The sequence below is a fragment of the Culex quinquefasciatus genome, chromosome 2 (genome assembly GCF_015732765.1).
Source record: "Culex quinquefasciatus strain JHB chromosome 2, VPISU_Cqui_1.0_pri_paternal, whole genome shotgun sequence".
Lineage (NCBI taxonomy): Eukaryota > Metazoa > Arthropoda > Insecta > Diptera > Culicidae > Culex > Culex quinquefasciatus.
In genome coordinates, this window is record NC_051862.1 from 115,423,489 (window position 1) to 115,566,523 (window position 143,035).

A 143,035-nucleotide genomic window follows, 5' to 3' on the forward strand; every position below is an offset into this window, starting at 1 on the left:
CTTAAATTCTTAAATTATTAAATTCTTAAATTCTTAAATTCTTAAATTCTTAAATTCTTAAATTCTTAAATTCTTAAATTCTTAAATTCCTAAATTCTTAAATTCTTAAATTCTTAAATTCTTAAATTCTTAAATTCTTAAATTCTTAAATTCTTAAATTCTTAAATTCTTAAATTCTTAAATTCTAAAATTCTAAAATTCTAAAATTCTAAAATTCTAAAATTCTAAAATTCTAAAATTCTAAAATTCTAAAATTCTAAAATTCTAAAATTCTAAAATTCTTAAATTCTTAAATTCTTAAATTCTTAAATCCTTAAATTCTTAAATTCTTAAATTCTTAAATTCTTAAATTCTTAAATTCTTAAATTCTTAAATTCTTAAATTCTTAAATTCTTAAATTCTTAAATTCTTAAATTCTTAAATTCTTAAATTCTTAAATTCTTAAATTCTTAAATTCTTAAATTCTTAAATTCTTAAATTCTTAAATTCTTAAATTCTTAAATTCCTAAATTCTTCAATTCTTAAATTCTTAAATTCTTAAATTCTTAAATTCTTAAATTCTTAAATTCTTAAATTCTTAAATTCTTAAATTCTTAAATTCTTAAATTCTTAAATTCTTAAATTCTTAAATTCTTAAATTCTTAAATTCTTGAATTCTTAAATTCTTAAATTCTTAAATTCTTAAATTCTTAAATTCTTAAATTCTTAAATTCTTAAATTCTTAAATTCTTAAATTCTTAAATTCTTAAATTCTTAAATTCTTAAATTCTTAAATTCTTAAATTCTTAAATTCTTGAATTCTTAAATTCTTGAATTCTTGAATTCTTAAATTCTTAAATTCTTAAATTCTTAAATTCTTAAATTCTTAAATTCTTAAATTCTTAAATTCTTAAATTCTTAAATTCTTAAATTCTTAAATTCTTAAATTCTTAAATTCTTAAATTCTTAAATTCTTAAATTCTTAAATTCTTAAATTCTTAAATTCTTAAATTCTTAAATTCTTAAATTCTTAAATTCTTAAATTCTTAAATTCTTAAATTCTTAAATTCTTAAATTCTTAAATTCTTAAATTCTTAAATTCTTAAATTCTTAAATTCTTAAATTCTTAAATTCTTAAATTCTTAAATTCTTAAATTCTTAAATTCTTAAATTCTTAAAGTCTTAAATTCTTGAGTTCTTGAATTCTTAAATTTTAAATTCTTAAATTCTCTTAAATTCTTAAATTCTTAAATTCATAAATGCTTTAATTCTTGAATTCTTAAATTCTTTGATATTTTTAAATTTTAAATCTGGGTATGATTTGAAATTCTAGATTTTAATTTAGAATTGTAAATTTTTGGATTATAATTTGGAATTTGAAGGATTTTGAATATATTAATTTTTGAATTATATTATTTTAATTTTATTAATTTTTAATTATTAGAATTTTAAAGCTTTGAATTTGTTATTTTTAAATTTTGTTTTGTTTATATATTTCTTTTTATTTTTTTAATCTTAGATTTTTTTTGTTTTAATATTTGTATTTTTGAATCTGTGTGTTTATGGATTTTCTCTTTGGTTTACTTCTTTTCAAGCAAATACAAAATCCTTCCTTTTAATTTCAAGATTCTGCTTTGTGAGATTCGGCATCAAAAGGCAATTCGGAATTTTCATATTATAATATCGATTACAAAATTATTGATACATTTATGACTTTCAGTTGCAATAAAATATACAAATTCTGAATATTTAAGTTTTTTCACTAGAACTTTTGCAAACAAACATCGCGCGAAGTAACGTCACGCGAAGAAACGTCTTTCCTTGGCCGTTTCTTGGGTGTTTTTTATATGGAGTTTTGCGTTCCTTCCGAGCTGCATATCAGCGTTTAGTGTTGTCATAAAATTGTTCAAAATGCATGTTAAAAAAAAAGTTTTTTACAAAAAATATACCGTACAGATAATGGTACAGATATTCGCCATGCTTGGTGCAGATAAGACAGATTTTTGGACCCTCTGATACAGACGAGCATGTGGTAACACTGAGTGGAGTAAAATCGTTTAACCTAGTAGACTGTGTGAAAATTGTTGTAGCCCTGTTGTATGGGTTACACTCAAAATAATCTACACGTTGATGCTACCTGAAAAATCACGTAACCCCGATTTTCCCCTCGCTAGGCTCGTTTTACGTGACACACGTAAAAATAATGTGAAAGTGTACTGGCAAAAAAATGTTTTCACGTTGATGTTACGTGAAAAGCCTTATGGTATTTTTCCACTAGGGTTTTCCTTGTAATTTGTATGTGTTTTGAAATGTAACTTCAACGGAACTCGAATGCACCATTCGTCGAAATTTCTACGTGATTATTTTAGTATGAAAATTGATGGCGTCCGGCGAAGACTGGCTGCCGAACTTGTTCTCGCAAAATTTTATCAAACATAGAATAGAAAGTAAGTTAAATTAAGTTTGAATGATTTTATTTATAAATAATTATTTATTTATTTTTTGCAGCGGCCGAACTCTGGAAGCAGCACACTTTTACCGGTGGCCACTTGGATTCTGGCCAGTTCTAATATAAGCGGTTGGTCGTGGTGATCGACGCAACCGAACATGTCACGGACATTGCGGACACTTGCCGGGGTGCTCCGGAAGAGTGTGATGTTCATTTGCGGCCATCTTATCGTCGACCTTGGCCAGTGTGGTACCCTCGCCAAAGTTGTTCGAAGCAACAAGCTGTATCCGGCAAGATCAACGAACCCGTGCAAGGAATTTGAGAGCTGAACGTGGTCGCCCCAATCATCTTTAACATCTTTCTGGCCACGCCATACTGGCCAACCATCCGAGAACCCAACTTGATCGGAAACTTTGCCTAGTTGCTCACAAAGAACCCCCCCTGGTGATGTGCAGCCACCTTAACGTGGCACGGACAGAAGTACCGCAACTAACGACAACGACTTTGAAACGGGTTCCCGTGCGGCCACAAAGTGCAGCGGAAACAGAAAGCTACGTCTTCCTGCTCGGTTTCATGAGAGACTGGGCCTTTTTTTACCATGTTAGCAAAGGAAAATTGAATAAAACTATGTTTTAAATTTGAATTAGATCTGCATTGCTTGTTTTTTTCTTTTGATAAAAAAATATCTGAAATTAGACCATATTAGTACAAGAAGGTTCCTTTAATGTTTACTACAACAAACATGTAGAAATCATCAATTGATTCATTTAGCTTTTACGTGTGAAGCACGTAGAAACGACGTGAAATGATCTGGCCAAGCAAATTCCGTTTCTACTAGGGCCGCCTCGTAGAAGTTACGTGAAAACTTTAGTGGAAAAATACCACATAGCTTTTCACGTAGCTTCAACGTGAATATTTTTTTGAGTGTAGTACAACGAATCTACTACGAGCTCGTGTAATTAGTCACGGCCCCGGGATGCACAGCGGGGTCAGCCAGGAAGCTTCCCCCAATTCGATCAAAGATTTTGTTTCCGCCAGTGGTGGCCAAAACCTGGAGTGGCCGGTGCCCTCAAAGAAGGTTCCCCCGGGGCCTGGGGGGACATTTGCAGAACCATATGAGTTGTGGCAATATGGGTATCAAAATTCATGGTTTTTGATACTGAACATAAAAATGGCCATTTCGGCAGTGGTGGCTAAAACCTGGAGTGGCCGGTGCCCTCAAAGAAGGTTCCCCCGGGGCCCGGAGGGCCTTTTACAGAACCATATGAGTTTTGGCAATATGGGTATCAAAATTCATGGTTTTTGATACTGAACATAATAATGGCCATTTCGGCAGTGGTGGCTAAAACCTGGAGTGGCCGGTGCCCTCAAAGAAGGTTCCCCCGGGGCCCGGAGGGCCTTTTACAGAACCATACGAGTTTTGGCAATATGGGTATCAAAATTCATGGTTTTTGATACTGAACATGAAAATGGCATTTCGGCAGTAGTGGCCACAACCTGTACTGGCTGGTGCCCTCGAAGCAGGTTCTCCCGGGGCCCGGGGGACATTTACAGAACCATACGAGTTGTGGCAATATGGGTATCAAAATTCATGGTTTTGATACTGAACTAAAATTGACATTTCGACAGTAGTGGCCACAACCTGGAGTGGCCGGTGCCCTCAAAGCAGGTTCCTCTTGGGCCCAGGGTAACATTAACCGAAACATACGGGTTGTTGCAATATGGGTATCAAAATTCATTGTTTTGATATTGAACCTGCAAATGGCCATTTCGACAGTAGTGGCCACAACCTGGAGTTGCCGGTGCCCTCATGGAAAGTTCACCTTGGGGGAACATTTAGGACAATTTTGCCGACAAATCTATGAAACAAAATACAATAATCTTATCCCAGATTTCACTAGCAATCCAAAAACTCATTCATTTCTTTCGGTTATGTCTCTGACATACCATCTTAAACTTTTTGGCAATATGAGTAATAAATCGCTGGGGGTAATAAATCGATAATTGCGAAATTATTGAAATTGAGAATAACTCTTTCGTAATCAATTTGAGCCCTAAAAAGGCTTGCTGTTGAAATTTACTTGGCTGTCGCCGATGGCTGGCCTGGCCTTGCCAAAACATTTCCCCTTCCAGGTTCGGCCGCGATGCTTCTCCGCCTTCAGCTATCTTTGTTGCCGCTGTGTCGTCCCTTCCTCGTAGACTGTCGAGAGTGATTTGAGTACGCAAATGAAATAGATTTTCGTTTTGGGATTTCGTGGAACGAAGAAATCTAGGTGGCGAATGCCGTAGGAAGGCAGAGAGAACGCCGTAGAAACGTCAAAACGAGAAAAAAGTCTTGTAATGTGTGGGAATAAATCGTTTAATGTGATTCAAATTTGTTGTGACGCAAAGAAAATCTTTAACACATGGTTCAGACTGGCTCTCTGTAATGAATTGGAGTCCTGATAATGGCTTTTTATTATTTCAAAATATTTCTAAAAAATTGTTCGATGCCAAAAGTTTAATTGATGAAATGATTTCAAATCAACTGGCACGAAAATCTTGACATTACGATTAGCTGTGAAGCGTTTCAAAACTTTAGACGTTATCCAACGTCAAAATACCATAAGATCTTAGACCAGAAATACCATAAGATCTTAGAGCAGAAATAAATAGATCTTAAGAAATAACCGTTTCGTGATTGATTTTGTGGCCAAGAAACGCAAATAATAAAACTATAAAAAAAATCATTAACTTTTGTGTCCGAAGTTCTTCGTCATGATGGTTATGCCTGTAGCATTACCACTGCACCTTTTTTTGCTTTAAAATAATGAACATCAACTTTTGAGCGCGCAAAAATTTGTGACCTTTTTCTTCAAAAAACATGTTTTGGAACACGAAAAAATGACTTTCCCTGTATATATCAAGGAAATAACCAGTTATATAATTGATAACAGATGTGGTAACGTATATTCAACAATTTTTATTGATTTTTGACAGACTTTCTTGCCAAATAGTCCAAATTACTATCTTTTTCTAAATTTACAGTTTTTTCATACAAAAATCAAACAAATATTGGAAAGTTATACACCAAATTGTTGGAAATAATTTTACTCATCTGAATCCGGCATAAGTTTTATAAAAATGTTGATAAGGAAGGAAAAAACATTTTTTTTCTAAAAATCATAGGTTTACGCTATTTGTTCATAGGTGGCGACACGTGCTGCAATTTCTCTATTGCCGTTTAAGAGCCAAACGACATGCGACACCTAGCGTTGAGTAGCAGAACAGAGCGAAGAATGTCGATTGAAATTTCCGCCCTTCGAGGTTATGTATGCGAATTCTGATTTGTTAAATTCCAGCGTTCAAAACAACTTTTGAACAAAAATTTGAGCTGATACTTTGTTAACTTTTGATGCTCTATCATTTTAAACAATTTTTTTTTCAAAATTATTTTTTTTCAAATTATTTTTTATTGCGTTAATTTATAGAGGGCAAAGAGTTAACAATGATGCTTTGCGCCATCTGTCGGAATTTTTGAGCTTTTGATCGCGAATCGAACAGCGAAAATTTAAATCGTCATTCTTCGATGCTTTGCGCCATCTGTCGGAATTTTTGAGCTTTTAATCGCGAATACCCAAAAACTCATTTTACAGAGCCATCTAGTGACAAAAACATTGAACAGAGCCATCTAGTGGCGAAAAGCGGTACTGCCAAGCAGCTGCAATGTACGGTGGCGCCGCCAGCAAAAAGTTGCACGGGTCGACAGAGAATTTGCAGCAAAGCTCATATCGCACCCTATGAACAAATAGCGTAAACCTATGATTTTTCGAAAAAATGTGTTTTTACCTTCAAAATCAACATTTTTATTGAACTTATGCCGGATTCGGACGAGAAAAATTATTTCCAACAATTTGGTGTATAACTTTCCAAAATTTGTTTGATTTTTCTATGAGAAAATTGTAAATTTAGTAAAAGATAGTAATTTGAACTATTTGGCAAGAAAGTCTGTCAAAAATCAATAAGAATTGTTAAATATACGTTAACACATCTGTTATCAACTATATTACTGTTAATTTCATTGATATATAAGAGGAAACTATTTTTTTTCGTTTTCCGAAACATGTTTTTAAAGAAAAAGTTCACAAATTTTTGCGCGCCCAAAAATTGATGTTCATTATTTTAAAGCAAAAAATTTTTCTCGTCTTTTGCAACCAGTTTCATTAAGATTGATGCAGGGAATCATGAGAAATAAGCGATTTGGTTCTTCAATGCAGCAGAAAGGAATACAATTTTTGGCAAGTAACCTCATTTTGGCGCCACCTACATTTGAAACACAGGCGCGCTGCAAAACCTCAATCAAATGAACTATCAAATCCCATTCAAAGCAAGATGAACTTACTAGTAGTATTTCTACTTGCGTACTTGCGTGGAATTTCCCGAGGATTCCGAATATGTAAAAATTGAGCCCAAAAAGTGCCGTCTTCTTGGCCAAAAGTTAACGCTGTAAAAAAGTAATTTGCAAAAGCTATGAGAAAAAGTACATCCAAAAGTTTCATCCAAATCGGAGCACCTCGACACGACCTCTATAACAAACCGAGCAAAATCTACTGCTTCTTAATTCCATGTTTTCACACGCAATACATGCGCACGTAAATAGCGGGATTGCCACAAAAGGCGATAACTCAATAGGCGAGATCTCGAAAGGCGAAAATTCAAAAGGCGAGAAAGTAGACCCACCACGCTAGGCGAAATAACACAAAAGGCGAAATGGCTCAAATGGCGAAAAAGTATTATTTGATTAGGATTTTTCCTTTCTCTCAGACAAAGAAGTACGAAGTGTGAACAAACAATTCATCCTGCTCGTTCGTGGATGGATTGTTAGTTTACACATCTACACTGAAATAAAAAAAAGTACCAAATTCCTAAATTCTAGGAATTTTGCCTACTTTTCTTAATAAGGCAAAAAGAAAAAAAAAAAAAAAGCTATTGTCTTTCATAGGTTTATTATGTTTATAATCGGATTGATAATTGGATGTAGACATTTAAAAAAGCTCGCTTTTACGTGGTTTGGTTGATCAGTAGTTTTATTGTGTAATGTTTATGCATTTTAAATTCTGAATCTTTATCATTCGGGTATGGGCAACGAACACACGACCTCTGGAAATCCAGTACACTGCTACTTGAAACCCCTATGGGCCTACGGTCAGGATTTCGAGTGAGCACTTTGCTCTTTGAAGGGAATCTGACTTTGGCGTGCCAAATAGTAATCTAGAGGCTTTGTTTTGGTCTCAAAATTGTTGACAAATCTGTAATAACTGATTTGAAAAAAGAACGGGAATATTTGAGGAAATGCTTTATAAAAGTACGGTATTTTTTCGCCTTATGTGGTTTTCGCCTTTTGAAACATTTCGCCTAATGAATTTTCGCCTTTTGTGATTTCGCCTTTCGAGTCTTCGCCAAACGTAGGAGACTCTAAATAGCTATATGGCTGGAAACCAAATGGGCTTTCTGTACACAACAAATGAAATATTTAGTTTTTTTACAGTGGTTTTATTGAAATGAAATATTAAAATTTCATATCACACGCTTATTCGTTAAATCGTCTATATCAGTAAATTAAATTACATTTGTCTTCAATGCATACTCCACTATAAAACAATGAAATAAGGTATTAAAACGAGAAAAAAGGAAACAATTTACAAGCACTGAACGAACTCTACACGAACGATAATGAATAAACTAAACGGTAGCAGGTAAAGGTAAAACATAATTTATACTCTCTCTCAGTACTGTTTTTGAAAACGAATCGTTCATCGCGCGCGCAGCTCATTGACTCACGCCGGCCAACTTACTGTAACTGCAAGTCTTTAACTCATAAGAATGATTGATTGAGAACAGAAAGTGTGAACGTGTATGTATGAAGTGAGTGAATTAATTATTATGCCGCCTCTCTCTCTCTTTCTCTCAAGACGCTTACAAATGCTCAAAACGTTGTAGAATTTTAAAATGGAATTTACATAATTTTTAAACTCGCATGAATCAAACTTCTTCTAATGTATCTCCGTGATGCAGAGTGTCAAGTTAATAAGATGAGGGTCAAACTGATTGTGATTTGAATGAAACACTAGAGTGTGTGTGTGCAACGAGCAAGAAACGCGAGAGCAATCTTTTGTTTAAAAATAACTTATTTGCTAGTTGTGTTGGTTTGTTGTTTTTGTTGTTGTTAAGTAGCCTAATTACTTATTTCTTGGACGATCCCGAACCATGAGACTTTGATTGCTGATAGTTTCCATAGTTGTGTTGATTTGCATACTGCGACCAGTACTGCTGCATGTTGGACTGCGAATGTGCGTCCGATCCGTTGCCACCCTGCTGCTGCAATAAGTTTTTGACATTTGACTACAAACACACAAAGACACATTCCAAATTATAGAAATAAGAAGCCAGATTTTTTTCGTAGGAAAACCCGTAGAATTTGGCAACACTGCGCGCGATGAGCAATTTGCGAAATTCTTCCGGTGCAAGGAGGGAAGAATTGCGGTTTCAAATTACCTGCCACCACGAGTACCACTGCTGGGTGTCGTCGTTTTGTGAGCCGTAGCCGTAGTTTGAGTTTTGCTGATTCCAGCCACTGTTGTATCCTGCAGAAATAAAGACAAGAATGATTTGCTTGATTTTTTTTAAATGATTCACAAATTTACCTCGATTTCTGTCGTATCCGCGGGCTCGGCTGTTTTGATATCCTCTGTTGTTGAAGCGATTATCGTACCTGTTGGATGAACAGCACAAAGAAAAATATTGTAATTGAATCGTCATTCTTAGACAACGAATGCAGAATTATTAATGTTCTGATTCAAATAAATACAGTTTGCAATGAGAATGGTTTGATTTTTTTATATTATCCTAATTTACAACATTCGGTTTCGTTTCATGTCAGGGTTCCCAGTTTGCCGCAAAATAATTTATTTGAAATACCTTCAATATACAGTTCAGGTGCAGACTCAATTACCCGAAGAATCGATTATCCGATGGTTTGTATAGAGACTTTTGATAATCTAATAATTAAAAAAACTTATTTCAATTATTGAAGTGTAATTTTATCGACCTTAAACTTTAAAGCATTTTTGTAGTAGGTTTGGATCAGAGACCGAAGTTAGGACGTTGCAAATACCAACATAAACATTGAAAATATTTGATAAACGATAAAAAAATCGTGATGCGGTTTTCCGAAGCAAAGTTTCAGGTTTGTCAACTTTTTTACCATCATCAGGGCTGGAATTTAGTTTGAGGTGAGATTGGAGGGCTTTTGTTAATTTGATTTGGTTAACCGCGGTGGATTTTCTTGAAATAATTCGAACTGTCAAAAATCCACCATAGCATCTACCACATTGATCGCACAAAAATCTGTGGTAGAAAAGTATCCACCGGTAGATGCTTTGGTGGATTTTTGACAGTTCGAATTATTTCAAGAAAATCCACCGCGGTTAACCAAATCAAATTAACAAAAGCCCTTGGGTCTTACAAATTTCTGCATTTTTGTATGACTCAATCTGACCCCAGATAAGAGAGGGATTGGGAGCCGACCACGTCCCGTTAAACTGCCCTTCGCAAATTTGGTTGTGTGACGGCTTCTGTGGCTACGCTCTGTTGAGGGGGAATGATTGTAAATGCGGGAATGAGAAAGAAATAGTTGAAGTAGTTATGTCACAGACATAACCGGAATGGCGTGGACTACGTAAAGTTTTGATATGTGCAAATCGAAGTGTTTGGTAGCAGGATGAGGGGGAGGGAGAGGGGTTGGGGCGAGAGCAGCCTCAGAAAGCTGAGCAATTCGTTACCCCCGAAGACCAACATTTGTTCCTGTAAGGCATTTCACCGACTCATCTCGGGTAGAACGAGACGGGGAGTGAGGGCAACTCCGAAAAATTTGGAGTCCTCACGCCCTTCCTCTTATTTGACAACCACGGCTTGACCTACGAGAGGCAACTGTTCAGCGAGAAGGCAGTAGGCGACGCTGTGTCGTTGCAGACTCGTCCCGGGTGGGACGAGGGACGGGGAGTGTGGCAACTCCAAAGAGTTGGGAAGTCCTCACCCCCTACCACGAAAGATCCAAACGGTCCGGCCATCGAGAGGCAACTGGCTGACGGTGACGACGAGAAGGCGATGCGCGCTTCTTTTGCAGTTCTGGTCCCTCTCTATCCTGCTGCTGCTGCTGCTCTGGGCTGAGCTTTCCTGCTGCTGCTGCCGGCCCGACGTCTGAGACGTGAATGATAGAACGGGCTCTGGCGCGCGTTCTTATATATGGTGTTGGGTCTCTACTTCCCCTCCTTTTTCGCGGTGCTTGGGTGATTTTCCCCTCAAAATAGGTACTTGACATTCCCGTCCGTGAGTGGGAAGCGCTCATTTTGCTTGCAAAATCTCTGCATTTTGAATTTTTTTAAAAACATTGAGGTGTTTCAATAGTTAAACTATTTTTCCTACATTGAAAATTTAATAGCAAATTGCTGAATAATTTTCGAATCGAATGCAGCAGAAATCGTGCCGATTCGATTTGAGGAGAAGAAGTTATAAGCGTTTGACGGATGACGCAGTAATCCAGGGCCTCCGGCCCGGGTTTTTTGGAATGGCACCCTAGTACCTTCGAGTAAGACGTAGTCTACGTCAAAAGAGAATTTCACGATTATAGCTAGAGCAACATTTGAAAAGGGCGTATAAGCATTTTTACAGCCAGAACTATTATGCAAATTTTGAGCCAACTGGATTGAAACTCGTCTGAAAAACCTGTATCATTTTTTCCTTCAAAACGGTGGCGCCGCGCTTATTTCTCACGATTCTCTGCATCAATCCTAATGAAACTAGTTGCAAAAGACGAGAAAATTTTTTTGCTTCAAAATAATGTACATAAATTTTTGGGCGCGCAAAAAATTGTGAGCTTTTTCTTTATAAAAACATGTTTTGGAACACGAAAATATAAGTTTCCCCGTATATATCAATGAAATAAACAGTTATATAGTTGATAACAGATGTGTTAACGTATATTTAACATTTTTTTTATTGATTTTTGACAGACTTTCTTGCCAAATAGTCCAAATTACCATCTATTTCTAAATTTATAGTTTTCTGATAGAAAAATCAAACAAATATTGGAAAGTTGTACACCAAATTATTGGAAATAATTTTTCTCATCCGAATCCGGCAAAAGTTTTATAAAAATGTTGATTATGAAGGAAAAAACACATTTTTTTTTTTTCAAAAAATCATAGGTTATGAGCGTACTATTTGCTCATATAGGTGGCGACATGTGTCTTTTAGCTTTGCTGCAAATCCTCGACTACACTTAAAAGTTGGGTTTGTTATTTATTTTAGCAAAACTGCATATTTTTAACGAAAGTGCCAACAATATTCGTAATTACCTTTTCCTCTTGGTGGCGCTTTGTGTTAGTTTGTGTGTGGTCGAAGTTTGCGGACCTTTTTTTCAGCAATTTTTTGGAATTATTTGTATTTGTTTTGGTTGTTTTTGTCTTCAAAAATGGCACAGTTGCAAAAAGCGCATTTGAACAAGAAAATCCGAAAGAAATAAAATTTAAGTTTAAGTAAATAAATGAAGATGCATTTAATTTCAATATCAAATTAGGTAAATATTAAAGAAACCAGGGAGTTTTGTCCAAAACGACTTATATTTACATTATTTTTTTTGATAAAAGCTATTAAACTACCTACATTTGTTTCAAAATTCAAAAAAATACCAAGCGAAACAATGTTATTGGGCCAATGTAAAATTGTAAACCAAGAGAAAACTAGTATCTTGCTAAGGGACCATCCATAAACCACGTGGACACTTTTTTGAGATTTCGAACCCCCCCCCCCCCCCTTCGTGGACAATTGTCCATACAAAAAAAAATCTCCCCCCCCCCAATAGTGTCCACGTGGTTTATGGATGGTCCCTAATGTCAGTGGAGGAGTAAGGAAAAATGTCGAATGCCTACGTTTTTCTTATTTTATATTTATTATTTTCATTTCATTTAAAAATATTTTGAATAGTTGTACATTAGGATGCAACAAAAATGACTTTTTGGCGGGCATTCAGTGGTTTGTTCCGGTGGGCATACTGAGCCCAAATCCCAAATATGAGCTTGATTGGACGTAACAGGAGCTGGCGCTCCGCTCATCAATTTTAAATGGGATTTAACCCGTAAAAATATTTTTTTTTTCAAAAATGCCTATTTTTGAGGCACTTTGGCCACCAATGCGTTTACCAAAAAGTTCTTGCGCATCTTTCGGTATATATAACATTTAAGTTTGGAGTTTAAGTAAAATTCACTTCGACCAGTCTCCCAATCAAGGATCTCTAATGAAACCATGTTGACCTTGGTTAATAAGTGTTCAAAGTACCTTATGAAGCAGCTTTTGACAAATTTTGAAAAGTTTTAAAAGTTAGTGAATTATAATTGGATAAATAGCATTATTTTATTACTTTGAAAATGTAATGTTTTTCACATTATCAGATTTTTTTAAACAATTTTACTCTTATTTAAAATAGTTCAAATTTATAGTAAATTTGCATTTTCTTCATACCAATTTTTTTAAACTTGTTCAGGAAGAACGCTCCACTCGTGAACATTTTTTTTTTTTTAATTGTGTGATTATTAGCCGGGACTGTGGTGTAGGGGTAAGCGTGGTTGCCTCTCACCCAGTCGGCCTGGGTTTGATCCCAGAAGGTCCCGGTGGCAAATTTTGAGACGAGATTTGTCTGACCACGCCTTCCGTCGGACGGGAAGTAAATGTTGGCCCCGGACTAACCTAAAAAGGTTAGGTCGTTAGCTCAGTCCAGGTGTAGGAGTCGTCTCCCTGGGTCTTGTCTCGGTGGAGTCGCTGGTGGGCAGTTTGACTAACAATCCAGAGGTCGTCAGTTTGAATTCCGGGGTGGATGGAAGCTAAGGTGTAAAAAGAGGTTTGCAATTGCCTCAACAATCAAGCCTTCGGACACCTAGTTTCGAGTAGGAATCTCGTAATCGAGAACGCCAAGGCAATGCTGTAGAGAGAATAATTTGATTTGATTTTTTTGTGATTATTAAATGACTGGTGAATGTGTTTAATACAATCCAACATTTTTGGATGAACTGCAAGTAATTTCAAGTTTGTTTTTTTCACTATTGTTTTTGTTTTTGCAGTAATAAGTAAAAATAATTTTAATAATTCATGAAAACATCAAACCTTATCTTTATTATTTTTAGTCCTTTCTGATTTACTATTCAGTATCTTCCTTTGAAATTTGAGTGACTGTTTGACTGTAAAAATATCAACATTTTATAAATAGTGTTTGTATAATTTTATATTTGAAGCCGACCAATATTCTTATGCAACAGTTTGAATTTTGGGAAAATGCTATTTATTTTACTTTGACTTTGACAGTTGGAACTGTTTTGCTAATTCAGAGACAACAGGTAACCTCCCAAAAAAAACTCAAACGATAAAACAATAGATGGTCGCAAAGGAAGATAAACATTGTTGTTGGTTTAGTTGACCCAAACGCACTTAACTGAAGAATGTGGTTTGGTTTTGGTTTTGGCAATAGTTTATCAAAATTCCGTTTTGTCAGAAAAAAATGCAACGTTTTGAACTCTGTGTGCTGTATTAAATCCCATTTTTAATTATAATTTAAGCAAAACAATGTCATTGGGTAAATTTGGACTTGCAAACACACAGTCGATCCTGCTCACGTCAGTGAAGGTTTACATTTAGAATGAGTGGGATAGCTTGCTTGTTTTCAAATCCACATTCGTTCATTCAAAATTTTTTGCTTGAATTTTGCTTTTTACGCAATACTAAAGACCTTTTCAAATGTCCGGAAGAAGATCGACAATGCGACAAATTCTCGCTTACTATTTCAAAAGGTCCTATGTACATAGGAAACACATGGGGCATTGGTTGTTTTGAAAAAGTTATCTAGAATTAATCAAACGCTGCCCCAACGCGACATAAACAAACTAACTAACACCCCAGATTGCCAAAAGTCATTATTCATGCGTTAACTTGCAGCACAGGAGGGAAAATATCTCCAAACTCGAGGAATTGAAATCGAAAAATCAGGCATCACACATTGACCCATTGATTTGCTTGAAAAAACCATCCGTCAAATGATTTGCTCCCGTTAGATCCCGTGGCAAACCTGAGTTTTGTTTAGATTCGGATGAACTCGGATGAACTCGAAGCTAAATTAGCTCTCACATAATTACCGCGGTGGGCTTGACGCGGGTGCCACATTAGCTTTGCAACGCAATTAGGTCCCTGCGGTGGAGATGCCCTAACAAAGGGCACTCGAAAAATGAACTTCTTAATTCGACCTCGTAGACCCACCTTCACGTATACCTATCGACTCAGAATCATGTTCTGAGCAAATGTCTGTGTGGATGTGTGTAGGTAGGTGGACAAAAAAATTGTCACTCGATTATCTCCGGACTGGATGAACGGATTTTGACCGTATTAGTCTCATTCGATCCGTCTTGGGGTCCCATAGGTCTCTAATTAAAATCAGCAAATTTAGTTAAGTACTTCAAAAGCTATGCTAAAAAAACAATTTTGGCGTATGTCCGGAAGATTGTAAAAAGGGTGGTTTTTGCAAGAAACCCTATCATGTTATACATTTTCAGAAAGGTATTAAAAAGACCTTTCTAATGAGGCGGGACATCGTTCTGATGAATCCACGCGTCAAGTCTATTCCCTTGAACCAGGCTTTTCTTTGCACCTTAGGTCGTATGGAATACATCCAACGTCCCTTGGTGTCGCCGTCCCATTGTGTTTGCCAATCCAGAAGCGCACGCTGCCTCGGAAAACCGTAGCATTCTAGTAGGCTAATTCGCCTTTCAAAAATGTCTCCACTCTCAGCACCCTTTTTGGCGAGCAAGTCCGCTTTCTCGTTACCCGGAATCGAGCAATGAGCGCGGACCCACACCACCGTGATGCTGAAGGACTGAGCCGCCAGGTTGTTTTAAGACTCCCTGGGATATAGACGTTGGTGATTTTAAAAGAAGTTATGTTTGTTTTTCTTAAATATAATGAAGAACATAATGTTTTATTGAATATGGATGATCACGTATCAATAAAACCAACGTTTTTCATCGTTTGTTATGAACAACTGCTTTTGCTTTTATATAAAATTGGGAATTGAAAAATTATGCTAAACTTTTGAATGCATTTTTCTCAAAACGCATGGTTTGCACATGATGCTTGTTGGCGTCGAAATACCCAGTAATAAAGCAGAAAACTCACCCAGCATTGTTCCGCGTCCAGTCGTTGTTTCCGTAGCGAGCTCCGCCACCGTAGCCGCTGCCTCCACCGCCTCCACCTTGCCGACCGTACCCATTGCCAGGCCGATAGTTTCGGTTCTGGGAATACTGCTGTGCATTATTGTTGTATCGTTGCGCGTTATAACCACCGCCTCCTCCCTGTTGATACTGCTGTCCGCCGTAGCGATTGTTACCGCCGTAGCCCTGGTTCCATCGCTGCTGCTGCTGATGGTTGCCACCTCCGCGTCCGCGATTCTGATACTGATTCTGGTTACGGTTGTATCCACCACGTGGCACCAGTTTGCGGCCTGCTTCGTTCATCTTTTGCACCATCTCGCGGGCCTTTTCCTCCTCCAGCTCGACGTACGTGATCTCGGTGAACCAACCCAGCTCCAGGGTGGGGAGGTAACAGTGGGCTGCAAAAAAAAAAAAAAAAACAACAACAACAACGCTATGAGAATGGCGCACTGTTGGACGTTTCCCGAGAATTGCCTACCCTTCATCACGTTCACCTGCCCTTCCGGCACTTCAACTCCGTACGTGTCCTGCTTCTGCTTCAGACGCCGGTTGTACTCTTCTTCGTCGGGAATCACCACGATCGCTCGCCGAGCAGCAAACCCGCCAAATACTCGCAACCTGCGCTTTTGTTCCGACGCAAACGTGTTGGTCTGTGTGGACGGGGGGAGGAAACGAATCGTTACTCTAACGTCGTTGAGTTATTAAAAAAAAAAAAATACCTGATCGAGTATGAAATTCCTTCGCCGCTTGGCGGCTGCTTCGTTTAGCTTGTTTAGGTTCTTGGCCAGCGTGTCGACCAGCTTGGGCCACTTGCCCGTGTTGGAGGGCAGTCGCGGCTTTCCCGACACCTGCGGAGAGCGTACGAAACGCGAGATTAGCTATGGCGTTAGCACTTGAAGTTACCCACCCGACTTACCTTCATTTGGCTGAGCAGTGAGTCAACGCTCAGCACCGTGTACCGTTTGTCTGGATTTTCGGCCAAGTAGTTCTTGACCCAGTGTGTCTTGCCACTGCTGGGCATGCCAATCATGAAGATGACCTGAGGTTAGCAGATGTGGTGGTTACGAAAGCGACTTTCAAGAAAAATCAATAAGTGGCAACATACCTCGCACTCGCCTCGACTCTCCGGTCGGGCAATGCCTTCGACGAGATTTTCTTTATCGATCGCTGCAATGTAGATGTAGTCCGGGTCGATCGCCTTCGGCTCTTCCTCCTTGGGTTGTTCGGCTTGTGGTTCCGTTTCAGACTTTGACTCCGTCTCCGGTTCTTTGTTTTCTTCCTGTGGCTAAGGCGATGTATTGTTAATTTGAGTTTGACAAAAATAATCGAAGCTTTGAAACTTACCTTGGCTTCTTTCGGAGCTGGTTCAGTAGCAGCATCCTCGGTCGAACCCTCACTTTTCTTCTCTTCCTCAACGGGTACATCTGTAGCATCTTGCTTATCACCGGCATCGTCCTCGGTTTCCTGCTTTTCCGGTTTCGGTTGCTCCTTTGCCTTTTCCGGTTTGCGATCGTTAAGCAGACTTCGCTCCAGCTGCCCAAAGTTGACTTTGAACGCGATATTCTTGCTGTACACGTGGGGAAACATCGCTTGTCCGTTCAAGTCATCGAGTTCGAACTCGAACGCAACTCCCTGGCTGGCACCGTTCAGCGTGTATTCAATCTTGCACGGAGTGGATTCAAGATCCAGGTAGACACCCAAGACGTCGTTGACCTTGTACTGTGCACCGTAGTCGGTGAATGTGCAATCGGTTGCTTTCTGGCCGTCGCTGCCATAGGCGAAGGAATGTTTCGACTCTCCAAGCAGTAGATCCGCCTCCGTGGTGGACCATCCGGCTCGGAATTCCGCAGTGACCAACTCTTCCGTCACCTTGTGCATGGCGTTGGTATGCGTAAGCAACACTTCGTAAGCTACCTTGCCCTTGCGAACGCCCAAATTGGCACGTGCACCGGCCCATGCCATCGCTAATGCCCCATCCGAAAGCGGCTTTGCAGTGTCGAAAGAGTTCGAATTGATTTCCAAATTCAAGTGAGAATCAATCCAACTCAGTCCGAACTTGCCACCGTCAATCTCCGGTTCCATTTCTTCCGAGCTGAACTCAATCGGGGTTGGAGCCTTCTTTGGCTTGTTGTTCGAGTCCTTGTTCTCCGCATCGGATTTGCCCTTCTCCACACTCGTGTCCGCCGACTGATCCTCGGTGGCGTTTGTCTCTTCCTCTTCTTCGTTGCCACCATTGGTATCTTCGCCCTCCCCTTCCACAATCGAATCCGTAGCGGAAGCATTTGCAACGTCAGCCTTCACCTCTTCCGGCTTGGCGTCCGATTCCGATTCCTCCATCTTCTCTGGCTCTAATTCTGCAGTCGGTTTCTCCGGTGTGGCCTTGGGTGTACTCTGCTGCTGCTGCTGCTTGGTTGCAGAAGTAGGGGTTGTAGCAGCCTTGGGCGCTGCTGGACTTGCCGTCGCGGACTTTGTCGGCGTTGCCGGGGCGGCTTTGGTTGGAGATTCAGGTTTGGAGGAGACTGATTTCGGCGGTGAACTTGCCGCTGGAGCTGCAGCAGGGGAAGCGGTGGTAGTGACAGGGGCAGAGGCATTTTCCGTTTCCTTAACTTCTTCCAGCACGTCGAGCCGCTTTTCGGCGTTGGGTTGCTTTACCGGCGAAGGAGATTTCGTTATCGATCGGGTTCGGCGCTTCTTGCGGACGCTCGAAGAATCCGCCGCTGAATCTGCAGCCTCTTCCGATGGTTCGGCTTGCTCTGGTTCCTCGCTGACGCTGTCCAAGGGCGTTACTTCGGTTTTAACCGGCGAGGGCGACCGCGTCATCGACCGACGTCGACTCCGGCGTACGGGTGTTGAGAGGTTCGGTGTACCGACGTCCAACTTTTTGGAGGCTAAAAGTAAAAAAAGGGGGGGGGGACAGTTGAGTTCCTATCATGAAACACAAGTTCAATTTTGTTTTTTTTTTATGTGTCTTCCTCACACACATTAATTTTTTTTCTTGTCTAAAATAACAATGTTCTCTAAATGAAATTCAAATGCTTGATAAAGTTGATAAAATTTTTACATCTTCAACTTTTTGGACTCCATGTGGAAAGATTTTTCAATAGGGTCCTGAAGCCCTAAGTAAATTTTAATGTAAAACGGTTTAAAACACGATTAAACGCCATTTCTGATTCTGAGTGAAATTTGTTTGATTAACATTCCACTTGGGATTAGAACGTATCGGTTGCTGTTCTACGAGCGAATATGTAGAAAAGGCTGCGATACTACTTCACAAAGCTGAAGTCGCCGCTATGAGTTTCTGATCGGACGAACAAATTTTCTTATTTACTGCGACCTCCAAGACTCAGGTGAGTTCTGTGGCGGGTGTTTCGTGGGTTTTGGTTCGAAGTTGAATATTTTGTTTTGGTATTCTAGGTAACATCAATGGCTGTTGATTCCACCGGCGGCCCTCCTTAGCATCCTCCAGAAGGATCCGGAGAATAGCATCGGTGAGGACAGTTCCGAGCAGCGGTCGAAGGGGTTTAAGTTTGATTGACGCGGTCATGCCGAAGGTTGGCCATCCGGCAGAGTATGCCGAATCACCGGCAAAAGACGATTAAACCGGAGGCAGCGGAAACCAACGGGACGACGAGCAGCGGAGGAACAGTGGGGCGACCACGAATAAAAACGAAAAATGAAATGAAGTTTTGGTTATATTACGATAATTCAAAAATATACACGTTTAAAATTTAAATAAACTTTTGTTTTCATTTAAGAAAAATGGGTATAAAAAATAATGTATTTTAATATGATCTCCATGAGCATTGCCATATATTCTGTACACAATTTCATCTATGAATGTCATAAGATAATTCAATGGAAATCTTAATAGAGATCTCCACGGTTTCTCTCACGCACACCATGATTCTGTGTTAGTATTTGTATTTGAAGTATTGTTTTGGTTTTGAACGATTGTGATTTGCTGAATTCCAAGCAGCTGATTTTGTTTACACTTTTCTAACGCAGACAAAGGCAAATCGAGTAGATCAATCGTCTGTAAAAACCAGCTGTTTACCACGTGCTCGTGGTATAACAAAGAGCACAGCTGATTTTGACAGACGAATCATTCTACTCGATTTGCCTAAGTCTGCGTGTAAATTTTGTACAAACTTACACACTCTCGCGCGTGGATATCTCTATTGACGGCTTTGTCAAATTTTCCCTCACAGCCATAAGAAAATCTTATGACATCCGAATAAAATCCTGATGTCGAAAGGTCAGGATTTTGCCAGTACTTTTTTCTGAGTGTATGAAACTCAATAGCTTATGGGACATTTAAAAAAAAAACTCTAGAACTAGACTTTTTTTTAATGTTTTTGCCTTCCTCACCTTTATGAAGAAATTCGCAATTCACTCGCAATCACTCGAAAATTATGTAAGAAACCTCGTCATGTTGTATGTTTTTAGAAAGGTATTCAAAAGAGCTTTCCAACGAGTTCAAAAGATTGAAGATCTGACAACCCTATCAAAAGTTATAATCACTTAAGAGGCAGTATTTGTAAATATTGCTCGGTTTGTTCTAGAGGTCGTATCGAGGTGCTCCGATTTGGATGAAACTTTCCGCGTTTGTTTGTTTATACATGAGATGAACTCATGCCAAATATGAGCCCTCTACGACAAAGGGAAGTGGGGTAAAACGGGCTTTGAAGTTTGAGGTCCAAAAAACCTAAAAAATCTTAAAATTGCTCGCATTTCCGTAAAACTTTATCAATTCCAAATCTCTTTGATGCATTCGAAAGGTCTTTTGAAGCACTTCAAAATGTGCCATAGACATCCAGGATTGGTTCGACTTTTTCTCTTAGCTTTTGCAAATTACTGTCAAAAATGGATTTTTTTAAAACACTAATATCTTTTTGCAACAGCCTCCAACACCCATACTCCCATAGGTCAAAAGATAGGTAATAACATGGACTATAAGCCTACGGTGTTAACTTTTTGGCCAATCGCAGTTTTTCTCATAGTTTTTCGATTTTTCTGGAACAAACATTTTACAACGTTAGTTTTTTCCCTGTAGGCCGCCATAGCGGCACTTTTTGGTCTCGATTTTGTCATATTCGGAATCCTCGGACAATTTCACGTAAGTTAGTAGTATTGGAGTTGTAAATTTGATTTAAAAAATAATTAAATAAAACATTTTTGAAAAAAGAAATAGATCTTATTTACCCTGTGATCAATACGTCAAATGCTGTATCAAGTAGGCGAAAACCTGTTTTACCCCTAATCCCACAAATTGTTAAAAAATATTTTAATTCATTCTAAATGGCAATTTTTCCAATCAAATTTACAACTCCAATACTTCTAACTTACGTGAAATTGTCCGAGGATTCCGAATATGACAAAATTGAGACAAAAAGTGCCGCTATGGCGGCCTACAGGGCAAAAACTAACGTTGTAAAATGTTTGTTCTAGAAAAATCGAAAAACTATGAGAAAAACTGCGATTGGCCAAAAAGTTAACACCGTAGGCTTATAGTCCATGTTATTACCTATCTTTTGACCTATGGGAGTATGGGTGTTGGAGGCTGTTGCAAAAAGATATTAAAGTTTTAAAAAAATCCATTTTGACAGTAATTTGCAAAAGCTAAGAGAAAAAGTCGAACCAATCCTGGATGTCTATGGCACATTTTGAAGTGCTTCAAAAGATCTTTCGAATGCATCAAAGAGAATTGGAATTGATGAAGTTTTACGGAAATGCGAGCAATTTTAAGATTTTTTAGGTTTTTTGGACCTCAAACTTCAATGCCCGTTTTACCCCACTTCCCTTTGTCGTAGAGGGCTCATATTTGGCATGAGTTCATCTCATGTATAAACAAACAAACGCTGAAAGTTTCATCCAAATCGGAGCACCTCGATACGACCTGTTACACATTGGTGAAAAACTCGCTCTTAAGCACGGGTATGAATCTTCAAGCAATTTCAATATGGCGACTTGTATCAGAAGAAAGTGAGGCATTTTCGCTGGGCTCACTGTTCTGTGTTCTGCGTGCTCGTCCGCAAACATCGACCACACTCATACTAATACAAAGCGCCACCAAGAGGCAAAAGGTAATTACGAATATTTTTGGAACTTTCGTTAAAAAACATGCGGTTTTGCAAAAACAAATAACAAAACTAACTTTTAAATGTAGTTTGACTATCATACTTGTAATTTGATGCTAATTTATACGAAATTTGTTTAAAATAATAAGTTTTTTGAAGCACCCTTTTTGGACGGAGATTTCTGTTGTCACCTTTTGGTTCCATGGATTAGCCATAGAGTTATCTACGTGCGCATGTATTGCGTGTATGTACACGAAAAAAGTGAGGTTAAATTTTGTACCGGCCAGCAAAACAAATGGTGTGCTAGTGTGTGTGAGATCGGGCTTAGATAGCTCTATGGATAATTTCACAGTCTGATAAACAGGGCAGCTACCACCACGCAGCGCCACCGTTTTGAAGGAGAAAATGATACAGGTTTTTCAGACGAGATTCAATCTTCTCACTCAAGTGTTATTTATGAACTTCTTAGAGGCCGGATCTCAGATATTTTGACAAAAACGTTGTCCGGATCTATCATGCAACCTGTCCTTGGATAGGTAATCAAAAGACCTTTCCAACAAGTTCAGTAGATTGCAGATCTAACAACCCTATCAAAAGTTATAAGCACTTAAGTGCTATTTAAGAACTTTTTGGAGGCCGGATCTCAGATATTTTGATAAAAACGTTGTCCGGATCTATCATGCGACCTGTCGTTGGATTAAAAGACCTTTTCAACGAGCTCAAAAAAGTGAAGATCTGACAACCCTATCAAAAGTTATAAGCACATAAGTGCCCAGAGTTATGAAGATCTGACTACTCAATCTGATGGTATGAATAATGAATCAAGTTGATAGACCACTGAAAGGTCCGCCATTTTGTATCTATTTTGGATAGCATTACCCTCTAAATGTGAGTAAGGCACCAACCACCTAACGGTGGATTAAGTAACGTTTTTAACGTAAAATTGGCTGCTGAATCGAATGCCATAACAGGATCTTGTAAAAAAATGTTGAGCAATTTTTTTTGGCGCCGCTGTACATTTTGTGACGTTACAGCAAGGATGTTGTGTTTTGCATTCGACGAGGAATTCATCCTATTTTCAGGATAAGATAAGCTTTGGAAAAATGGTTACTGACCACCAGAGATATTTCGGGTTTCCAAAGGTGGTTTTGATGTGTTTTTTGTTGATTGAAGTGCCTGAAAACACGATATTTCGGTTTATTGCAGTTTATACAGTACTTGTTCGGTAACTGGACTGAACGAAAAATAATACCTATACATAATATTTCCTCATGAAATATAAAAAAAGTTAATCAAATTTATTTACAATGCTTACGTTTCATATTTCATTAATTGTGACTTGATATAAAAAAACGTTACTTGATCCACCTATAGGTGGTTGGTGCCTTCCTCACATGTATGGTTTATAATAGGGTCATAGCACACCATTTTTTTCATGTGCATGTACGCAATATATGCGCAACTAGATAACTTTATTGGAAAGGGAAAAGGATGTCATTTTTTCACATTGGACATCCCTTCTCCCTCACCACAATTATTCATGTAACATAACATAGGATCTAATTTGAATCCTAAAATTGTACTAAAATTAGTGATATTCTTGTTTACAACGAGAATCGTTTTTTATCAGCACAATGGCACTTTTTATGACCACAATAGGTTTAAATTAGCTTTTTAAATCAATTTTGAAAAATTGATTCCACGGTCGATCTTGACATAAAGTATTTTTCTTGAAACCTCGTTCCAAGGGAACCAGAGTTGATCTATCGTTTTCTTTTATTTTTTGCAATACAATCACCCTTGACAAGAATTACGGTTCACTGAATTCGTTATACCACTTTTATATACGAATTTTTCAGTTAAACCATATATATCTTTTTTGGTTTAGTACTTCAACATCGAGCATCGAAATCGAACATCGAATTGTCCACGAGGGAGGGGGTTGAGATTTCCAAAAAGTGTCCACGTGGTTTGTGGATGGTCGCTACAGTTACTTGATTAATTTCTAACCAGTTTCTTTGTAGTGTCTTTGGTCGGCAGCGTCATCGTCGGTCTGGTCCGTTCCTGATCGACTAGCCAATACGACCGACGGAACAACTTCCTATCCCGGGACGATCCGTTGCAGATCGGCAGGCGAAGATCCTGCCGCGGTAGATACAATAGACTTGAGGCAGCAGGAGGAAGTTTCATGTGACCATGAGTGGAAAAGTCATATATATAAAAAAATAATAATTAAATGAAAATAAATGAGCAAATATGAATCTACTTTGTTTTTGTTCATTTGCAAAGAGGTCTTTCGATTTCTCATCCAACGATGGGTCGCATTGTGCATCCGAAAATTATTTTCATCAACATATCTGAGATTTGGCTTCCAAAAAACGTAGACATAACACTTAAGTGCTCATAACTTTTGATAGGGTTATCAGATTAAGGCTCATTTGAAATTCCTTCACGCAGAAAAATAAGGCATTTTTGAATCAACAAAACATTTGTTGTTTTGAAAATCAAGATTTTTATTGAATCAACGCTAAACGTCAAAGCAACATTTTCCAAACAACAAAAGATTTTTGTGGAATTGAGAAAATCAAGGTTTAATTCAACGCAAAATTGGCGTTGATTATATTCAACAAAATTTTTGTTGCAACAAACCTCGTACAGGCTGATTCTACAAAACATTTTTCTGTGTGTTTCAGTTATATAACTAATGATATATAACTAATGATGGAACACATGATAGACCCGGACACTATTTTCATCGTAATATCTGAAATCCGGCATCCAAAAAGTGTATAAATAACACTTAAGTGCTTATAATTTTTGAACTGGTCATCAGATCTTTGAGGTTTTTGGCTCATTTGGAAGGCTTTTCAATTTTCTAACTAATAATGGGTCACATGCTAGGCCCGGACACCGTTATCATCGAAATATCTGGGATCGGGCTTCCGAAAAGTGCATAAATAACACTTAAGTGCTAATAACTTTTGATAGGGTTTTCAGATCTTTGATGTTTTAGGCTCATTTTAAAGGTCTTTCAAATACCTTTCTAAAAATATACCGCAATACATTTGTACCAGTTTTCTTACAAAAACCGCCCTTTTTACAATCTTCTGAACTTTAACTAAAATCGTTTTTTGAGCAAAACTTGTGAAGTACTTGATGATATTCAAAAAAGACTCAGGCGACCTGAAGACGGATTTAACGACACAGATCCGGACAAAATCGGTTAAGCCAGTTTCGAGAAAAAAAATTCTACGTCCATCCACACCTGGGTGCTGAATAGTGGTTCGCAAAACGGCCTCAATTTTGAACTGTCAAAGTGGAACCAATTTACTGTTCGCCAAAAGTAGTGAGTATTGCTATCGATCATTAAAAATTGTTGTTTTTTTTTTTGCAATAATGAAAAATTTGTAGCTTTTGAGGACCTTAAGTTTAAATTAAGAAATCTTAGGAAAGTTGAAGGCGGAATCGTATTTTTTTATATATTATTAATGGAAGTTGCTTATGGAATCGATGCGGTTGTATTCATCCAGAAGCTGTCTTAATTGTTTGATTCAGTTTGAAAACCTACTGGTTTAGTATGCTGGATCAGCTTCCCTACAATTAACGTTGTTTTTTTCGTTGGACCAGGAAGAGCTGCAAGATTCCAAAATCTGCCAGGGAATTTATCAAAAAGTATACAAAATAAAACACATACCACTGATTATGAAATAGCTCATTTACCAGTAAGAAAAAAGTCATGCTTGTGCTTGAACAGCCTCCTACTTTGTAGATGTAAACAAAGTGGGATCATTCAAAAATCACGTTACGCATTCTCTATTTTCATCACCCAGGTTAAGAGGTTAAGATGATCGGTACCACACACCTACAACAATGTCACAGTTTGATTTTGCGCTGCACTCTATCCTATGAATTCTTCGCAATTCGCAATTTTCAGTGTAAGAACGCGCATTGACCGATCTTATGCACTAGGTTCCCGACGAACACGCACTGCCCTTACACCTATATCTCACCCTTGCTCTGAGTCAGTACGAGCAGCACGCTAGAACACGCTTTGAGTGTTCGTGCCAGGCATGCACACCTTCTTTTCCGGTTACGCATTTGAACTCGGCCGGGGGTGGTACATTACGTAGGGTTTGATGTAAGTATAAGCGCCTAACCATTTGTAGTGTGCCTATCAATTTTCATTAAAGAAAAAACTGTTTTATTTTTAGTTTGAATTCAAAAACTAATTTTTATTTACTGTGTGTTGTTTTCTCCTGAAATCTTCTTTATTGTTGAGTCTGTTTATCTGTTGCTATTTCTTTTGTCGCGGTGTTTTGTTACAATTTTTGGTCCTAAGCATGTTATAAAAGTTAACCAAAAATACAATAATAATATATAAGGGACGCTCCTTCCAGAATGTTCCTTACGTGGACGTCAACCGAAGAGCACGCAACAAGGTCAGTGCCATTGCATGCTCTTAGGTATCAATCCTTGGCCTGCTATTTTTCTGTTTTTCATATAAAAAATCAACAGTTTTTAATTTTTGTATTTTTTTGAAAACCTAAATTTCGAAATCGGGCTTCGTTATGCACACGGGATATGTCTTGAGAGTCCTCACTCCACATTTCAGCCGATTTGGTCCATCCCATTTCGAGCTATCGTGGCACCCACAAATCAACTCGGTGTTTTGAGAAAAACGCTCACATAGTTTGACGGTTCGCTTTGCGCATGGCACCACTTTAAACTTAAATCGTCTTCGACTCACTTAAATCTTGAAATATCTTTATGATATTTTCAGGAGTGATTGGAAATCATCTTTTGAAAGGATTTAATAAATAATAGGAAATAAGATTTTTTGAGATTTTTCCATGTATGTAACCCCTTAATGTGTTTCACTGATTCATTTTAGCGCGACTTTTATCGAAGTAGCACGAGTAGCACAAAAAACTCTCCCATTTTCAACTGGCCGGCCGGCGCAGTGGTAGCGTGCACGACTAGCAAGCGAGAACTTGTATATCGCTTGAACGTTTTATTTTTCAACACCATTCAAGTGTTTGGCTATTGAAATTATTTCATGGTCAATCACCGAAATTTCAAGTGTTTTGCGATTGATATTTGAGTGCTCTGTACAGCAGGGCCAGATCATGTGCGAAACACTTCGATGCGCCGGATGCGCCTTGGGAGTTTTGCTCAGTGTAGTTTATTTTAGTTTGAGATCTACATTGATTATTATGTAAAATTGTCCGGGACATTCAAGGGTTAACATTTTATTTTTATCGAATTCCTTAGACAATTTTCTATAAAATGCAACCTGTAGAAAGTCTTTTGCTCAAATAGCTGCAAATTTATGATTAAAAGAAAAAAATGTTTTTTTAGAAATTAGTCAAAAAAGAGGGCGGTGCCAAAAATAGAGGGATAGTCCAATCGGCACCAAACTTGGGATTTCTGTTTGGTCCAAATCGGTGAAGGTCGAGTCCAAAAGTGTACTCAGTTAACCTGGAATGACCCATAAACGACTTCTAGCCAAAATGTATCATTTCAAAAAATACGTTTACAAAAAAAAACATACATAATCTTTTACTGACGAACCAAAGGTTATAAAACTAGTTCTTTTTTTAAATAAATATAAATCAAATAATAATTTGATGGCGCCAAATGTAAATTGTGATCGCTCGAGGTTAAACTCTTTCAGTTGTCAAACTCGCCGCTTAAAAAGACTATGCTGGCATAGACCCTTTGGAAACAACACTGCGAAAGTTTACACAAGCTAGAGGGGGAGCCGATGTAAAGCTCAAAATGGCGCGTCATTTTCCGATATGACGAAACTTGATTCCGGATTTTCGGCGTCAACTACCGGCCCTCAACCGGGATCTTGGTAAGGAAAAGGACACGCTGCCTACCTGCCGTAACCGTTGGGGTCGACACTTCCGCCGCGCCGCCAGCATTCTCTTTTTCCATCGCTTCCTTCAGCCGCTCGACGAGAACCACTTTCACGCCCTTTGTATCGAGTCCGCGGGCCTGCAGTTCCGCCTTCAGATCGTTCACCTTCATCTTGTTTAGATCCATCTTGGCTTGGCTTGTTTTCAGTGGCACTAAATGTCTGCTAGATATTCACCGCAATTATTTTCACGAAAAAAAACACACCGCCGCGCTTCACAACCACACTCGACAGACACGCGTCCGCACTTTTTTTACGACTACCGCTGGATCGAAGTAGGCTAACCAGGCACTCAAAAAGCTTTAAACTTTCTGATAGGTACGCGCGCAATGTTGCCAGCAAGCGTTGCCGACAGTGACATTTTTTAAGTGACTATAAACTCTGTAAAACAAGCTTACGCAGACTATTGGTATGTTCGTTTCAGGGCTAGTTCCACACCAGGGGGATGCTGACGGGATCTGATGACTATGATCCACGAAAAAAATCCATTGGAAAAATGTATTCTTACATAACCTAACGACCTATTTAATAAATTGTAGGATTGTTTGGGGAATGGAATATTTATGATTTCACCCTATTTGGTATATCGAGTAATTAAAAAGAGAGATGTGAGCCGGTACCCAGTCACGACGTTCTAGCAAGATTCTAGCAGAATTCTTAGAGAGCTGGATATTCTTAGAGCATTCTAGCAGAAATGTTCCACCGTTCTAGCAGGATTCTGACAGAACCAGCTCTGCTAGAATATTTCGTGACTGGGTAATATGGAGTTAAACTTTCGCAACTGTCATGGTAAAATTCACAGCAGCTTGACAGAAAGTTTAACTCCATGTTGCACTTTTCATTTCTCGATAATCAAGAACGTTTAGTAAAAATTATTCGACAAATGGTGACGGTATGATTATTGACTATGCGGGTATGTACACTACAGATTGTTAAACGAACACTAAATTCAAGCAAATTCAACGAAACCAAGCTTAATCTAATTAAATTTATCCAATAAAAAAAATAACTGAAATTTAAATAAACCTTAATAATTTTTACTTATTTTAACTGAATTTAACTAAATATAACTGAATTTAACTAATTATAACCTAATATAACTAAATTAAGCCAAATTTTGCTAAATTGAAATTAATTAATTAAAATTTTACTAACGTTAATTAAATTTTATTTAATATAAATAAATTTTATTATTTAAACTAAGTTTAAATAAAAATTACTAAATTTAAATAAATTTGACGAAATTTAAATAAATCTAACAAAATTTAAATAAATTTAACGAAATTTAAATAAATTTAACGAAATTTAAATAAATTTAACTAAAATAAAATAAATTTAACTAAATTTAAGCAAATTCAGCTAAATTTAAATAAATTTAACCAGATTTAAATTAGTTTACATGAATTTAACAAAATTCAATAGAATTTAAATTAATTTTATAAATATCAACTGTATATGACTAAATGTTACAAAATTCAAATAAATTTCACCAAATGTTAATAATTCAATTAAATTTAACGCAATTTTACTAAGTTTAACTAGATATAACTAAATTTAACTAAGTTTTACTGAATGTGTTTGAATATAACTCAATTGAACTAAAAATAACTTAATATAAATAAATTTAACTAAATTTTACTGAATGTGTTTGAATATAACACAATTGAACTAAAAATAACTTAACATAAATAAATTTAACTTAATTTAACTAAATTTAACCAAATTTAAATACATTTATCTAAATTTATGTAAATTATACTTAATTTAACTAAATTTAACTTAATTTAACTAAATTTAACTCAATTAAACTAAATTTAACTCAATTTAACTAAATTTAAACAAATTAAATAAAATTTAACTAAATTTTACAAAATTTAACTAAATTTGACAAAAATTAACTAAATTTAAATAAATTTAGCTAGATTTAAATTAATTTACATTAATTTTACCAAATTTAAATAAATTTAAATTAATTTAATTAATTTCAACTGAATACAACTAAATGTTACCAAACTTCAACTAAATTTCACTAAATGTTACTAAATTCAACTAAATTTAACTTAATTTAACTAAGTTTAACTAAAAATAACTAAATTTTACTGAATGTATCTGAATATAACTCAATTTAACTAAATTTAACTTGATTTAACTTAATTTAACTAAATTTAACTTAACTTGACAAAATTAAACTATATTAAACTTAATTCAACTAAATATAACTAAATTTAACTTAATTAAACTAAATTCAACTAAATTAAACAAAATTTAACTAAATTAAACCAAATTTTACTAAATTTTATCAAATTCAACTAAATTTAACTACATTTAACAAACTTTTACTAAATTTAACAAAATTTTAAATTTAAATAAATTGGACTTAATTTAACTAAATTTTACTTAACGTAATTAAATCAAACAAAATAAAACTATTTAACTTGGTTAAATTTAGTAAAATTTGTTAAATTTTTAACAAAACTTAACCAAATTTTACTAAATTTAACCAAGTTTTACTAAATTTAATTAAATTTTACTAAATTTAACTAAATCTAACTAAAATCAACTAAATTTTAACAAATTTAACTAAATTTACCAAAATTGTAATAAATTTAACTAAATTTAGCTAAATTTTACTAAAAATAACACAATTTCAGTCAATTTATCTTAGTTTAACTAACTTATCGAAATATAACTTAATTAAGCCAAAGTTAACTAAATTGAAAGCGAAATGTAACTAAATTCAACTAAATTTAATTAAATCTTACTAAACTTAACTTAATTTGACTAATTTTAAATAAAATTTACTGAATCGAACTAAAATAAACTAAGATTAACTAAATTTAACTATATATAACCCAATTTAAGTCAATTTAACTTAATGAAACTAATTTTAACTTGATTTTATTCAATTTAGCCAAAGTTAACTAAATTTAAATAAATGAAGCGAAATTTTACGAAAATTAATTAAATTTTATTTAATTTAACTAAATTATACTTATTTTAACTAAATATAACTAGATTCAACTAAATTTAATGAAATTTTAATAAATTTTACTAAATTTTACATCATTTAACTATTTTTAACTAAATTTAATTAAAGATTTCTGATTTTTACGGAATTTATCTGATTTTGACTTAATTTATCTTAACTTAACTAAATCTAACTAAATTTGACCAAATTACCAATAAAATCAATTTAAAGTCCTGTTAACATACTAACCCAACATATAATTTTTGTGCTAGTTAGGTTAAGTTAGTTTAAGTTTTGCTGTTAATTCAATATTTTTTTGAATAAAAAAATCTGTTGTTTTTATTTGTCACCCTAATTTAATTAAACACCCTAACTTGAAATCCGAAGTAAACAGGAAGGAGAAACCCCCCGGTTTCCGGCACGTCGGTACCCCGTTTCTAGGCCCGTTATCGTCGTCAAAACGGGCCCAAAAGCGTGCCACAGACGGGCGTAACACAGCGGCCAAAATGCATAACGCCCGCCTAAATGTTGCATTCTGGCACGCAATGGGCCACAACGAGGGGAAAAAGCGTGCTGATAATCGGGCCCGCTTTCAGGCAAAACGTCCCCGCTTTTTGAACGTTTTCCGCCCATTTTTCTATGTGGGCGTACGCCGATGCTAAATAAATCGGCACTGGCAACGTGTGTTTTGCGCTTGCAGCCCTGCCAGTTTTGCTGGGCGTAACGTGTACAGACTGTCCAGGGGAATTGTAACGTGTACAGACTGTCCAGGCACTGAAAGAAAGGCACACAGCAATATCACATGTTTCACACGTGAATCTGCCCCATACGACTTGGCATGTGAATATCATGTGCAAATCACTTTGAAAGTTCTCATCGCGCGACGCGGTAATTTGAATTCAAAAACTAATTGTTATTTACTGTTTTATTTGGTAGTCAATTAAAACAAGTTTGATTAACTTAACAAACTATCGTTTATTGACACGACTGTACTGCTCGGCACTCGGATACAGAATGAATGAAAAGTGAGAAAGAAAGAGAAAGCGCGCGTGAATGAATGACGTTTGTAGGGAGTGTCCATAAACTACGAAACTATGGCATGGTGATAAATAACGTAATACAACATCTTCCCTGTTTTATCAAAAAGAAATCTAAAAAGAACTGTGCTTGAGAATGAGGTTAATGTGTAACTAAAAATAAAGAACTAAAACTAAACCACAAAATGCTGGATGTTTCTGAAGACCACTGGAGCTTGTTCGGATGATGTGTGACTGCTAGAGGCAAAAAGCTTGATGACTGGTATCGAGATTTGGTGGGTTACCTTGGGCGTGTTGGGTTCATTACGTGGATCCGGACTCACCAAGTCTCGAAAACTTCGTGTAGCGGCCAAGACCACAGCTAGCACCATTCGTGGTTCGCCGTGCGCGGACTGGATCATCCGTCTGCGGCTGCCGCGGGACGCCTGTCGTACGATCACAGCGCGTTCTTGTTGGTTGACGATCTTGCCCGGCAACGCTACCTACACACTGAGCTTCAATGCGGCAGATGCTGCGCTTGGTAGAAACCGGCATGTTGACGCGAGTCATTTTGCCGAACTCCAAGAAGCCCAAAGTGCGACACACGTGCGCAGATAGCAACGGACCTTGCTCAACATCGACCACTTGTAGGACCAGGTTGTACTTACGGCCGTATTGCCGACAACGGATAGTCGTCTGACCGATCACAGGAATCTCGCCGCCACCAAAGCCATGAAGGCGGTACTTCGACGGTTGAAGATCACTGTGGGCTCTTCCGGTCATCCGCTGTAACCAACTGTGTCCCACGAGGCTGGCGTTTGCCCCTGTATCCAATTCGCACTGAACTGACTGCCACTTTCCAGCGATGCACATGTCCAGATTAGCTTCAACATGCCTACCACTTCCATCGGAAACTTTTCCGATTGTTGCACTTTCGCTGCTCGTCGACTCCGTCTCCGTCAAGTCACCGTCGGTACTGCTATCCACAAGCACTTTCTGCACACGAGACTTCCGCTTTAGCTTCTTCCGACGCTCTGCCTTGCACACTGCTTCGAAATGGTTCTTTCCGCCACAACGATAGCACCGCTTGCCGAACGCTGGACAACTGCCTTTCGTGAAGTCATGCATTTCGCCACAAAACTTGCAGTTTTTTGCATGCTTCTTCACTTTGTTCACGCTTGCACTTCGTTGCTCGGAAATCGGGTGCTGTTCGGCAATTTCCTCCGCGCGGCAAAAATCAACTGCTTGTGCCTCCGTCAGATTCTGCATCGTCAACAGCTTCGTGCGCAGCTTCAACCATTTGATCGACGTGACGAGCTTGTACTTCAGCAAATCTTCTTCCAGGACTCCAAACTTACACATCTTCGCTTGCGACTTCAATCGACACAAGTAGTCATCGATTCTTTCCTCCGTCCCCTGAGACAGCGAGAAGAAATCAAACCAATCGATGAACTTGTTCCGCTCACGTACAACCTTCCGCTTGATCGCCGCCAATGCCAGCTTCGGGTCCTTCTTCTCCACGGCGGTCAGTTCGAAGTTGAAATACTTTTTTAAAGCCTCCGTTCCAACCACCGACAGCAGGATGCTGGTTTTCTGCTCGTTTTGAGCCTCTGACCACTTGTCCATCCCAACCGCACTGGCGTAATACTTCCAACTTTCTTCGAAAAAATCGAAGTTTCTCTCCATGTCTCCGTCCAGTTCCAGCGGGGGTGGAAGAGGAACCGATGCCACTGCCGCCGGTCTTTCCACAGGCGCAGCCGGCGCCTTCTTCAACGATCCAATCATCTCCTGGAACTTTCCCATAAACTCGGCAAACTGCTTCGAATCCATTTTGTGGGAAAACACTTCACCTCGACACGACGTTAAAGAAAAATATGGCGCTGGACAGGATCAAACAAGTTCGCTCTTCACTGCGCAACTGCTTCGCGATCACTTCCGCTGATGATTTTCTTCGTCGCTCGATCGAACTTTTCCTCGCCGAACACTTTCCGCGATTTCAAATGACGCCGGAAATCACCTTTAGTCCACGAGTGCTTCTGACACCATGTTTTATTTGGTAGTCAATTAAAACAAGTTTGATTAACTTAACAAACTAACGTTTATTGACACGACTGTACTGCTCGGCACTCGGATACAGAATGAATGAAAAGTGAGAAAGAAAGAGAAAGCGCGCGTGAATGAATGACGTTTGTAGGGAGTGTCCATAAACTACGAAACTATGGCATGGTGATAAATAACGTAATACAACATTTACTGTGTATTGTTTTCTCCTGAAATCTTCCCTATTGATGAGTCTATTTATCTGTTGCTATTTCTGTTGTCGCGGTGTTTTGTTACAATTGTTGGTTAGCGAACGACTGGACATGGCGTACCATAGGTACTTCGAGTACCGCAGGAATAAAATAGACCCACCAAGCGGTCCTTTAGCCTCTTGTCCAGTAACTCCGATACCCTGGCCTCCCCACGGCGCTAGCCGGGATACTAGTAACCAGATCGGGTAACCAACCCCGGTGGGAACTATGGTAGTATGCTGACAGGGAAGGGGGGCTCCATCCTCTTCCTATGCCGTTAGGCCTCGTGAGAAAGGCCCCCGTTACGGTGTCGAGAGAAAACCGGAGCTGGGTCTCGGTAGCTTCAAGGTGGCAGCCCCACCCCGAGACTAGGTATCGCAGCCCCAATCCAGCTGCATACCGAAATCAAAACCATTACGAACAATCAAGAAGGAATAAGGATCCGGAACAAACGGCATAGACCTAGGCTCGAAAAGGACACCGATTGGAAACTCGGAACATGGAACTGCAGATCGCTACGTTTCGATGGGTATGAGTACGCTCTGTTGAACGAGCTCAAACCCCGCAACTTCGATGTTGTAGCACTGCAGGAGTATGCTGGAAGGGAGCGAAGATGTGGGAGGATGATGCTTTGGAGCTCACCATGTACCAGAGCGGCGGAACCAAAAACAAGCTGGGAACCGGCTTCATAGTGTTGGGCAAGATGCGGAGTCGTGTGATAGATTGGGAGCCGATCGACGACCGGATGTGTAGGTTGAGGATTAAAGGCCGTTTCTTCAACTATCACATCTTCAACGTACATTGCCCACACGAGGAATCATCCGATGCCGAGAAGGAAGCGTTCTACGCGAAGCTGGAACAGAAGTTCGACAGCTGCCCGCAGAGGGACGTCAAGATCGTCATCGGAGATATGAACGCCCGCATAGGAAGGGAGGAGATGTACAAGCCGGTGATCGGGCTGAACAGCCTGCACACCGTCACCAACGACAACGGCCAGCGGTGCATCAACTTCGCAGCCTCCCGCGGTATGGTGGTACGGAGCACATTCTTCCCCCGGAAAGACATCCACAAAATCACCTGGACATCGCCTAACCAACGAACAAAAACACAAATCGACCACGTCCTCATCGACGCGAGACGCGAAAGTTCTACGAGAAGGTTAACCGGTCCCGCAAAGGCTATGCGCCACAAGCCAACACTTGTCGGGACGCCGAGGGAAACCTTCTTATGGACAAAGGCGAGGTGTTGAACAGGTGGCAGCAGTTCTTCAACGAGCACCTCAACGGCGATGTAGCGCATGGAGACGGCTTTGAAGCCCAACTTGGACCGCCCGCTGCTGACCAACAGTTCCCGGCACCTGATCTGGAGACGGTGAAGAAGGAGATCAGGCAGCTGAAGAACAACAGGGCCGCCGGTAAAGATCGGTTACCCGGTGAGCTCTTCAAATATGGAGGAGAGCAGTTGGCGAGGGCGATCCAATTGGTGATTTCTAAGATCTGGAGGGAGGAGAAACTACCAGAAGAATGGATGGATGGTGTCGTGTGACCCATCTACAAAAAGGGCGATAAGCTGGACTGCGGCAACTACCGCGGCATCACGCTTATCAACGCGGCCTATAAAATCCTCTCCCAGATCCTCTGCCGTCTGCTGACACCGTACGCACGGAGGTTCGTGGGCCCCTATCAAGCGGGGTTTACTGGCGCTCGGGCCACCACGGACCAAATTTTCTCGCTCCGGCAGATCCTCGAGAAATGCCGTGAGTACAACGTGCCCACACATCACATCTTCATCGATTTCAAGGCAGCGTACGATACAGTCGATGGCGAACAGCTATGGCAGATCATGCACGAGAACGGATTTCCGGACAAACTAATTCGGCTGATCAAGGCTACCTTGGATCGTGTGATGTGTCACGTGCGAGTGGCAGGGGAGCTAGCGGACCCCTTCCAATCGCACCAAGGGTTACGACAAGGTGACGGCTTATCCAATGCGCTGTTTAACATCGGACTTGAGGGAGTTGTGCGAAGAGCGGGTATAGACACGAGAGGCACGATTTGCAACAGGACAGTCCAACTTCTTGCTTATGCGGACGACATTGACATCATAGCAAGAGACCTAGAGACGGTGAAAAGGGTTTACACCGCCTTAAAGACGCAAGCAAGACGAATTGGATTGGCCATGAATACGACGAAAACAAAGTACATGAAAGGGAGGGGCTCAAAGGACGTTGACCCCCCAAGACTCACCCCCTTAGCGTGGATGGCGATGTGCTGGAGGAGGTGAGCGAATTCGTGTACTTGGGATCGCTGGTAACGGCCGACAACGACACCAGCTTAGAGATCCGGACTCGTATCCACTCCGCGAATCGCGCCTACTTTGGATTACGGAAAACCTTAACATCTGATCGAGTGCAACGCGCCACGAAGCCGACCCTGATTAGACCGGTTGCCCTCTATGGCCATGAGACCTGGACGCTGCGGCAAGAGGACGAACGAGCCCTTGGAGTTTTCGAACGGAAGGTGCTGCGAACGATCTACGGTGGAGTACGTACAGCTCAGAACGAGTGGCGAAGGTGCATGAACCACGAACTGCACGCGCTGCTGGGAGAACCAAACGTCACCCTGGCGAGAATCGGGAGGCTCAGATGGGCCGGCCATGTCGCGAGGATGGACGAAGACCACCCTGTCAGGATGCTCTTTGACCGCGCGTGACCGGATGGTGGCACAGGCCGAAGAGCAGGAGCGCAGCGTGCACGGTGGGGTAATCAGATCGAGGCGGACCTAAGAAAGATCTGCAACCTAGGAGACTGGCGAGCTGCAGCCCAGAACCGAGCAACATGGAAAAACCTTCTTGATACAGCACGGGCACCGCGTATGGTGTTCTAAGCTGATTGGTATGGTATGTTGGTCCTAAGCATGTTATAAAAGTTTACCAAAAATACAATAGTAATATTTGAGTTAATCCTTTGACCATTCCATAAATTTAGTAAGGGCTCAAACCTCACTTGTTTGAAAAAAGGGTGAAGATTGAAAACAATAGACACCCACATAGAAAAATGGGCGGAAAACGTCCAAAAAGCGGGGACGTTTTGCCTGAAAGCGGGCCCGATTTTCAGCACGCTTTTTCCCCTTGTTGTGGCCCATTGCGTGCCAGAATGCAACATTTAGGCGGGCGTTACGCATTTTGGTCGCTGTGTTACGCCCGTCTGTGGCACGCTTTTGGGCCCGTTTTGACCACGATAACGGGCCTATAAACGGGGGACAGACGTGCTGGAAGCCGGGCGGTTTTCTTCTTCCTGTTTATTCTGGATTTCAGGTTGGTCGATTAAACAAAAATAAGGGAACAAATAAACACAACATATTATTTTTTTATTCAAAATAATCTTACTGTAACAACACAACTTAACCTAATGTTAACTAACTCAAATGAATATAAGTTGGGTAAGTATGTTTACATAACTTTATATAAGTCTTATCGGTTAACTAAAATTTACTAAATTTAGTTAAATTTAGTAAAGTAAAGTAAAATTAGCCTAAATTTAGTCAAATAAAGGAAAGTTAAGTTGAATTAAGTTAAATTACGTTAAATTAACTCAATATTAGTTGAATTTGATTAAATTGGCGTAATTAAGTTATATCGTGTTAAATTAAGTAATACTTAGAAAAATTACGTTAAATTGATTTAAATTTAGTTAAATTGAGTAAAACTTGATTAAAATTAGTTAAATTTAGTAGAATTCAATAAAATTAAGTTTAATTAAGTTAAAATAAGGTAATTTAAGTTACATAAAGTTAAAATTTGAGATTATTATAGCTAAATTTAATAAAATTTTGTTAAATTTGGTTAAAATATTCTAAATAAAGTAATATGTTGTAAATTAAGTAAAATTTATTAAAGTTTAAATAAATTAAGTTTGATTTACCTAAATTTATCTGTAAACTGTTAAATTAAGTTAAAATAACTTAAATTCAGTTAAATTAAGTTTAACTAAAGTAGATTATGTAAAAATTAGTTAGCTTTAGTTAAAACAAGTTTGATTGGGTTAAATTAAGTTGAATTCAGTTGAATTAAGTTAAATTAGGTTAAATTAAGTTAAATTGAGTTACACTAAATAAAATTTAGTAAAATATGGCTAAATTATGTTGGCTGAAGATTAGTTGAAATAAATAAAATTTAGCTAAATTATGTGTAATTTAGTTAAATTATCTAAAATTGAGTGAAATTATCTAAAATCATATGACATTGAGTAAAATTAAGTAAAATTATCTAAAATCGAGTACAATTAGGTTTGAATTAATTAAGATAAATAAAGTTAAACTTATTTAAATTGAGTAAAATTAACATGATTTCTTAATGTAAATTTAGTTGAAATAAGATTGATCAAATTTAATTGAATTAACTTAAATTAAGCTGAATTTTGAAAAAATATGTAATTTGGATAAATTTACTTAAATTTTGACAAATTTGGTTTATTTTAGTTAAATTTAGTTAAGGTTACATTAAATTAATTCAAGTAGAATAAAGTTAAATTAAGATAAGTTGAATAAGGCTACATCAAATTAAATTGAGTTTAATTAGATTAAACGATGTTAAATTAAGTTTAACAACGTTTAATTAAGTTAAATTAAGTTGAAAAAAGTTTAATTAAATTAAGTAAAATTTATTTAAATTAAGCTGAATTTTGTTATATTTTGTAAAATTTATTCAAATTTAGAAAAAATAAGTTTGATTGACTTAAAATTATTAGAAAATTTTTTAAATTAAGTAAAATTAAGATAAATACATTAGAATTAAGTAAAATTTTGTGAAATTAAGAAAATTTAAGTGAAATTAAATTTCATTCAGTATAATTTAGTTAACTTTTGTTTATTTTACCTACCTCTTGTTAATTTAAATTACCTTTTGTTAATTTTAGTTAAATTTGGTTAAATTCAGTTAAATTCAGTCTAAGATAGATAAATTTAAACTAAGTTTAATTAAGTTAAATGAAGTTGAACTAAGTTGAAGTAAGTGAAATGAAGTTAAATATATTAAATAGTTGTAAATATTGTTTTAAGTTGGTAATTTTTTGTTTAATTTTATTTAATGTTCAATTAAGAATTAAGTTAAATTCAGCTAAATTTAAATAAGTTAAAATAATTTTGGGTTAATTTCACATTGTTTTTTTTTAGTTAAATGTAGTCAAATATAGTGAATTATAGCATAATTTTTTTTTCAAATATTTATCAATTTCATGAACATTTGTAAAATTTTGTTTATTTTAGTTGAATTTAGTTAAATTTGGTTGAATTTAGTTAAATTTGGTTAAATTTAGTTAAATTTGGTTGAATTTAGTAAAATTATCTTTTATTAAGTTAAACTTAGTTAGATTTTATAAAATGCAGTAAAATTTAGTTGAATTTGTTAAAACTTAGTTAAATTGAGTTGAACTAAGTTTAATTGAGTTTAATAATGTAATTTTAGTTAATCTAAGTTTAATCAAGTTTAATTAAGTTGTCTTAAGTTTAAATTACTCAAAATTTTTATTTTTTTTTAATAATGTTTTTTTCCAACTTTTGTTATATTTTGTTTACTTTCGTCAAATTTTGATAATTTTGGTTAAATAAAAGTAAATTTATTTCAATTTAATCAAAAATATTTAAATATTATTATTATAATTATTATAGTTTATTATTGACACTTAACCATAATTTGGCATTCGTGTCATTATTTAAATATGTTTGAATTTAGTAACATTTAATTTAATTGAATTCAGTTAAATTTAGTTCAATTTAGTGAATTTTAGCTAATTTTTTTTTTAAATTTGGTTTAATTTAATTTAGTTAAATTAAGTTAAACCAACTTCAATTTTGTTCAATTTAATAAACTTTAGTGAAATTTTGATAATTAATAAAATTGGTGGAATTTAGGTAATGTTAGTTAAATTTGGTTGAATTTAGTAACATTAACTTTTGTTAAGTTAAACTTAGTTAGATTTTGAAAAATGTGGTAATATCTAGTTTAATTTGGTTAAACTTAATTAAATTTGGTCAAATTTAGTTAAATTAAGTTAAACTTAGTTTAATTGAGTTGAATAAAGAAGTTTAAGTTAAACTTAGTTGAATTAAGTTAAATTAAGTCAAATTAAGCTTAACTATGTGAGTTTAGAAAAATTATAGTTTAAAAAATAATTAATTTAAATTTGGTTAATTTGAGATACATAAAGTTTCATTAAGCTAAATTATGTTGAAATAAGTAAAATTAAGCTAAATAAAGTAAAATTAAGAAAAATAAAGTAAAATTAAGTTTAATTAAATTCAATTATGTTAAATGAAGTAAAATTAAGTAAAATTAAGTAAAATTAGTGAAATTAAGTAAAATTAAGTTCAATTAAGTGGAGTTATGTAAAATTAAATAAAATTAAGTTAAATTTATTTGAAGAAATTCAAATTTTGATTTATATATTAAAATTTAGTTGAAATTGGCTAAATTTGGTAAATTTTAGTTGAGTTTCATTAAATTTTGTTAAAATATGTGTAATCAAATAAAATAAAGTGAAACTATCTAAAATTTAGTCTAATGAAGTAAAATAAATTAGATTTAAGTAAAATTTTGTGAAATTAAGAAAATTTAAGTGAAATTTAATTTGATTCAGTATAATTTAGTTAACTTTTGTTAAATTTTGAAGTTAAATTTATGTAAATGTTGTTAATTTTGTTTTCATTTGGTTATTTTTTGTTTAATGTTATTTAATTATATTTAATGTTAAATTAAGAATTAAGTAAAATTAAGCTAAATAAGGTAATATTAAGTTAGATTTAGTAAATTGAAAATAAATTTAGTTTATTTTGCTTTGTTTTTTTTTTCAGTTAAATGTAGTTAAATTAAGTGAATTATAGCTAAATTTATGTAAATTTGGTTTAATTTAATTTATTTAGTGAAATCAGGTTAAACCAACTTTGATATTGTGAAATTTCATGAACTTTCGTAAAATTTTGTTTATTTTAGTTGAATTTGGTTGAATTTAGTTAAATTTGGTAAAACTTAGTTAAATTAAGTTGAACTAAGATTAATTGAGTTTAATAATGTAATTTAAGTTTATCTAAGTTTAATCAAGTTCAATTAAGTTGACTTTAGTTAACATTATTCAAAATTGGTAATTTTTTTAAATAATGTTTTTTTTTCAACTTTTGTTATATTTTGTTTAATTTCGTCAAATTTTGATTTAGTTTTAAATTTTAGATTAATTACAATCAATTGAAACCAATTTAACTAAATGTAACTTACATTTAGTTAAATTGATTTAAATTTTAAATTTTAGATAAATTGAAATCAATTAAAATCAATTTAGCTAAATGTGACTTAATTTAAGTTAATTTCACTTAATATTTAATAAATTAAACTAAATTTATCTAAATTTAACTTAGTTCAATTTAAATTTACTAAATTTAACTTAAATTAACTTAGTTAAGCGCAGTTTAACTTAATTCAACTTGAACTTCAACTTAATTTAACTAAATGAAACTTAATTTATCATAATTTAACCAAATAAAACTTGATCCAACTTTATTTAACTTTAATTCAAATTAATTTATCTAAATATTTTATTCAATTTAACTTTATTTTATTTAATTTTATCTAATTTAACATTATTGAACTTATTTTCACTTAATTTTATTAAGTCAAATGTAGGTTAATTAGGTATTTCTATTTTAAATTTTGTTACATTTAGTTGAATTTAGTTGATTTTAGTTGAATGCGGCTAAATTTAGTCAAATTAAGTGGGTCTCGTGGCGCAGGGGTAGCGGCTTCGGCTGCCGATCCCGATGATGCTATGAGACGCGGGTTCGATTCCCGCCTTATCCACTGAGCTTCTATCGGATGGTGAAGTAAAACGTCGGTCCCGGTTTCTCCTGTCTCGTCAGAGGCGCTGGAGCAGAAATCCCACGTTAGAGGAAGGCCATGCCCCGTGGGGCGTAGTGCCAATAGTTTCGTTTTCGTAAGTTAGATTCAGTTAAAATAAGTTTAATTTGGTAAATTTCAGTAAAATTTAGTAAACATTATTTAACTAATTTTATTAACTTTTTAATTTACCTTTTTTGATTTGGTTAAATTTTATTAAATTTAGTTTTTTTAACTTTGTAAAGTGTAATACAGTATTTTCAAGTTATTTGAAGTTTTATAAGAATTTTAAAGTATTTCAAAAAATCAATGAATTGTTCAGTCTTTTAAGTTTTTTTTTAAATTCAAAGTATTTTCAAGTACTAACATGTATTTTTAAGAATTTAAAGATATTTGAAATTGTTTTAAAATATATCGATGATTTAAATAAGTATTTTGAAGCATTTTAGAGTATATTCAAGTATTTGGAACACTTTTAACGTATTTTAAAATATGTGAAAGTTTGAAAGTTTATTATGGTTTTTGCTTATTTTTGAAAAAACAAATTCAAGGTTTTTTAAAAAAAATTGTTGTGTTTGTTGTTGTGGTACTTCTGAGTATTATGAGAATTTAAATTTTTGCCAAGTTTGTTTGAAATTTGAAAATTTTGTGTTATTGACTAGTGGAGTGTAGTTGCACGGGACTTGTTTTTGTTCTGAGATTTGACCACTATATGACATATATTAAGCTGAGTCAGCTGCATGAGTGAGGCCATCTTCCAGTACTTTTCGGAGCCGCTTCAGTCGTTCAGAAAGCAACGTCAGTAATCGATCCGCGCCACGATTGAGACGCTCGTTCAATCGAGCAGCCCTGCACTTCAGAAGATCACTGATTCCAGCCACCCTTAGTGTTCATCCAAGTTCCCTGCTTCGACGCGAACCGGGCACTTCCATGCCTTGGCACGGCCATGGTGGTCGTTTGGCCGCTTCGATGAGGCGGCTGCAAAGTTGGTTGGTTGGGCAATCATCTAAACCTTGTAAAGGGAGAATAGAAGTTATGTAACGTTTTCGGTAAAAAGTAAAAATAATCATGAATAACTACCTTTAATTTACGCACCACAGCGGAAACATTCACCGGCATTCTGTCAACTTCCGGTAGAGCGCAGATTCGGATCGATCCGCGCCGCAATGTTGCTCGTTCCTACCATCTGCTACGGCTGACGGACAAGATATACAGCACCGAAAACGTTGTGGTCGCCGGAGAAGCAAGTTGCTCGGAACGGGTGAGGAGCGGGAATGGAAGGAAACGGCCCGTTGGATCAAGTACGAGGAAGGTGCCGACCGGTGGGGTCATCCCCAAGTGCCCTCGCTGTCGTTCCACTCGCCTGCGCCGATGCCTCGAAACGCTCGTTGAAATGATTGACCTGGACGAGTAGGATCTGCTGTCGGTCGCATACCGAAATATGGAACAGATTGTCACCGTCGTGCTAATCCACACAGACGACAAGCCGGTCATCATGAGGGCGCTGCTGCTGAGGCATCGTCACGTCAACGGGAACTCCCACGGTGGGTTCCCCTTTGGACCAAACCAGAAGTACAGCAGCTGCAGCAGCATATAGAGCGTCGACGACGGCCATGGCGAGACCAAGATCGACGGTGCAAGGCGAGCAGTGGGCAATTCGTAGGACTGCAAATCGAAGATCGCCGCCTCCGCATCGAGCAAATTCGCCTCCACCGTCCGTGGCATCCGACAAACCTCATGCTGGAAAAAAACTTAATTAGAGCGGGTTCGTCTTTAAAAATGAAAAAGATCTTTAGAACTTACCTACTTTGATTAATCCAATAAATGAAAAAAAAAAACTTTGCGGAAGCCCCAAACCACATTTTTTCAAGTTTGACTGAAAACTGTAAACAAAAATGTTTGACAGCTTACCGTTATGAAAACTGAGGTAGTGTGCGTGCTGGAGAGCGCGTATGATGTTGGTGTGAGTGTGCAACACAAAAATCAAAAATTTTAAGGTGTGTGTCTTGGCTTAAGAATCTTAACTAGGCCTGGCAACCCACAATAATCGCCCGCTCCCCCCCCAAAAGTTAAAGTGGGCAGTAGGTCTATTCCCGTACCTGCAGAATTGCAGAATTTCTGCAGCTTCTGCAGAATTCTGCAGCCAGCATAAGTCACTTTTTTGCAGCACGTTCCCGTACTTTTCAGCTCGCTCTCTTCATCTCTCTCTTTTGCAGAAGTTCTGCAAGGAGAGAAGCCGCAAAACTTTTGCCTGGGTAGCGCGTTCCAGTACTTTTCTGCAATATTGTACACAGTTGAGTGGATTTACTCAAATTGGGTATTAAAGTTTTTTTTTTATTGTTAAAAAAAGGGTTTGACAAAAATTGAATTGAAGGAAGTTTACCTTTACTTATTGTTTTATGCAACTCAACATTTTATTTAAAAGATGCTTATGCGACGACTTATGCTTAGGTAGAAATTATACATTGGAAACAATTCAAAACTTTTACATTAGGTAAAAAAATAGAAATGAGAGTTGCAGGTAAGTTCAACAAATATAATTAAAAAAAATGACGAACAAAGGTTTAATATAGAAGGAATCATAAATACATGTTTTGATCTGGGTGCTGAAAAGTGGTTCGCAAAACGGCCTCAATTTTGAACTGTCAAAGTGGAACCAATTTACTGTTCGCCAAAAGTAGAGAGTATTGTAATCGATCATTAAAAAATGTTTTTATTTTTGCAATAATGAAAAATGTTTGGCTTTTGAGGACCTAGAGTTAAAGTCAATAAAACTTAAGAAAGTTGAAGGCGAGATCGTCATTCTGTTATGATTATAAATGGAAGTTGTTTATTGAGTTTGATTCCGTTTGAAAACCTACTGGTTTAGTGAAAATCTTCGCTGCTTGTTGGATCAGCTTCGCTAGAACTTTGCGATTTTTTTGCTGGACAGAAAGAGCTGCAGGATTCCAGAATCAGCCAGGGAATTTATCTGCGACATCGCAGAATGACACTCTCGCCGCAGTTCTTCGTCACCCGTAAAAAAACCTCATATAACCGATCGAAACATGAAAACACACACAATTTTCCATCAAAAAATGTCAAAAACTAGATAAAATAAAACACACACTACTGATTATAAAACAGCTCATTTAAATACCAATAAGAAGAAGTCATGCTTGTGCTTGAACAGTCTGCTACTTTGTAGATATAAACAATGTGGGATCATTCGGAGTAGTGCGGTGCCTGTGTGGACGCTCAGTCCTGTTTTTTCGTGTTATTTTCCGTCTCTTTTATGTCGCTGTTCGAGTGCATGGGGTGATTGGTCATTATAAATAAATAATGGCATCAGTAGTGCGGTGCCTGTGTGGACGCGCAGTCCTGTTTTTTCGTGTTATTTTCCGTCTCTTTTATGTCGCTGTTCGAGTGCATGGGGTGATTGGTCATTATAATTAAATAATGGCATCAGTAGTGCGGTGCCTGTGTGGACGCTCAGTCCTGTTTTTTCGTGTTATTTTCCGTCTCTTTTATGTCGCTGTTCGAGTGCATGGGGTGATTGGTCATTATAAATAAATAATGGCATCAGTAGTGCGGTGCCTGTGTGGACGCTCAGTCCTGTTTTTCGTGTTATTTTCCGTCTCTTTTATGTCGCTGTTCGAGTGCATGGGGTGATTGGTCATTATAATTAAATAATGGCATCAGTAGTGCGGTGCCTGTGTGGACGCTCAGTCCTGTTTTTTCGTGTTATTTTCCGTCTCTTTTATGTCGCTGTTCGAGTGCATGGGGTGATTGGTCATTATAAATAAATAATGGCATCAGTAGTGCGGTGCCTGTGTGGACGCGCAGTCCTGTTTTTCGTGCTATTTTCCGTCTCTTTTATGTCGCTGTTCGAGTGCATGGGGTGATTGGTCATTATAATTAAATAATGGCATCAGTAGTGCGGTGCCTGTGTGGACGCTCAGTCCTGTTTTTTCGTGTTATTTTCCGTCTCTTTTATGTCGCTGTTCGAGTGCATGGGGTGATTGGTCATTATAATTAAATAATGGCATCAGTAGTGCGGTGCCTGTGTGGACGCTCAGTCCTGTTTTTTCGTGTTATTTTCCGTCTCTTTTGTGTCGCTGTTTGAGTGCATGGGGTGATTGGTCATTATAATTAAATAATGGCATCAGTAGTGCGGTGCCTGTGTGGACGCGCAGTCCTGTTTTTTCGTGTTATTTTCCATCTCTTTTGTGTCGCTATTTGTGTACATGGGGTGATTGGATTTCTTCTGATTCGTGTTGTTTTCATCTCTTTTGTGTCGTTGTTTGTGTGCATGGGGTGATTGGTCTTCTTCTTCTTCTTTTTCTTTATTTTTTGTTCGCGCGTTCGTTGGCCAATGAGTTTATTTTTGTTCTCTTTACATAGTTTTCGATAGAAACGATCCGAATTCTTTTTTTCGAGACAAGCAAGTCGTATTGCTGGATTAAGTCCTTTCTATATCATCGATGATCGGAAGGCACGCCGACGAATATGTTTTAAGGCTTATGATATAAAATCATTTTAATGAATAAAGCCCTTCTTACATCACCGTTGATCGGAAGGCACGCCGACGAAGAATTTCTGGAGGATCGCGGTCGAATTAATACTATATTTAAAATTCTAGATAGCTATCTTTCGGATTCGATTGTGAGTAGCGGGACTTCGCGGTTACTATGCAACGTATTTTTGGAGTCTTTTTATATTTTAAATTTATAAGTCCTTCTTTATCATCGTTGATAGGAAGGCACGCCGCCGGTTAAGTTCGTTTAAGTTATTGTTTTAACTTCATTACAATCGGTTACGTGGTGTCCTGTTTTCTTTTCGTTTATATTCGTTGATCGCAATAATTTATTCCAACTGGCAGCTTTAGTATTAACTCATCTACTATTTTTGACATTTGCTCGCGTTATCTTAATTGTACCAACAGTAAAAATATACTGATAAGTCCAGCCCATAGCACTACCGCTCGGTTGGCACGCGTTCGATTAAAACAAACTTTTAAACAATCAATTATTTATCTTTCCGCAGCCGGCTGCCTAAGATTTAAAATTTCAACCGATAAACAAAATGCTCATGGTCACATCACTGCCACTCGTGAATCCTGACCTCATACCCATCTACTAACCCCTCAAAACTCATGTGATACTTTGTCGGAGAAGCAGTCGATTGGGCGGTCTCTATCACTCAAGTATCGGACTAACATTCCCATCCACTTCCCCGTGACCCTACCACTGGTCGTGGCCGGCGCCGGTATTGATCAGCATGATAGGGGCCTTTGAGAAGTTGCGAAGCGAGGAAAGATAGCACCCACTTATCTTCCACGGCTCGTGGATGTAACTTCTGGAGGTCCTGGTCAATAACGGAGTAGCAACTGCGGGTGGGCACCTATGCTTATGCTTATGCTTATGCTTATAAACAATGTGGGATCATTCGAAAATCACGTTACGCATTCTCTCTATTCATCACCCAGGTTTTGATAACAGACCATTTGAAGGATTTTTTATTCAGGATAACATAAATAAATTATGGATGTCACATGGAAGAACAACGGTGCCGCAGCAAAATTGAAAAATATTAGAAAGTATATGAATCACAAACTCAAAAATATGGAAACACATAAATTTAGAAACTCAGAAATTAAGAAATTCATAAATAAAAATATTTAAAAACTAAGATTTTTTTATTTAGAAACTAAAAAAAAATAATCAGGTATTTAAGAAATTTGAAATGCAAATTTTTATATCAGAAAAAAAATCACAGATTCAAAGCTTAAAAAATTCAAATAATTAAAAATTAAGTAATTCAAAATGTTTAAAATTGAAAAAAAAACTTAGTTAAAAAAAAACAAAATATAAAAAAAAGGTTGAAAAATATAAAAGTTCAGACCCTAGTTAAGATCTCATAAATTCAAATATTTTTAATTCGAAATAAAAAAATCAAAAGTTTGAATATTTAAGAGTTTAGAACATCAAAATTCAAAATCTACAGTTAAAAAATTCAAAGAAATAATAATTTGAAAAATAGTAAAATTTGAAAATTTTGTATATGAAAAAAATTAAAAACTCAATTATAAAAAAAGATACAGTTTGTACTCTGTTATCCGAAGACCTCTTCAAAATTTCTAATCTCTAAATCCTCTAAATATGCGTTTCTAACCTAGAATATGACTCCAAAATATGTGTATTTTTTATGATTCAAGATTGCGGCAATTTAAGAATTTAAGAATTTAAGAATTTAAGAATTTAAGAATTTAAGAATTTAAGAATTTAAGAATTTAAGAATTTAAGAATTTAAGAATTTAAGAAGAATTGTGGTGCAGAGTATACCGTATATTTTTTAATAAAATGTATATCAATTTTAATAATATAAAATATGATGTGTAAACAACGTAACATATGTTTCAGCAAAAATTGTATGGTCATCAATTGTATAATCAATTATATTTATTATTTATTTGGTATAGTCTAATACCTTTTTATGATTCCTTCATTGAAAGTTCAACAAAATACATTGAACATTTTGGTTCATATAAGAATACCAATTGGTAGCACCATCACAGGTACAATTTATTATTTGCCAATTAAATATACCTAGTATTTTAACACATATATTTAGTCTGTTCAAAAACAATTTAAGATCAGAAATCAATCTTTAAACAATAAAACCAGACATTAAAAAATACCCCAACATCCATCAATTCCAAATATACAAATGTCCCTTCAAAAAGACTACTTTAATTTAGTAATAATAAAACATAAAATTTATTACAACTACATAATAATAAAATGCTTGATTTAACCCAACTTGCAAATTTTATGTAAGCGTGCACTCACACCAACTTGCAGTTACTTTTCAACACGAAAGAGAAGAGAGAGCTTGCAGAAAAGTACGGGAACGGTTTTGCTGCAACTTCAGCCTCTCTCATTGCAGAAGTTCTGCCTCCCACTCTAACTTTTGGGGGGGGAGCGGGCGATTATCGGGCATCGCCAGTGCCAGTTAAGATTCTTCAGCCAAGACACACATCCTAAAAATTTCGATTTTTGTGTTGCGCACTCACACCAATATCATGCGCGCTCGCCAGCACACACACTACCCTATTTTTCATAACGCGCAAGCTGTCAAACTTTTGTGTTTGCTTTTTTTTTTCAAACGTGATAAAGCAGTTTGTTAGTTGGTGCGTTTTTTTTTTGTTTTGGCGGAATTGAAGGTAATTAGTTATATTAATTAATCATTCAAGCTTTTACTACATTTCCCGACAACAGGTTTTGAATGATTTCTCCAGACTGTGGAAAAACCACCGGGGACAACTTTGCAGCTTCCTCCTCCGCCACCTCTCCAAGTGGCGCACCGCAAGCATCCCGGAGACTAAAACGGCCGCTATGGCCCTGGCCAAACCAAGGAGGAACCTCGTTCAGGGTGCTGCACATCAGCTTCGGAACAAAATCAAGGACGACATCGCAGCTGCGGAAGTTTAGCAGCCGTCTTCACGACGGGCAGGCGCACCTCCGGCGAGCAAAACGGCCAAACACCACGTGGTTCTAGAGAACAACCGCGGCTACGGCGACGATCACCGCCACCACCACCACAACTGCCTCCAGGACACGGTCATCGAGGAGGATATGGCCGCCGGAGGAATGAGAAGCAGAGGTTAGGCCAGCGGGACAACGTGAGGAGTTTACGGACCGATGGCGGCACTTGCAACAGTGGCGCCCAATCCGGATCGCGTTTCAGCCGTGGTGTAGAGCGAGGTCTTGCGCCGCATGCTCATAAAGAACGCCGCGAACAACGTCGTGGCCGACACAAACCAACAGCAACGGCAGCCGACAAGTCAACAGCGTCGCATTCCGACCCAGCAAGAGCTACAGCTTCCACACCTAGAGACAAGATGTTCGAGCCGTCGAATCGTTCGTAGCCAACCCGGACATTCTGCAGTTTGTCCAGTACGTCTGCCCCAACATCCAGCGCAGTCTGCCGCCGGAGCGAACCAATTATCCGCGCCGTCACCAATGGCAACTCAATGTTCCTCGGCGGATCAACCGTGGCCGTGCTGTCCAACTCGCTGCAGCAGATGCTGCATCTCCACAGGGGGCGTCATGACGTCGGTACCGGCTGAGGTCACTTCGGCAAAGCTTCCATGAGCATTTTTTTTTTTCTTATGTTTGCTAATTTGGCTGGTTTTACTTTATACAACTAAATATGCCTTAATTTAACTAAATTTACATAAATTATATTAAAGTTAACTTAGGTTAACTAAACATTACTTAGAGTAACAATATTTAACAAATTTTATCTAAATTTTAGTTAATTTTACTGTATTTACCTAAATTTTACAAAATCGAACTGAGATTTACTCAATTAAGAATAATTTATCTTAATAAAACTCAATTGAACTTACATATTTATTTTAAATAATATTCAACTTAATATACGTAAATTTAACTAAAATTTCCTAAACATAATTTAATTAAGGTCATTTGCCTTATTTTAAAAATAATGTATATTTTTTATAATTTTTGCACGCATAAAAAAGCCAAATCAACCTAAATTTAACTTAATATATTTAAATTTAACGTAAATTAACCAATTTGCACTAAGTGTAACTGAATTTTACCACGTTTAAATAAATTTAACTGAATATGATTAAATTTAATTCTTTTTTTTAGCTAAAATTATTTAATTCAACTGAATTTAGCCAAATTTAATCAAATTTGACTAATTTTATCCAAATTTAGCCAAATTTATTGAAATTTAAGTTGTTTTCAATTCATTTAAAACTTCAATTTAATTTAAATACATTTTGCTAAAATAAATTAAATTTAGCTAAATAGAACTAAATTCAACTAACTTAAACTATATTTAACATAATTTAAATAAATTTAACAAAATTCATAAAAATGTAAATAAAGCTAAATAAATTCAATTGAATTTCACTTAATGATATTTAATTTATTTGCATTGAACTTAATTTAACTTAATTTAGCCACTCTTCAATTCATTTAACTCAATTTACCATAATCTAACCAAATTTAACTAATGTTTACTACATTTAACTAAATTTAACTGAATTGAACAAAATTACACTAAATTAACTAAATTTATTTAAGTTGGTTTGAATTAAGTTGAATTGATTCAAATTTAGTTGAATTAACTTAATTACGTTAACTAACTAAATTCATATCAACTTAACTAAATTCAAACTTAATTTTACTTATATCACTAAATTACGTTAAGTTAACTCAACTTAGCTAAATTTAACTGAATTTAACTAATTTTTACTACATTCAACTAAATTCAACTGAATTGAACAAAATTACACTAAATTTACTTAAATTGAACTAAATTTTGCTAATTGTTAATGAATTTAACTAGATTTTAATTATTTTACTAAATTAAAATCAATTCAATTAAATTTGAATCAATTCAACTTAATGCAAACCAACTTATGTAAATTTAGTTAATTTTAGTTCAATTCAGTTAAATTTAGTTAAATGTAGTAAAATTTAGTTAAATTGAGTTGAATTTTGCTAAATTGAGTTAACTTAACGTAATTAGTGATATCAGTAAAATTTAGTTTAAATTTAGCTAAATTTAGTTAATTTTAGGTAAATTTATTTATATGAAGATAAATTTAGTTAAGTTGATTTTAATTATGTTAAATTGGTTCAAATTTAGTTGAATTGATTTAATTTAGTAAAATAATTCAAAATTTAGTTAAATTCATTAAAAATTAGTAAAATTTAGTTAATATTAAGTAAATTAAGTAAATTTTGTTAATATTAGTTCAATTCAGTTCAATGTTGTCATATTTAGTTAAATTTAAGTCAATTTAGTATAACTTTGTTCAATTCAGTTAAATTTAGTTGAATGTGATAAAAATTAATTAAATTAAGTTAAATTGAGTTAACTTAGCGTAATTTAGTGATATGAATAAATTTAGTTGATTGCAGTAAAAATTTGTAAATTTAAGTTTAATTTAGTTAAATTTAGCTAAATTGAATCAATTTAACTAAATTCAAATCAACTTAACTAAATTTATCTTCATTTCAATAAATTTATCAAAAATTAATTATATTTAGCTGAATTTAAACTAAATTTTACTGATATCACTAAATTACTTAAAGTTAACTCAATTTAGATAAATTTAACTAAATTTATACTAATTTTTACTACATTTAACTAAATTTAACTGAATTGAACAAGATTACTCTAAATTTACTTTAATTTAACTAAATATAACTACATTTAACAGAATTAAATTGAATTAAACAAAAATCAAATGAATTTACTTAAAATTAAGTAACATGACTTAAATTGAACAAAATTTTACTTACTGTTTATTAATTTCACTAAATTTCAATTCTTTTACTAAATTAAAATCAATTCAACTAAATTTTAATCAATTTAGCTAAATTCAAATCAACTTGAATAAATTTATCTTCATTTAAATAAATTTGTCAAAGATTATTAAAAATATTAATATTAACTGAATTCAATGAAATTAAACATAGATTTACTAAACTTCACTAAATTTAGGTTTCCAAATTTACCAAATGTAACGTAATTTAACAAAATTTAGCCAAATTTTAGTAATATCAATAAATTCAGTCATATTTAACTTAATAATATTCATTTTAACAAAATCGAAATAAATTCAACAAATTTTACAAAAAATTAACTTAATTTAGATTGTTTTTACTAAATTCAGCCAAACTTAACTAAACTTAGTTAAATTTAGCTAAATTAACCACATTTATGCAAATTAAACTTATGTTTGCTTAATTTAGCTTAATTTAACTAAATACAGTAAAATTTTACTTAATTTTACTAAATTTAACCTAGTTTTACTAAATTAAATTTAATTCGACTTAATTTAAATTAATTCAACTTTTTTAAACTGATTTTATTCAAATTTAGCCACATTAAAGAGAATAAGACTAAATTTGAGTACATTCAAAGAAATCAAGCTTAATCGAACTAAATTTATCCAATTTAAAGTAAATTAACCGCAATTGTAATGAACTTAAAAAAAATATAACTTTATTAAGCCAAATTTAGCTAAATTTAAATAAATTAAACGAAATTTTACTAAATTTAGTTAAATTTTAACTAAATCTAACTAAATTTTATTATTTTAACTTAATTCAATTAAATTTTACTAAATTTAAATCAATTTAACTAAATTCAACTAAACGTTACTAAATTTAACTAAGTTTGACTAAATGTATCTAAATGTAATTTAAATTAACTAAATTGAACTCAATTTCACTAATTTAAACCTAATATAACTTAATTTAGCCAAAGTTAACTAAATTGAAATAAATTATGCTAAGTTTTACGAAACTTAATTGAATTTTACTTAATCTAACTAAATTTTACTTATTTTAACTAAATGTAACTAAATTCAACTAAATTTATTTAAATCTTACTAAATTCAACTGTATTTAACTAAATTGAACTAAGTTTAACTAAATTTAACTAAATTCAACTTAATTTTACTAAATTTTACTAAGTTTAACTAAATTGAAATAAATTAAGCAAAAATTTACGAAACTTAATTGAATTTTAATGTAGCTAAATTCCCCTAATTAAATTAAATCTAATTAAATTTAACTAAATTTTACTAAATTTCGTTCAACTAAATATAACTCAATTTAAGTCAAATTAAATTAATTCAACTAATTTTAACTTGATATAACTTAATTTAGCCGAAGTTAACTCACTTATTTTGCCTAAATGTTATTAAATTCGACTAACTTTAATTAAACCTAACTAAATTGAACTAAATTCGACTTAATTTGACCTAATCGAACTAAGTTTAACTAAATTTAAATAGATTGAACTAAATCTAACTAAATTCAACTAAATATTACTAAATTTAACAAAGTTTAACTGAATTTAACTAAATTGAAATAAATTAGGTGAAATTTCACGAAACTTTATTAAATTTTACTTAATCTTATTCTTATCTAAATTTGACTTATTGTGACTAAATGTAACTAAATTCAACTAAGTTTAATTAAATATAACTAAATTCAACTAAATTTAACTTAATTTATCTAAATTTAAGTAAATTTTACTAAATTTAACTAAGTTTTATTAAATATAACTAAATTTTACTAAATGTATCTAAATATAACTCAATTTAACTAAATTTAAATTATTTTCACTAATTTTAACTTAATATAACTTAATTTAGCCAAAATTAACTAAATTGAACAAAATTAAGCGAAATTTTACACACTTATTTTGCCTAAATGTTACTAAATTCAACTAACTTTAATTAAATCTAACGAAATTTAACTTAATTTGACTAAATCTAACTAAATTGACCTAAATTTAACTAAATCTAACTGAATTTAACTGAATTTAACTAAACACAACTAAATTTTACTTAATTTAACAAAGTTTAACTAAATTTTACTCAATTGAAATAAATTACGTGAAATTTAATGAAACTTAATTAAATTTTACTTTATCTAATTCTTATCTAATTTGACTTATTTTGACTAAATGTAACTAAATTCAACTAAATTTAATTAGGTCTAACATAATTCAACTAAATTTAACTTAATTTAACTGAATTTAACTAAACAAAACTAAATTTAACTAATTTGAACTAAATTTAACTAAATATAACTAAATTTAACTTAAATTCAATTGAATTTGACAAAATTTAACTAAGTTTTATCAAGTATAACTAAATTTAACTGAATGTAACTAAATTTTACTAAATTGAAATAAATTAAGCGTTATTTTACGAAACTTAATTAACTTTTACTTAATGTAACAAAATTTGACTTATTTTGACTAAATGTAACTAAATTTAATCAAATGTTACTAAATTTAAATAAATTTTACTAAATCTAACTAAAATTAAATATATTTAATTAAATTTTACTGCATTTAATTTAGTTTAACTAAATATAACTAACATTAACTATATATAACTCAATTTAAGTCAATTAAACTTATTTTAACTAATTTTCACTTGATTTAACTTAATTTAGCCAAAGTTTACTAATTTGAAATAAATGAAGCGAAATTATACGAAACCTTGTCAAATTTGATTTAATCTAACTATTTTTACAAATTTTAACTAAATATAACTAAATTCAACTAAACTTAATTAAATCTTAATAAATTTAACTAAATTTTTCTATATTTAACTTTATTCAACTAAATTTAACTAAAGTTTACTGATTTTAACTGAATTTAACTAATTTTAACTAAGTTTAGCTAAATTTAACGAAATCTAACTAAAATAAACTAAAATTTGTCCAAATTACCAATAAAATCAATTTAAAGTCCTGTTAACATACTAACCCAACTTATATTTTGTTTAGCTAGTTAGGTAATTAGTTTAGGTTTTGTTGTTAATTAAATATTTTTTTAAATAAAAAAATAATCTGTCGTGTTTATTTGTCACCCTATTTTATTTAATCGCCCTAACTTGAAATCCGAAGTAAACAGGAAGGAGAAATCCCCCGGTTTCCGGCACGTCGGTCCCCCATTTATAGGCCCGTTATCGTGGTCAAAACGGGCCCAAAAGCGTGCCACAGACGGGCGTAACACAGCAACCAAAATGCGTAACGCCCGCCTAAATGTTGCATTCTGGCACGCAATGGGCCACAACGAGGGGAAAAAGCGTGCTGAAAATCGGGCCCGCTTTCAGGCAAAACGTCCCCGCTTTTTGGCCGTTTTCCGCCCATTTTTCTATGTGGGGCTGGGATAAAAGTTACTTTTGTTGCAGAAAAGTACGGGAACGCTCTGCTGCCGTTTTTGTGCAGAATTGCAGAATTCTGCAGTACGGGAATAGACCTAGTAAAAGAGAATTTACACTGAAAAAAACCAACATAGCAAGTTCACATGCTTTTTCACGTGAGCTAATCCAAAAACTAACACAATGAATTAACATGCTTTTCCTTTGACTTAGACATGACTTTCATTACAAATGCACGTGAAAACCGCGTCAGCTACACCCATCTTGATACATTCTTTTTTCATGGGATTTTCATCCCAGATTCACGTGAATTGCACTTCGATTCATCCCAATTGACTTTTCCTTTAGGTTTCAAGTGAATTTCACGTTACTATCGAATGTTTTGATATTGAAGTTCGAAAAGAAAAAAATTGTCTAAGTCAAGATGGCCACTCACATTAAATCTGAGTCAGAGCTCTCGCGTTTAAATTGGACTATTCGACAGAAAAGAGGGTTTTATTTTCGCGAAATTGTGGCAGGATTATCTCTAAAACTATGGTATGTATTTTCTAAATATTTCTTTGGACAAAAATTTATGCCTAACCATTTTTTTAATCATATTTTCAGGGAATTATCATCTGCTTCTCGCCGCCGCTGCCTCAAATTTTTTTAAGTATCTGCATAACATTTTTTTTGATGATGACTGACCCCCATCGAGGCATGTTTATGATTGTCAACGAGGATCCGGAAATGTCCAAGGAGACCCGCGAGAGTCCCGGTGTGTGGCGCAGGAGCACGGCTTGCTGCTTATACGGAGAGCATTTTTTGTGTGAAGTGTGAATGAAAAAGTGATGTGTATGTGTATTCTCGTAGAAGGCTTAAAGTGTAATATATTTTTAAAAATAAATGGAAAACTAATGAATGCACGAAACGCATTTTTATTTCAAAACATGAATATAAAAAAGAAAAAGAAAAGGAGACCAAAAATCTTCACTTGAAAAGCAATTGAAAAACATTTGATTTTAAAGTGAAATCCATTTAATTTTCATAAGCATTTCTTATGAAAGTCACATGAAACGACACATGAAGCTAACGTGATTTTCACTTGGTTTGCACATGCAGCGCGATGAAAATTTTCTATGTGATTTACACATGACTTTCACATGCAAAGTGGTATGGGGCAGATTCATGTGTAAAACATGTAATATTACTATGGGCCTTTCTTTCAGTGTATTTTATAAAAATCAAGTATCAATAGCTGGGTGCAGAATAGTTGTCCGCAAAGCGGCCTCAATTTAGAACTGTCAAAGTGGAACCAATTTACTGTTTGAAAAATGATGCCAAGAAGTGGCAAGTATGTAATCGATCTATAGTTTATTTTGTCAGGAATAAAAAAGTCGAGGGCGTCGAGCTTTTGAGTCAGTCTTAAGAAAAGAGATGAAATCGAGATAATTCGTCGCTAACATTTCCATTAGACCTATGTCTCACTCAAAACCTATGTTTACGAATTGTTTACGACGAATTATCAGTAACTGTGCATGGCACCTGCCAAATAACATTGAATAATCTTACTCCTTTACTATCACTGTGCTTCAAAGATACATAATCTCGTAATTTCCATCCGGTTGCTCTTCTGATTCACAAAATTCCCCCACTTCTGAAGCAATATTTCATCACGTTGAAAACAAAGAAGGACTCTATGGCCACCCATTGTTTAGTTTACGTACAAAAAAAGCACGAAGAACTTAATTTTTCTGCGTAAACTTTAATATTATCAGATCCATGCAAAATGTTTCAAAACGAGTCATTTCAGCAGCAAAAAATATGTCACGCTTGATCTTGAACAAAGCCTTCTACTTTGTTTATGTTTACAGCTCTAGTGCAGTTGTATCAGTGAGGAGCAGTGAGGATCATTCGGAAATCACGTTACGCATTCTGTCTTTTCAGCACCCAGGATAAGAGAATCAAAAGTTAGTAAAATTAAAATCAAATGTTGGATATTAAATAGAAGAATCAGTGAAGAGTTGAGAATCAGCAGAGCAAAATAAAAATAGGAGTTAGGTGGTAGCTGAGAATGAAGAGAAGAGAAACCCCGTTGTGCGATGTTTCAGGTACATCCACAGCAGTTGACTCAACATACTGCGAATCAAAACAATACCGTCTACAATCACAAATTACTTCCCTTTCCCACATTGTCGCCCCTTTCTTTTAGCCGTATCGACTCTGACCCGCGTTGTTCAAAGGTTTACGATCCGTTTCCACAGGCCACCAACTAGGTCATCATGAAAACCAAGCCAACGTGGAGGTAAGAAAATAGGACACTCGCAAGGAACCAGAGCTATACTGTTCTGATCAAGATAATTCGGATGATCTAACAGAACTACGGATGTAGTTAGTTACGCTCTTTCCAGGATGTTCCTTACGTGGACGTCAACCGAAGAGCACGCAACAAGGTCAGTGCCATTGCATGCTCTTAGGTATCAATCCTTGGCCTGCAAAAGAAATTTCAGATGAAATTATACAAATTTATAAAAGAATATTCTTTTTATTGTACTGGTAAGTAGTTAATATTGAAAACAATATAATCACTTTACAGCTATTTTTTAAAATTAGAAATTTTCTAGATCTGAATGCTTTTTTAAATTTTGTTTTGTTGAAATTAAATAGCAAAAACAAAATTTTCTTTATTTTTTCAGGCAAGGAAATCAATGAAGGGTTTTTAGCTCTAAATGCTCTCTATGGAAATTTGCCATTTATTACCTGAATTCTACAATATTTTTTTTTAATTTTTCAGGCAAACGAAATCAGTAAAGAGTTTTTAGCTCTAAATGCTCTTATGGAAATTTGTCATTTATTTTCTGTTTTCTAAATAGTTTTTTTTTATTTTTCAAGCAAACGAAATCAGTGAAGAGTTTTTAGTTCTAAATGCTCTCTATGAAATTTTGCCATTTAATTACCTTTTTTTTAAAAAAAAAAAAAGATAAAACAATCGAGATTAAATAAAAACCACATTTCTTTTAAATTATTTGCGAGCAAGGAAATCAGAAAAGAGCAGTAACATGGCAAAATTCCATTGAGATCATTTAGAACTTATACAATTCACCGATATCTTTGCTTGAAAAATAAAAAATAGAATACAGGTAATAAAATGTCCAATTTCCATAAAGCGCATTTAGAGCTAAAAACCCTTCAGTGATTTCCTTTGCTTGAAAAATAAAAAAAAAATATTTAGAATTCAAATAATGAATGACAAATTTCCATATAGCGCATTTAGAGCTAAAAAATCTTCACTGATTTCGTTTGCTTGAAAAAATAAAAAAAATATTTAGAATACAGGTAATAAATGGCAAATTTCCATAGAGAGCATTTAGAGCTTAAACTCTTCACTGATTCCCATTGCTTGGAATCAGTGAAGAGTTCACTGATTCCCATTGCTTGAAGGCAGCGAATGACAAACATGTTAAAGCTGCCTGAAATAAATCAACTACCACCACCACCCATTGCTTGAAAAATAAAAAAATAATATTTAGAATACAGGTAATAAGTAGCAAATTTCCATAGAGTGCATTTAGAGCTAAAAACGTTACTTAATCCACCAGAAGATGGTTGCTGCCTTCCTCCTAAAAGCCTTGCAACCTTCGTGCACTGAGCGGAAAGTTCGGACAGCTATCCGCCGGAGCTTTCAAATTATGTAAATAATGACCCTTTTTTGTATCAACCAAAACAGTTTTTCGAACATAACTTTTAAAGTACTGCACCAAACCGGATGAAATCAAAAAAAGACTTAAAGAACCTGAAAAGGAATCCAAAAACATAGATCCGGACAAAATTGGCCGAGCCAGTTCCGAGAAAAGTGAGTAAGAAAAAAATCTACGTCCATCCACACGCACAGACATTTGCTCAGAATTCGATTCTGAGCCGATATGTATACGTAATGGTATATCTTGGAGGCTTCTTTAAAAAGTTCAATTTTTGAGTGATTTTATAGCCTTGCCTCAGTCAGGTGGGGAAGGCAAAACTCTTCCTTTGCTTGAAAAAAAAAAAAATATTTAGAATACAGGTAATAAATAGTCAGGGTTACGAATGAGCGCTCATGGAAAGCGTGCTCGCTCCAGCTGGAGCGTGAGTTTTTATCAGGTAGCTCGTGCTCGCTCACGCTCACCGGAGCGTTTTGCGCTCACGTGAGCTGGTTTGCCAAAGTAGGTAGTTGCTTTTCCTTGTTGAAGCATCTGCCTGTTTTAAACGAAGTTACTAGAACTATCTCAGCACAGGCAGCAAAAACAAACAAGAAAGTGGTCAACAAACAAAAGTAAGCAATAAAATGAATTTAGTCGGCGAACCGAAATGTACGTTCTATTTAAATTCAAAATTAGCCAAGGGGCAGAATGATTCACTCTTGAGTGTGCTAACAAAGAGCTAACTCATTCTAAATGTAAAAAAATCATTGACGTGAAGAGATGCACTGATATGTACAAAAAATTGATTTAATTGACAAATGTTTATTTTAAGTTTTTAGAATCCGGAGTTTTGACTCAAGGCGGTTTTAAAAACAGATAAAAAAATGTTTTATTGGACCTTTAAAAAACAGCAGTGAGCTTTATAAAAGTTATAATCATCCCTCATATTCTGAACATTTTAGAGAATGTCCATATTCAAAAAAAACATTTATTGAATCTGTAATTTAATATTTTCAGAGGCTTGGTAGCGGAAGTGTTAGATATAATTTACTTGACGGAAGAGGGGCCACCCTTTATGGGCTAAAACATAACAATGCAATTTTTTATTATTTCATTCAAATGGGTTATTTCAAACACTAGCAATTTGGAGGCTTTTTGTAAAAAGAGAACTGTTTCAACAATTTTACCCAGTTTTATATTTTAATCAACCAAGCATATAACATTGAATCGAACCTACCCCAACATAAATCTTCTTGAATTGTGTCATTGTTTTGTAAGTTTTTCTAAGGATTACAGTCCTTTTTGTTCACGCGCTCATACCCTTCCCTTGTTTCCACTGACATGCTGCGCCTTAAGTACAAAATCAAACTAGGATTGAAAAACAAAAAACTGTCTCAAAAAGTAAAACGATTCGCGATACTTCCAAAGTGAGTGCTCCGTGAGCGAAAAATGAGCGTGAGCGCGAGCGTGGGGCAAGCGCGAGCTGAAAAAATTGGAGCAAACGTGAGCGCGGGCAAACGTGAGCTAGCTCGCGCAACGCTCCTCCTCACGAATGAGCGAATAGTGAGCGCTCACGAGCGCGTGAGGAACGCAACACTGTAAATAGCAAAGTTCCATAGAGAGCACACCCAAAATTCAGAGTCGAGATAATCGTTCTCTCAAAATTTATTGAGGGCTCAGTGCTAAAATCGATAGAATAATGGTACCAACTCACACCATCATAACAAATGAGTTCATTCGTTAGTTGAATCAATAAATCTCCAACAAGTGTCATACATCGACTTCTGACTTCTTCTTGGTCACCAAGCTGTGGTGGCCGAGGCAGCTAAGTCATTGGATTGGTTTGTCAAAGGTCTCTGGTTCGATTCCCGTTGTCGACACTTTTGGTTTTTTGTTTGACGGATGAACTATTTTTGCAAATGAACCTCGAGAGAATAGTTCTATCGCCCATCTCGAGCTGTGTTCTCTGCGTCCGTGAATGGTACCACTATTCTCTCGACTCGAGACCATCATTCTCTCGGACTAGCGCTGCCAGTTTTGGGTGCATTTAGAGCTGCCAGTTTTGGGTGCATTTAAGAGCTAATAACTCTTCACAGATTTCCTTTGCTTGAAAAAAAATAATATTTAGAATACAGGTAATAAATGGCAAATTTCCATAGAGAGCATTTAGAACTAAAAACGTGGTTATACGGCTGCAAAGCCAAAGCGTCGCGCCGGTGAAATCCACCCTTTCAGTCCTGAAATACAAAAACCAATCTTCAGACGAGTATTTTAGTGAGTCGTGAGATGAGAATTGATTCTCAACATAGTTCTCAATTAGATTTAAATGTCCCTTGGTTCCAGGGATGCCAGATACACAGATTTGTCTGTGTTTCACAGACTTTTGAGCTTTAACTCTTCACTGATTTCCTTTGCTTGAAAAAAAATAATATTTAGAATACAGGTAATAAATGGCAAATTTCCATAGAGAGCATTTAGAACTAAAAACGTGGTTATACGGCTGCAAAGCCAAAGCGTCGCGCCGGTGAAATCCACCCTTTCAGTCCTGAAATACAAAAACCAATCTTCAGACGAGTATTTTAGTGAGTCGTGAGATGAGAATTGATTCTCAACATAGTTCTCAATTAGATTTAAATGTCCCTTGGTTGCTTGGTTCTATTGTTTTGGGCTTTACTTTGGGGTGCTTTTGGGAGTGTAGAGTTGACCTGTTCGACGATTGGAGGAAAATGGAGTGCAATTCAACGACTCGCCCTGAGCGAGCTTGCCGGGACCGTAATCGATCGTGCCGCTTTGCAGGCCAATCCAGTACGGGTTGGCCTGGCGCTTAAGCAAAGCGTGTTCGAAAGCTTATTCCCCTCACTCTGAGAATGACGATTGTTACAATATGTATTGGTTTAAAAATATTTTATACCGAACAAAGATGTACCGAATCACCTATGACTCGCCATTTCGGGTCTCACCAAACAACAAATTTAATTTAGGCCGATTTTAATGTGACATACTTAATGGATGCAGGTATTTGACACGCATGCAGTTTCCTGAAGTCCCCACCAGAGGCGCTGTCAATATTGTTTACGTATGGTTTTTGAAAAGGTCGTATGAAACAAATACAATTTTTTTTCTCAAATTATGTTTTTTGTTAGTTTCTACATCGGTTTTAACTTTTTTTTGCATATATATGCGAGATAGTTACAAGTATTACGTTATTTTTTTACATTTAACATTTATTAGTTCAATAAAACAAAGTTCTACTTGGCCTTGCAAGAAAAACTACACAACACACTGAACTGAACTAAAAACTGAATAGCTTCAGTTTCCTTGAAACAAAATAAAATTTGTTTGATATTTCCGTTGTGTTAAAATCCTGTCCGTTGTCTTAAAATGAATTACGCTTTCAGAATACTACCTAAATTTCTGTCGAAAATGCTTTAAACTAGTTGTAACTGAACACCAAAGTGCTGATAAGCCAACATTAGGTTCTCGATGGAATTATATGCTATTCCCCTAGTTCAAATTTGAGAAAAAACATAAATCTTTCTAAAGACAAAAAACCGGAAAAAAGTTTTTATTTATGTAATTTATGTCTGATGCGCATACGACCTTTTCAAATACCACGCGCTAAAAACTTGGTTCGATCTTGGTTCGATTTTGACTTCACTCGCTTTGTATGTGGATGACAGTCGTGTCGTAACCGTGAATGGATGACGCCTAAAAATTGTGTTCATGATATATTTGAGCCTGGGAACCATCCATAAACCACGTGGACACTTTTTTGTATAAAGCGTGGCAGTCGCCAAGTTTCCAAGAATTTTCTTGTTTTATTTATTCGCTACATCTGAACTTAAGACCTTATTTTTTATCAATAGTAAACTTGGAAATGCCTTCCAGCAAACCAATGTACGAAGAATGTTCGTAACAGGTACTGAAATCTGACAGCTTTTGTACAAATTCGTTGCTGATGCCTTTTTCTTCCAGCAAGTTCATCAGCAAATCGTAGAGGTACTGAAATACATAAATAAAATCAATATAACAATAGTTAAGCTTAATTTCTATTCAAATTCATTTACCCCATCCAAAACATCGCCTGCAACTGCATAAACTTTGTCGTTCCATTCACCCTCGAAGATCGTTATTTCGTCAATCCCGAAAACGTCATCTAAAAAATTTAATTATTTTTAAACATGTAGAAAATACCACAGTCAAAAGTACATACTGTATTCGCCCTCCTGTGCTTCGCCCTGCAAGAATGAGCACGTGAAGCTTAGCGTTTGGGAGCCCTTCACGATGTCCACCTCGAATTGCGGCTTGCTTCTCATTTCGGCGAACTCTGGCTTGTCCGCCGTGGATTCCGCCTCAGCCTCATCGTCCGCGTCGACGGTGTGGTTTACGTTGAACGAGATCACAATTCTGTGTTGTTGAAACAAATACAAATAAAAAAAAAAAATCTTTTGATTGAAAAATCCCCACTATGGAATCTGAATGGGCTTACCGTTCCTTTTCATTTTTCTTCTCCAACTCAACGTCGGCCCTGTTAAGCTTAACTTTGAACCCATCAATTTCCGCTGGAAGCACGTTTTTCTTTTGTGCTTTCTTTTCGGCGATAATTTCCTCGGCCAAAAACTCAACCAGTTCTCTTTCGCCTGAAAATAATAACCATGTTTTTATCAAGCTGCAATAATGAAAGGTGGCTAATTCTAACACGTAGCCTTATGAACGGGACAAGTTTGCCGCGTTTTTATCGGCTTGCTGTTAGTGTGAATATTTTGTATTTTTGTTACATATTTTAAACAGTATTTGATAACCGGCTCCGTGGCTTAATGGTTACGGCTTCTGCAACCCTCTGGCACCACTGTGAATTGATCCGTAGTGTTATCTTCTCATATTAAATAAGCGCTGATCCCTGATATCCCTGACGGAATTGGAAGTCTAAATATAGATCGAGTTTTCTTCAGATGCTTGCTTCGATGTTAAGGCGGGGCCGAACAATGCCCAGCGACCTCGGAATTGGCCTGCAAGGTGCTCTGTTATTCTGAAACGGGTCGTTGGAAGCAGCGCGAGGGCTATCACCACCTAATAGAGTTATCAAAGCCCACTCTCACGCACACTAGCACGCCATTTGTTTTGCTGGACGGTACAAAATTTAACCTCAATCTTTTTCCTGTACGTACACGCAATACATGCGCACGTAGATAACTCTATACCCTGGACTGAGTTAAGTTGTATCAGCATTCGGCATATACAAAGCCTGATACAAACTATATTCTCCCATAATATCGCTACCGGTTAGCGGGTATTGGATTGGACCACACCACCACCACATATTTTTAACAGTATTTAAAGTTTTGAAGATTTAAATAATGACTTGGAGATATAATGAAGAATAGTAAAATATTTGTACAGTCCAGACTCGATTCATCCAAAGTGATATTTGTGTAAAGTGAAAAGAATCAAGGGAAAAATATTTTTTTCATTGTCTTATTTTTGCCTTTCGAGCTTAATTTTGACCCCTAAACTACCGTTCTACGCATAAATGTCCCATGTTCAAACAAATGAAACTGAGAAAAACGGAATTGATTTTTTTCGATCGATTTCTGTGTTTCTACGCATAATTGTCCCGTGGGTTCTTATTCGTCCTATGTGTCCCCGATCGCCCCAGTAAGTAGTTTATCACTCTTATTTATGATTCTATTGCTATACATTATGTAAAAAGACTCGTATCCAGGTTTTTAAGCGAAGATGGCGTTCGAATGTTGAACGTCCGAAATGTCAAAATCGCGCAAGGGCACCAACACTAGAAAAAAAAATGCGGATGTCATGCCATGGCACACTTTTTTCGTAATGTTGGTACCACTCCGTGATTTTGACATTTCGGGCGTTCACCATTCGAACGCCATGTTCGCTTAAAAAGCTGGATAACTAATGATTCCGTGAAATAAAATACTTTGTGGGACAATTATGCGTAGAAGTACAACGATGGGACAAACAGACTTTGTTGAAAAGGATTTGTTGCCGCCAATTAAGCAGAATCGCCACAGTTTTGTGGTTTTCAGCTAAAAGCTGAATCATTTATTAGCACGTATTTTAAGAATAAATGACTAATCTTACAATCAGTTGTCCTGGTCCAACAATATCCCACCAAAATCGTCAAATTGTAAAATTGTATCCTTATCAACGGTACGCGCGCAGTTTACGTCTGACAGCCGGAGACAGCGGTTGTTTTTTCTGCTGTTTTCGTGGCGCGGCACAGTGCTTACGGATGGAGGTGGAAGAATCCTCCGACGAGTTTCGTTCCGTAACTGGAACGGGGAAGCGGAGGAAGACCAGTAACGGAGCCATTGTCGACCCAGAGGAGAGTCTTCTCAACAACAACAAGTTCAGCCCGCTGGCGGCGAACAACAACAATACGTCTCACCGGTTCCAGTGGTTCCAGTGGCCAAGAAACCACCACCTCTGGTGGCAAAGAATACGAGCTACGCCAAGCTGAGGACTGTAATATCGCCGTGCACAACCAAGCCAAGATACAAGCTAACTCCGTTTGGGATCAAATTGCTGTGTTCCTCCGAGGAGCGTTTTGAGACCGCGCGGGCCCACTTGATTGCAAACAAAGTGGAGTTCTACAGAGGAAACCCCGTACATTGTTACGTTCCCCAAGGGGTACACCAGCCTCAAGCAGCTGAGTGAAATCAAGCGCTTGAGAAGATTTCACATCCGGTGATAGGCCTACCGGAACAAGCGACCGAACGTGACCCAGTGCAGGAACTGCTTGCAGCTGGGTCATGGAACCAGGAACTGTCACCTCAAGGGGAGGTGCAACAACTGTGGGGGTCCCCACAAGACGGACGAGTGCGAAGTCCAGGAAGCCCAGCCAAAGCGGTGTGCCAACTGCTCTGGTGCTCACGAAGCTACGGACCGCAGCTGCCCCAAGCGTGCGGATTTCATCCAGCGGCGACAGCAGGCGTCGAAACCAAAATCGCCGGCAAGGAAGGCGGAGAAGCAGAGTCCAGCAGTTCCGGCGTTCACGCCGGCGGAGTTCCCTCCGCTGCCGGGCGCAGTTCCGGATGAAAAATTGAAAAATCGCCCTCGACCTGCAGAAAGCAGCCAAAGTAACCCCCGAGACGGTGGAGCCACGAAGAAGGAAGCCGGGGAGGTACTCTACAGTTCGGCTGAGCTGTGGGGGATTTTCTCAGAGTACATCGGCAGGTTCAAGACCTGCAAGACCCGCTTGGACCAAATAACCCTCGTCAGTTACATGATCTCCAAGTATGGAATTTAAGGAGTTTTTTTGTTATTATATATAGTTTTACTGATCCTCGGTCCCAACCTGGTCACAGCACTTAAAAGGACCTAATAAAAATAAGTTAAGAAAAAAACGGTACGCGCGAAAATAGTAAGCAAAATGGACAAATTAAAGTAGCTGTCACACAGTAAACAACACACTTATTGTGTAAATCACGGACAGTAAACGCACCCATACGAGAGGTGTTCTCACGCATCTTCACAGAAGGGAAACGGCGCTTCTCGTCGCAACATTCCCCCTTCCGTACAACTGGTTAGGCAAGTCTGGTACAGTTTTACCCAAACTCGTCCTGTGAGAGAAAGCTGCCGATGTCTTCCTCGATTACTATGCGATTCAGACGTTCATCAACTTGATCCTGGAACATGCTTGGATCCTTGCATGCTGCATCTGCGCGGGAAGCTTTGACACATCGGTGCACTGCATACCACGCCTCTCGTCCCGGGTCGAGCCTCGGCTACGCCAGGTTGTCTTGGTTGACGTTCTCACTTCCCGAAAGTAGACGATCGATGTGCGCTGATGTTTTGTGCCACCTTCACTTTCAGGAAACAGTTTATTGAAGACAAAGCACAGAAACCTGCCAACCCTGGCTCCCCGACGGGGAATTGAACCCCGGTCTCCCGCGTGACAGGCGGGGATACTGACCACTATACTATCGAGGAGCTGCCCGTGTTCACGGGAAATCCGGAGGACTGGCCGCTGTTCTTAAGCGCATATGTCAATGTTGTTTTTGATGAGTTTCCGAACAAAGTACTAGATTTTATGGGTTTTCCGAAAAGTATACGACAAACTAAACTTAAAAATGTCAAAATCGTAAAACAATTATGCTAAGAACGGCAGTAAACTACTCTAAAGTTATTCAGATGTTTGAAATCCAAGATGGCGATGTTGTATCGCGGTGTTTTGTTACAATATTTGGTCTAAAGCATTTTATAATAGTTTTTCAAAAGTACAATATTTGTGTTAATCCTTCAATAATTCCATAAATTGAGTAAGGGCTCGAATCTCACATACTTGCAGAAAAGGTTGAAGATTCAAAACAATGGACAGTGAAGCAAATATACTATGTGACAAATCAATAGTAAAAGAAAGATAGTAATTTATGTAGCAGATGTAGAAATAAACAGTAGTTAATACAAAACAAGCTTAGATTGTATTAAGGACAACTTATAGCAGGTGTGCCCAACCTTTTGGCCTTGCGGGCCAGATCTAATTTTTCTGATGGAGTGGCGGGCCGGAACTAATGTTTGACAAAATTTGAAAAAGAAGACAATATTTTTTTCATAATATAATTTTGAAAAGGTTCTTTTAAAGTAAACAAAACAATAAACTAGTATTGCAAATAAGATTCTTGGTTTTAGGAAAAAAATATCTGTAAAAAATGTGTATTATCATCACTGATTATAAAAAAAATCAAAAATTCATTGGTCATTGCAAATTTTTCAAAAGCTTAATTTCTCCAACACAGCAATATATTTCAAAAATCAATGAGGCATGATAAAATTTATTAAAACTAAATTTGAATTAAAATCTCCTTACCGAAAAAAACACTTTTTTCGTTGTTTATTTCAAAATGGGTTTCAAAATGTTGAAAAATGTATATTGAATAGTTTAAATTTCGTTACTTTTCAAATTTCAGTAACTATTGAAATTTATGAAAAAAATAAAGTTTTGTTCCCTGATTTCTTGACTCATTTTGATATGTTTTTGTTCATAAATGAAACAAATATTTGAAGTGATCTTTCTTTTCAGTATGAATTATTTGCTTTTTAACAGTTGTTCTCAAAAATTCCAATATTTTTTGCTTACTCATTTATTAAAAAATAAATTTGGATCATGTTCTTCAAAACAGAAAAGCATCAATTTGTAGTAAAGAGAGTAAAAACTGAAAGAAGTTTAAATTTAGTGTCTTTTTATACATTTTTTGACAAAAAAATCTATATTTCAACGAATTGGATAATTTAGTATCCTGGCCCTTTTTCAGTTTAATGTTTAATATAAAAATGATAAGAATTAATTTCAATTATAAAGAATGTTAAATTTTGAAAAACAAAAGACAAAATTCAAATAAATGTTGGAACAGCAACATTTTATTACAAAAGCAAAAAAAAAAAAGCAAACAGAATGTTTCTTATTTAAGTTTAGTTAAAACAGTTTTTTTTTTAAATTTATACACTCATTTTATTAGCTGAATATTTCATGAACAGCCTTGAGTTGAGGGCCGGTCATAGAACTATTTTGAAAAGCCGTCGCGGGCCGGATGAAATGGCTTTACGGGCCGGACGTTGGGCAGGCCTGACTTATAGAGCAGATAAAAAATTATTCAAAAAGTTAAATAAAGTAAAGGCAAATGATAAACTGAATTGACATTGTTACCAAATTAAGGGAAAACTTGCAGTTTGTTACAACAGTATTAGTTGGTATAATACAGTGGAAAAACGTTGAGAGTTAAGAGAACCAGGAATTAATAAAATCAACATCAAATTGTAGATAATAAACAGAAGAATCAGTGAATAAGTGAGTTTAGCAAAATAAAAAAAGAAGATAGATGGTAGCTGAAATTGGAAAGAGGAGAATCCTCGTTGTGCGATGTTTCTGGTAAATCCACAGCAGTTGACTCAATATACTGCGAATCAAAACAATACCATCTATAATCACAAATTAGTTCCCTTACCCACATTGTCGTGCCCCTTTCTTCTAGCCGTCTCGACTCATACCCTCGTTAGTCAACGAGCCGTTTCTACTGACCAGCTAGGTTACACCTCATCATGATGACTAAACCAAGCCAACGTGAAGGTACCTCTCTGGCTTGCTTGCGCTGCTGCCCATTTGATTTTTTTCTTGACCGGGTATCCTTCCGAAGTGCATACCTTACATTAGGGTCTCTACTCCTTCCGGGATGTTCCTCGCCAGCGCGTCAACCGACGAGTATCATCAGTATCATCCACCATTGACCCGCAAACTCGAATTAGATGTTAAAAGCGAGAAAATAAAATAAAACGAAAAAAATGTTCAGGATTCGTTTATCCGAAGTCCCGCACAAACCTTCGTATGGTCGAGTCTGGACTGTAGATATCAACAAGGGAAGATTCAAAAAATTGCATAATAACATTAGTAGATTTGAAGATATCATTGAAGAACGGATTTTTTTTATAATAAGTTTTGAAATGCGTGCCCTTTTTTTAACATCTAAATGCCAAAAAAGAAAAGAAAATCTTAATTATATTACATACTCTCGTTTTGTAAAATCAGCCTGTACGAGGTTTGTTTCAACAACAAATTTGTTGAATAATATCAACGCCGATTTTGCTTTGAAACAAACCTTGATTTTCTCAATTGAATTCCACAAAAATCTTTTGTTTTGAAAAAGTTGCTTTGACGTTTAGCTTTGATTTTACAAAAATCTTGATTTTTAAATCAACAATTTTTTTATTCCTTATTTTTCTGCTCGTTGGACTCGAGAAATAAATCGACGCCAATATTTCAAAAAGCATCATGTACAAATCGTGCATTTTAAGAAAAACGTATTTGAATGTTGTGCATCATTTTTCAATTCCCATTTTAATATTTATAAAAGCAAAAGAAGATGTTCTAATGATAACAAACGATATTCAATAAAACATTATTCCCTTCATTATATTAAAGAAAAACAAACATAACTTCTTTTGACATCACAAACGTCTATATCACCCTGCTGTCATTGGAGAGGAAGCTGTGTTATGATTCGTTTTTCTTCGCCAATTGTACATGGCGCTTTTTGCAAGTGGAGAGGAAGTTTTGTTATGATTCGTTTTTGGTCGGCATATGTACATGGCGTCTTTTTCATGATGTTTTTTTTTTCGTCGCAAGATTCATGTATCGAGAAATTAAAAGTGAGTGTGTGCGTGCAACATGGAGTTAAACTTTTCAAAGTGCCGTGGTAATCTTCACAGCAACTTCTCAGAAAGTAGCTTATTAGGAGTTCTTTCAGAATATGCAATAAACCAGAAAGTGTCAAAATGAAAATGATGCGTTTTGAAATGTTGCCGTCGAAACAACTAGTGTTTGATAAGCTTCCTCAGCAAATAAAAAAGGGTTTTTTAGCAATTAACGGATTAATTAATCATTTGCAATCAAAGCTTGTTTTTTGTTCAATCATTATTCCCAAATTAACATTATTTTATTTATTATTTATAGTTATAGAGGTACCTATGACAATTATAAGAACAAGTTTCGTTAAAAACGGCTTGTGAAATACACAGTTCACTTTTGGTTTTGATGGTTCCTCCATGCGCGTGTATTGGAAGGTTATGTAAGACAACACACCTCCCGGACCCGAAGCACATGGCGTTGCCGGTTTTATCAGAACCCCCTTTCCCGGATGAGCTCAACTTACCCTTGGTGTGAATGTGCAGGGTTCCGGAACATCCGCAAGCGCAGTTAATGCTCGGTTTCAGCAACTTTTTACTTTGGAACGTGCTGGAATGGTTGTCCGACGAGAATCGGCTCATGTTCCACAATGTTCGGGTAAATGCACGCCCTCCGGCGGGCTTCAGCGGAACCGCGGCCGCAGACAGCTGCGTAAAGTGTCGCAGACCGAACGCCTTTCTTACAACATTCATCATTTTGAGGGTTTTTTGTTATGCTTTTTGCAAAAATTTAAAAAAAAAAATGTTGAGGTTCAGGTTCAGGTGACAATCAGCTTACTTGCACGAATAATGAGAAGTAGTTAATCGTGACTGAGAAATTACTCAAAATTTTGGCTTTACCCAAACAGAGAGTACAGCGAGATAACTCGTGTTTGGCCCATGCTTTCGTTGCGTGTAATCAACAGCATCAATCAGCCATCACTGTCAAAAGTGCTCAAAAGCCGAAAGAGCGCAGTTTTCGTTCGTTGTCTCGCTGTTGTTTCTCCCCGGATTTAAGATTAATGGCTGTTCGTGATAGGTAAGAAATCGCCAAAACTAACTGCCACTAGTATTTAGTCGAATCCGCATATCACGGATTAATCAGAAACTTTTCCATTTTTAATCGTTTGATGCACCCGTGTTAACCTCATTTTTTCCCTATGCTGCCGCAGATGCCCGCCTTAGAATGCCGTCGTCTCCAAGAAGAAAAGCACACCGAGAAAAACGCCGCGACCGCGACGAAACTCGTCCCTCTGGCAGGTAAGGGCTATGGCAAATTTCTTTAAACATAAAATGGATTTTTTTTAAATGGTCCAACAAACAAAATTTTAAGTTTTTGCTTTTTGGGTATTTTTTGATATCTATGACTCAAGGCGGTCTCAAAAACACCCAAAAAGCAAAAACTGGAAATTTGGTTTATTGGACCCTTAAAAAAAAAAAAAAAAACTAAGGCTGGTACAAATATTTTTAAAAGTTTTGTCACCCCCTCTCCAAAATTGGCCCGAAAAATCAGGGGGCAAAAAAATATTTTTACAATAAACTTCAAAATTTCAATGATAATTCAAGTGCAACCAGCTGAAATCAAATTAAAATACATTCTCCTGCGTTTAAAATTATATTTAGCATGTTTGGGTTTATTAAAAAAATCTTATGATTTTTTGAAAATTTTCGATGCAAAATCTTTTTTTTCGATACAATTTTTGTTTTTGTCAGATCTTAGATTTTTTGAAAACTAATGATTGCAAAACAACTGAACTAGTGTAAAATGCATTTTAAAACACTTTTTTCATTGAAATGTGAAGACTATCGAGAAATTAAAAGTGCAACATGGAGTTAAACTTTCTGTCAAGTTGCTGTGAAGTTTACCATGACAGCTGCGAAAGTTTCACTCCATGTTACCGGCTCACATCTCTCTTTTTAATTTCTCGATGGCTTGTTATTTAAATTTTTATTTTTTTTAATTTTTTGCCCCCCCCCCCCCCTTGACCTCGGCCAGGGCTGAGGGACAAAAACTTTTTTAAATATTTGCATCGGCCTAAATATAAAAAAAAAATCCTGTCAGATTTTTTTCTGGAAAAATGAAAAATATAACGCTTCAACAACAAGAATCTGAGAGCAATATAGGACAGAATATAATAGTTTGTTGTTTTTTTTTTTTAAATTTGTTGTTTAATTTTATACGGCAATTTGACTCTGTAACTCTGTGCTTCTTGCTTGCTGATCTTCCTAACTAGTTTCCATAAGAGAACACAGAAGTATAGGTCTGTAGAAGTCAAGTCAAGAAAGCAGCTATCCGGAAATTTACATTTGATCCAGAATTAAGGAAAAAAATAAATAAACGCGTGCTCTAAATCGAACTAAGTTTACTCTTGAATGTGCATTTTGAGCACACTTTTGAAAATCGAAAAAGTTGGTTTAACCTTAAGTTTTAAGAGAAGGTGACTCCAGCAGGAAGCTCCAGATGTCAGCACGCTTTGCCGCTCGATGTGGTGTGCCTTGAACGAATGATCAGGTTTTGCATTCGTTGTTATTGCCTGTGCACGAAATGTTCAAGAAATAGTAGCCTAGTTCTGATAAAAGAAACTCAAAATAAACTTAAATTTAAACTTTGACTACAAAATCATTTTAAAAATAAAATCGCAACTTGCAGACCAAGGATTAATACCTAAGACCATGCAATGGCACTGACCTTGTTGCGTGCTCTTCGGTTGCCATACAGGTAAGGAACATCCTGGAAAGAACGCAACTAACCACATCCTTAGAACATTCGAATAATCTTGATCAGAACAGTACAGTTCTGGTGTCCTATTTTCTTACCTCCACGTTGGCTTGGTTTTCATGATGGCCTGTGGAAACAGTTCGTAAAAAATTGACCACCGCGGGTGGAAAAGGGAAGTAATTTGGGGTTGTAGACGGTATTATTTTCATTTGAAGTATGTTGAGTCAACTGCTGTGGATGTACCTGAAACATCACAGAACCGGGTTTTTCTTCTTTCCATTTTTATCTACCATCTATCTTCTGTTTGATTTTTGTTTTACTGATATTCTCAAACGGCTTCTGTTTAATATCCGCCAATTTATTTTGTTTTCATTAACCTTTGGTTATCTTCCCTGTTCCTTGTAAAGTCAAGGGGCATGATTTAATCCTAGTGCATTAGTTAAAATTTGGGTATACATTCTTTTTCTATAAGCACTATGGACACCACTTCATGAGAACTCGCTTTGTCGCAGCCTCAGGGCTTAAGCGTTGACTGATAAGCTGTCTTCTTGAACTAGGTAGTTCTCCGGTAGTGAAAATATCACAATTGCACAAGACACCGCTGCTTCTGTGACTTTTTCACTAACATATATTCACATATATTCTGTGGCTTTTTCACTATCACAATGTGGGTTTTAGGTTGGGACTTCAGGATACTACAATTCTGTTGTTGTTTGTATTCTTTCAAAATCTATTTAAAGTTAAAGTTAGTTGCAATTGTTATGCTAGAGTAATGCTGTCAATAGACTTTGATTGATGTAGACTACTAGGAATATTTTATGTCAAAATTTTCATAGAGTCTCGATCAATCAATAATGTAATGATATCGGACAAAATTCGTTGATCTGTTGAACTAACGGTTTTCGGATTAGTTTTGTTTCGACCATTGTTGCGAATTGAGGAACTACGATTTTTTTTGACGTAAATGGTCATTTCTTTTTCAAATCGCGATGTTTATCCAATTTGTATATCAGTTACTGTTCATAAGAAATATTTATCTAACATATTGTATTGTTTTTGATAGAAGAAGTACTACAACAGTTAAAGGAATGTTTAGTTTTGAACATTAAGTTTAGAGGATTTTAGATTAAAGTTTAGATTTTCAAATTCAAGTTATTTGGCAAAAGAATATTTGGACTTATATGAATAATTGAATTAGTTGGACTTATGAATAACACACAACTGTGCATTTATTCTAGAGTCAGATCCATACAGCGTCAGTGTTTATTTGGTCGACGTGTACTAATTCATTGGCAGATTTGATTCTAGTTGTAATAGGGGAAATTTACCCTTTCCAATCAAACACCTATCTTCGTCATATGGAGAGTTTGATGCTCGATTAAAGCTCCAAAAATACTATTTGGGCTATAAACTTACCAGCAACAGCACCGCCTCGAGTAAGCACGCAAATGTATGCCACTTACTGGCCAAAAAGATCACATTTAATGCACTTTTGATCATTATTTGTATTTTGCGAGACCAATTCTCATCATTTTGTTGGCACACACAGTGACACACACGAGAATCCCTCAAACGCTTAATGAATATCGCCAAAATTAACTTTTCACTTTCGCTTACTTTTTCACGGCGCTTAAGATATGAAATTGCTTCCAACTACCGGCAACATGTTCTTTTAATCATTAGAAAGGCACTCACTTGAAGAATAATCCCGAAAAATGTAATAAATTAGCAAGCGCCATCAAAAAAACAAACGCGCCAAGTCGTTTGACGTTTCAATTTTCACTTTGCATTCCAATCGAAGGCTGAAGAAAACCGAGCGAGAGACGAAGGCAAAAAAGAACGAAGGCTGGCCGTCAACACCACCAGCAGCACAGCCAGCGATGCCAGGAAACTTTCCCTATAAATGCCACTTTTCGTGAGTGTTCGTTTGAACTGTCAGCGCAAATGGCAACACTCGAAAGAGTGTTGGAAGAAAAAAGAACTAAGCCGATATTAGAAAAATGGGCGTGGCCCAATGCATTCGCCTCGATTAGAATACCCTTGGGATTTTTTTTTGTTAAATGCTTGGTAAAGAAATAGAATAACTTTTAGTGAAAGTGAAAATGAACAGAAATGTTCACAAAAACTTGCTCTACTCGTTGGTGTACTTGGTTTTAGTAAAATTCAAGGGAGACTCTAGGTTACCCAGCATCATTCAAACACGACCGCTTATTAGGATTAAAATGGGTAGATTTCCCCTATACGCAGGGATGCCACATTTGAAGATTTTCGAGCACAGGCTCAATGCTCTAACGTATTGTTTTGCCATGTTATTCGATGATTTTTAATTAAATGAATTACTCACGAAAAAGATAACAATGTTTTGCTTCTTTTGCCAAAAACAGATTTGTAAAATATTATTTTGCCATCAAGTTAAACTCATTTGCGTTTTTGTGATGTGCCCGAAAATCTTCAAAATCTGGCATGCCTGCCTATACGACAAGACTACTGACGGACGTGACAAGACGAGGGCCCAGTTTAGAGGATTCAACATCAACGATGTGCGGCTGGACCACCCTCTCAAAAAAAAAAAAAAAAATAACCTTTGGTTATCTTATCTCTCATTCTTTTTTCCACTCTATTTGACCAATTAATACTGCTGCAACTATGTGTTTCCTTAACAAATATAGTTATTTCTCCTTTGCCATTTTTTTATAAAATGCTTAGGCCGTTGCAACGGCCCGTTGCAATTCAAAAATTGTCCGAAAAATCAGGGGGCAAAAAAATATTTTTTTCAAAAAACTTAAAAATTTTGAGGAAAATAGAAGTTAAATGAACTGAAAGCAATCTAAAATGCATTTTTCTGCATTGATAATCATATTTAGCATGTTTAAGCTGGATTAAAAATATTTTGATTTTTTGTGGAATTCCAGTGCACAGTATCGCAAAAACTTTTTTTATTTTTTCGCCCCCCTTGTGCGTTTACCGCGTTAGGACCTAAATTGTAACAAACACCGCGTCAGAAAAAATAGCAACAGAGACACATGGCTCAACATAAAGAAAGATTTCAAGAGAAAACAATACACAGTAAAATAACAATTAGATTTTGAATTCAAACTTTTTGCTTCAATAAAAGTTGATAGGCACACTATAAATGGTTAGGCGCGCTTATACTTGCATTAAACCCTACGTAATGTACCACCCACGGCCGAGTTAAAACGCGTAACCGGAAAAGAAGGTGTGCATGCCTGGCACGAACACTCAAAGCGTGTTCTAGCGTGTTGCTCGTACTGACTCAGAGCAAGGGTGAGATGTAGGTGTAAAAGCAGTGCGTGTTCGTCGGCCCGTTCTTACACTGAAAATTGCGAAATGTGAATTGCGAAAAATAAAATCCCATCTTAAAATGTTAAGTATATATAACATCTAAAACATACGAACACTGAAATTGGCGTTCGAAACAATTTCGACCCATATGTACACACCAATCATATGTAATTTTGTCATTTTTGAGTTAATGATGCAATTTGGTTCAAAATCATGTGAACTTTCTGAAAAAAATAAATGAAAGTTAGTACTTTGTTCCAGAAATCCTAAGAAATACAATTTTTCTAGAATACACGAATACACGTAGCTTTATGGGAGGGATAAATTTGCCTTGCGCGTATATCTTTTCTTATTCTGTCGCATGTGATCAATATAAGTATCAAGTACCGTAATCTGGGGTGAATCGGGACTACAGTCTGAATAGGGACAGCAGTTTTTAGAACACTTTAAGCTTTTAAATTTGGAAATGGATGTACACATTTTGTTGGTCTGAGTGTCTTCTAACCGAAACTACCCAGAAAAATCATAATATTGTGCTCCAATTTGGTTAACCCTCTAACGTCCAGAGCTGTTTGCTTATCGTAAAAATAGTAAATGGCTTAATTTTGGTACAATAATGCAGGAAATACTTTACTTTGACCCACAAACATCGAATTGGGGCAAAAAGTAGAATTTGAAGTGGTGCACCAGAGCACCATCAGGAAGATGAGCAACTTTTTTTAAACCACAAAATCTCGTTTTCTTCAAATCTATTGGTTCATTTGTTTGAAAACGCTACGAAATGTGTTAAAAACTACTTATTCTTTGCTGTTAGACCATATTTCTGAAGTATTAACTACAAATTCTTAAATCTCCGCATTTTCAGGTTTCTTTGATTGGCTCATTCAAAACCCACAAATAACCATTTTCATGAAAAATGAGGAAAATAATAAAATTATCGGTCTAATAACAATGTTTTGTCTTTTTTTATGAATAGTCAAAACGTTTATAAACTTTTGTTTTGATAAAAATAAGCTTTTTCTGTAATTTAGAAAAAAGAGCTCCTGAATATTTAGTTGCTCATATGCCTAGGTGGTGCTCTGGTGCACCAAATGAAAAAGGTTGAAAAACACTTAAAACCTGTCCAAACTCACAATGTCATTCACAGGGTTCTTGTCCAAGGTTCAAATGATAGCAAAACATTTTTGTTTCATAAAATTTTGTGTTTGGTATTTTTACGGGCTTTCGAAAACAGGTCTTATTTATTTCCTAAAATTGGCCCATTTTTGTTTACATTTCACACTGTAACTTTGCTTGTGCTTAACCAAATTTGATGAAATTTGGGGAGATGTTAGTATACATTCTACATGAACACCTGCAACTTAAAGCATCATGAAAAGTTGTGTCAGTTCCGAGATATTTGAGTTCAAAGTTTTGGTGCTCTGGAGTAAACATGGGCGTGAGAGGGTTAAAACGGCTGTCCCAATTCGCCCCATGCGTCCTGATTGACCCCAGTTTACGGGACGCAAAATATTGGTTGATGTTATGTTAGATAAGTATTTCTTACTCGTGTAATCATTTTTCAAATTTGTTTTGTAAATTTTCCAGGGAAAGACGGCGGTCAACCGAACGCGACAAGAGCCGGGATAGAAGTCGGGAGCGTCGAGAGCGAGACAGAGATCGAGAACGAGAACTGCGACAGCGTGATTATCGACGAAGATCGAGGTGAATTGTAGTGAAAGTTTGTAGCTCGTTGTTGTTCAACTTTTTTTCCGGAGCGTTGTCTTCAGCATTTTTCAAAGTAAGAAAAGCAATAACATAAAAGCGATTCTTCTCCTTTTCAGGTCGCGATCATTCGATCGGGACAGAGGTCGTGACAAGTCACCGTTGCCGTCATCATCATCTACCTCGTCCAGACGTCTGCACACAAAGCCTGTAGTAACGGAAGCAGACCTCGAGGGAAAAAGTCCGGAAGAGCAGGAAATGATGAAAACGATGGGTTTTTGTGGTTTTGACACAACCAAGGGTAAGAAGGTTGAAGGGAACAATGTGGGCGAAGTCCACGTTATCCTGAAACGCAAATACCGTCAGTACATGAACCGCAAGGGAGGCTTCAATCGACCCCTGGACTTTGTCGCATAGTTGTTTTCACTGACATCATTAGTTTACAAACTATTTAGCTTTCTTTGTTACGCAGTTGTAACAGCTTTAATGTTACGCTGCTACTGCTGGATTTGGTTATATTACGGTTTTTGCTCTTTATATTTCACAATTAATTCATAACATATGGGTGTATCAAAGTGATCCTTAGTATCCAGTTTATCCTCCACAATGTACAATAGTCGCAACACACAACAAACGGGTTCCACAACACTGCAATAGTAATTTTTCATATACAAACAATCCATTACAAAATTTACCACAGAATGCAATAGCCAAAGAAGAAGTGTGAAAGCGGTACATTCAATACGGAATCAGTATGTTGATAAGTGCCTTCAAACATAACATTTAATACATTTTCTTCAAAATTAATTACGAACAAATATTTAATTTTCCAACCGGTTTCTCAATGTACGTTAATTCAGCCCTCACTCCAAGTATTGGTCCAAGCGAGTAAAATTTAAAAAAATATAAGTAAGCATAGTAAGCAAGTTCAAGTTTAGCATAGTGCAAAACAAAAAAAGTTATTGTTTTGGAAAATGTATGTTTGGATGTCCGCAATCTACACTTCTTTTATATACACACACACAACAACCTCAAATAGTTCTATTCAATACAGTAAACAGCATCATCAAAACAGAAACTTTAATATACCTCATATATTAAGTACATACAAAACCAATTATATATTCGTCAATAAGCAAATAATAAAAACAACAATGCGTCGAATTTCCCATACAACATAAGTATTCTTTCCGATAAACTTACTTAGGGACCATCCATAAACCACGTGACACTTTAGGGGGGGGGGGTATTGCGATTGTTCACGATCCATACAAAAAAGATTTTTTTGTATGGACAGTTGTCCACGAAGGGGGGAGGGGGGTAATAGATTCCCAAAAAAGTGTCCACGTGGTTTATGGATGGTCCCTTACAACTGAATCTAATAAAGTAAAAAACTAAAGATCATACAATGGTACGATTTAAATTTCTTTAGACCTTGTAATGTAGTTATATGTTTCGTTTAAAAAAAAATAAAGTCAAATCTAAGCGGATGTGTATTTGGATGTTTCAAATTGAAATAATTTATAGCATAGAGTTATTATTACGTGTAACTTATTGTATACTGTAGGAATTATGAAGAATAAATAAAGAGATTTGAAAAATTAAACAGCGTTTTCACATAACTTTTATAGACTACCTTGTAAGCTCGCGTTACATAAGTAAATTACAAAAATATACTTGAAATACTGACTCTAACTTTGTTGAAATACTTATATTCAATGTTTGAAGTTTCAATACTTGCGTGCTCTTAGATTTTCTTTTTTTTCCTTCGTCCAGTGCGCCAACTGACCACATTTAACTCATTCTGTCCACACTAAATTTCAAGGTCTACTTTGGAACCATCCTTAAACCACGTGCACCTTTGGGGGGAGGGGGGCTCAGCGATTGTCCACGCGCATACAAAAAAGATTTGATTTGTATGGAAATTGTCCACCAGGGAGGGAGGGGGGTGGGGTTCTGAGATTTAAAAAAAAGTGTGCACGTATCCACACTGAATTTTTGCATTTGGCAAAATAAACATTATTGTCATCTGGGCGAATTGGAACAGCTGTTTTAACATTGTTGCAACCTAATATTTTGATATTTTTGAGTGTTTTTTGGTAGACAAGATTTATGTCTGAAGTTTTTTTTTTTTAAATGGTCCAATAAACCAAATTTTTAGTTTTTGCTTTATGGGTGTTTTTTAATACCCCTAACTCAAGACGGTTTTAAAAACAAAATCTGGTAATTTGGTTTATAGAGCTTTATGACGTTTCGCGTACGCACACTAGCGCACCATTTAATTTTGCTGGCTGACAAAATTTAACCTCACTTTTTTTCGTGTACGTACACGCGATACATACGCACGTAGATTACTCTATTGGACATTTTCAAAAAAAAAAAAAAAAAAACTCCAGATGTGTCAAAAATGTGTACATTCATTTCCAAATTTGAAGCATTTCGTCGATTTAACTGCTCTAAAACGTGCTGTCCCTATTCAGACTGTAGTCCTGATAAGCCCCAGATGACGGTATCAAAAATAGGCCAGAAATTCGTTTAAAAGTTAGTTATAATATGGTTATAATAATAATAATAAATAATAATTATTCAGGTCTCTTAACAAACAATCGTTTGACTCGAGTCATCTTTCGTAAATCATTACCACAGATCTTTTGAAACAACAAATACAGATTTCGCATAGAAAATGGCATCATTGCTAGTCAACAGAAGCAATTTTTCAAAGTGCCCTATGTTTATGGACTAAAACATTTTTTTTTATAATACTAACTAAAACATGCAGACGACAATTTAATCAAAAAATGGGGTCAATAAACATTTTTGAATCAGCCTAAGGGGTATTCTAAAGCTAACACATAAATTTGGTTAACATATTAGCTCGATTTTTGTACCTTTCTTAAAATTTTAATTGACACACACTGCATCATAAAAAAAGTCTTTAAAATAAAATCAGACAAAAGTTTTTTTTGAACAATTTTATTTTAAAATACACAAACAAATAAAAACAGCGCATAACGGAGTAGGAGCAACTTTTTTTGATTTGTTTGCTGATCGTTCATGCAACCTTCTGAAAACCTACGCTACAAATATGGTGGAAAAAGCGAAGCAGCAGGCCGTGATTGTCGTGGTGGTCAGGAGAAGCAAAGTTTAGTTGAAAAAATCGGAAAATTTAATTACGGATTGGAAAATCCAGATCTGAAAGTTCTCGTAAACGTTTATCAAGTGTATTGGCCTGCCGGAAGAACGGAACATCTTGGACAACAAACGTGTTTTGGTGTGGCTTCGTCGGGAATTAAGTTATTTCTGGTGGCTAGCGGAGCATGTTATATGATTTTTTGCAAGTAGAAAATCGACTTGCTGAATTCAATGGTGTAGTGCTGAAAACTATTTACAAACTTGCGAAAAAAAAAGTGCTCTTTGGCGCATCAACGAATCATCATGAAAAGTAAGAATAAACTAGTGAATGCACCCGATCCTTTGTGTTCGAGTATCAAATCGGCTACAAATGGAAGTAATCCGCTTCTAGGTGCTGGAGGAGATTCCGTGGCCGCTCCCACGGGGCTGCAGCCCCACAAACCGCACATCTCATTGGACAAGTATGACGAGTTCCAGTTCAAAGTGCCTGCGGAAGCGCCGGTGTTTGAACCATCCGAGGAGGACTTCAAAAATCCCCTCATCTACATCAACAAAATAAGACCGATAGCGGAAAAGTACGGAATCTGCAAGATCCGGCCCCCAGCGGTGAGTAAAATTTCTAAAAACGTTCCAAATGGTCCGATTTTTACTTTTTGGCCTTGTTAAACTTTTACTCGATGATGAAAACCAAATTAAAAGTAGGGAGTGCAGTAGGCTTCGATTCTCCATTTTTGTTCTCATCCCTCGTCATATTAAAATGGGGTAAATTGATGATGAAAAATATTAGCCTCTTTGAAAGAAGGTGCCAACCAGCTATTTTTTTGTGATCTCTTAATTAACTTATTGCAATAAAATGTGTTTAAAATAAAGTATCCATTTTGTTCTACTGTAAAAGTGTAAGCGACTAATTTGTGTTGATTAAATGCGACCGTCAATTGGGGTGAAACTGAGACGGTCAGTGCCAACAGCAATGTATCTTCCAGTTTAGTCTAACCACAGTTTAAAATCGGATTTAGTTAAAAAAACAAATCGGATTTTTTTTAAATGATCCAATAAACAAAAATTTCATTTTATTGTTCGTTGAGTGTTTTTGAATACCCCGAGTCAAACTTGGAGTCAAAGCGGTTTTAAAAACACAAAAAAGCAACAAAAAAAAATTGTTTATTGGGACCATTCAGAAACCAGGCAATAACATCATAACATCAATAACTTATTAAAAGTTTACAGTTAACAGAAAAACTAAACAGAAAGGCAGACCAAGTGCGAATGATGCTGATGATACCTCTTCAGTTGACGCTCAGGCGAGGAACATCCTGGAAGGAGCGTTACTGACTACGTCCGTAGTCCTGTTAGATCATTCTTGATCAAGACAGTATAGCTCTGGTTCCTTGCAAGTGTCCTATTTTCTTACCTCCACGTTGGCTTGGTTTTCATGATGACCTAGCTGGTGGCCTGTGGAAACGGCTCGTAAACCTTTGACCACCGCGGGTCAGAATCGGCTAAAAGGAAGGGGCGCGCCAATGTGGGACAGGGAAGTAATTTGTGATTGTAGACGGTATTGTTTTGATTCGCAGTATGTTGAGTCAACTGCTGTGGGTGTACCTGAGCATCGCAGAACGGGGTTTCTCTTCTTTCCATTTTATCTACCATCTATATTCTGTTTATTTTGTTTCACTGATTCTCTAACACGCCTGCTGTTTATCATCGTCCACTTGTTTTCGATTTTACTTTCATGATTCTCTTATTTCTCAACTCTTTTTCACTCTATTTTACCAATTGATGCTGCTGTAACAAACTGTCTGTTTTCTCTTAATTTGATGTCAATTTTTTTATCTTTATTTATCTGTTTGAATAATTTTTCATCTGTGAAGAATTAGGCAGAGCAGTTTAACAAAAAGTCTTTATTCTTCGGAGGTTACAAGAAAAGAGAAAGATTTATCTGACAAACTAGCATGGCTTACTAAGATCTGTTTGTCGGTTGCCTAGAGCACCGTTAGCCGTAACTAGGGGCGTCCACTACACGGTTGCTTATCAACACCCTCGCTCAACCGAAACAAATCTAGCACTTTGCATCAAACCTGATCATTTTTCTGCGAATTATGCTTCGCCAACAAGCACGATTTTCTCCTATTTACGCAGCGCCTAACTTTAATCTTCAACTTGGTCTTCTCATCGTTCTTCGTCTGCTTTGGCGACTCCATCCTCTCACAGCATTGCTTCGCTCCGTCAGCTGGCAGGTTTCCAATGATCGATTCAGCTCCAGCATTCCGAGCGAGGTTCGTCTCGCTGTCCTGCTTTGGTCCAGTGGATCCTGTGAAACATTCACCAGCAGTACTCCGCCACAGCTTGTTACGGTTGCAAGGGACTTACCCACGATTTTGCGCTCCCGTCCGCTAGGCCTCGTGGACACTTCTGCAGAGCAGTTGTCACGTTCTGGTTGCGAAGGGAGCGCGCCGTTGGGTCCCTCCTTGTCTTCGGCTTCCAACAACTCCGCTACGCCGGGCTGTCTACCTGACGAGCCGGCAATCCGCACCTCTTTGCCTTCGTTCTCGGAGTTTCGTGGCGGCTTATCAGCTGGAACATCTTCAGCTTGTTCTTCCGCAGGTTACCCGCCTCCGATCTCGCAGGATGGTTTTCCACCGTCTTCAACACCACCACGCCGGTAAATGTCCAACGCGTATAGTTGTCCAGATCGGCGTCCGCTGCCCACCATACGATCTCCTTTTTCAATGGACACTCTTCCACCAGCGAACTTCACGGTCATTCCAACGTCCTCGAGCCGCCGAACCGAGAACAGATTGCTTCGCAGCTCTGGCACGTAGAGCACATCGTTGGCTACAGCCTGTAGCGACCTTCCCTTGACCAACATCCTAACTCGTACCGTGCCGATCGATTCCGCCACCAGCGACTGTCCCGATTTGGCCACGGCAATGTGCACCTTCCGAGCCAGCGGCCGCAGTTCCTCGAAGAGTGACTTGTCCCGCACCATGTGGCTTGTCGCTCCAGAATCCAGAAACCAGTCAACTTTTCGACCCACAGTAGGCGACGACCAATCAGCAACGTTGCCCGTAGCAACTCCAAACGCAATCTCGTTTTCGCTGGTCAAGTTAGCTCTGCCAGACTTACCAGACCTCCAGCTTCTTTCCGATTCCATCTCGTCCGACCGTCCGTCGGGACAATCCGCTCGTTTGTGGCCATACCCACCACATCCGAAGCACTTTAGCGCTCTTCTCCTCCTGCTGGCGAACGACGACTCTACTTCATAAATTACTATCTTTCTTTTACTATTGATTCTTCAAATAGTAGGGGCAGGGGGGGGGGGGGCAGAATGGACCAGGGGGGCAGAATGGGCCACCCTTGGTTTTAGGCTTTAGAATGGATTTAGACCAATTGTAAGGCAAGGGTCTTATAAAGGACATCAAATAACTTCACCATACCAAAAACGACGTTTGAATTCATTGTATTTTTCGAATTATGAGCAAAAATGTAAATTTATTTGAAAAACCACGGAAATGTTGTTTATTTCGAGGTTACTAAATAAGCTTTCTGAAAAGTTGGATTGTTTGAAAAAGTTTGCTCAATGCTTATAAAGTTACTAGATGCTTCTACCAAGGTATACAAACAACAATGGAACCTTAAAATCATTTATAGGCTTGGTGGTGGATGTGTTAAATTAAAATCCACTTGGGGGCAGAATGGACCACCCTTTTCCTGCCTTATAAAAACAGCTAAATGGATTATTTCACTCCTGGTAGCTTCAAAAATCACGTTTAATGCAACAAAAGTTGATTTTTTAGTTGTTTCGACGCTTAGTTGTAAAAATAGTGTCTTTTTTCGACAAACTTACACTATTTTCAAAAATCTTTGTTTTTTTTTAGTTACTTTTTTATAAAAGTGATCAAATTTCATGGAAACTATAATGGAAAGGTCCCTCAAGTAATTTCTTATCTCCCTTCAACGTTGTATTAGACAAAATGGCTTGTTTTCTAAGGTGGCCCATTCTGCCCCGCAGGGTGGTCCATTCTGCCCCGCACCCTGGAAAGTTAGTCGAAAAGACTTTTTTTTAAAAAAAGTGGTTCAAAAACAGTTTTAAGTAAAAAAAAATCATCAACCAAGTATATAACATTGAAGGGAACATTCCAAAGCATAAGCCTAGACTACATGATCGTTGCTTAGTTTCTAATTACAAGGGGGAACATCTATCTTTGATTGTAGAACTGTTTTTTCATGGTGGATTTTGTCATTGTGAAATCGATCGTGTTATTATATTTGTTATGAGTTTCCATCATTCTATTCATGGGCCCGTTGTTAGCGTAGTCAGTTCTGTGAAAATGCAATGCGAAAGGCTCACGTGCTCTCAATACGCGTGTGAGTTCATAGAAATTTAATTTTTGTAACAACTCTGGAGAATTAATTCGGTTTGCAATAAGATCATTTACGAACGAGAGAGAGGCGAATTCACGACGCTTTGCAAGTGTTTCTAAGCTTATTAACATACAGCGTGCAATATACGAAGCAAAGGGAAACACTGTCCACCCTAGTTTACGAAGAGCAAATAGTAAATATTGTTTTTGCACTGATTCAATAGGGTTTCGTGTGTTTTGATGTGTGGACTCCACACGACGCTAAATCTCTGACATTTGAACAGGTTTCAACTGTCTGGTTGTCTAGTTTTACGTTTATATTTGGCTTATTTATTTTTCTGCTGAACAAGATCGATGTACACTTTTTAATGTTAAGTTGTAAAAGGCTACGACAGCACCATTCAAAAAATATGTTGATTTCGTTCTGGAATCTTGAAGCGTCAGTTTCGTCTTTAATGTTCATAATCGAAACGTTGATATGCTTTAATATAAAGGATACATCATTTACGCAAAGATTAAAAAGTAATGGGCCTAAATGAGAGCCTTGAGGTCCCCGGAAGTAACATTGAATAGTAATAATAATGAAATTCCCAGACAAAATGTCCACATGGTTGGTCCCTAAACAGTTCTTTAGCAAGACTGATTCTTTCTGTATATGTAATAGTATTTTCATTTTTTTCGTTTGTTTTCAGAGCTGGCAGCCTCCGTTCACCGTCGACGTTGAAAAGCTGACGTTTGTTCCACGAGTTCAGCGTCTCAACGAGTTGGAAGCCGAAACGCGTATAAAGCTCAATTTCTTGGACCAGATCGCTAAATTCTGGGAGCTGCAGGGTTCTTCCTTGAAAATTCCAATGGTTGAACGCAAACCTCTGGATCTCTATACATTGCATAAGGTAGTAAACGAAGAAGGAGGCATCGAGGTCGTCACGAAGGAACGCAAATGGTCACGAGTGGCCTGCCGCATGGGTTACCAACAGGGCAAAAACGTTGGTACAAATCTGAAGGCCCACTATGAACGAATCTTGTATCCTTTCGATATTTACCGCTCTGGTAAAATTATTGATTTGGCAAATTTGGAAACCGAGCAAGAAGATTGCGAATATACGCCCCACTCGATTGAAGCTCGGCAGCAGGTCCAGCCACCGCCGGCAACAACTGCTAGGCGATCTCAGCGCTTTGCCCAGATGAACAAGTCAGCCAGTATTGGAGCTGAAGGGGACGCATCTCGCACCTCTCCCAGTAAATATCAACGAATGAAGAACTTGTACGGTGCCGGCACGAACGGATCTCCCACCAAGAACAAACCAGATACACCTTACACGCCGAATCCGCACGATCCGATGGCAAAGTACATTTGTCACATGTGCAATCGCGGAGATGTGGAAGAGTCGATGTTGCTGTGCGATGGATGTGACGCTTCGTATCATACTTTTTGTCTGCTGCCACCACTGCAGGAGATTCCTAAGGGAGACTGGAGATGCCCGAAATGCATCGTCGAGGAAAACTCGAAGCCCGTTGAGGCTTTTGGGTTTGAGCAAGCTCAACGAGAGTACACTTTGCAGCAGTTTGGCGAAATGGCAGATCAATTCAAATCCAACTACTTCAACATGCCCGTACATTTGGTCCCGACCGAACTTGTCGAGAAGGAGTTTTGGCGTATTGTTTCGTCGATTGATGAAGACGTCACCGTTGAATATGGAGCCGATTTGCATACGATGGATCACGGCAGTGGATTCCCAACAAAATCATCACTTTACTTGCTCCCGGAAGATCAGGAATATGCCGAATCCAGCTGGAATCTGAACAATCTCCCAGTTTTGGACGAGTCCATCCTTGGGCACATTAATGCGGACATAAGTGGAATGAAGGTTCCGTGGATGTATGTCGGGATGTGCTTTGCCACATTTTGCTGGCACAATGAAGATCACTGGAGCTACTCCATCAACTATTTACACTGGGGCGAACCTAAAACCTGGTACGGTGTTCCTGGAACCCGAGCAGAAAATTTTGAGGCAGCCATGAAGTCGGCTGCACCGGAACTGTTTCAATCACAACCGGACTTGCTGCATCAATTGGTGACGATCATGAACCCGAACATCCTGATGAACGCAAATGTTCCCGTCTACAGAACCGACCAACATGCTGGCGAATTTGTCGTCACATTCCCGCGAGCGTATCACGCTGGTTTCAATCAAGGATACAACTTTGCCGAGGCCGTGAACTTTGCACCGGCTGACTGGATGAAGATGGGCCGCGAATGTGTCAATCATTACTCCAAGCTGCGCAGATATTGTGTCTTCTCCCACGATGAACTCGTGTGCAAGATGGCTTTGGAACCGGATCGGTTGAACCTTGGAATCGCCACCGCTTGCTACATCGATATGGCCGAAATGGTCGACACGGAGAAAAAGCTGCGGAAGAATCTTCTAGAGTGGGTGAGTAAAGCTAGCGATAAAGTTATACATGTTAAAGGATTTCCATTCATTCTAATTGGAAATGCATTAAATGTGACAGACAGTAGCGCAAGTGGAAAGTTGAGATTTTCATTCGCTGTCAAAATATTTTGTAACTAAAGCAATATCTTGCTAAATATTTTCTTTAAAAGTTAACTACATTATGTGTTATATTATTTTATTTCTGGAATACTTTTCATATTTGGTATTTATAGGAGACTAAAGTAAAAAAATAAACTATTGAAAAAAACTATATTAAACCAAATTGTTGCTACCTGAAAGCATTAATTTGCACTTAGAATGAAGTGAGATCATTTTTTTTTTTAATTACAAAATGTGTTTTTTTTTTGTATTATGTTAGGGTGTAACAAACGCGGAACGCGAAGCATTCGAACTACTTTCGGACGACGCAAGACAGTGTGAGATTTGCAAAACTACATGTTTCTTGTCCGCGGTGACCTGCAAGTGCACCACGAACCTGGCTTGCCTGCGTCATTTTGCTGAGCTTTGCGAATGTCCGGCGGAGAACCACACCCTCAAGTATCGCTACACGCTGGACGAATTGCCGTTGATGGTGCAAAAGTTGAAAGTGAAGGCCGAATCCTTCGAAAAGTGGTTGTTCAAAGTACGCGATGTACTGGATCCGGCTATTCACACGAACATCACACTCGACGAACTGCAAGACGTTGCCCAAGAAGCCGAGACGCAAAAGTTTCCCAATAGTGTCATTTTGGAGCGGTTGAATTTCTCCATTCTGGAGGCCCAAAAGTGCATCACCGTGATTCAACAATTGGACATCAACAAGATCCGTACTCGAACCCGTAACTCGGCAGAGTGTGCCAAGTACAAGCTCACCCTGGAAGAGCTGGACATGTTTGTCAATGAAATCAACAACCTTCGTTGTATCATCCGCGAGGGCGATAGCGTCCGCGAGCTGCAGAAAATTGGCAAAGAATGGGTTAAGCAGGTGGAAAGTGCTCTTAAGACACGTTTCAAGGACACAAACATTCAGCAGCTAACGCATTTGATCGAGGAGGGAAGTTCGCTCTGTATCGAGTTGCCACAGATTGCCCAGCTGAAGGATCGTTACGCGCAATTTAAGTGGTACACGCAGGTGCGGCTGTTGCGCGAAAACACCATCGATCGTCTCTCGCTGGATGACATCAAGAAAATGTTGGACGAAGGAATGAAAATACTTCCACACACGGTTCTGGAGAAGGAGTTGGCGGAGCTACAAGGGATAATGCTTCAGGTGAGTGTTTTGTGGAAGGATGACAATATTGAATTGCCTTTTTTAACATTACATTTTCGTTTAAGATTGTTGATTGGGAGCAATCGGCCAGCCAGTGCTTCAAGACGGAGACCCAACATAAGATCAGCGAAATTGAAAACCTTCTGGAGCGTGCACACCTGATTGAGGATTTTCTACCATCCCATAGTCAACTGAAAGATGCGCTGCAGAAATCTAAGGAATGGCTCCACGCGATTGAATCGCTCGAGAGAAATGAAAACTACAACTTTTTCCACACCCTGCAAAACATTGCAAATCGAGCCAAGCTCTTGCCGATGGAAGAGGAGCGGAAGAAACTGTTTGAAAGTATGGGCGCCGACAGCGAAGGCAAATTATCACTCTCCTCTTTCGGCAGCATCGATATGGCGCTCAATAGCGGGCTGAAGAGAAAGAAGATCAACGATGTCGACGAGGTTATCAAGAAGATTAAGGACGACCCGTGCATCACGGAGCTTGATGAGCAGATCTTGAAGGCGCAGATTCTTTGCTGGAACAACAAAAGCAAGGTCAATGCGCTGGGCGCTTCGAGCTGGTATACGAGTGTTGACGAGAAATTTGGTGAAAGCAAGATTGTATATCACTGCGGAAAGTGCTCTGAATTGGCCAAGAAGAAGAGAATCAAACAATATCAGGAAGAGAAACGAGAAACCACGGATGAGCAAGCCAAACCCGATATAGATGTCAAGTCAGACTTGACTTATACGCAGGACACTGAGATACAAGAAACTTTTGACGATTTTGACGATGAGGATAATGACGATGACGATCAGTTGACTGAATTTGACCGCGAAAGTGATCGGGACAGCGAGAACAGCCGTGACGAAGAAGAAGAAGGTGCAGGAGATGCTTTCATAGGGGACAGTGAGGACAGCAGTATTGACCAGCCATCAAACAGCTCATTTTGTGAAATTGGTTCTTCGGCTGCTGTGACTAGTCAGCAAGGCAAAAGTCATAAGCCAAAAGCTGGTGGAAACATGAAAGGTGATAATTTTGCTGTTGCTGCAGCCACACCATCGACAGTAGCAGGCCCACGAGGAGCAGACAATTAGACAGGAACTAAGTTTAGATTCTTCGTGCAGTAATTCACAGTACCTATCCAATTCGATTCTTCGACACATTTGTGTATGTGAGCTACTTTCGCCTCCTAGCATATGTTAACCAGACAAGCCTGTGAAATTTTGATTATTTTTGAAAACGATTCGGTTAATATTGCTCATCTATAGTTTTCTGTATCAACTTTGCTTCTTAACTGGTCTAGAAATAAATGTCTATATTATTACCTATAAGTTCAAAACATGTCAAATGCAGAAGTTAAATATAGCATTCGAGTAAAACGTTTTGCAGTCTGCTTTATTTTGGGTTCTTTCTTGATATTTTTTTACGTTGCTTACGTATTTTTTGTTGGATTCTTAAAAACTAGTTTACACACTAATCCAGTTTAAAAATGACTTCCAATTTCAAAATTAAGATTTTTTTCAGCACGTGTCGTACATTGATCCAAAAAGGCTTACCGAATTGTATGTGTGGTGACGAGCCCCTTGGTTCTGAGGGGAGTCACCCTGTACAGCAGATGGGGTTTGACAGATGAGTGTGGAGCTCACGAGTAGATAAACGTGTTTCTTGGAGTGAAATGAATAACTAGTTGAATACCAAGTAATAGTTAGTTAGTAGTTGTTATTATTTACTGTTAATCCGGCTCTAGCACAAAGGTTTTCGAAAAATTAAAATCTGATATGTTTTGTTGTTAGATGAACAAATGAGGTTATGTTGACATTGGTTTTGCTTCTTTTTGACGATCGATACCGCAAGAAAAGAACTTTCAGCCACCGGCGGAATAGAAAATCGAAACCCGGCCACTGGCGGGAAGCTGAAAGCACGTTGAGATTTGGTCACCGGCAGTTGCTCGGCACAGCGACTGAGATTGGTGTAAACAGCTCACGGCGTGTTTAAAGAAGTAAGTGCTACTAGCATTGAAATAGGTTAAGTTCACAAATGAGTTTCAATTTATAATAGCGAGTTGCAAAGTAACCGCCGACCTTACAAGTCGCATTATCAACGCCAGTCCGCAGTTTGTGTGCGCGTCGCCGCTTTTTTTAAAATGTGCACCGTAGACAAAAACAGTGTGGTTCTGGATTTTTGTCAACTCCATACCCAACCAAGCCCGAAGCTTGTAAAAAAATTCCTCGCAGACCTTCAAGTAAACCAAGAAAACTTGCGAGCATTGCAATTATGCAATAGAAGAAAAATAGCCGTGTTGCAGTTCGCCGACTCAGCAGTGGCCTCGTCCATCATCGACAAACCTCTGGTATATCAGGGTTGCAAAATCCCGATTTACCTGGACAACGCTACGGATGTTCGTGTGCTTGACCTACCTCTAGGCATAAGCAATGACGACGTAGTAAAAGTGATGAGTAAATACGGCGAAATTTTGACCATCACCAACGACCGCTGGATTAACTTCTTCCCAGGAATCCCAAATGGAGTTCGGACCCTGCGGATGTTGATGAAACAGCCAACGCCGAAATCAATCACTGTAAATAATGCTGCTGCAACAGTGACGATTATAGGCAAAAAAACGCTTTGCAAACTCAAAGCAAAGAACAAAAAATGCGCGGATTCAACTAAAAAGGTGAACCAAAAAAGCAGTACACCACCAATTGAACCTGAGCCAAGTAGCAGCAGCAGCAGCAGTAAAAGCAACAACAGTAAACCAGAACAAAATGCAATGGAAACAAGTGAAATTGACGAAGAAGACAACGATGGATTCGAGACCGTGCTTTCTAAGCACACTCGCAAAACCCGGAAGCGCTTACAAGCATATTTGGACGCGGATGACGAATTGACAACAAACCGAAGAGAGATGGCTGAAGAAGAAACAACAGATGAAGAAGACGAAGATGTCATAAAAGCAAAATATTATAGGAATAAGTGTTATGAGATAACTGTTAAATCCCTGGAGGAAGAGGACGAAGATAAAATTGAAGAACTTGATAATTTAAGATCAAAATTTTCCGCTAAATATTTGAAACATAGACAGAAATCTTTAGAAAAAAGGCATGGTAACAATTATTGAAATATAGCCAGACAAGTGATTTAAAACTCTGTAACCTTTCCTCTTCCACTATCCACCTTGAAGAGATGAATGCACAATGGTGTAAAGTCTCTATAATAAAACAAAAAAAAAATATAATAGACAACACGTGCCACGGGCGGACTGAGAGAAGCAAAATGGACAAATGGAACATTATTCCATTCAACTTCAAAATCTTACCGAAGAACCAGCTGCGCGATGCATGGAAGCGGTACCGCCGGAATTTCGAGTACATGCAACTAGCGAACCAGGAAAAGAACAAGATCAGGCTGAGGAACATTTTCCTGACGTCCAGGAAGTATTCGAATCAATACCGGGTGCTAACGTGGAGGCACGAGAAGGAGTCGATCCGTGTGAGGTCGCTCTTAACAAACTAGAGGAATATTTCGCCGCCAAGTATCACGACGTCTTCGAGCGAAACCTGTTCTGGACGCTGAAACCGGAAGAAGAGGAACCGCTGGAAAAAATCCTGCTGCGGGTCATGGACTCAGCTAAAAAGTGCAATTTTGGTGCGTCAGCCCAGGAGAGCCTGGAAATAGGCATCATCGACACGATGACCTTGCAATCACCAACCGAGCTGAGGGAAAAGCTGTTGGCGCAGGAGAAGCTAACACTCGAAGGGCTGACCAGAATAGTAAACGCGCACGGATCCCTGAAGCACCATATCAGGCAGTTCTCTTCCGGCGGACGTTAATCTGGACCCCAGAGGGTGGACGTCAACTCAGTGATCAACCGAGTTGAACAACGGGAGCCTCCGGTTATTTGCTTTCGATGCGGCAAACCTGAGCACACCAGCCACGACACCCGTTGCCCAGCGAGAAACCAGACCTGTTACAAATGCAACAAACCCGGCCATTTCTCGACGAAATGCCAAACTTCAATGATCTCGAAGCCGCGATACGCACCTAAGCGAAAGAGTGAAGACAACAGACAACCACAGCACTGGAAAAAACCGCGGTTTAACTCGGTGAGAGCGATCGCACATCACGAAGCTGATCAGTCCGCAGCAGAACCGCCTGGTCAGAGCAATTTCATCTACAACATCGGGGACGGTGACGAGTTCCTGTGGGTCGTTTTGGAAGGAGTTCCGGTGCAGATGTTGATTGACTTGGGCTCGCAGAAGAACATCGTAGACAACACGACGTGGGACAGCTTAAAGCGCCAGGGAATCGAAGTGAAAAACGTACGGAACCGATCAAACATTCCGGCCGTATGGCAAACAAGCTAGTCCTCTAAAGGTTCTAGGAATGTTTGACTCCACCATCTCGATCAAGGAGGACTCGAGGCAGGTCGAGGAGTTTGCCACTTTCTACGTTGTCAAAGGAGGTTCGCAGACCATGGGGGTACTGGTACTGGGACTCCCAAGCACGAACTCGGTCGAAGTGAACAAGCTGTGGAAGGAGGAGAGACACGTTTTTCCTAAAATGAAGCACCCAGAACTGGGCATCGGCATACGAGAGGATAAAGAGCACGATTCGGTAGTAAAATGGTACTGTGTGCGGACGGAGACGATAAATCCCGAAATTACCGAGAGTACTTTACTCATGATTCATTTTCCAAAAAAGTTCATCTATCAAAAAAAGTAAGAAAGGCAAAAAGTACCGGTACCGAGACTCGAACCCAAGATCTTCGGCATATTAAACCGAGCCTTTGTCACCATGGTTCGGTGACTAAGTGGCGGTCGTTTGCCCATATAAGCCACTCATAAGATGAACTGTTCCAATGAACGAATGAACACGCGAGAGGACTATACTCTCGCAATATAGCACTTTCCTCACGTTTCTTTTCGTGAGGACTATCCCCTCGTTCTTTAACTTTGGGTGAGGGAATTAAACTGAAGATTGCGATCAACGAGTCCGTGGTACCTGTCAGCTAGCATGAACGTCGACCTCCGCTTTCTTTGATGGACAAGGTAGAGGCAAAACTAAAGGATTTGGAAAGAAACGACATCATCGAGAAGGTAAAGGTAAGAACAAGATTGCCCGTCAGGCCTGAACGCAAACGCAAAATTTTGCGCCTGTCATCATAGACTGCCAGTCATCGACCATTGAACAAAGCAACCCCCAACGCAGCCCCAGTCGCGCTTGGTGCAGTGCTAGTACAATTCCAAAGCAACTGGGACGACAGCAATCCGCTCATTATCTCATACGCCAGCAAAAGCCTCACGCCGACTGAGATGAAATATTCTCAAACCGAGAAAGAAGGATTAGCTCTTGTCTGGGGAGTTAAACGGCACGCGATGTACTCGGATGTGCTCGGATGCAGATTCGAACTCGAGACGGATCATAAACCCCTCGAAGCGATTTTTGCTCCGTTTTCGAAACCGTGCGCATGGATGGAAAGGTGGGTGCTGAGGCTGCAAGCGTACACGTTCAAGGTGATTTACAAGAAAGGAGTAAACAACATCGCTGATTCGTTTTCGCGGCTCGCAACAACCTTCGACGCAAACGAGTTCGACGGAGATAACAGCTACCTGATTCTGTTGATCGCAGGCTCAGCGGCTTGCTCAGCGGCCATCGACACCGGGGAGATCGAAGAGGCCTCATACCAGGACGAGGAATTTCCAGCAGTTCGCGAAAGTCTGGTAGACTGGTATTTGGAAGGACACGCTCGCCAAGCCTTACGAAGTTTTCAAGAACGAGCTCGGATTCGTTGGAGACATACTAGTAAGAGGAATGAGACTGGTGGTGCCACAAGCGCTACGCAAACGAATGATCGAACTGGGACATGAGGGTCACCCTGGGGAAACAGTGATGAAAAGTCGACTCCGCGATCGTGTATGGTGGCCCGGTCTTGACAAAGAGGTACTCCAAGCAGTGAAAACTTGCGAAGGGTGTCGCTTAACCAGCTTACCAGACAGACCGGAACCAATGGCACGACGTCGTATGCCCACTGATCCTTGGATAGACGTGGCGATTGATTTTCTAGGGCTGCTACCGACCGGTGAGATAATTGGATATAATTGATTATTTCATTATATAATTGATTATTTCATTAGGTACAAGGAGGTTGTAGGGTCCTATGCGACGCAAGTCAAACTTGCATGCGTATATCGCGCTTGCATCACACCTTGTATGCAACCCATGCATTATTGTGGATTATGACAGAAGAGCGCGTGGTGGATTATTGTGAGTAAGCCACCGGCCTGAGCGGAGGGAATGATTGTGAGTCGTACGGACAGACGCGATGAATCAATGGCTAGCGGGCGGACAGGTGGAAGGCCATCGCAGAACAATAGTAGTGCACACGGAGCGAGACACAGAATAATTAGGACTCTACAATTGGCGACGAGGATGAAAAAAAATTGCGGCCGAGAAAATAAAAAGTGTTTTTGTTTGTTTGTTTTCAACAGTGTTTGTGTGTTTGCTTGTTTTTTTTTTTTGTTCAACCGCGGATTCTGTGCAGCATCTCATATTTGTAAGGGAAAGTGCTAACATGTTAGAGGTAATTGGAAATGGTGAGATTGTGAAAAAAATAATTGTTTTTGTTTTGGTTTCTGTGCATGATTATTAGGTTATTAGTAATGGCGTTTGTTAGAGATTTATTTCAAAACAGTAAACAAAGACCAGAGGTAATAAAAAAGGTGAGAGTTAGAATTGCTTCGAAAAGTTACTAAGGTTATGTTTATTTAAATTTTGTAATTTGTAATTTGTCGTTTTATTGGGTACGATAACTTGTTAGTTAAACTATGTATCAAGTCAAGGAGGGAAATTTGGCCTAGCTGTTTTGTTTTGGAAGTTTATGTTAGGTATGTTTGCAACGTTATTTTAAAATATTGAGTGTGAAAAAAATAAATTAAGCTGGAAGTGTAAGTTGGTTGCAAACAGCAGGAACAGGGTTAAAAAAAAGGTGGTAACACCTGAACTGAAGTGAAAGTTATCATTTTGTATTTTAAATGTACGTAAACGAGAAAACTGATGGTTTTGTACCAGCAAAACCTGAGATCGAGCTAAGATTCCTTTTGAGATGAGAAGATCTTGTGTTTGCAGATATGATCTAAAAAAAAAAGGTTTTCAGCCGTTGCTGAGATGCGCCTTCGGCCATCGTCGAAATGTGCAATCAATATGCAGTGAGGATCGATGAGAGGTTCGACACTTTTAGGGATTGCAAGTAATCGATGCCTGCGTAGATCGATATGAGGTTCGGCCATCGTTGAGATGTGCAAGAGATCGATGCCTGCGAGGATCAATTAGAATTTCGGCTATCGCTGGGTTGTACTAGAGTTCGATATGAGCTGATTTAATCAGATGTGCAACCGATAACTGCGTGGATCGTTGAGAAGTTGAGCCATCATTGAGTAGTGGAAGAGTTTGATATGAAGTTGAAATGTGCAAGAGATCGATACCAATATGGAACAATATGAGGTTCGATAGACGTGGAGATGTGATAGAAATTGAGACCTGGAGGACCGATGAATGATTGCCACTGGTATGTAAATGATAAATAACGGTAAGTCTTCCATTGATGGAAACATCAGAAGACAGGCAAATGGGTTTTGGGTATTGTAATGCAGGGTGATCTGATGCAAGTTACCGAGTAAATGTAAAAAAAAAGTTTAATGATGGTGTTGGTGTTGATGGTGTTGAAGTCCAACTGTTTTGAGATCATTGAGACGCAGAAATTTAAGATATGATAACAATTTGTATAGATAGGATGAAGGGTGTTGATGACACTTAAATCGGCAAGGAATTGTAAGTCGAGCAATCTTAGAAATGTGTAAAAAAAATGACAGCTTTCTAACAAACTTCACGGTACATGGTTGGCACGGTACACGGTACAGAATACCCACTCGGAAAATAATCTGGTAAATTTGAGTGTCTGGCGCAGGCGGACGTTTGTCGTGCCCCAATCAAACTGTTTTCCGCATGACGGGTTCATTCCGCTTCGAATTCCGCTTCGAAAATTGTTTCGAATTTTTCTAAACGGAATCTCCGGTTGGACTCCGTTTAGATTCCGTTTGAGCCATTTTGGTACATTAGCGACACCTGCTGGTGCACGGCCGAACCTCGATGACATTTCGCCGCGTTTCGCCGAAGCGGGTTTTCTTTTATTGTGTGAGTGTGGCCTCTGCTGAAGCAATTGTCAAACGTGTGTCAAAGTTGGTCAAAGTGTGCGCTAGAAAATTTTGTTGAATCCCACGCGGAGGAAATCGTCTTGCAGAAGCCCGCCAAGTTCGTACCTACTTTTTCGCGTTTTTGTACATTTTGCCCATTTTGCCGGACCGGCAGGATGCAGGATGGTCCCGGGGCCTGGAGCGCGAACTTGTGCAATAATTCAAAGCTCCAGCACCCTGGACTTCCTAAATCCGCGGTAGTTATATTTTGGTATTTTTAGGTTAGAATTTTCGAGTGAAGGAACGTTGAATTAACATTATTTTTGCCTTTTTGCAGAACCAAGTCAGTCCAGCCAACTCCCAGTCGCTGCTGCGGTCGCCCGTAATGGACACTGCCTTGGGCAGTCTGGTGATGGAAATCGGCTACACGTTAACGGCTTCGCTGGAGGACTGCAAGAACCACCTGCCGAAGATTGGCGACAGGAAGAACACGGCGCAGGATGTGGCCAAGATTATTTCGTCGATGTGTTTGACGCACGCGTCGCTTTCGGAGAGTCCTGTGGTACACGCTCTCGGCACAGCTGCTGCACAAAGCGCGCGTACGTCGAGTCTTCTTAATCCAGAACTTCCGGCCAAACTGAGCCTGAGCGAGGTGGAAACCATCGGCAAGAACCCCACGGACAGCGGGGAGTACACTTTAAACGAACCCCAAATACACTGAAAAGCGACATGATCGCCGTCAAACTCAGCTCCAAGACCGTGCTCGAGGAGATCACTCCGTCCGTTATCGAACCTTCGTTCGGCGTTGGCCGCATCATGTACTCGCTCCTTGGGAACAGCTTCCGAAAGCGCTAAGGCGAGGAACAGCGCAGCTAATTCTCGCTGACCCCGATCGTGCCCCCCCTCAAGTGCTTTCGTACTGCCGCTGAGCAACAACACCGACTTCTCCCCATTCAGGAAGAAGATCTGTAAGTAGTCTACCTCTCAAGCAAAACTTCCTTCTAACCCAAACTTCTTAAATCCAGCTTCGGCCCAGCGTGAACATCTCGCACAAGGTGAACGACTCGAGTGGCTCGATCAGTGGACAGACGAGCTGGTTGGGAGTAATCTACGACCGCCGATGTTTCCGGCAAGCGGGACGGCATGGACCAGAGCGAAAGTACGGTGGATGAAAGCTATCCGAGCGGATAATGGTCAAGGCAGGAAAATTTCATCGCTAGTGGAAGTCACCTTGCTTGACGGATTCCGGCGATTTGGTCCGCAGTTCAGCACCGTCGACGCGGCCAACAGACTTCAGCGGTGCGATTCCTCAGAGGTACTGTCTGGAACATTAGTGTAATATATTGTGAAACATTCAAATTTTAGTAATTAAAAATGGGGATTCATGGTGGGGAGTGTTTTTCTTGATATGTTTTTAAATATTAATAAAAACTGCCTAAATAGGCAAAAACAGTTGAATAAGTGTTGAATTTCGTTCTAATTAAAACAAAACAGAAAATCAGAAAGGAAAAAAAGAAGAAGAAGCAGCTGTCAAAGCTAACCCGTCCACTCCGTTTCGATTCCGTTTGAATTCCGCTTAAACCGATTTGCGGCGAAAACTCAAACGGAACCGGTTGTTGCGTTTGAAACGGAATGCGTTTTAGAATCTAAAACGAACACTGTTTAGAATTCGAATCGAACTTTTTTCGCTCAAGCGGAATTCTAAACGGAATTCAAACGGAACGCTTTGAGTGGGGCAGTTCAGACACACTTGGCACACCTATTCTACCAAGTTTTGCGTAACGCCAGACGAATCTGGCGAAAATCTGGCAAAATTTCAGCCAGCTGTCTGGCAACAAAATCAACCGGTTTAATCGGTTGAGCCGTGCCCGACCGGTTTGTGTCATATTCGCCAGAAATCATGGCAGAATTCTGGGGCAAATCTGGGGGAAATTCTGCCAGATGGCTGGCGCAAGCCCCCAGACGAACGCCAGAAATGCGTCCGCCATTTCCGACCGGGTAGGGTTGGCATCTAGGTTGGCATCCAGGATTTCAGGATAAAGAGTCAATGAAAAAAATATCACTGGTTATAGTTGGAACTGAGGGTTTTATTGACGATTTATGGTGTTGTGCGGATTGCTACAGAGACCTACGATAGCGCACATGAACCCTGGACCAGTGTTGTAAATTGGCACTCGCCAAATATTATTTTGTTTTCTCAAAAAACCGAAATGAAAGAACGCGAGAGGAGGAATGGAAACAGATCATACAATACGTTCCATTAAGTTGCGTTGGCAAATTATGTTTTGTGCTGCTTTTTGGCTAAGGTTCTGTTGAAGAATGATGTTTGTGAATGTGAGAATGAGAGAGAAAAAGAAATTGTCACTCGGGATTTTCTTAACACGAAATAGAGAACGGTTATTTTTGTTGCTGAGAATCACGCTGCGGCAGGATGTTAGGAGATGATATTTCGGGCATGATAATTGAATTGAAAGATGAGAATTGAAAGTATGATATTTTTATATCCCTGTCCTGAACCGTAGGCTTTTCTTCGTTTACGAGGCGATGCTCGGTCTTTTTTTGGTGGACTAATCACGTTGCAAGGATGTTCGTAGACAGTTCCGTTGAAAAGATCTTTGACAGCAACCAACTCAATGACGATAGAAGAGAAAAAATGCTGGCGACAAAGATGGACCCTAAATAGGGAGACTGGTCGAACATTGCTAAATCGATCTGGCAACGTATGTTTTGAGCTTGGCAACACTGACAAGTTTTGTTGGGCGTAAAGGCAAATGCTCGTTTGGATACGTCAAAATCGTGTCTGTTTGGGTACGTCAAATCTGGAGCAACATTTGAAAGGGGCGGTACGACATTGCTCTTACGGCCTTTCGTCCCATTTAAACGCGTGTAATGAAAGGCCGTAAGAGCAATGTCGTACCGCCCCTTTCAAATGTTGTCCCAGAAATTCACTTCGACCAGTCTCCCTATTTAGGGTCCCTAGGCATACCCCTTTGTCTGGGACGTCGTTTGGACCTCACCAATCTGCCTGAAATTTTCAGGGGTTGTTTGTACATATAAAACTAGCATCTGTCCAAAATATGAGCATTCTAGGTCAACGGGAAGTGGGGCAAATCGGAACACAAAGTTTGAAGGTTCAAAAACGTCAAAAATCTTAAAAAGGCTATAACTTAGGCAAAATTCATTCATTTCATTTCAAAATTCATTCATTCAATTCATTTCATGAACTTTGACATGTCGCATGCTCCATTTCACCAAAAGTAGTATGTTGGCCATACCTACGGATTGGAACCGGAACCCGGAACCGGTTCCGGGTGATTGACAAAGTGTCCATCCTATCCAGAATTGCTCCAATGCTTCCCACTCGGAAAATAATCTGGTAAATTTGAGTGTCTGGCGCAGGCGGACGTTTGTCGTGCAGTTTAGACACACTTGGCACACTTATTCTAGCCATGTTTTGCGTAACGCCAGACGAATCTGGCGAAATTCGGGTCAAATTACAACCAGCTGTCTGGCAACAAAATCAACCGGTTCAATCGGTTGAACCGTGCCCGACCGGTTTGTGTCATATTCGCCAGAAATCATGGCAGAATTCGGGGGCAAATCTGGGGGAAATTCTGCCAGATGGCTGGCACAAGCCCCCAGACGAACGCCAGAAATGCGTCCGCCATTTCCGACCGGGTTTGGAATGACCTTCCTGTGACATATGATGAATAAAAAACTATAAAAGTTTACTTATTTACAACTTTTTGGATAATTATTGTAGAAAGAAAAATAACCTGGCTACCCTGGACCCGATCTGGTCCACGGAATTCCGGAATATCTCCGGCCAAAGGGCTCAGATCGGATTTCTTCGTAGAGCACCGTGTTCCCTGGAAGTTGGCCGATCTAACGATTCTAAAACGATACAAATTGGTTGAATTGGGGCCGAGATATGATTTTTTGAATATTAAACTTCCACGTGGTACTCTAAGGGTTAAGAGCGAGTTTTTCACCAATGTGTAAAAGGTCGTATCGAGGTGCTCCGATTCCCACTCGGAAAATAATCTGGTAAATTTGAGTGTCTGGCGCAGGCGGACGTTTGTCGTGCAGTTCAGACACACTTGGCACACTTATTCTAGCCAAGTTTTGCGTAACGCCAGACGAATCTGGCGAAAATCGGGCAAAATTTCAGCTAGCTGTCTGGCAACAAAATCAACCGGTTCAATCGGTTGAACCGTGCACGACCGGTTTGTGTCATATTCGCCAGAAATCATGGCAGAAATCTGGGGCAAATCTGGGGGAAATTCTGCCAGAATGCTGGCGCAAGCCCCCAGACGAACGTCAGAAATGCGTCTGCCATTTCCGACCGGGTTTGGATGAAATGTAATTTGCAAAAGCTATGAGAAAAAGTTAAATCAATCCTGGATGTCTATGAGTCATTTTGAAGTGCTTCAAAAGACCTTTTGAATGCATCTAAGAGAGTTGGAATTAATGATGTTTTACCGTGTGTTTTACGCAAACGCGAGCAATTTTAAGATTTTTCATGTATTTTGGACCTCAAACTTCAAAGCCCGTTTTACCCCACTTCTCTTTGTCGTAGTTGGCTCATATTTGGCATGAGTTCATCTCATGTATAGACAAACAAGCGCTGAAAGTTTCATCCAAATCGGAGCACCTCGATACGACCTCTAGAACAAACTGAGCAATATTTACAAATACTGCCTCTTAACCGACATTGTTTACTTTTTAAATCGTCTAAAAAGCTTTGGTAATGAAAAACAATTTAAAATATTTTTCTAAAATATAAAATTTAATGTTAAGAATTAAAAATAAACAAATAAATACTGAAGAAAATAAAAATCATTGCAAAAATTAATTTAAAAAATAAAACTATGAAATATATTCTCAAATATCGTATGGCACATATGGCAAATATTTTGTATGCAGTTATTATTTGCACAGGGTGAGAATTTGGTGCAAAGTTTGCAATATAAACCTTCGGATAATCGACACTTGTAATAACCGAGGCTTCGGATAATCGAATTTGGACTGTAAACTCATATGATTGAATTATTTACGGAGGCATTCCTGTGAAGAACAATGATAATCACTGTGGTTTGATGAATACACAATTTTATTTCGAAATGATGTTTTCGTGTTTACAATTTTTTACTTTCAATTTTTTTTTGATGATGCTGACAGTCAAAATTTGGGAAATGAACCCTATTTGGGATCAATATTTAAAAAAAATTGTGCTGCACAGTTTACATTTTGTAGAATTGAACAATCTCAGTACTTTGCTTTCCAAATGATCTTTTCATCGCGTTCAGCTTATATTGCTGGTGTTTTTTTTTATTGAAAAGGTTCAATAAACCAAATTTTCATATTTTGCTTTTTGGGTGTTTTTAATATCCCTGACTCAAGGCGGTTTTAAAAACACCCAAAAAGCGAAAACTGGAAATTTGGTTTATTGGACCTTTTTAAAAAAAAAACTCCAGATTTGTTATATACCATGAGGTTTGTCCAAGTGTCATAGCGTTGATTCGATAAATAGGTTTTTGTAGTTACAGTTTTGGTTCTCATGAAATAGAAATTGTATGTTTAAAATTGAAGCTTATGTTTTTTAATTCTAGTTTTGGCGCTTTACAGTTTTGTGGGAATCATGTTGGAATGCATATTTTGATTCTCATGTTTATTGTTTGCGTCAAAATTGCTTCATTTTGGGTGGTAACGTGAGAACAATCTATCCTCAATTTCGGAACAATAACTACGTTTATTCTTAACAGTGATGATTCTGAAGCCTGATTGGTCTATATCTGTTAAAAGTAACAAGTATCAAACCTAATATTTAAAAATGCGCTATTTGGATTTCTTCAGCAAAAGAGGGAGTCCAGTTTTTGTTTTTGATTTTGAAACTAAAATAGTAGCTGTTTTAGGCTGCTGTTGGTCACTATTGTCTACAGTGTCGTGCTGCACATTTGAGGGTACAAAATTTTCTGCTGACTTCTGTACGTTGTTAAATATATCAAGATTTTTTTCATTGAGAGCACTGGTGCCGCTGCCGCTGCTGTAGTGGATAAATTTGTTTTCGTCTGATTGGTTCAACTTTGCAGTAATCAGAACAATGCCAGAAGTTGCACGTCTAGAAATAACAGTATTTGGTGCTTTCGCCAAAGACCGTTTTTGGGTATCGGTTATACTGTTAGTTGCAAACCGCTGTTGATAGTTGCTAGGTTGACAGGCAGGTGTATTACAACTAGTGAGTATATATTCTTTATAGTCTAACTTATGATCAACCTCATCGTTGTTGCTACCGACAAAGTTTTTAATATTTTTGTCATTATTACCATCGGCTGGACAACCTTCCGTGGTGTCAATTTTACCTATCAATAATATATTTTTTTCATATAATTCTCATGTGGTTTTATGATGAGCTTGGATGACTTTTTCCATTTCTTTTTGGAGACCACTTAGTTCGGTTATCTGCATTCCAAATTGGTTACATAACGTAGTCAGCTGTTTTACCTTAAAAGGAAAAGAAACGTTAGGCAAATTGTTTTTCTTCAACAGTATAAATAAGCATACCGTTGGATCGTTTTGTTTCTCCTTAAGACTCTTGTTAGCAGCCTTTAGCTCGATCTCTTGGTTCATCAGCTCCTTTTCCAGATCTTCAATCCTACTTTTTAAAAGTGTAATTTCACGTCGAAATTCTTCCGTAAGCTCTGTACTTGCGGCATTTGGAACCGCGCTGCTACCGGTGCTTGAACTACCTTTGCTTGCTTCCAACTCTTGATAACGAATTTTCAAACGCTGATTCTCTTCTTTGTATGAATGCAGTTGGCGTTTCCATTCATCTACATTAGCAGTCGATTCCTGTTGCAAATGCAATTCGTATTTGATGTGTGATCTGTGCCTTGATATGTTGTTAAATCTTACCTGTAAAGCGCTGGTTAATCGTAGATTGTTGCTCTTTAATGTGGCCAATTCGATTTCCCATTTCTTTGCATTTGCTGAGCTGTTTATATTGAAATGTTATTTTACAAAATATTTGTAAATTAAAAATGCTCAAAATGTATACCTTTGTGCTAACGCCAGTTTGAGTCTTTCGTTTTCATATTTTAACTGTTGCTCATTGGAAGTTGTCATGCCCTCGCTGGATGATGAGTTTATAGACATTTGTTTCATATCACTGCTCAGTGGATTTATATTATTCAGAGCATCGCTGTTTGTGGGATGTGATGGGCTTTCGGTTTTGATGTTCTGTAGAGATAAAGGTTGTTAAAACGTTTAAAACACTCCACCAAATGAGAGAACGATCTTACGGTAATCACGTTGGTTGCAGGTGCTAACGGTGCATCAGCATTGTTTGGATCAAAACTATCGCTATTGGACATTGAAGATCGGGTAGTAACAGGAGATGCGTTTGCGGATGTAACAGTTGAGTTTCCATTGGTGGATGCTTTGTTGAGGGCATTTTTGGTAGCTTCTTTTACTTCTTGGAACTTTTCGATAAACTGTAAGGCAGGAACATCAACAATGATCAGGGTTTGGTATTTTGTATGATTTGATTGATTTACTTACCTTGCCTAATTCTGCTTCTGAGGCAAAGCCCAGACCGTAAACCGTGTTTGCGCGTACGTCGCTCCATTGTCCAAATTTTTGAGATGTTTGTGTAAATGTCATGTTAGGTGTAATTGTAGAATTGATTACCGCCTAGGAGTATGCAAAATACAAAATTAATGGTTTTATTGATAAAAAAAACACTTGCATTGCTATATGAGTCTTACCTTGCTGCCTTCGACACTAATTATACGATAGAGATTCCTGGAAGAATCATAGAAAAAGCTGACAGAGATGGCTTTAGAGCTAGCCGTAATCCATGTTCTTTTTGTTTTTGGATCAATGTGAAATACGTGAGCGTTACAGGAGAAAATTGGTTGCTCTCTGAAAAGGAAATAACGATATATTATGTTATTTAGAAAAAAAGTAGTAGTCTAGAACTTGGATAGAGAATTCTAAGAAGAGACCTATGTAGATGTCTAAGCAGACTTTATTGATAAAAAGATGTAATCAGTTTACATCGTGGTAGCAGGTGCTGTTAAATTTATCTTATAAAACGTATTCAATTTAAATAGTAAGAATTACAACCATTTATTTTTCATTTAGAGTCTGTTTGTGGTCTACTCAAGGCCAAAATGCACTTTTTCTAAATTCAACACGTATTTTTTGCATTGTCTACAATTAGGAAAAGACAGAACTAGTATATTTCAATTATAGCATAATTATTTAGTGTTTTAGTTTCCTACAAAAAGTCCACAAAACAACGCTCCTAACCATATTTTACTGCTTTATGAGGCATCATTTTAATTAAAGATTTTTTTCTGCTGTCATTTTTTTTCACAGTAAGAAGGGTGGAGCGCTACTCCATGTTTCATGTAAATATAGAACAGGTTTATTCATTAGCACAGGTTTGCTTTTTTTTATTAGCTCTCGAATGTATCGAGCATACGTACCCCATATCGGTAGCTTGGCTAGGGAGAAGGATTATGAGCACATTTAAAGGTTTAATAAAGTTTTACTAATTTATGTTTGGCAGCGTTTGCACTCAGTCTGAACTGTATTCAAGAAAATCTGTCAACTGTCAAAAGCACTTATTTAGCAGAGGAGTGGTCGATATATCTAGAATAACATATGAAAATGACTATGTAGATTCAGATGAAGAAAACGTGTTTCTTGTGTTTGAGTTGCGACAAACATTGAAACCTATTTTATGTAAAAAAAACTATTTTTTTCTTATATATATATACTCAATGACACGCAGTTCAGTTATTTTAATGTAACCTTTTCAAACTCATAGCACCGTAGCATACATTATTCTAGAAACTCAATTGTCATTCTATTATGTTCAATGCAATGAACAGGTAAAAGCGAAACTTGCTTTTATGAGTATTAGTTTTTAAGCCAAACAAAAATCCTCTCACGCACACACACGCTTAGTTATACGAATTTCAGCTTACCTATACCAATCGGTTAAGGCGTTACATCCTATCATAATTTAATTTGTCCATGTCCATAGATTTTTTTTGATTATTTTTAAAGCTACCATCATTCTACAAATCCTGTTTATCCCACGGCTACGTCACGACTGTCATCCACATATAAAGCGAGTGAAGTCAAAATCGAACCAGATTATGGCGCGTGGCTTTTGAAAATGGCGTATGCGCATCGGACATGAACTACAAAAATAAAAAACAAACTTTTTTAGTTTTGTTTTCTTTTTTTTACATTTAATCTCAGGGAGCAACTAGGGGAACAGCATTTAATTCCGCCAAGCATTAGCACTGTGGTGTTCAGTGACAGCTAGTTTAAAGCATTTTTGATTGAAATTTAGTAAGTATTCTAAAAGCGCAATTCATTTTAAACCAACGTTCAGGAAAAATCAACCTAATTTCATGTTATTTTAAGGAAACTGGAGCTAAGTTTAGTTTGTTGTGTTGTATTGTATTACGTGAATCGTCAAGTAGAACTTTTTTTTATTAATCTAATAATTGTAAAATGTGGAAAAAATGTACGTAATGATTGTAATTATCTCGCAAATATATGCCAAAGATAGTAAAAACTAAAAAATAATAATTTGGGAACAACATTTATAAATGTATTTCATAACCGGCTCCGTGGCTTAATGGTTACGGCTTCTGTCTCCCTAGCAGAAGGTTCAGGGATCAAATCCCGGTCTTTAAAATTTGGAATCAGGAATTTGAATATGAATAAAAACTAAAATGATTCAGGTGGGATTCGAACTCACACCGTTGGATTCGTGGTCTGGGACGCTAAGCAGTCGGCCATCAGAAAGTTTATACTCTAGCTACTGCTAGATCCGTGGTATTGAAACATGTTTTCTTCCTCATATTATATACGCGCTGGTCCCTGATTTGCGTGAGGGGATTGGAAGTCTAAATATAGATCGAGTTTCCTTCAGATGCTTGCTTGTATGTTTAGGCGGGGCCGACCAATGCCCAGCGACCTCGGAATTGGACCACAAGGAGCTCTGTCATTCTGAAATGGGTCGTTGGAAGCAGCGCGAGGTCTGTCACCACCAACCGTCCCCTAACATGACAGTTTTAGTGAGTTGCGCGTATCCACCGCCAGATGGCAAGTGGGCCTCGTCGGAGTACGCCCATCAAAAACGCAACTCAAAATTTGCATAGGAAACTTTTTTTTCGTGACGGCTTTTGTGGCACGCTCACTTCAACAGTTCTAGACTAATATTTGAACGTGGCGTATCTCTAAACAAGTTTTTAAAGAAAATGATTCCATAATGCTTATTTTGTCGTTTTAAACCAAAACAAGGCAAAAACTATATTTAATTAAACTATTCGCCATTTTCAAAAATTTGGCTAGGTAATATCGAAGGCCGCCATCTTAGGCCCACTGGGCCCACAAAACGGGGTACGCTCAGTTTGTATGGGAGCTGTCAACATGCTCCCGGGCTGGTCACCACCTAATACCCGGGACTGAGATAACCCAGACACGGAATTTTCTGGCAGAATTGGTTCTACTAGAATCCTGCTAGAATGATTCTAGCAGGCTTGTCAGAACTCTTTAAGAATTTTGCTAGAATATTCTGACAGAGCGAAATCTGCTAGAATTTTGTAAGCATTGTGTAAGAATATTCTGGCAGCGCAAAATCTGTCGAAAATGACGTCATTTTCGCCAAACCACATTGAGACCGCCATCTTGTCTGGTAACTTGTGTTAAAATGTTGCCATCAGAAGAAAATTTTGCGTCGACGCCGAGGTCGACGCTGTTCCGTTGGTCGCCTGGCCACGCAGAAAATGGTAAGCAAAATATTGATAGATTGGTTACTTGTAAGTTATCTTAAGTTTTCGATTTCGATTCCACAGGCGCGGTTCCCACTGCCTAAACCTGGAAGGCTCGACCAACTTTTGGAAAACCAAGAATCACATTGCCCACGAGGAAATTTCAAAGCAAGCAGCCTCAATTCCGTCGGCCGCTAATTGGACACCATCTTAGATGGCACTTTTCCCGGACCCCGTTCTCCTACCAAGAGCACCGGGTTCGGTTCGTGACTCGGAATTGCGGACATTGTACGGATATGGGTCGAAGAAAATGTTTTATTTAAGATTAAGAGACACATGTGTAAGTTAAAAGTAAGTGTACAATAAATGTATGCAGTTTTTGTGTTATATTTATTCAAATTACATATTTTTAAATGATTGGTTATTTCCAAAATTCTCTGCCATTTGATTCTAACAAAATTCTAGCAGGATTCTAGCAGGTTTTTTGCCGTCACATTCTAGCAAAATTCTTACAGAATTCTAGCAGGAGGCCTGTCAGAATAGTTCTAGCAAAATTCTAGCAAGATTCTAACAGTACCGGTTGATTTCGCCGGCTCCTGCTAGAACCGGTTATTGCATTTGAGCTAGAATTCTTTGAGAATTCTTGCAAAGTTCTGGCAGGATGATGGCACAGTTCTAGTAAGAATAGTTTCGCTCTGCTAGAATTCTGTAAGAATCCTGTGAGAACGCCGTGACTGGGAAGCTGTATCAGCATTCGGCATATACACAGTCTGATACAATTTATACTTTCCCATAATTTCGCTACCGGTTAGCGGGTATTGGATTGGACCACACACACAACATTTATAAATTTATTTCATTCGGCCTTTTAAAAAACCACACGTAACCAATAGTGACAGCGCCTCTGCCGGGGACTTCAGGAAACTGCATGCGTGTCAGATCCCTGGCTTATCGCTTAGTGTATTTTCAGGTTCAGGTTCAGGCGATAGACGTATCCAGTTTGAAATGGCCGCTAGGTGGCCAATGGTGTTAAAAATGACAGCTTACATGTATTTGAATATGGGAGCTCAGGAAAACTCAACTTTTAAGCAATAAAATTATTATTTATGATAAAAGTATTGATTGATTAGGTGCACAAAATGTGTCTAGAATATTATTAAAATAAAAACTGTTCGAAAAATTTGCAATTGAGATAAGTACACCATTCGATTCAGCAGGAATTTTGGGCACCAAAAATATGTAGTTTTCATATGTTAAGTGTTTTATTTTAGAAGAAAATTAACAAAAAGTATGAAAATCGAGACATTTAGTATGGGAGCTGTCAAATCTCTCACCATCAAAAAGCAGCGTTGAGCTTTCGTTGGATTTGTCTATTAGTGGAGCAAAAATTTCTCAAGCAGCGATATTTGTCTTTCATTTGTTTTACGTTTGATTAGGTGTGCATGATGGAGGGCGTGGGTAGGAAGTAATTTCAATTATTGTCAATTATCAGTTCAGTGGCAACAGTATTATATAAGATTGTGTTTTTTCAATTAAATATGTCTTATTACTGAACTTTTTAATAATAATTACATTTCTTTTACATGCTACGGCTGGTTTTAATCCCCCCTTCAAAATTGGCCCGAAAAATCAGGGGGCAGAAAAAATATTTTTTTCAAAAAACTTCCAAATTTCAATGGAAATTGAAGTTGAATCAGTTGAATTCAATTGAAAATGCATTCCCCTGCGTTTAGAATCATTATTAACCAGGCTTTTAAAATGTACCGACGAGTGATACTTTTCTGTGACATGCTGTGCAGAACCTACCCAGTTAACTCAATCCGCATTCTGAAATGGAATCTAATTAGAATCGTATACAAATTCCGTTTCAAACGCAACAACCGGTTGCGTGTTTGAACCGGTTGTTGCGTTTGAAACGGAATTTGTGTACGATTCTAATTAGATTCCGTTTCAGAATTCGGATTGATTTCACTGGGTACCGTCACACTAACCCGGTCGGAAATGGCGGACGCATTTCTGGCGTTCGTCTGGGGGCTTGCGCCAGCCATCTGGCAGAATTTTCCCCCAGATTTGCCCTAGATTTCTGCCAAGATTTCTGGCGAATATGAAACAAACCGGTCGTGCACGGTTCAACCGATTGAACCGGTTGATTTTGTTGCCAGACAGCTGGCTGAAATTTTGCCCGATTTTTGCCAGATTATTTTCCGAGTGGGAACCAGATGTGAGAGTAGAGAGTCTGGAGCTTATTAAAGAACGGCCATTTCAAAACAAAAATAACAATCGAAGCACGAGAACTGTCAAACGGAGGTACCAGCCCAGCCCTCTGTCACGACGGCCATGTTTATGAAACCTAAATGTTTGACGCGAACATGAAGAAAACAAAGAAGATGAAGAACGCATTTGCTGTCAAAATTTGAAAATAAACAAGCCGCGTGGTGAAAAAAGGCATAATTTCATAATAAGGCTTTCTAAGCCCAGCGAAAAAAAAAATAATTTAACTCAAAAATGACAAAATCCTCGTCACAGTGTCCTGCTGCAAACAATGATCGAGCTCAAGGCTGTATACTCAATCGACTGTGTACTCAATCGCGAGTACCTTAGGTAGAAAGCCATGGATCGAGCTGTAGCTGTCACAGCCCTGCGAAGTATGTTGTCTGACGTATCGGGCAGCCAGTCAAAAAAACCAGCTAGAAGTCGCCTGACAAAAAACTTTTGCTAGAAAGAGATAGGAAACCTGATGCAAACAAACGTACAGCTGTCATGTAAACATACTTTGAATGTGTTGGTAAATTTGTGACTAGAAAGCCTTATGTTGAAATGATTTCCATGAAAAAATAATGACACGGGACAAATTTCCAAACACACGTTCCCGAAGAACCCGATCCGCCAGAGACTATGGAGAAATGCCCCGCGAAGTGGCGATGAAGACGGTTTTGCAAAGTTCAAAGTTCAGATTTGTTCGGACCACTTCGCGATGAACTTCTTGTGAGTCCACAAAATGTCGGATACTACACATGCACGTGATTCCTTCGATTACCTGTGCGAGTCGACAGCAGGAGTGGGCCAGTCCTCGGAGAAGGTTATCGAAGGATGCTCGGAAAGCTCCCCCACAATCACCGGAATCACGGATGTTTCTGCATTTGGTCGATTACTCCCTGCCGGAGATTGCAGCGAGTTGTTCGGAAGGATCAACAGTGGGACTTGGCCAGTCCCCGGCCCAGTACTTCCCCCTCAAATCTTCCCAGTCAAACGGAAGCAACAGTTCTCACCTTTTTTCGTAACAGATTTGCACACACAAATAGTGATGTTTCTTGAAGATTTGGTGTAAACAAACAGACAACACCAATACTGCTACACTCACAGAGCCCACGAAGTAGTATTAGTGAAGAGCCCACGGTAAACAACGTGGGCTCTTCACTAATACTACTACGTGTGCTCATCGAGGTTTTGGTGACTGTTGTTTATACAACAAGTTGTAAAAAGAAGATTTTTTCAGCACGAGTAGTTCATTTATCCAACGAGGATTGGATTTGAAAATCATCTTTTGAAAGGATTTAATGAATTTTCTGAAATATGAAAATTTAAGATTGTATTCAGATTTTTAAGCGAAGATGGCGTTCGAATTGTGAACGCCCGAAATATCAAAATCATGCAGTGTTACCAACATTACGAAAAAAGTGTGCCATGGCATGACAGCCACATTGTTTTTCTAATGTTGGTGCTACTGAGCGATTTTGCCATTTCGGACGTTCACAATTCGAACGCCATCTTCGCTTAAAAACCTGGATACTGCCCCTGATCGCATAAATGTCCCATATGCATTTCCATCACTTTTGAGTAATTGATGCAGTTTGGCTCAAAATCGTGTGCTCTTTCAAAAGAGCCTACAACATCCAGTACTAGGTTCTAGAAATCAGGAGAAAATCTGTTTTTTTTCGTGAAAATTTACCACGTAGCCTTATGTGTGGGACAAGTTTGTTATGCGTTTTTCTCAGCTTGCTTTTTGAATATGGGACAATCATGCGAACATGGGAAGTATACATGTGTGTACGTTTCCAGGGTATTTGCAGTTCTTTTTTTTCGGATAAAGTAAAACAAAACTAATATTTTTCTAGATGTTTTATTTTGCGGATGGTAAAAACTAATAATTACTTGGAATGTACAATCACAAGGCTATCAGACGCTTCAAAGCGTTACTTTTTCTTCTTTCTTTGCTATACTTCATCGTTAAGTGTTTTATTTAGTCATTAATATTTCTGTACTTCTCAACATTCTGTAGCTGAACAGTAATGAAAAACACATCCAAGGAAATATAGTTGTACCATTATGTAGCTCGTGGTTGTGCTAGCTGTTTTCATTTTGCAAAAAATGTCCAATGTTGAGATTCAAGAGCTGAGTTGCATCGTTCAGCAGTAATGCCTTTCTCTTTTACATAACGTGAGTCCAAACAAATGTTTATCTTACTGTGCTGTATCAGTCCACCTTCTCTCTTGTGCCATTGTTGGTTTGCTGATTCGTCGCAGTATTTTAAAGCTACTATATTGAAGCGTGATCGCACGGAAAAATTCAACAAAGTTAGACAAAGATCCAAATGTTTGATTTGTCCTGATTTCGTGATGGCCCAATCCTGATTACCTCCGCTATTATGGCAGTGGTAGAGGCCAACAATTCCATCAACTAAATGACCCAGTGTATCTATACAGTAAGGTCCTTGTCGTAAGCTACCTTTGGTTTGCTGCTCGGGTATAGTTAACTGTGGGTAAACATTATCTAAATACCATTTGAAATTTTTACACTCAAGTTGTTCTTTGAGTTGTAAGCGTTCGTCGATGTTTCCAAATGGAATATTCTTTGCTAAAGGAACCGCAGCATAGTAGTACTGTTTGTAATCATCCATCCACACCTCAGCAGCTCGTCTGGTATTTTTAGCGAAAATGTTGCCACTTCCACCTCCTGGGAACGTGTACGGATGTCTTTTGCGGAAAACGTGACCAACCCTACTGCATGGAATTATCTCTAAGCTGCCGCCGCACTGCCATACCCGAAAACTAATTTCAAGATTTTCTCCTCCCCAAATGTCCATCTGGGTGTCATACTTTCCTAACTTTACGAAATACGCCTTGTCTATAACAAATAAACCTCCTGCAATCATTGGCGTTCTGATTGGAGTCGTTGGATCTTTCTGACGTTCGTGTCGTTCTGCATTGCTTAAATACTCCCATTTGAAAACCAGATTCCAGTCAAATCCCCCTCTCAAATCAGCTGAAGCACCAATATACTGGAACGTGTCCATACTAATGACGTCGATTACAGGGCATACAACTCTTGTGGGGTCTTCCTGTACCCGGACAAGTAAAGGTTCAAGCCAATCAACGTTGCATTCACAGTGACTATCAAGAAAAGTAAGCAACTTTGCTGTTGCAACATCTGCTCCTTTTACCCGCGATCTAACTAAACCTTCCCGTTTTTCATTGCGGATTACTTTTACCTTGTGAATCTTGGCAAGCTCCTGACCATCCTCTGGAAAATCTGAGAAGTCATCTACGAGAATTATTTCATGTATCAAATGCTCAGGAGATCGATTCAGCACACTGACTATTGTTCGTAGCAATGTACTGCGTGCTTCATTGTGAAAAGTTATAATCACACTCGTGGGTGGTAGACTATAACTAGGCCATTTTCTTCGGCACATTGGGTTACGAGTATCGGGAAGTTCACGATTGCTTTTCAAACTATCACTTGCTTGCTGATTGAAACGGTTGCGCAGGTATGGATCTTCGCCTTGCTGTAGACTTCCTTTCTGTATGTACTCCATTTCGTCAAAGTAATCCCACGTGCGCCGTGATGAAGGCAAATGGAGTAGTGGATTGTGTACTGCATTTTGCTTGGGAGATGTAGATGGACTAAAATGCTGCTGTTGTTGCTGCCAATCGCTTGAGTAGAGCTGTGGTGTTACAGCGAGTATTTGTTGATCACGCAGCCTCAGCGCTCGGTTTCGATTTTTGTAACTTCCTTCGAAGTAATATACTGCAATGATGATCCATGATATTGCTAGTATCAGAAATATCTTCAAATTTCTGCGCATGTTACACACACTGAGAAGTTTGAAGGTTTGCATTCGTATGATTTGTTATGATCGTTTTCTGCAGTTTACTTAATGCTCTTTGTTGTATTGACTAGAATGACTATCTATGAGTGTACAAGTCTAACTAGGACTCAACTTGCGCTGAAGACTTTGTGTACATCTGCATCCATTGCTGATCAATTCAAAATCAAAGTACTGGAAAGAGAGAGAGAGAGAGATAGAAATGATGATGAATGTATACAGTAAAATCAAACAGACACATAAAAATATGATGTTTGTTTTAGATTAATTGTAATTGAGTAATTGTAATTGGGTTGTATCTGGACAATTGTCTTTTTTGTATGAATCATGGACAATCGCTGAAACTAAGTTCTGATTGATCAAAAAAAAAAAATTATTTTACTTAAATTGTAAGGCAGAAGGCTTACAACTTCTAAACGACAAATGAACTAATCAAACAACACCTAATTTCAATTCATCTTGAATTAGGGAGGATTGAAAAGTGGGTTGAAATCATTCGAGGATTGTTTTATCGGGCTCACTCAAGCCAATAATCGGTCCGTCACGGTACCGTAACTTTCAAAACCAGAGAAAGAAAATTATTCGTCGAGAGCTTGAGTTGTTCTTCGCTATTTTGAACGTATACACGAGAGAAGTGGTGATGCACATCACGAGTCGGCTACCGCATATTGGATAAACTTTAATCTGCGGTTAAATAAATTCCCACTCCTTGGCATTATGATTAATAAAATTAAAAACTGATGATAACTTTGTGTATTGTTTTGTTTTTTTTTGGAATAATTCTTTAATGTATGGTTTGTATTGCTATTGAACAATTTTGTTTTTCTTCAAAATATTCTCTGCTTTCCAAAGTAACTTCAGTCCACATTACATTTTACTTTCTACTCGCGCTGCGAATATACGTAATGATGCATATATCGTGATATACTATAGTTTACCTTGCCGAAGCACTTGTTTGCAAAAAGATTTGTGCATTCATGTGCTGTCTTCTTCTGTGGTGGTTATATATATATCCTATTGCCAGAAGATTCGATGCTCGATGCGAATGTTCGAAATAAAACTCAAGACATCCGTTATGAATGACTAGACGACACTGCACAACAATCAAAGTCGGGTAATTCGACGTTCACTATCGCATTGCATAACTGGATTTTCGTAGCTAACTTCCAAAACTGAGTGGATTAGTGTTTGATTAGTTAATTGACGCCACTAAAAAAAATGAAGATTCACAAGTACACACTTTGGTGGCACAATGCTTGGGAAACTTGTGGAGCGCGCGATTCCGAACCAAAATTTGCATTTGCTGGCGCTGAACTAGCCGAGTTTGAGCTTAGAGCTGTGAGCTCGAAGTGCGTGCGCTTCGGTGCAAGATTAACTACTGAGTTTTAGGAGCATTATTTCTCATCTCGTACCTGCCTTTCCATTCATTGTTTTAAGCGGTTGCTGGCTTGGCGCGACGCGATTGTTAGCGCTCTGTGGCATGGAGTGTGGTGTGCGGTAGCCACTTCCACAGCCAATGTGCAGTGCAATGGTAATGCTGTGGCATAGGTAATAATTGGAGTGAGGAAAATACGAAATTAGAGTGAAGTACTCTCACTACATCCACGGAAAGTGGGGAAACGAGTTATATCAGCATAATTTTCAGAATAGGATATTTCGTTAATTTAATTTATAAGAATAAATGTCTGAAAACTAAAACAGTATCACTTGTTGGTGTATTTATTTTTAAAAGAGAGTCAAAATAATCAAATTAAACTCTTTGAACTGTTGTTCGAGGCAAGTTCATTCAATATAGTCAAATTTGGCTAGTTAGCTGCAAGTGTGACAAAATCTGGAGTTTTTTTTAAAGGTCCAATAAAACAATTTATCAGTTTTTGTTTGTTGGGTGTTTTTTAATACCCCTGACTCAAGGCGGTTTCAAAAACACCCAAAAAGCAAAAACTGAAAATTTGGTTTATTGGACCTTAAAAAAAAACTTCAGAAATGATCTGATCATATTTGCATGTGGTTTTTTTTATCAGAAAGCTGCCTCTTGGATGCCCAAAATCCATCTGCTATTTTTTTTACTGTTACTCGAAACTCCGGGAATCAAACTAAACGAAACTTCTGGACAATAAATGCACAGAAACGTCAGCTTATCAAACCGTGTTTGTTTTTGCGTGTTTTAGGCCAATCAATAAAACGCATTTTTTTCGAAACATATATGCCTAGATTGAAGAAACTATTCACATTCAGTCTTTCCGTGTGCGCACCCACAAACATACAACTACACACACACACACGCTGTGCGAGGCTTGGAGACTGAGGCTGAATTCAAATCGCGATCCAAGCGATTTTTCGATCCACCTGCCAACCGTGTGTATGTGTGATGCTTTGGCCATACATTAGTACTCATCACACGGTGAAGGTCTGCATGCAGTCACTTTCGATCGGAAAATATCCACATGAAATTAATTGTGCAGAGCTCCAAAAACAACACACCACCCTACAATCTCATGCACTGTACTATACAAGGTACTGATGCCGTTATACTTTCGCATATGCAAACTAATACACAATTGTCAGGCGGAGAACAAAGTTGTTTGAATGAGAAAATTTGATTAACATCACAATGGACCATCAGATTGGTGGTAACGTGCTATCATGCATGTGAGTCCATGACACCAGCTCTTATGCAAAAAAAATAATCTAAATACAAATTAAATACTCAACAAAAATCATTTCTACAGATTTTTGTTAAATAGGTTCCATAAACATATCCACAATTTATTTATCTATTTATTTAAAATCAGCAAGTTTAGTTAAGTTCTTCAAAAGTTATGCTGAAAAAACATTTTGAGGAAAATCCGGAAGATCGCAAAATAGGTGTTTTTTGTAAGAATGCCTGTCATGTTATACATTTTTAGAAAGGTATTTAAAAGACCTTTCCAACGAGCTCAAAACGAAGATCTGATAGCCCTATCAAAAGTTATAAGCACTTAAGTGTTATTTAAACACTTTTTGGATGCCGTTTCTCAGATATTTCGATAAAAATGGTGTCCGGGTCTATCATACGACCCGTCGTTAGTTAGATAATTGAAAGATCTTTCAAATGATACTATAAGATTGAAAATCTGCTAACCCTATCATTTACAGGTTGAACTTTTTTATTTTACCAAAACCAAAATTACCAAAAGTAGTCATCAATGAGACACGGGGAACAATGATAAAATGGCTCTCACAAGTCGTAGTTTCAACCAATCAGGCTTGTGGTGACCCATCGAAGAGTCCATCCGGGAACCACTCTGCACTCCTTGGCAACTCCCGGCCGCACGTCCTGACCGCTCGCGCACTTCACAACAATCCCCCACTCTGATGTTTAGCTCCCAGAGCCATATGTCATTAGGTTGCACGAACCAGATTGTCAAACTCAAGGTGGTATAATGTTAGGGCGGTACCACATCTCGTTTTGTCTACAGATTGTAAATCACTAAACTTTCTTACAAATCTAATTGAACTAGTTAATTTTCAGATACAGCTTTCTTTGCCGTTATCAATTCAAAATCGTACTATACTTACTGTTACTAGATATATAACTCTTTGCTTGGACATGAACTCCTATCAAACTATAATATAGACAACCTGCAAATCATTTTGATGAATTCGACGTCCACTCCTGCCTTCTACACCTTTTTTTTTGTTTTTATTTTTAGTTGGTATTTCACCATCATAAAAATTTCTCATAGTGGTACTAAACCGTCGCAACCTAAATGTCTATTTACGCTCAGTTCTCTTTTCGTAATATAGAAGTTTTAGTAGGCATACTTTTACATAAAATTCTTCCATTAGTTAGCTAACTCCTTTGAAGCATGCAAACTCACATATCAGACCATTCTATTAAATAATTCTTAAATCGTCCTATCGGTTCTACACAACCAAATATACAAGTTTATATAAATAAACTTCCATCATGATTGAAATAGCTCAGAAGTTAGAATAACCTCAATCATATGTGTCTCGTGTGTGCAAACTTCCATTTTTCGCCTTTTTTTTATTACAAATCAAGTACTACTCTTGCCCCAAAATTAAAATAATGTTCACTTATTGCGAGAAAATTTGTTTGTCTTGGGTAATTATGCTTAAAAATTTAGAATGAGTTATCTTCAGTTTGATTATTCTGATAAATTATTATTATTCTATATTATTCTGTAAAATTATGAAAATCAACTGAGGTGTGACTCAAGTCCCACATGTTTCTCTGGTTTAACCCCTCAATGACTGACTTTTGCTATCTTCTTTTTCTTTTCTTTCGGATTTGCTTGTGTATCAACCACAATGCAGCGCGTTTGTTCAGAAATGCTAATCAACATAAACATCTGCTTAATGTTATTGTTTTCTTTACAAAATTTCTTCCTTTCTTTTATTATTTTATATTATTTCAATAATGCACTCCAACACCAATCAAAACCCGATAAATTTCGAGGCAAGACTATTCAAACCAAACACAACCCGCATAGTCAACAACCATACAGTCACCATTTGTCGAATGATTTTTCCTAAATGATCTTAATAATACACCAAATAGGGTGCAACCGTACATTTTCCATTCCCCAAACAATCCTACAATTTATTAAATAGGTCGTTAGGTAATGTTACAATACATTTTTACAAGGGATTTTTTTCGTGGATCATAGCCATACCCTACCCCAAACTGTTCAATTCTTATTTTATGTGAACCGTACCACAAATTAATAAAATATGATTTTAAATGGTGAACTGCTTTACCGACACTTACCGACACCATTTGAAAAGGGAGGAGCCAAAAAATAAACTTTACAAATGTTCTGGGAACTATGGATTTAACGGGAATGGTAAGTATATGATTATTAATGGCGAGCGTTTTTTTTTTTTGTAATGTCCGGGATTTGTTACCGCTTGATGATGATGTCTCCTGTTGATTCTTCCGTGGTGCTGCCGCCTTATCTAATTGAGCTATCTCAGTTACATTACGTTTGGCGGTTTAAAATGCATTTTATTATGAAATGTGGCCTCAAAATTTATCATAAATATATCGTAACATGTATGGTAGAACCATACAAATAAATTATAGACCAATCACATAGCGAACAGTTATCGTTCTGATAATGGTCAATCAATTGATTAAATTATTTGGACTTATAAAAATTATCACGAAAATAAATTAGCTTTACATACAAACTATATGGCAAACAGGTATATCGTTCCATGAATTGTTGAACAATGGTTTGAATTGTTGGGACTTAGGAAAATTTTCGCTGAATTCAGGTATAACGTTCCATGAATTATTGAACAATGGTTGGAATTGTTGGGACTTAGGAAAATTTTCGCTGAATTCAGGTATATCGTTCCATGAATTGTTAAAGTATTATTTGAATTATTCGGACTTAGGATTTTTTTTTGCTGTAGTTCAATTGGCTCAATCATACAATACCTGTTTCAAATAATCCTAAGCGTTTGGCGAACAGTTATATCGTTCCATGAATTGTTGTACAATTGTTTGGATTATTGGGACTTAAGAGTTTTTCGCTGAGCTTCAAGTTGGAAATACTACGTCGGCTATGGTACCCTTATGTTTTAACAATAGCTGTTCCGAAAAATCCTTACCATATGGCGAAAAGTTACATTTCTCCATGAATTGTTGAACAATTGTTTGAATCATCGGGACTTAAGAAAATTTTCGCTAAAATTCATTTTTGGCTCGCAATCATACAAAAACTGTTTGAAATAATACCAAACATATGAGGAATAATTATATCGTACCATTAATTGTTGTGCAATTGTTTCAATTATTAGGACTTAGGAAATTTTCCGCTTAGGTTTCTTTGACTAAATCATACCGAGTATCAAAACTTTTATCATACCGGCTACAGTACTATTATGTTCTAACAATAGCTGTTTCGAACCATCCTAATCGTATGACGAATAGATACCGTTCATTAAATTGTAGGAAAAAAAATCAACCATTCGAATATGTCAAGATAAGGCGTCATCCATAAAGTACGTCACGCTCTAGGGGGGGAGGGGGGGTTGTCGCAAGTGTGACAAAGTGTGACAAGGGGGAGAGGGGGGGTACGTGAGACTGTGACGTCACGCTAGACTGTTTATTTAATATTGAACTTTTTTTTTAAATATAGCTTTGAAAATTTAATGTTTGATAACTTTGACTCATAAATCAAACACGATTCAAGGCTTTATGAAACAGAGTTTTTGATGATAGATTTAATATGCTTCAAAAAACTGTGATGGTAATTTTTATCACTACAACATTAAACAAAATTTAAAAAATCCAAACGCAACCTGTAAACATTAAAAACATTCTCGAATGAATTCCGAATTTCCAGGGCTGTGGAGTCGGAGTCGGAGTCGGAGCCGGAGTCGGTGGAGTCGGGTCTTTTTGGGGACCTGGAGTCGGAGTCGTCAAAACTCGAACAGCTGGAGTCGGAGTCGGAGCCGGAGTCGGCTAAATTTTAAGAGCTGGAGTCGGAGTCGGAGTCGGAGCCGAAGATTTCTGATAACCCGGAGTCGGAGTCGGAGCCGGAGTTATCTTAAATTTAACAAAAAATATGTTTTTATTGTTCAGTATTTCCTATAGAACAGCTTAATTTACAAAACATCTTATATTTTTAATTGATTTGATTATGCTTTTGAAACTTTTTATTCTGATTGAGAAGCTCTAATTGTGTTATTACACTATAATCACTAAATGATAACCTCTTACCCAAGTATGTAGTATCATAATTTAAAAAATAATAATAAAAAATACTGGTTATGTAGTCAGTTCTTGAATGCTTCCTTTTGCCTATATTTATGTGCCTTTTCAATTCAAATTTGACCAAATTTCCAGTTATTTCTGAAAAAAGTACACACACAGTCATCTTTTACCCAGATAGCATATGTCTTGAAGTTTTAAGTTAAATCATTTTTTAGGAAAAAATTACGAGGTACATAAAAAGATTAAAAATAGTAATCACTGTTTTTGCAAATCAAAAAAGAGTCACTGACAGTTTAACTTTTGTAACAAATAATCAACGATAATAACAATTTCTTACTTGGAACTCAACATGCGCATTTTGTTTATAACTGAGTACAAGAAAATCAAAGTGTTGCATTTAAAATAATTGAAACTAACCAAAAATATCAAAACAAGTTGCAACAAATTTTGAAATAATAATTGATTGTTGATGTTGATGTTGATTTTAGGTAAACTATTTTGATACCGTTGCAAATTATCGTTGAACAAATCTCAAGAATTCAGTACAAAAATGAACTAATAAAAAATGTGTAGAACAAAATATAGGATTTAAATTTATTTTGCAAATATTATTAAAAAAACAAAATCAAAATAATATCAACTGGTACGAATTTTCTCATACTGCTTGTCCCACGCCAATAAGAAGGAAGGTGATAATCATTGCATATCAATGTACCTTAAAAAAATAAAATATTTGTGACCTAGAAAATATTTTACTTGTGGATTTTAAGTTTTTTCATATATTTTGATGGAGGCGCATGACCATACATAAAGCTTCGTTTTAGGTGAAGATTCACGAAGCATCTTAAGCGTCCTTTCCACGAAGAAATTGTTTAGGTACATTGATTTGCAATAATAATTTCCTTCAGCCATGGCGTGATGTCCATGTACGTCTTAAAAAAAAAAACAAAAAAAAAATGTTTCGTTTGAAATTGTCATTTAAAAACAAGGTGCCTGTCACTGTGCTTCTTACAAATGTCAGCCTGAAAGTGAGCAAATTGAATTTTAATGTTCAATAGATCAAGTTCAATAGATTAAGGCCAGGTTTCTTTTAGTTATTCATTCAAAAATAACAATTTAATATTGAAATTTATTAGCTTTGAAAAAAATATTTTCAAATTCGAGGTTAAGCAAATAAATCCAAACTTACTTACAAAACTGTTCTTCCCAAAATGCCTCTAAAACTGACGATATTTTTTGATTTCTGTTTCCATAACGTATAAAACTTGTAACCTAGAAACTTTCTTTCCGTTTATTTACTTTGCTTTACTTTTTCTTAACTTAGAAAAACAGGACGCTTAGAGAGTGTTTAAATAATCCTATTTATCAATGTTTTAAAAATAATTAACTAATAATAGATGATTAACTTTTGAAACATTTAAAAATATGTGGAGTCGGAGTCGGAGTCGGAGCCAACCATTTGTTGCAAGCTGGAGTCGGAGTCGGAGTCGGAGTCGGCTAGAGTTGGTAGGCCGGAGTCGGAGTCGGAGTCGACCAATCTGAGAAAGCCGGAGTCGGAGTCGGAGTCGGAGTCGTTTGAAATATGACCCGACTCCGCAGCCCTGCGAATTTCAAAATCATCCTTTTATAAATCATGCCGCACAGTAAAAATGTAAATTTCGAAGCTGTGATTTCTGAAAGTTGAATTTTACAGATTAATTGATGTAAATTTACCTCAATTTAGACTCAAAAGTGTCATTACACCAGAAAAGTGGTAAAATTACTCATTTTCAGAGGTAAAATTACACATTTTTTCTGACATAAAAGATGTTCCCCTTCCCAGATGTAATATTACCTTGATTTTTACTGTGTAAAATTGTACAAAAACAAGATAGTGCGGAGGGGTGGGGGTCCGACAAAACGTGACGTACTTTCTGAGGGGGGGTCAGAGCCAGCGTGACAAAGTGTGACATAGGGGGGAGGGGGGGTTAATTTTGGCCGATTTTAGCGTGACATACTTTATGGATGACGCCTAAGTGTAACAATTCGGGAAATAGTACCATTTTAATTTTGTTATATGGTCGTGACATTATATCAACAATATCACAAATGGTAACCATACCAGAAATAATTTTCTTATGATTTCGACAGTTTCACCTTTGGTATTTGATTATGCGGGAACTAATAGAAAACATTCCCGGCTCTTAGCCTATAGTCTCATCTACAATCAAAATTATGCAAACTCTTGCGAAAACAATCATCATGTTGATCCAGATGTCAGTCGAGTATCGACCCTCGGTTGCTGCGATCCCTGTCTGACATCGAAGTAACAATATAAACAGGGACAAAAGTGATAGACGCAAGATTTTGCGATTTGCCATTGTATTTGCCATCTTGATCATTTTGGCCTCTGGCTCTGAACCTATCTAATAAGAAACAAATCATTCTTGACCCTTTTCTTTCTGGCTTATATTCGTTCTATTTTTCTCTCCAGCTCGTGGTCATTACTTCTTTCTCACTTTTAGGTTCAGCGTCTGTTTGATTTCCGTGCTCTATATTATTGTGGATTGAGACTTTTCAGTTTTGTCTTTCGTGGCTTGTAGCCTTTTTGACTTTTCCCGTCTTGGCTCAAAGCCTCCTGCTCCTGTCATTACTGACTCGTGCCCCAGTCAAAATGTTGACTACATTGGACATTTTATCGAGACACAATCTGGACAACTATCTGAAACGAATCACTTTTGGCACATATCGTAGACATAAATGAGCCCGACGTGACTGGGTAGTTTTTCTTTTGACTTTTTTTTTGTCTCGTAACCTTTGGACCTTCTTTCTTTACCATTCTTTCTTTCTGATTCTGTCGTATCTGGCTCGAAGCCTGCTCGGATTTCGTCTGTTTTGGCTCTTGATTTTTACTTGTTTTTCTTTTATTTCGTTGTTTAAGCATGTAAAGTTACTATCCTGAACTGAGATGATAACCTTTCAAACGTTGATTTATTCAAAATTGGAACAGAGTTTGTGGTCGCTAAAAGAAGCGAGTATATCTACAAAAGTTCAAGTAACCAAATAATTTACGCAATAGTTTTTTTTTTACTTTTATATATTCTTGAAACACCTTTCTTTTTGTTGCCATCACCAAATTGAAAAGAGAAATGTGATTCAGTAACAAGGAGTAAAACTTTTGTTTATCTTTCTTTTTTTCAGCGATCAATTTTTTTTTCATCTGGCTCGAAGCCTAGGAATCTTATTCATGGTCTTTTCCATCTGGCTCGAAGCCTCGGGTCAGACTCGTGATCTTCCCGTCTTTTTCAACTGACTCGAAACCTCGGGTCGGACTCTTGGTCTTCCCGTTTCTTTCAACTGGCTCGAAGCCTCGGGTCAGACTCTTGGTCTTCCCGTTTCTTTCAACTGGCTCGAAGCCTCGGGTCAGACTCGTGGTCTTCCCGTCTTTTTCAACTGATTCGAAACCTCGGGTCGGACTCTTGGTCTTCCCGTTTCTTTCAACTGGCTCGAAGCCTCGGATCAGACTCTTGGTCTTCCCGTTTCTTTCCAACTGGCTCGAAGCCTTGGGATCCGATTCTGGGTCTTCCCTTCTTTCCATCTGGCTCGAAGCCTTGGGATCCGACTCTGGGTCTTCCCTTCTTTCCATCTGGCTCGAAGCCTTGGGATCCGACTCTGGGTCTTCCCTTCTTTCCATCTGGCTCGAAGCCTTGGGATCCGACTCTGGGTCTTCCCTTCTTTTCATCTGGCTCAAAGCCTTAGGTATGTCACCTAACTCTTGGTCTGCCTACCCATTCCTTCCCATACAGTTACCTCTTACCACTTGCGGTACCAAAAGGGGCCTCCCTTTTTATTTTAAATGTGATCTATATCTAAAAAGGTCATACAGGAATATCGTAATCCAAAATTTCTGATACTCGTGCTTCAATTCTGTCAGTGGGCACATCACTGTCTATTATCACCTAGGTTTTTTCTGCGTGTATCAAAATTCCTTTGGGCAAGTTTTTATCTCTGGAGATTCAATCCAGGCCCTCACGATAAATCAAGCCGATCAACCTTGAACTATTCTCCACACTTCCCCAGTCACGAAATTTTTTAGCAGAGCTGGTTCTTCCAGAATCTTGCTAGAACGGTAGAACTTCTGCTAGATTGCTGTAAGAATATCTATCCAACTCTCTAAGAACTCTGCTAGACTCCTGCCAGAACGTCGTGACTGGGTCTTTACCACCCAGTCACGAAATATTCTAGCAGAGCTGGTTCTGTCAGAATCCTGCTAGAACGATAGAACATTTCTGCTAGAATGCTCTAAGAATATCCAGCTCTGTAAGAACTCTGCTAGAATCCTGCTAGAACGTCGTGACTGGGCAAATGCGCTGTGTCAAGTCGGTTTTACCTCTACTCGGTCTTAAAGTGTGTGCGTGTGCACTTATGACGTCACTCTGTAAAACCTAACACTGATCAAGTTTTTGTTGTTGTTTTTGTTCTTCTTCCAAAGTAAAAGCTGCTGGTGGAAGTTCAATCGTATAAATAAAATATAAAGTTATCTAAACCCGATCTCTCAAACACTACCAAGCCGTTTGAGTGTTTTGCTGGCCGGTTCAAAATTTAACCTCAAACTTTTCCGTGTACGTACACGCAATACAATCTCGTTACCCAACAGTTGAGGGCTTCCCAGTCAGCGTGCACGCATTTGTGGTAAACAAACAGCTAACAGTAACTGCACAAATACACCTTGAAATAATATTCTATCAAAAGAGAGCTATGAAAAATTTACGATTTCCTTCATTTTCTACCTCTTGTTTTCATGCGTTTCTGGCTAACTCAGGTTTGTTCCACCCAAGTGGATCTCCGCTATCGTGCGACTTTTCAAGGCCAACCAAAATCAGAATGGTCTTACCGAAGCAGCGCGATCCCATCCTCGTCGCCAATTTGTGGTGACCCATCGAAGAGTCCATCCGGGAACCACTCTGCACTCCTTGGCAACTCCCGGCCGCACGTCCTGACCGCTCGCGCACTTCACAACAATCCCCCACTCTGATGTTTAGCTCCCAGAGCCATATGTCATTAGGTTGCACGAACCAGATTGTCAAACTCAAGGTGGTATAATGTTAGGGCGGTACCACAAGGCTCATATTTTGGGGAAAGGTGTATCTAATGGATACACGTCTGCCATAATAGTGGCTTTGGTTATGGACGCTCCCTTGCAAAGTTATTCATAAATGTTTGATTTTGGGGTGTAAATGTAAATTATGACTGAAAATTACATTTTCGCTTATATTCTGCCAATAACACAAAAACTAAAATTTCTCCAAACTTCTTTCGTCATTTCATAGGGCATGAGATGGGCTACAATGGCCTTTCATTAGAATTGACCAAAATTAAGAATATACCCAGAATCCAGGGCTGTCTCATTGTTCCCCACTCTTTTCAGCCTGTGGGTAACAATGAGACACTTTGATTTTTCTTCATTAAACTTTTCAAAATCTAGGGAAATACTTCAAAACATGAATCGGAAGTGATTTTTGGCATATTTATTGAGTTTTGACTTCATTTAGCCAAACATATAAAGTTTTATGATATAAATGAATGAATTTTACTAAATTTAAATACTTTTTAGTATAACTTTTGTTAATGAATGCTTCAAGTTGGCAAAATTGCTTTAAAATGTTCAAGGTAAATCACCTGCAATGGAACAATACAAAAACATGATGTTTTACTAGAAAAGTATTGATTTTCGTAAAGTGTCTCATTGTTCCCCACCTGTCTCATTGTTCCTGCCAAGTGCGTCTACAATGAGACAGTTGGATAGCTCTGGCTGTAGAGGTCGGATCGATCTCATATTTTGGTCAATGTTAGAACACATTAAAAGAAAGAAAATGCAACAAAAAGGTCATTAAAACATGCTGATGAAAAAAATACAAAAATCGTTGAAAGTTAAAAACCAAAAGTGTCTCATTGATGACTACTCTACCCTAACGTTTTTTAAAAGGTCTTAAAAGCTATTGTGCTGTATATGTTTATTGGACCTAATAAAAAAAATCGAGATTTGAATCAAAATAGCTTACTACAGCCCATGTTCCCATAAATGCCCCATATCGACGTCGTCGTGCTATCTTGTCGCACCCGCCATTTCGGCGTTCCGAGAAAAACGCGTTTTAATGTTTGACCTTGAATAAACAAAAACTATAGCACGCAATGTTAACAAGAAAAAACACGTTTTGTTTGGCTGATCATTCTGTGCATTGTCCCAAAGTTTGGTTGAAGTTGGTTGCTAGAGTCCTGAGTTATAATTAGAAATGTTTACGGTAGTCTAACTTGTACGTGCGTCAAACGCGTTCTGACCTGAAATCCCTTTGGCCAGTTGTCGCACTTACATCAATTTTCAGGAAGTGACAAGATTGCACGACGAGATTGAAATTTATTTCATACGAAAAGTGACAAAAATGTACGGAGTTTTTTCGGGTTTTATTGAATATCTCAGGATTGAAATCGAATTTTAGAGATTTGTGGAGGTCAAAAGATGAGGCATTGTTAGCTGCACAAAATGGCGTTCTTAACTCAATTTGACCTAAAATGCACGTGCGACAAGTAAGCACGACGGCGACGATATGCAAAAACAGCAAGCTGAGAAAACGCATTTTAAGTTTGTCCCACACATGAGGCTACGTGTTAATTTTTCGCGAAAAAACTGGATTTTCACCTGATTTCTAGAACAAAGTACTGGATGTTGTAGGCCTAGTTGTAGGCTCTTTTAAAAGAGCAACTGTTTTTGAACAAAACTGCATCAATCGACAAATTAAAAGTGAGAGTGTGTGCAACATGGAGTTAAACTTTCTGTGAAGTTGCTTTGAAGATTACCATGGCACTTTAAAAAGTTTAACTTGCACGCACACACTCTTACTTTTAATTTCTCGATACCTCAAAAGTGATGAAAATGCTGGGGGTGCTTGTTCTCTTTAACACCTAAACTCCAAATCACGAGCTTGGGAGTTTAGGTGTTAATATGAACGAATCGGTTAAAATCCATCGCATTACAATTATCTTGCCATAATGAAAATCTTACTAAAATAAAAATCTAGCATTTTTTTAAACAACATTGAAAATTGTATCAAGTTTAAATTAATGTACCGTCAGTTTGTGTGACTGTGGGTCAAAAAACGATACACTTCTCATAACTTCTAAAGAACAAAAACAATTTTAATGGTTGTGAAAAAAATTTAACGAAGGATTGTTCTTAGATAGTTTACCAACATTTTCCAAAAATATGTTGGAATTTGATGAATCGTTTGAAAATTGAAACTAATATAAAGAAAGGATCAAAACAAGTCACTCAGCAGTGTTACTTTTTCTAAGGAATCGTATTGACATGCTACAATATTGGAAGTGGATATTTTTAAACTTTGAGGTACTTTCGACCCAATTCAAAAAGTATATTGAAATAGGTTAATTTATTGAAAAATCATTTTTGGTGAACAACGTAACCCAATATACAATATACAATTGCTAACACCACAGGTTTTGTTCTAGAAATGTGACATTATCATCATTGCTCTGGCAGAAGTCTCAGCTCAGTGTTTTTTCGTGCTCTATCGAGTTGTGTTTGGCGCGTTTTTCACGGCGATTCCGAGGCGTGTGCGAGCGGACAAGCCCGTTCCGGTGGTCAGAGAGGCCACAATCTGGTCGTCGTGGACACGGCGGCGGTGCAGCGGCGGAGAAGGAACGATTTCCCGTATCCGAGCAGCAGCAGCAGGAGGAGTGAGCAGCAGCGGCTGCGGAGGCAGCTGAAGCGAGAGACGGTCGTTGGCCGGTGGAATCGACCCCGGAGAGTCGACTGCGGTCGGCGGACCGGTTTGCGGCCAGGCCAGGCCGGAGACAACCCCGTTGATTACGTGGCTGGCAGCAGGCAGCACAACAACAACAACAAGCGCGCGCAAACGAGCTTCTCGCGCATCCCGCTGCGGACGGCAGCCAGTGCGGCCAGTTCGGCGGTGAGTGCGAAAGGTCAGTTTTTTGCTGGCATTTAGATATTTTTTTTCTCATAGTTTTTTTTCTCATTCCTTATTATTTTTAGTTTTGATTAGTTTTCTTCCGTTTTTCCAAAATCATGGATCCGACCGAGTCGGAACATGAGGAATCTGAATTCGATTCAACTTTTGAGGGTGACGAGGACGTGGAAATGGCGAACTCTGTTTCGGGAGTTCCTTCGAACACTACAAACAGGGACCACTTCCTGAAGGGTAAGGATGCTGGCGGTAAAGGGGGTTCCTCGGACGGGTCTAAGAGGACGAAGCGAAAGCGTCCTAAATCAGATCCGAATCTGGTTCCCCCTCAACCACCGATTCCTCCCTTGACTCCACACCCGATTCCTCCCTTGACTCCAAACCCGATTCCTGCTTCCAAATAAGATCCAATTCCTCCTAAGACACCGGTGCCGAATCCGGATCAAAATCCCCCCCCCCGCCCCTGAATCCTCATTCTCAAAAACCGATTCCTCGTCCTCGTCAGTATCAAGAGGGATCGCAAACGGAATGGGTGGTCTTCTTCCGGCCCAAACAGAAGCCGTTAAACTTTGTACAGATCACCAAGGATTTGCAGAAGCACTAACTATCCTGGGGTGGTCTGAACAAAAACAAGCTCCGCGTGATTGTGAACTCCGCGGTGCAAACTAATCAGATCGTAACTGATCTGCGGTTCAGCATTGAGTACCGTGTTTGGATTCCGGTCCACAAAGTCGAGATCGACGGAGTGGTAACGGACGATGGTTTTACTCTGGGGGACTTAGCAAACGCTGTTGGACGCTTCAAAAACCCCAAACTTCCAGCTGTGGAGGTCCTCGAGGGCCGGCAACTGGGCAACGTCACCACCGAGGGTGGCCAGAAGAAGTTCATTCCTTCTGCCTCGTTCCGGATGACTTTTGCAGGGTCAGCTCTGCCGGACTACATTGAGCTGTACAAGCTTCGGCTTCCAGTTCGATTGTACGTTCCGCGAGCTGCGAAAACTGCCAGCAGTTGGGACACACCAAGACCTACTGCAGCAACAAGAGCAAGTGCTCAAAGTGCGCTGGCCCCCACAAGGACGTGGAATGCTAAAGCAGGCTGAAAAATGCCTACTTTGCGGCGGGGAACCACACAAAACTCGGCAGTGCCCAAAGTACAAGAAGCGCGAGCACAAAATGAAGCGATCCTTGAGGGAACGCTCCAAAAAGTCCTTCGCGGAAATCCTGAGTCAGGTGACCCACTCCAATCGCTTCGCTCCTTTGGCGGATGAAGATTCGGAGGACGAGGAATCCGATGTGGAGGACGAGGAATCCGATGTGGAGGTTCTCTTCCAGAGAGACGAGGAAAGTGACTCTTCCGGGCCAAACCCGAAGCGCAACAAGGCTTCCAAGTCCAAAAAAGCCGCTGGCGGCAAGGGTAAGGAAAGTGACTCGTTGAACTTCGAGGAGGATTTTCCTTTCGGTCCGTCGGGTAAGCCCGCTCCGAAGCCGGCACCGAAGCCCGTTCCCAAGCTGCTGAAGCCCGTTCCCAAGCTGCCAAAGATCCCCCCAAAAACGGTTCCTCAACCGAATCCGATCACCGATGCCTTCAAAGGAGTCCTTCCTTTTCCACAATCGTGGAATGGCTGTTCTTTGTGAGTGAACCGACGCGTTTAATCATAAAGCGGTTTAAGCCTCTCGCTAGACACATCGGGAAACAGTTTGCTAGCACGATGCCCCTCTTGTCGTTCATTTCCTTTGATGGGTAATACACCAAAAACGAAAAACGGCATCTCCTTTCTACAATGGAATTGTAGAAGTTTAACCCCCAAGTTAAACGATTTTCAACAATTCGCATTCGAACGAGACTGTGATGTGTTTGCGCTGAGCGAAACGTTTCTTATCGGAGATGAGACGCCAGCTTTCCGGGGGTACAACATCATCACAGAGAGTAGAGCAGGGCCAAATAGGCGTCATCCATAAAGTATGTCACGCTAAAATCGGCCAAAATTAACCCCCCTCCCTATGTCACACTTTGTCACGCTGGCTCTGACCCCCCCTCAGAAAGTACGTCACGTTTTGTCGGACCCCCACCCCTCCGCACTATCTTGTTTTTGTACAATTTTACACAGTAAAAAATCAAGGTAATATTACATCTGGGAAGGGGAACATCTTTTATGTCAGAAAAAATGTGTAATTTTACCTCTGAAAATGAGTAATTTTACCACTTTTCTGGTGTAATGACACTTTTTGAGTCTAAATTGAGGTAAATTTACATCAATTAATCTGTAAAATTCAACTTTCAGAAATCACAGCTTCGAAATTACTACATTTTTTTACTGTGCGGCATGATTTATAAAAGGATGATTTTGAAATTCGCAGGGCTGCGGAGTCGGGTCATATTTCAAACGACTCCGACTCCGACTCCGACTCCGGCTTTCTCAGATTGGTCGACTCCGACTCCGACTCCGGCTCCGGCTTACAACAAATGGTTGGCTCCGACTCCGACTCCGACTCCGGCCTACCAACTCTAGCCGACTCCGACTCCGACTCCGACTCCAGCTTGCAACAAATGGTTGGCTCCGACTCCGACTCCGACTCCACATATTTTTAAATGTTTCAAAAGTTAATCATCTATTATTAGTTAATTATTTTTAAAACATTGATAAATAGGATTATTTAAACACTCTCTAAGCGTCCTGTTTTTCTAAGAAAAAGTAAAGCAAAGTAAATAAACGGAAAGAAAGTTTCTAGGTTACAAGTTTTATACGTTATGGAAACAGAAATCAAAAATATCGTCAGTTTTAGAGGCATTTTGGGAAGAACAGTTTTGTAAGTAAGTTTGGATTTATTTGCTTAACCTCGAATTTGAAAATATTTTTTCAAAGCTAATAAATTTCAATATTAAATTGTTATTTTGAATGAATAACTAAAAGAAACCTGGCCTTAATCTATTGAACTTGATCTATTGAACATTAAAATTCAATTTGCTCACTTTCAGGCTGACATTTGTAAGAAGCACAGTGACAGGCACCTTGTTTTTAAATGACAATTTCAAACGAAACATTTTTTTTTTGTTTTTTTTTTTAAGACGTACATGGACATCACGCCATGGCTGAAGGAAATTATTATTGCAAATCAATGTACCTAAACAATTTCTTCGTGGAAAGGACGCTTAAGATGCTTCGTGAATCTTCACCTAAAACGAAGCTTTATGTATGGTCATGCGCCTCCATCAAAATATATGAAAAAACTTAAAATCCACAAGTAAAATATTTTCTAGGTCACAAATATTTTATTTTTTTAAGGTACATTGATATGCAATGATTATCACCTTCCTTCTTATTGGCGTGGGACAAGCAGTATGAGAAAATTCGTACCAGTTGATATTATTTTGATTTTGTTTTTTTTAATAATATTTGCAAAATAAATTTAAATCCTATATTTTGTTCTACACATTTTTTATTAGTTCATTTTTGTACTGAATTCTTGAGATTTGTTCAACGATAATTTGCAACGGTATCAAAATAGTTTACCTAAAATCAACATCAACATCAACAATCAATTATTATTTCAAAATTTGTTGCAACTTGTTTTGATATTTTGGTTAGTTTCAATTATTTTAAATGCAACACTTTGATTTTCTTGTACTCAGTTATAAACAAAATGCGCATGTTGAGTTCCAAGTAAGAAATTGTTATTATCGTTGATTATTTGTTACAAAAGTTAAACTGTCAGTGACTCTTTTTGATTTGCAAAAACAGTGATTACTATTTTTAATCTTTTATGTACCTCGTAATTTTTCCTAAAAATGATTTAACTTAAAACTTCCAAGACATATGCTATCTGGGTAAAAGATGACTGTGTGTGTACTTTTTTCAGAAATAACTGGAAATTTGGTCAAATTTGAATTGAAAAGGCACATAAATATAGGCAAAAGGAAGCATTCAAGAACTGACTACATAACCAGTATTTTTTATTATTATTTTTTAAATTATGATACTACATACTTGGGTAAGAGGTTATCATTTAGTGATTATAGTGTAATAACACAATTAGAGCTTCTCAATCAGAATAAAAAGTTTCAAAAGCATAATCAAATCAATTAAAAATATAAGATGTTTTGTAAATTAAGCTGTTCTATAGGAAATACTGAACAATAAAAACATATTTTTTGTTAAATTTAAGATAACTCCGGCTCCGACTCCGACTCCGGGTTATCAGAAATCTTCGGCTCCGACTCCGACTCCGACTCCAGCTCTTAAAATTTAGCCGACTCCGGCTCCGACTCCGACTCCAGCTGTTCGAGTTTTGACGACTCCGACTCCAGGTCCCCAAAAAGACCCGACTCCACCGACTCCGGCTCCGACTCCGACTCCGACTCCACAGCCCTGGAAATTCGGAATTCATTCGAGAATGTTTTTAATGTTTACAGGTTGCGTTTGGATTTTTTAAATTTTGTTTAATGTTGTAGTGATAAAAATTACCATCACAGTTTTTGAAGCATATTAAATCTATCATCAAAAACTCTGTTTCATAAAGCCTTGAATCGTGTTTGATTTATGAGTCAAAGTTATCAAACATTAAATTTTCAAAGCTATATTTAAAAAAAGTTCAATATTAAATAAACAGTCTAGCGTGACGTCACAGTCTCACGCCCCCTCTCCCCTTGTCACACTTTGTCACACTTGCGACAACCCCCTCCCCCTAGAGCGTGACGTACTTTATGGATGACGCCATAGAGGTGGAGGCGTTCTGGTTGGGATTAGGAAATGCCACACTTTTAGAAAGGTCATTCTCCCGAAGCTAGGAGGAATCGAAGCAGTCGCAGTACAGGCATATAGAGGCAAGCTCGAACAAAAGCGATTTTTTTCCTGGTTTCACTTTGATTTCCCATTTGTTGTCTGTTTTGCCCGTTCGCTGCTGACCGTGTACGCCACAGTGGTATAACGTCATTATCATTATCATTATCCCTCCAAAAGTATTTTAGAAATTTAATTTATAAACATACGTAATTTTTCATATCAATTACCGCCAACCCTATTTAAGGAGACTGTTTACATATTTACACAATGTATGCAACTCGTTTACGCTAGGGAATAAGTTGAAAACAAAAATAAACCAGTAGCAACGGTCAATTCAAAAATCATGCCACTTATTCAAAATCAGATTAGTGCGCGTGACCTGTAGCGTATGTTATACAACATTATTGTAGAGACGAATTAAAAACGCGTGGACTGTAATTTGCGACTGGTTTATTCTCTTGCCGTCTCTAAACTGTGCTGGTTGTTCGTGCGTGTTAGTGTGAGTGTGTTGTAAAAGCGGAAATGCACTGAATCAAAATTTCTGTCTTCTAGCTGTCAATCGCTGCAGGGTTGCCAAATGCGTCCCAACATCCTCCCCGCCAGTGGACATCCGGGAACTTCAACCGGCTGTCTTCTCCTCTGCTTCGTCGTCGAGTGGGAGCACCGCAACCTTTGCCGTCGACCGCTTGTAAACTCCTCCTGCTGTCTTTACCGTCACCACGCGGGTGACTCCGTCTTGCCGGGTGGACCTTCACAACTCGGCCGAGCCTCCACTGCAGCGCCGGAACGTTCTCCTCCTTGAGCAGCACCAAATCTCCTTCCATGACGACAGTGTGCTGCTTGTTCCACTTCTGCCGCTGCTGCAGCTCGGACAGGTAGCCCGCCGACCAGCGTTTCCAGAAGTCAGCTCGCATCTTCTGCAGGTGCTGCCACCGTGTCAGCGTTCCAGGCTTGAGTTGATCGTACGCTGGCTCCGGGATCGCGTTGAATGGGCGGCCAATCAGCAAATGACCGGGCGTGATCACGTTGAGGTCACCCGGGTCCGCCGTCTGCGGCACCAACGGCCTCGAGTTAAGTATGCCTTCAATCTGCGTTAGTAGTGTGGACCATTCCTCTTCTGTCAGCTTCGTTTCACCTGCGTTCCGCTTGATCAGGTGCTTCGCCGACTTCACGCCGGCTTCCCACAAACCTCCTACGTGCGGCGACCGTGGTGGGATAAAATGCCAGCGAATTTCCTTGGGCAGACAAAACTCTTGAAGCGCATCCTTCGTCAGCTGCTGCGTCAGCAGCGCGTACAGTTCGTGGAGCTCCGAGCTGGCTCCAGCAAAGTTTGTGGCGTTGTCGCTGTAAACGTCGGAGGGAAGGCCGCGACGAGCGACAAATCGGTGCAAGGCGGCAATGAAAGCATCCGTCGTTAAGTTTGACACCAGCTCGATGTGGATGCACTTCGTCACCATGCACACAAACAATGCCACGTACGCCTTGCAGTACACTGGTTTGCGCGGGTGCCCTTGCGTACGTAGATTGGTCCAGCGAAGTCAACGCCCACTCGTTCAAATGGGTAGGCCTGGGTCACTCTGTAGCTGGGCAAGTCTCCCATGAACAGTTTGGTCTCCGATGGGTTCACCTTGAAGCACCGTACGCACTTCCGCAACCTTGCGCGGATCGCGTTTCGTCCGTTCAGGATCCAGTACCGTTGCCGCAGGACCGATAGAGTTCCGCTCGGTCCGACGTGCAGATTCTCCTCGTGGACAGCTTGAGCCAGGATCGCCGTTACTGGATGCTCGGCAGGCAGTATGGCCGGGCACCGCTGCTCGTACGACACGTTGGCGTACTTGATCCGTCCGTTGACTCGTAGAATGCCGTAGGTGTCGACCCACGGGTTCAAGCTTCGTAGTCGGCCAGTGTACTCTCGTTCGGCTTGCCTTGCTTCTTCAGCACTTCTTGGATGTCTGTCTGCATTCGTTGCTGCTGGACCATGTACACAATCGAGCGCAGCGACGATCGTAGTTCGGGTATGGTTGGGTACTTGTCGTTGTCTCCGTACGTGGATCGCTTCCGGGTCTTGTTGCAAAAGCGAATCACGTAGGCTAGCACTCGTTGTAGTTTGCGGAACGAGCTGAACCGTGTGAAGATCCTGTTGTAGTCTTCTTCTTGTTCGTCGGTTATCACAACGGCTGCAACTCGTACTTCGGGTAGTTCGACTACGATGGCCATCTCGTCTTCTTGGTAGTCGTTTTCTTCGAGGAACCCGCCATGGAACCAGAAGCGATTCCCAATCAGCGCTTCCGGAAAGAGTCCTCGTGAGACGAGGTCTGCGGGGTTGGCGCTGCTTCGCACGTACTTGTACTCGTAGTCGGCCCTCGGGGTAAGCTCGTGGATTTCGGCAACTCGGTTTGCCACGTACGTTTCGAGCTCGCTTGGGGACTTGGCCAACCATCCCAGTACAATCGTCGAGTCGCTGTACAGCACCTTCCGAGTGAATTTCACCTTGAGTGCTTTCATTACCCTGGACACCAACCTTGACATCAGCCGGAAGCCGCACAGTTCGAGTTTCGGGATCGTCTCTTTGGGCGCCAAGTGCGACTTGCTGCACAGCAAGTAGGCTACTGCTGTGTTGTCCGCCAGAATGTTACGCACGTAGACGCACGTGCCGTAAGCTTCCAGGGATGCGTCCGAAAATGCGTGCAGCTCCAGGGCCACCCTGTGTGGCACGATGACTCGGCGCTCGATCTGTACCTCCATCAGCGCTCGCAGTCCTCCACGAAATTTGTTCCATAGCTCCGTAAGCACCTTGCACAGTTGCTCGTCCCAAGACACTTTCGCCAACACTGACGCAGGATCAATTTAGCGGTGACACAAACCGGTGCTTGCAGACCTAGCGGGTCAAAAGATCTGGCAACTTCCGACAGGATGCGACGTTTGGAAACCGGTTGAGTCAAGTCAGTGAGAGCGACGCGGAACAGCAGTTTGTCACTGGTGGGGTTCCACAGAATGCCGAGAGTCTTGATCATTTCGTTCACGCCACTCAATTCGAATGACACTTGCTTCTCTCGTCGTTCGTCTGGAATGGTGTCAAGAAACTCGGCGGAATTGGAGCACCACTTGTGGAGCTCGAAGCCTCCCTTCTCCAGCAGCTCCTCCAGTTCGTCGCGCGCCAGCAGCAACTCCTTCAGTGTATCAGCACCCGCAAGTGCGTCATCGATATAGAAATCGTTCTCCAAAATCTTGGCAGCGCGAGGGTAGGCTTGTCCTTCGTCTTGGGCGAGCTGTTTCAACGTGCGGGTCGCCAAGTATGGCGCTGATGCCGTCCCGTAAGTGACGGTCAACAGTTCGAGCGTTTTGAGTGACTCGGAAGGGTCCGTTCTCCAAAACACACGTTGAAACTTCGTGTGGTCGGGGTGCACCCGAACCATTCTGTACATCTTCGAGATGTCCGCCGTAAACACGTACGGGTACGTCCGGAATCGAAGGGCGATATCGAATAACGGATCTTGAATGGTTGGACCGACCATCAGGGTGTCGTTGAGCGAGAGTCCGGAACTCGTTTGTGCCGAGGCGTCAAAAACTGTGCGCAACTTGGTGGTGGACGAACTTGGCTTCAGTATGGCATGGTGGGGCAGGTAGTACCCACCATCTTCCTCCTTGGACGGGTCGATTTCGCGGCAGTGGCCGAGGCGCACGTATTCTTCCATGAAAGCGCAGTAGGCCGCCTTCAGGTCCGCGTTCTTGGCTAGTTTCTTCTCGAGGTACGAGAAGCGTTGTAGTGCGTGCTGCTTCGAGTCGCCGAGTTGACTCACGTTGCCACGGAAGGGTAGCATCACGACGTAGCGACCGCTCGGGTCACGGCTGTGGGTCTGCTCGTAGCACTGCTCGCATGCCGTCTCCTCCGACGACATCCTTGAAGCGGTCGGCACCGCCTCGGATTCCCAGAACCGTTCGACGAGGTCGTTCAGCTCAGCGTCTTGGACCGCCACGTTGCAGCGGGTCACTTCGTACTTCCAGCTCGTGGAGTCGGCCAGGCCACCGACTACCCATCCGAACACTGTCTCCTGCAAAAACGGCAGGCTCTCTGCCAGCTTGACCTTACCAGTTTTCAGGAGACCGAAGAATTGGCCGACGCCAATCAGCATGTCCACCCGTTGAGGGCGGTAGAACTCCGGAACCGCTAGCTGCAGGCCGGCGGGTACCGGCCAGGTAGAGATGTCGATGTTCTTCGCAGGTATGGTTCCAGTGATACGGTTGATCACCAGACACTCCAAGTTGCTTGTGTAGACGTTGTCTCGGGACTGCACGTTGATGTGCACCAAGGCTGTAACCCTGGTCGTTGAACCATCCACACCTTTGACGTCGACGTTCACACTTCGTCGCTTCAGTCGCAGTAGCGACGCGACCTTCTCCGTACACAGATTCACTTGTGAACCGCAATCTAGCAGTACGCGGCAGGGCAGGGCCTTGCCACCGTCGTCGAGGATGTTCACAATCGCCGTGCAGAGAAGCGCCCGTTGCTGGTAGATCACACAGGAGGCTGTGACCGCCGTCGTTCCGGCTGGTCCTGCGCTCGGCGTAGCCGTCGTGGAGTTCTGCGTGGATCGTGCAAGTGGCTGCTCGACAGCGACACCCGTTTCGTTCAGATGTAGTGTAGAATGGTGCCGCTTCTTGCAGGCCTTGCACGTCTTCGTCGAGGAGCAGCGACGCGTAATGTGCCCCTTCTTTAAGCAATTGAAACAAACTCCAGTTTGCTTCGCCTTCTCGTAGCGCTCCTTCGGATCCAGCTTGAGATATTCGCCGCACTCGTGGTTCTGGTGCTCCTGTCCGCAAAATGCGCACCGGTACTCGACCGACGCCGCCAGGGACGATGCCTTCAGTGCGGGAATCTTCGTTGTCTTTGCTGCGACAGGCTTCTTCTGCTTGTTGTCAGCAAGCTCGATGCGTTCCAAAACTTGACTCCGGGTTGTGAGAAACTTCACCGTGTCGGCGTAGTTCGGAATCTCGCCGTGCTCGATGCTTGTCTCCCACACTTTCCTCGTTTCGATGTCAAGCTTCGACGCCAAAATGTTGACCACCAGAATGTCCGCAAGGCCAGCCATCGGGAACTCGTGGAAGTTCAAAGCACTTACGTGCCGTTTGCACCCGTCCACCAGCTCACGGAGTTGTTTACCACTTTCAGATGTCATCGGTTTGAGGTTAAGTAAACCGCCGACGTGAATGTCAACGATCCTCCTCTTATTCTCGTATTGCTCGGTCAGTTCCGCCCAAGCAGCAGCAAAGTCGCTGTCGTTGATCGTTTGCTGGTCGATTGACCCAACGGCTTCTCCGACCAGGCACTTGTCCAAATGATAGAGCTTGGTTGCGTCTGACTCGCCGGGGTGCTTGCTCATGACATCCGTGAAAATGGCCTTGAATTTGTACCAGTTTTCTGGCTTCCCGTCGAAAGATGGCAGCGGCGTGTGGAGAGAAGATGTCGCTTGCACTCGCACGGGTTGGGCTGCTGCCGGAGGCTGGGGGTCCGGTTCTTGTTTGACCCCACGCAGTAACTGGCAGACCTTGGCCCGAACGAAATTGTAATCCGCTTCAAATTCGACATACTTCTTCTCCTGGTCATCCGCTTCCGCTGGCTTGGCCGCGTAGATCTTATTCTGGAAGTGGTTGAATTCCTCGTAGGCTGCGTCAATCGTCTTCAGCTGGGTGTGCAGGAGGAACTCATCCGGAATCGTTTGGTTTTGCGTGTGCTGGCCCAGCACGTTCTTAATCCGGGTGATTTTTCCTTTCACTGCACCACGTTGTTTCACCAAAATGTCGAACTCTTCCGCCATCTTTCTTCTCGATTGTTGCAGCTCTCCGATCGGCGTACTAAAAACTTCCAATAACGAACTGTCCGGATCTTTCACCGGAGTTGAGAGCATCTACGCCCATCCAATCGACCGGGTCCTTGTCCGTTCCTTTCGACCGAAACTACTACGAATATCCGGCGAAGTAGGACCAAAAAATGTAGAGACGAATTAAAAACGCGTGGACTGTAATTTGCGACTGGTTTATTCTCTTGCCGTCTCTAAACTGTGCTGGTTGTTCGTGCTGTGTGTTAGTGTGAGTGTGTTGTAAAAGCGGAAATGCACTGAATCAAAATTTCTGTCTTCTAGCTGTCAATCGCTGCAGGGTTGCCAAATGCGTCCCAACAATTATCTTGTCTAATATTCAAAGTTAACAGTGTAGTAACTTCAGGCATCCACGCTAGGTGGTGATACTGATGCGAACAAATTTCGGAACCATGTTTTGAATTGGAGTTGGCTTCATATGGTACAGGCCAGGATCAGAGGACTGGACATTTGCATTGTGTCCGTCTACGTTCCCCCACAGGTGTCGTTAACTCGACAAAAGTTGTGGGGTATGCTTGAGCTGTTGCAGGCACCGCAACTTGTTCTGGGTGACTTTAATCTTCACAGCACCGAGTGGGGAAGTCACAAGACAGACCCTCAAGCATATCTGATTCATGAACTGTGCGACGACTTCCAGATGACCCTCCTAAACAGGGACAATCAAGTTACGCGGATTGCAACACCATCACCGCCAACTGGTGGTACGAAGGTGAGTGCCATCGACTTGTCGCTCTGTTCCAACAGTCTGGCAGTTCTCTGTGACTGGAACGTGCTCCAAGATCCTCGTGGCAGTGATCATTTACCGATCGCTATTCTGGTTAGCCATGGCCCACAGCATTCGACAACGGTGCCTTACGATCTGACGCGAAATATCGACTGGAAACAGTACGCGGAGGCAGTCTCCATTGGAGTTGAGTTGCGAGATGGGTTGGCACCGCTTGAAGAATATGCGTTTCTGGCTAATTTGATCTATGACAGTGCGTTACAAGCTCAGACGAAACCAGACCCGGGACCATACATCCGAACACGACCTCCACTTCCCTGGTGGGACAAGGAGTGTACGGATCTCTCGGCGGCCAGGTCTGAAGCTTATGTGGACTTCTGCAAGTGTGGAATCCGAGCGAACTTTCAAAAGTACAGAGCTCTTGATCGCAGGTACAGTAATACTCTGAACAGAAGAAGCGAATGTACTGGCGGGAGTTCGTTGAAGGACTACCAGCAGATACGTCCATGAGCACTCTGTGGCGCGTTGCGAGGGCCATGCGTAGAGGATCCGTTCCGAACGAGAGTGTGGAAAAATCGGACAAGTGGATATTGGATTTCGCCAAGAAGGTGTGCCCGGACTCGGTGCCGACACAACCATCATTCGACGTTGTTGATGGGAGCGATTCAAATCCTCCCTTCTCGATGGTAGAGCTCTCCATAGCTCTATTGACGGGCAACAACACTACTCCTGGTCCGGACAAGATCAAGTTCAGCTTGGTGGAGCAGAACGTAATTCCACACGAATGGCGACAGGTCCGGGTGGTTGCCATTCAAAAGCCCGGTAAGCCGGCGTCCGACCACAACTCGTATCGTCCAATCAGCTTGCTGTCGTGTCTACGCAAGTTGCTGGAGAAGATGATCCTCGACCGCCTCGAACCATGGATGGAACGAGAGCACTTGCTATCAGACACGCAGTATGGCTTCCGGAGAGGCAAGGGAACAAGCGACTGTCTAGCCTTGCTGGCCACAGGAATCGACATAGCCCGTGGTAAAAAACAGCAAATGGCTTCTGTCTTTCTAGACATCAAGGGTGCATTCGATTCAGTCTCCATCGAGGTTGTTCGGGAGTAAGGTCTCCCAGAGCTACATCCCTGGATGTTTTGAACTTTGGTCATTTGCGTTTTCTATCTATCCACTCTTCCCGCAATACCACTGCACTGATTTGAATACGCTGGACTGGCCAGCAGATATGATCTTCTTCTTTGGTCGTGGTCAGTGGTAATGCACAAGAGATAAGCCCTGGGAGGGAGAAGCGAAGAGGTCTTCTTATTCTTATTCATTTTCTTGTTATTGTTTTTGTTTTTTTGTGCAAGATAATTTCTCTTCTCATTTAAATTTCCAGTCAGTCGTCATCTGCCCTTCTTGACAAAACAAATTTTCTTGCAGCTCATTTCAAAATAGTGCTCAAGATCGTACATGACTCATGTGATGCAACTTTCTCCGCGAATTTTTTTTTTATTCATAACTTATTTTTATTTGGTCCTCTTCGGTGCCGAGACGAGGGTAGGACCGGAAATCATGAATGTGACATAAAAACTAATGAAAATATTTTTTTCAACTCATGACAGCAAGGGTCATTTCACATTATACTTGCAGGACATCAAACCACAGAGTAACACAGAGCGAGCAGTCCGAAGAAATGTAATTTTATTTTTTGGCTCAATAAGGCGTGCGATGTACCTGCGATGTACCACAAAGTGGAACCAAAAATCAAATGGCAGTAGTGACTCTGTCTTATTCTGTGATGAAACCGATCACTTTTAATTGATCTGGGTGGGTTTGCTGCTTTTCAACTGGCTGCTGAACTCGTTGAAGATCCTACACAGCTCAGCCGAACTGTAGAGTACCTCCTTGCCTTGTTCCTTCGTGACTCCACAGGCGTGAGGGGCCAGTATTTTGTTTGCTGCTTCCTGCTTGTCGAAGGCGATCCTTCTGTTTTTTCCGGAACCGAACCCGACAGCGGACGAAACTACGCCGCCGTGAGTGCCGGTACTGCCGGACTTAGTTTTCTGTCATTTTACTTTCTGGTTGCAATAAAATGCAAAACCCGAAGTGAATTCGCTGTGACACGATCATTTTTCCGAGATGCCGGCTTTGCAGAGCGATTGTTTAAAAACGGTGGCTTATGTTAAATTGAACGATCTTAATTTTTAGGCAAATTTTACCTACGATGATTTTTTCCATAAAAAAGAAACGTTCCGCTATTCATGTCAACCTCCAGCTCGCCGTTTTTTCCCGCTTTGTTCCTATTTTCATCCAGAGATTTTTCTTCCTCCACAGTTCTGGTTGTACTGTATTTAAATACATTGACTAACTACTACTAACTTAATAAGTCTTAGTTTAAGCACATGTATGATTTATGGTCATTGATTGAACTATGGTCATATTGGAAATATATCTCATGAATACATGTTTTAAACTAAATCTTATCAAAAAGAAGCAAAAATTGAAAAATAAATAAAGATATTTATT

General features: G+C 38.6%; 10 protein-coding genes, 2 long non-coding RNA genes and 1 other non-coding gene across 18 annotated transcripts; 6 read left to right on the forward strand and 7 right to left on the reverse strand.

The window, feature by feature from the left end:
- Window positions 1-7,939: 7,939 nt before the first annotated feature.
- LOC6041413 (heterogeneous nuclear ribonucleoprotein U) lies at window positions 7,940-28,015 on the reverse strand. 2 transcript variants are annotated; one of them, XM_038252278.1, is made up of 10 exons: window positions 27,674-28,015; window positions 17,059-18,602; window positions 16,820-16,999; window positions 16,631-16,753; window positions 16,434-16,562; window positions 16,193-16,364; window positions 15,680-16,112; window positions 9,112-9,179; window positions 8,963-9,051; window positions 7,940-8,809 (listed from the first exon to the last, which is right to left on the reverse strand). In XM_038252278.1, exons 1-10 carry the CDS (start codon window positions 27,837-27,839, stop codon window positions 8,651-8,653), a joined length of 3,063 nt encoding a protein of 1,020 aa, XP_038108206.1. In that variant the 5' UTR covers window positions 27,840-28,015; the 3' UTR covers window positions 7,940-8,650. The 2 variants fall into 2 exon arrangements, with proteins under 2 accessions (XP_038108206.1, XP_038108207.1); XM_038252279.1 differs by having other exon boundaries at window positions 7,952-8,785.
- Window positions 28,016-44,230: 16,215 nt separating this feature from the next.
- LOC119767860 lies at window positions 44,231-47,428 on the forward strand. The gene is made up of 2 exons (XR_005277750.1): window positions 44,231-44,458; window positions 47,335-47,428. It is a non-coding gene; the product is annotated as an uncharacterized LOC119767860 (long non-coding RNA).
- Window positions 47,429-55,893: 8,465 nt separating this feature from the next.
- LOC119767695 lies at window positions 55,894-56,489 on the forward strand. Its single transcript, XR_005277654.1, has 2 exons — window positions 55,894-56,121; window positions 56,191-56,489. It is a non-coding gene; the product is annotated as an uncharacterized LOC119767695 (long non-coding RNA).
- Window positions 56,490-63,008: 6,519 nt separating this feature from the next.
- LOC6041411 (complement component 1 Q subcomponent-binding protein, mitochondrial) lies at window positions 63,009-71,238 on the reverse strand. The gene is made up of 5 exons (XM_001850622.2): window positions 70,910-71,238; window positions 63,730-63,880; window positions 63,454-63,647; window positions 63,308-63,396; window positions 63,009-63,242 (listed from the first exon to the last, which is right to left on the reverse strand). The coding sequence occupies exons 1-5, from the start codon at window positions 71,136-71,138 to the stop codon at window positions 63,090-63,092; spliced, it is 816 nt and encodes a 271-aa protein (XP_001850674.1). The 5' UTR covers window positions 71,139-71,238; the 3' UTR covers window positions 63,009-63,089.
- Window positions 67,125-67,196, reverse strand: Trnad-guc. Its single transcript has one exon. It is a non-coding gene; the product is annotated as a tRNA-Asp (tRNA).
- Window positions 71,239-71,328: 90 nt separating the features above from the next.
- On the forward strand, window positions 71,329-79,320 carry LOC6041410 (U4/U6.U5 small nuclear ribonucleoprotein 27 kDa protein). Its single transcript, XM_038254354.1, has 4 exons — window positions 71,329-71,460; window positions 71,594-71,681; window positions 78,031-78,147; window positions 78,267-79,320. Exons 2-4 carry the CDS (start codon window positions 71,608-71,610, stop codon window positions 78,562-78,564), a joined length of 489 nt encoding a protein of 162 aa, XP_038110282.1. The 5' UTR covers window positions 71,329-71,460; window positions 71,594-71,607; the 3' UTR covers window positions 78,565-79,320.
- A 1,900-nt stretch (window positions 79,321-81,220) lies between these two features.
- Window positions 81,221-90,721, forward strand: LOC6041409 (lysine-specific demethylase lid). Of its 2 annotated transcripts, XM_038253072.1 has the most exons (5): window positions 81,221-81,589; window positions 81,671-81,885; window positions 86,336-88,078; window positions 88,458-89,348; window positions 89,414-90,721. In XM_038253072.1, exons 1-5 carry the CDS (start codon window positions 81,583-81,585, stop codon window positions 90,434-90,436), a joined length of 3,879 nt encoding a protein of 1,292 aa, XP_038109000.1. In that variant the 5' UTR covers window positions 81,221-81,582; the 3' UTR covers window positions 90,437-90,721. The 2 variants fall into 2 exon arrangements, with proteins under 2 accessions (XP_038109000.1, XP_038108999.1); XM_038253071.1 differs by having other exon boundaries at window positions 81,221-81,885.
- A 3,996-nt stretch (window positions 90,722-94,717) lies between these two features.
- Window positions 94,718-95,209, forward strand: LOC119766279. Its single transcript, XM_038250726.1, has one exon. The coding sequence runs from the start codon at window positions 94,718-94,720 to the stop codon at window positions 95,207-95,209; it is 492 nt and encodes a 163-aa protein (XP_038106654.1).
- A 2,417-nt stretch (window positions 95,210-97,626) lies between these two features.
- Window positions 97,627-98,542, forward strand: LOC119767807 (CCR4-NOT transcription complex subunit 1-like). The gene is made up of 2 exons (XM_038257345.1): window positions 97,627-97,649; window positions 97,869-98,542. Exon 2 carries the CDS (start codon window positions 97,917-97,919, stop codon window positions 98,250-98,252), a length of 336 nt encoding a protein of 111 aa, XP_038113273.1. The 5' UTR covers window positions 97,627-97,649; window positions 97,869-97,916; the 3' UTR covers window positions 98,253-98,542.
- A 4,147-nt stretch (window positions 98,543-102,689) lies between these two features.
- Window positions 102,690-106,577, reverse strand: LOC6041408 (homer protein homolog 2). 2 transcript variants are annotated; one of them, XM_001850619.2, is made up of 8 exons: window positions 106,528-106,577; window positions 105,298-105,454; window positions 105,092-105,223; window positions 104,833-105,024; window positions 104,589-104,770; window positions 104,447-104,525; window positions 104,096-104,383; window positions 102,690-104,035 (listed from the first exon to the last, which is right to left on the reverse strand). In XM_001850619.2, exons 1-8 carry the CDS (start codon window positions 106,560-106,562, stop codon window positions 103,925-103,927), a joined length of 1,176 nt encoding a protein of 391 aa, XP_001850671.2. In that variant the 5' UTR covers window positions 106,563-106,577; the 3' UTR covers window positions 102,690-103,924. The 2 variants fall into 2 exon arrangements, with proteins under 2 accessions (XP_001850671.2, XP_038111727.1); XM_038255799.1 differs by lacking the exon at window positions 106,528-106,577 and adding an exon at window positions 106,024-106,181.
- Window positions 106,578-112,434: 5,857 nt separating this feature from the next.
- LOC6041406 (polypeptide N-acetylgalactosaminyltransferase 2) lies at window positions 112,435-117,678 on the reverse strand. 3 transcript variants are annotated; one of them, XM_038255647.1, is made up of 2 exons: window positions 117,658-117,678; window positions 112,435-114,610 (listed from the first exon to the last, which is right to left on the reverse strand). In XM_038255647.1, the coding sequence occupies exon 2, from the start codon at window positions 114,446-114,448 to the stop codon at window positions 112,685-112,687; it is 1,764 nt and encodes a 587-aa protein (XP_038111575.1). In that variant the 5' UTR covers window positions 114,449-114,610; window positions 117,658-117,678; the 3' UTR covers window positions 112,435-112,684. The 3 variants fall into 3 exon arrangements, with proteins under 3 accessions (XP_038111575.1, XP_038111576.1, XP_001850669.2); XM_038255648.1 differs by lacking the exon at window positions 117,658-117,678 and adding an exon at window positions 115,849-115,870; XM_001850617.2 differs by lacking the exon at window positions 117,658-117,678 and adding an exon at window positions 115,375-115,820.
- Window positions 117,679-134,470: 16,792 nt separating this feature from the next.
- LOC119766280 lies at window positions 134,471-135,379 on the reverse strand. Its single transcript, XM_038250727.1, has one exon. It carries the CDS (start codon window positions 135,377-135,379, stop codon window positions 134,471-134,473), a length of 909 nt encoding a protein of 302 aa, XP_038106655.1.
- A 1,287-nt stretch (window positions 135,380-136,666) lies between these two features.
- LOC119766281 lies at window positions 136,667-139,828 on the reverse strand. The gene has a single exon (XM_038250728.1). It carries the CDS (start codon window positions 139,826-139,828, stop codon window positions 136,667-136,669), a length of 3,162 nt encoding a protein of 1,053 aa, XP_038106656.1.
- Between the last annotated feature and the right edge of the window lie 3,207 nt (window positions 139,829-143,035).

Coding starts and splice junctions, on each gene's coding strand:
- LOC6041406 (XM_038255647.1), bottom strand. CDS start 114,448: ATGCAAACCTTCAAACTTCTCAGTGTGTGTAACATGCGCAGAAATTTG.
- LOC6041413 (XM_038252278.1), bottom strand. CDS start 27,839: ATGGATCTAAACAAGATGAAGGTGAACGATCTGAAGGCGGAACTGCAG. Junction 17,000..17,058: donor CAGCTCCGAAAGAAGCCAAG/GTAAGTTTCAAA, acceptor ACATCGCCTTAG/CCACAGGAAGAAAACAAAGA. Junction 9,052..9,111: donor CGGATACGACAGAAATCGAG/GTAAATTTGTGA, acceptor TTATTTCTGCAG/GATACAACAGTGGCTGGAAT.
- LOC6041409 (XM_038253071.1), top strand. CDS start 81,583: ATGAAAAGTAAGAATAAACTAGTGAATGCACCCGATCCTTTGTGTTCG. Junction 88,079..88,457: donor GGAAGAATCTTCTAGAGTGG/GTGAGTAAAGCT, acceptor GTATTATGTTAG/GGTGTAACAAACGCGGAACG. Junction 89,349..89,413: donor TACAAGGGATAATGCTTCAG/GTGAGTGTTTTG, acceptor TTTTCGTTTAAG/ATTGTTGATTGGGAGCAATC.
- LOC119766280 (XM_038250727.1), bottom strand. CDS start 135,379: ATGGTGACGAAGTGCATCCACATCGAGCTGGTGTCAAACTTAACGACG.
- LOC6041411 (XM_001850622.2), bottom strand. CDS start 71,138: ATGATGAATGTTGTAAGAAAGGCGTTCGGTCTGCGACACTTTACGCAG. Junction 63,648..63,729: donor AAGAAAAATGAAAAGGAACG/GTAAGCCCATTC, acceptor TCAACAACACAG/AATTGTGATCTCGTTCAACG. Junction 63,243..63,307: donor CAGGCGATGTTTTGGATGGG/GTAAATGAATTT, acceptor TATGTATTTCAG/TACCTCTACGATTTGCTGAT.
- LOC119767807 (XM_038257345.1), top strand. CDS start 97,917: ATGGACACTGCCTTGGGCAGTCTGGTGATGGAAATCGGCTACACGTTA.
- LOC6041410 (XM_038254354.1), top strand. CDS start 71,608: ATGCCGTCGTCTCCAAGAAGAAAAGCACACCGAGAAAAACGCCGCGAC. Junction 71,682..78,030: donor GAAACTCGTCCCTCTGGCAG/GTAAGGGCTATG, acceptor TAAATTTTCCAG/GGAAAGACGGCGGTCAACCG. Junction 78,148..78,266: donor GATTATCGACGAAGATCGAG/GTGAATTGTAGT, acceptor TCTCCTTTTCAG/GTCGCGATCATTCGATCGGG.
- LOC119766281 (XM_038250728.1), bottom strand. CDS start 139,828: ATGCTCTCAACTCCGGTGAAAGATCCGGACAGTTCGTTATTGGAAGTT.
- LOC6041408 (XM_001850619.2), bottom strand. CDS start 106,562: ATGATAGGATGTAACGCCTTAACCGATTGGTATAG. Junction 105,025..105,091: donor CAGAAGCAGAATTAGGCAAG/GTAAGTAAATCA, acceptor CCTGCCTTACAG/TTTATCGAAAAGTTCCAAGA. Junction 104,384..104,446: donor GATTAACCAGCGCTTTACAG/GTAAGATTTAAC, acceptor CATTTGCAACAG/GAATCGACTGCTAATGTAGA.
- LOC119766279 (XM_038250726.1), top strand. CDS start 94,718: ATGTACTCGGATGTGCTCGGATGCAGATTCGAACTCGAGACGGATCAT.